This window comes from Sinohyriopsis cumingii, chromosome 14 (genome assembly GCF_028554795.1).
Source record: "Sinohyriopsis cumingii isolate HCF-2022 chromosome 14, ASM2855479v2, whole genome shotgun sequence".
Lineage (NCBI taxonomy): Eukaryota > Metazoa > Mollusca > Bivalvia > Unionida > Unionidae > Sinohyriopsis > Sinohyriopsis cumingii.
The window spans coordinates 40431103-40575281 of NC_142974.1; the positions used below are offsets into that span (position 1 = coordinate 40431103).

A 144179-nucleotide genomic window follows, 5' to 3' on the forward strand; every position below is an offset into this window, starting at 1 on the left:
GCCTGGAAGGTGCCCCCATTAACCAGGTGTCCATGAAGTTCCAAACAAAAAACAGCCCTTTTCAGGGCTACCCCAATACTCTAGAAAAGAAATAACGATCCATTTGCCAATGTGTGTAGGTAGATTAGTGTGAATATAAACACTAACTCTTTTTTAAAAAAAATGTGAGGGTATGTGTTTGTGTGTTTGTGTGTTTGTGTTTGTAAGAGCTGAGGTATGTTTGTGTGAATAGTAGATTATGTGTTTCTTAGCGTATGTGGAGAGTATAGTCAGGGCTTTATTATATGAAATGAGAAAGTAGGGGATGTTTTCCTTCACGTCCGCGCGTTGTTAGGTCATGATCTAGGTAAGATCAATTTTGTTTTAGTGGGATGTTTTCCTTCACGTCCGCGCGTTGTTAGGTCATGATCTAGGTAAGATCAATTTTGTTTTGGGGGATGTTTTCCTTCACGTCCGCACTTTAAGTATAAGAACCCACCACGTTCGTCGTTGGAACCATTCTACGGAAGAACCCAAGAAAATGAGTATTGAACTATTTAATGAGCTAAAGGATAGTTGGTACTGGATGACAGATGCAGTCTATGTGGTGGAAAGGCTAGAGAAGGAGTGGATGCATGAAGTTACTAAGGACTTTGTCAAAAGTCAAGTGACGAGTCTAAAACTTGCCAGGGATCTGATTGTGGACATGATTGAAGAGGAAGTTAAAAAGTTAAGAGGCTTCATAAAACCTGACTATGTGAAAGTAGGTAAACTGAAAGAGGCCCTTGATTATGCTATTGAAGTGAGGTGTTTTTTAAAAGATATTTTGGAGTGGACTGAGTGGTCCTATGTGAAATGGGGTTTAAACCAAATGATGAAAGCGGAGGAGATGATGAGGAAAGTGATGAGAGAACAAGTCAAGATAATAAAAGACATTTGGACTGCAGAAAGAAAAGAAAAAGAAAACAAAAAGAAAAAGGAAGAGTTCGAGAGGCTAAATCAGAATTGGATGAAAGTCCAGGAAAAGTTTAGAGCCTTGGGTCATCCAGACTGGATGCCAGAAAAGGAGAAAAAGAAGACAGGAATAGTGACAAAAGTGAGAAGATGGTTGAAGAAGTGGAAGTGTTAAAAGAAGAAGCAGAAGAAACCCAAAGGCCCTTTTCAGGGCCAGCCATATTTCTCGAAAAGAGAATGACTTTTCAATTGCCTACCCTTTTTTAAATTTAAATTTAAATTTAAATTTAAAAACAAATTTAAAATAAAATCCGCATGTTAAATTCCCCTTGACGCTATATGTTCCCACGATTTTTTCTCCATGTTAATTTCCCTTGACGCTATATGTTCCCACGATTTTTCTCCATGTTAAATTTCCCTTGACGCTAAACGTTCCCACGATTTTTCTCCATGTTAAATTTCCCTTGACGCTAAACGTTCCGAAGGGGTCCTGTAATGCTAATTTCCATTGACGCTAAAGTATCCCACTTCACTACTTCTGTTTGAATTGTACAGTTAAAATTTCTTTAGATATTTAGCTTTGATATAGCTTTAGATTTTGAATTTTTAATTTACTTTAATCTGGATCCATGGAAACCTTGTCATAATAGGTTCCTTCTTATTTGCCTCTTCAAATGTTGCTTTTACTGGTAGTGAAGCAGTTCTTATAAATTGGCAGAGTTGTCTTTCTACAGCTGCCTTCTCCTCCTTAGACCATGGTATTCTATTAATTTCTTCCTTTTTGCTTTCACGTTTGACTTGCAGTTTTTCCCTAAAACAAAATATTACCTTTTACTTTCAGAACTTACCTTCCGCAAACATTGATACCATTTGAAAAAGGAATTATTCAACTGTTTACTATGTAAGACCTGTTCCATTAAAACATACATGGAACGCAGGTAATCCACTTTTAAAGAGGTTACTCACCCACAGATACAATTTAGAAATTTCTTATCATTTTAATATGAACTCTGTGAAATCAAAGTACCATGGCATATAGTTTTATAACACTGCCTTCCCTGTGTACCATGTATGTTTAAATGGAACAACTCTAAGCAATGTAAAGAAACCAATAAAGACAATAGGAAACATTAACATTAGGGTCTTGGGTGTACACTGACAAATATATTATTGGAACATGCTATTGATATGTTTTAACAGCAACAGCTACCAGTGAATATCATCTACAAGCACAGTAAATGTAAAAGTTTTGACCTCAGTATCACAGACGAAAGTTTATGAGTTGTAGCCAGTAAAAAAAGTAAATAAGTTTAATTGCAAACATCTCTAGCAACATATCAAATCAAAAATGGAATAATGCATCATTAACTAAATATGATTTAGATATATTGGAACAATTAGTTTTGACATAAAATGAACTCAGTTTAATATTGTGAGAAATAGTCATCACCATTTTTTGTTAAACAATCTTGAAAGTACAGATGTTAGCATTAACAGTGATTTCTTTATTTTCATGTGAAAGCTTGTAGTATGTAATAATTACATTTCTGATGGTGCTATAATGTTCTGAAATATAGTTATTTTGATACAAGGAAAGGTCCAAGCAATCTAGTATGATAAATTTAAATAACACGTTAAAATCATGTAATTTCAACTTATAGATGTTACTAAATGGATATCCTTAATACATGAGCTCGTCTTACAATACAAGTTATCACGGGTTCTTGCAATTAGTTGTTTGTGGTAACAAACAAGAAAGAAATTCACAGCATTACTGGTCTTTCTGATCACATCTGGTTTTGTTTTTTTTAAAGCATTGCACATCAATTTATTTCAAATGCTGAACTCCAGGGGCAAGAAGTTTAATATATTATCTTCACAAAATTCTGCTGTTATGTAAATTTAATTTGCAATGCTTGTTAGCTTTTTTTAAAATATTGTATGTCATTACATGCTATTGTAATGTAACATTGTATGTTGGACTTGACCTTGTCCAAAACTGACTTCATCTTCTGCTTGACCTGAACTGATATTTTTGAAATGTTACTTTGCAAACAAATAATACATTGCTAAAATATTCTCTATGTGTATAGGCTTAATATCATGATCATTATTAACAGAAGAAGTAAATATGTTTGTTTGGGTCTGCGTCTAGGTTTTGAAATTCCCTTACTTTAATTCACATAGTCCAGGTTCTGCTTTCTAATAACAACTAACATTTTTTTTTATTTTGAAAGCTTCGAGATCATTCTAGCAGGTTATGGTATTAGGTTTCGTTTTAGAAAATTCTAAGAGTGAACTGAGGTCAATTAGAGTACTATGTAATCTTGTAATTGAGAGGGATTTTCAGTCATCCTATAAGATCTATCACTTTCAAGTTGAATTTTAAATTGTGGTCAGTATTTTATTCCGGGCTGGAATCTTTCTCTTAAAATTATTGAATTCATAGATTATTTTATCTGGAAACACAAAAGTGCTCTGACAAACATCTTGGATAGAGACAGTCATTGGAATACATAATTATGTCAAACCTGGAATAATACTACTGTGAGTCAACAAACGACTGTTGGAACGTGAATACTCTACAAGCTACTACAGACACGGCAACACCCTCAGTTTTTGGTTTAACTTATTCAGGCCATTAAATGATTAGGACTTGTGTCTGTAATTCAAGGATTATTTGGGATTTACTTCATAATACCATAATTTCCTATAATTAAATTTTCACTTTGCATTCTTGGGAAATACATTATTTGTTGAATTTTACAAAGCATATTGCTTTTCACTCTTTTCTGTTACCTATCTGAAGAGCATATATCTTATATCTTGCTATGATCTGACCTTTAAAATTGGGACCTATCAAATATTAGAAAATGGTGAGCTATAATGTATATTTGCATGTAGTTTCATCATCATATTTCAAGAAGCAATACGACTACATGTCGGATACATAAAACACATCAGAGAGAAAATGTTTCTCTGTGCATGACACTCTGTCTATGTATGATACATATCTGGGTTAAATGTCAGCAAAAGGACATATGCATGGATAAAACTAACTTATGGAGTATGAATGCTTATGATGGGGTGTTTTCTTGTTGTCTCTTACTGCCTTATCCTTGCTGTGGCGCCAAGGAAGGAGGAATTCCTGACTCAACAGCGCACAGGGCATTTATAGGCGTTTCTCGTCGGCACAAATTGTCTTTGCCTGCTGGCAGAAATAATTTTTGACTTCTCTGAAGAATGTTTCTTTAGGTTTTGTTTGTCGATGATGTTGTTTTGGAGAAATTCTTTGCCGTGCGTTAATGCAGCATCTTTCAAAGAGTCCATTCCTCGTGTCACCATCGGTTTTAAACTGGACCACCGAACGATAGGCGGATTTCAGCATAACTCCTAAACCATGTCCTCGTTGTCGAGCGATGCCTCGGTACGCTAGATACAAGACTTACGACTCGTTAGAGAATCGTTTTCTAAAATGGAGTTTCACCGCAATTTTCCCTTTGGTGAATATAATATTTTGTCCAAGATCTCTTTCATATCAATATTGAAAGTGTCAAAATACGACTTACTGAGGGGTAAATAACGAGGATGTACACATTCCTGATTAACGTGATAGGTGTTTCTACCTTCCTCGTCAGCGTTCGTGGTGATTCCACTTTCAAAGGAATGTCACGCAGTGACGGTACGGAAGTGTGTCCCACCACGTTATACTCAACCACATCGGGGTCCATTTCAGTCTTTGGTTCAGTTCTACCGGAAAACGAAACAACTTCGCAAAAGAATCTTTGTCGGAAATGACTGGTAATTGGTTTTTCCTGATCATTTTCATCCTGAAATGAACGTCCCCACCCATCATATCAAACAATTCAGGACAAAATCTCTTTCGTAAATTTAATCAGCAGGCGACGAGCAAGAGCAAGATAGCAATAAATTACCTGTAGCTTATTCAAGTAGGAAATTGCTACCCAGTGAGACAAACTATTCCGTTAATGAGAAAGAGTGTTTGGCCGTACTGTGGGGACTTGGGAAGTATCATGCGATCTTTTTGGGAAAGATTTCGTTATCGAGACTGATCACCAACCCTTTTTGTATTTAAACAAGGCCAAGGTCGCTAACGCTCGATTGATGAGTTGGGCGCTGACACTACAACCTTATCGCTTCCGTGTAGAGGCAATAAGAGGAGTTGAAAATATAGGGGCAGACTAATTGAGTAGGGCATGATTAGAAATTTGGTTACATTTTTACGCAAAATAGAAAACCCAGAGTACTGTATAACCAGTGCAAATAGTGTGTGTGTGTGTGTGTGTGTGTGTGTGTGTGTGTGTGTGTGTGTGTGTGCAATGAAACTTTCATGGAGGGTTAACCATGTCAGGTCACCATTCTTTTTCTCAATTGCCTCCACCTCTTCACAGCATAAACAGTCAGTTACTGAGTTCATCATTTGTCAATGTCCACAATCACACACGTAAGGAAAGAGCCCAACATAATTTTGACTACTCATGAATGTCTAAAAATCACATTCAACATTTTGAAAGCATTGAAAAGGAAATATGCGGATTAGAATTAGTATGTTCATTCTGCATTTGAAATAAATTTTGACAAAACAACATTTGTTCTCCGTATGTTGCCTTTCAAAGTATAGAGTAAGCATTATCGAGTCAATGTGATATTATGAGATGAATTGTATTTACTAGGTTAATATTCAGTGCAACTTATGATATCGTTTGACCTGCGATTTTTGTGTTTATAGATTACAGAAGGACTTAATCTTTGGTGTATACTGACATTAGCGTGCCCCCAATAACTACTGACATTCGTTATCATGGTCCTGTATTCTGCGTGGGCTTGTGTCCTTTATTTGAAAAAGAAAACATATACTTCACTGTGTAGAATCAGTGCTCTGAAATAATGCAGGAATTATAAATTTACAAAATCTACTCGTGGCTTTCATTGCGTTTTAAAATTATGAAAACTGTGCTAGTTAATATCGAAAATGATTCATTTAGCAAGATATAAACACAGAATACAGCTTTACAAGCATCTACTTTGATAACTCGCACTATCGGTATATCTTAAAAGTTTCAGGCGATCGAGGCAGAATTATTGAAATTTGGGTCCACCAAAACTTACAGGTTTATGCACACAGCAGTTGACAAAGTTAAAGTTTCTTTTAATGAAATGTAACGTGCGTTCTCCTCATTTTTATATGAAATGCATGCTATTAATCGGTACAAACCATTGTGTTCTCGAGTTGTCCTTCTGCACTCGGCAAAATATCCTCATCATTCGAAAAACATGAAGCCGTGACATCACTACCCTCTTCGTTGTTAGTCTTCAAATTGATATGGTAAAATGTTCACATTTACAGAGAAGTCGGTGAAGTCGTTCGCACAATGTTCCATGATGCAAAAGGGAAAAGAAATTATCTGAATAACGCTAGCAATTTTCGTAGTTGGCTCGGTTGGGTGGTAGCAATAGATCATATGACGTCACTGCTGACCACGTGATACGTATCTAATTATCTCTCAAGGCACGTGCACGGATAGCCTAAATATTTCCTTGAAGTAACTAAAGGGCCCGAGAACGGTCTACGGGAATAAGATAAAATATAATTTTGCACGACAGGCAATCAAATAATATAAAACCAACATGTACGTTCCCTATTTCTTTAACACGGGTTCATTCAGGACTTGTTATTACTAGGATATGTATTTTTATTTATTTATTGCAATACAGTATATTCTTTTTCTTCTTTTTGCACTTTGTAATCATTTGATAGTGACATAAGCTTTGTGAACGGACAGCGCGAGCAATAAATATTTATTCCAGTAGAGACATCATAGGTCCGTGAAAACAATGTTAATGTCCAGTAAATTAGTAATTGTTTAATTGGGCAATTTTACTTGAACAACCAATATTTTCCTTGTATCAGTTCGTGTAACGTGTCAAGCAACTAAGCAGTATCATGTTACAATATGGCCGATCGTATTCCTCCTGTACCTAGTAGCAGCTGTAGTCGGACCCTAAGTACAATTACACAACACACGAAAAAGTTATAAGCCTTTTGATAACAACACTTTCACAGACATAATTCCTGTGTTTCGGTTTTAGTTGGCTTTGTTCACAACTTTAATATGCTATCGAAATATGTAAACTAGGATGGATCATTGAATGCACGTATGTTCTGACATAACTTATTAGAATATATTGCAATTTCGATATGAGCTTCATTCAAAGAATATTTACAATTGAAAACTGCTTCCTGCAAAGAACAATATAACATATATTACAAATTACTAAGTAAGACACATGCTGTACAAGAACAATATGTATTATACATAATCAGGACAAAAACAATGACTAGGATATCCAAAGTAATTACATAATTATGATACCGAAAGTAATTACACAATTGTTACATGATAAATACTACGATAATTTATTATTAGTTTCAGAAGGCGGTAGATTTTGATATTTTATTATTTTCGACATCGTACGAACCATCCACGACTACACAGGAGACGAATTTTATATAGTGGTATAATGAACAAAAAACGATATGTTAGGCCTTGAACGAAGACTCCACAAGCGTGTCCTTTAGGCTATTGTTCTTTATCGGGTGTTGACTCAATGCAGATGTCAAACCAGATATACGTAATACATCTATTATTTACCATCACAAATGAATGCCATCTACATGGTTTTATAACAAAACCACATATCAATTTGATTCGATCAGACATAGCTAGGTTATTCTTGTCCTTTTAGCCAATTATTTACTTAGTCTATATTGAGGATATTTGCTAGTTTGTAACGACATCGGTGTCAAATGATATTCAAACTGAAGTTAAAGGACAACAAAACCGTGCATTAAAGCAAAATTATAATTGATTGTAACGTTTGAGAATTTTTTTTAACTAAAGCTTTTTATATTGGAAACTAGGAAAATCATAGTTTCAATCAATCTCATTCGGAAAGCTTGTCAACATAGTGAATATACTTTGGTAACTCATTAATTTTAGTATATACATTGGAAGTATAAGATGAAACTAAATATGAAGAGCGAATTATTTAACAATTACCATATTTTAGCATCGATATTAAACAAATTTATATCATCTTGTGCTCCCAGTATTGCTGTTTTGGTGTCATTTGAAACAAAACATTGAGAAGTATTCGTACTCAGGTGAAAATTTGATCGGTGTATATAGTATAACACAGCAATCGTATAATAAATACTAAGTTGGTGTGTAATGCGAACTTGCCGAAGGCGGACAAGGTCTTACACATTTTTAACATGGTAAACAGTTCACATCAAAACAAAGTGCAACGTTGCAATCCACTGAAATAAACTCTATGTCACTTCTCGACATATGAAAGCTATACTTCAATGGTTCTTACGCAGATAGAACCGAAAAAGAAGATGGTCAAACTATTTCTGAAATGCGAAAGGCATACCTACAAATTATTATTATAAAAATCGGTTAGATTCAGCAAATACAAGTTTAAAGAAATAACGGTTCTAAGAGAGAAATCGTTAATAATCATTTGATTTACAATTTCGATAGAGAGAAAGACTTAACAAAGTCAGCGCGTATTTGTTCAAATTAAGTAATCACATGATCCTGATCAGAGTTTTCTCTGAAAAAGCAGGCAGAATGCTGCAGATCGCATTTGTCTTTGGGGTATCTTATGGCCAATATTTACATTTCAATTTGGTTTTCTTAATTTCTTGTTGATATCGTTTCGCAGCCATTGTGTTTAGCAATTTATCAGATCGACCTAAGATGACTTTTCTCAAAACAGACGTGTATGTGTGCATGTTATCGATCTATTAGACCTTTAGCTTCGTTTGTAGAGGTATGTCAACATCATCAAAATGATTTCTTGTATTAATTACAGCGTGTGGGTCTTAGACAACAATTTGATTCAGTCAGACATGGCGTGATTATTATTGTCACCAAAGACGTAATTATTCTATATTGAGAATTGTAGCTTGTTTCTGACGATAGTGGTGTCACATGATATACGAACTGCAGATAAAGGATAACAAAACTTGTCGGCATCTTTGTGTTTACAGCTTAAATGAACCTTGAGAAAATAGCTTGAAAATATGTATTAAATCAAAAGTCGAATTGATTGGTAATGTTTGAAATAAATTATTTCGAGGCAAAGCTCTAAAGCTTAGGAAACCAGGACAACCAAAGTTTATGCGTCTAATTAGGAAGACATATATATAATTTTGTAACGCATTATACTGTTAGTATATAAATACAATATGATGAAATTTAGAATGAAAATTACCCAGTTATTATCTAATTACCATTTGTCAACATATACCTTAAACAAATTTATATCACCTGATGATCCCACATTATTGCTACTTTGGTGTCATTCGGAACAAAACATTGAGAAGTATTCGCAATCATCTGAAAATTAGATCGGTGTCTATATTATAACACAACTACAGAATAATAAAGACTAACAAAGCAATAAGATAGTGTGCAATAAGAAAATTCAAAAGGCGGACAAGATTGTTCACGTTTTAAATTGGTAGACAGTGCATGATCTATTCATGACTATCATCACAACAAAGTGCGACGGTTCAATCCTCTTAAACAAACATTATGACACATCTCGACATATAAATACTATTCTGACCTGCGAAAGGTAAGCCTGCACATTATTTTTATACTAATCGGTTATATTAAACCTATATTTTAAATGAATAACGGTCACTAAGGAAGAAATCGTTACTAATCATTTACGTTACGATTTTGATAGAGGGAAATGCAAACCAAAGTCAGCTTATTTATTCAAAATATGTAATCACATGCTGCTCATCAGAGTATTTGCTGAAAAGGCAGGTAAAATACTGCATATCGCATTTGTCTTTGGGGAATTATATGGCCAATGTTTCAATTTGAATTTGGATTTGTTAATGTTTTGTTGACATCATTTCGCAGCCGTTATCTTCAACAATTTAGTAGAGCGACCTACGATGACTTTTCTCAGAACAGACGTGTAAGTGTGCATGATATCGACATATTAGACCTTTGGCTTCGTTCTTCGAGGCATGTCAACATCTTTCATTTACTTAGGCTGCAGCATAAGTGAGAGGCAAGTAATGTTATTACAATCTCTATACTATAAATTATGTTACAGAAATCATAAACCTTTACTGATTTTTGCAATTGCGGTATATATCATGGGGTTTGTGTAGGTCCAAAGAGCCCATCTCACATAAGATTTTACTACCAATGGAAAATATAAAAGTTTGTCTTCTGTGTATGTGTGTTTCAAGGTCTGGGTCATTTCATACCCGTATATCGAATCTTTCTAACTATTACTATTAATGTGCATGCTCATGTCAAACACTGAAATAGAGATTTAGTTCTATACAACACTAAGTGTGTATGTATGTATGTATGTATGTATGCAACGTGTTTTGTTTGCCTCTCCTAAGTCGTCATTACAACGGACTTTAAAACCTACACATTGTTTTATCCGATATATAAATTACATAACAGAAAATAGAGACTTGAAAATTTATATTAATATTTCTTATTTGATTCATATAGGTTATATAAGAAATATGAACTCGGATGTTTTAGAAGGTGGAATGTTTACAAGTTTTTGATTTAGCTACTAGCATATGATCCACTCTCGAATGCGATAATAGGTAGGCGGAGTTTGGCTAACTAAGAGCATTAAAAATTTCCAAAAACGTGTGGATAATCTCCATAAATAAATTCATTCAATAGACGAATTCGACAAATCTCGGACGTGGACTCGTTACAGTGTCAAACGTCAGGTGATTAGTATTGGTCTAATCCACCCTAACTAAACTAAACCAAACAATTTGACCCCGAATGTTTGCGTTTGACCTCTTAAATTTTTCATTGCTTTGACACGAAATTATTATTTAGCGCACAGTTCATGTTTTATTCCTGTCCGAGATCAAATGGAGGTAAATTGGGGCCAGTGGTCACATATCGATTGATAAAAACTATACGTCAATGGCGTATCCTTTCACCTTTAAAATATGACTTCAGTTACATCTGGTTTTATAAACAGAAGCAAACCAGAACCAAATATCAGTTTTACAGATCGTTCCTTTTTTTAATGATGGTGAAACCATAAATTGGTAGTATTTGTCAGCTGAGGAATGGTAAACTTTATATTACTATATAAATAATGCAGCATTTTAGTTTTTGCAAGGTTTAATAACCAATCGCCAGTAAATTTGCAACCTTTATTAATCATAATGTTGCCCAATGGTGACAACAGGCTAGAAATTAAGGATCTTGCGAGCAATCCATTTCATGTGATAGAGATCAGAATATGACAATTGTAACTTGCATCAAAAAGAGAATCACTATTATTTGCTTCTTGTTTAAGTTTTGTACAGAAACAATATACATAAATAATACAATTCGTTTTAAATGTTACAACTTATAATGAAAACTTATTTTCACAACTTAATTTTTAAACTTAACTTTGTTCGCAAATATTATGATCCCCAGGCTTGCAGAATTTAACAGAGTGGCTTTAAATGATGATTTAGACAATTAATATATATGTGTCCAGCTTCAACTTCAGTATGTTTACATCCTTAGAGCAATGATCAGATAATTTGTTTGTTAAGGCTGCAGTTTAACGGACAGACCAGTAATGTTCCTTCTATCTCTGTTGGTACAATTGATGTCTCTCCAAGTGATCTTTGCCTGCCATTGTGAAGACGTAAATTGGTAATACGTTATGTGCCGTGGAGAAAACAAAAAATGGTTTGTTAAATTTCATGTAAGCAATGTAGGAATCAAACTTTTACTTAAATATCAAAAGGCAATAGTAATGAAAATAATGTTATGATGTGTTCATGGTCGTCGTAGTTCATCCAAGTATCCTCTGTCTAAACTTTTGGACTCATTAATTAGGACAAATGATGTTCCATAATGAAAAAGATACGGGTTGGTTAAATAAGTAACGTTTGGGATACTCGTATTACGTAAGTAACAAAACCAAAACCATGATAATATTTCCTGGTGATATTTGTAACATTGCCGGTGGTAATCGTCGCATGCAATCAAATCATTTTAATATTTATTTCACCCCTATTTTTCTCTTAGCAGTACAACCACTACAATTACGTGTGCTGCTCTTATAGGGCATTCACTATCAAAATAAAATATTAAGGCGACTGCTAGTTTTCCACCTACTGCTACTACTACTACTACTACTATTACTACTACTACTACTACTACTACTACTACTACTACTAATAATAATAATAATAATAATAATAATAATAATACAATTATATGAAGTTTGTATCCATATATTGACTATCTACTACCACAGGTTTAAAGAATATCCCACATCCACTAAAATCAGCTCAGTAATAGGAAGTTCCATTTCAAGCAGCGAATCGTGTACATACAACTATTATATAGAAATATTATGGCAGTCTTTGCTATAGGTGCAGATTTTTAACGAAGCTTTAAAACATTATCAGTCATATCGCTACGATGTATGCAGTGTGGCAGTTTATAGTGAATTCTAGCACTGGGGCATGAGGCCACAGACATGTAGCGTGTAGCATGTCCCACCTAGTTACATTTTCCTGACACCAGGCCGACCACTCCTACCACTAACCTTTTAATGCTGAGTGCCACGCGAGGCAGCTGTTAGTACCATGTGTAAAAGTCTTTGGTATAACTCGGCTGGGGATCGAACTCGCGACCTCCCGCATCCGAAGCTGACGCTCCAGACACTAAGCCACCGGAGCGCTCGTTTGATATGACATATATCTTAACAAAATATTTGAAAAATTAAGCAAGTAGCTCATCCTAAGTGTTAGTCTTCCGAAGAGCTACGAAAGAGGTTGTAGCATGACTATTGTGAAATGTTGTTTAGAATGTCTCCATTTACACTTAAAGAGAATAACGATATAGTCTTCATTCTCTCGTTATTTATAATTATCTTTATAGTTTAATATATTTGCCTTTGTCGTAATGTTTATTTGGCTGAAGGATCGAGAACATCCCTTTCGTCTACTTATGATACACGAAAAGGCAAGTTTGACGCAAAATGAGTAGTGTCTTATGACCGTGTGGTCTATTGCGAATTACATTAACAATAGACAGTTTACACTAAAAAAGGAAACTGACCAAGTGTTTTATTTTCGATTTTGGAGTCAGTCACATTTCTAATCTTCATGTAGTAAGTCTGCAAACGTGTTTTGTGTGGTGCTTAGACATTATTCGAGAGAGGAAAAAAAAAACTGGACTGTTCAGAGGAAATATGAAATTTCCATTATTTGGGCAATAATAATATTTTGGAATTGTTCGAAGAAATTCTGGACAACGCCATCTTGACAAAGTCACATATTTTGGAGAACAATTACATTTCCGGTTTTTAAATTTATAAGGAACGCCTCGTCAATATACCTTATAAGGATTAGCGTGGGTTCGGTTCATAAAACTGCAAGTTCATCTGATATTTAAATTTATAACTATACCAATTAATTTAACGTTAAGTTTCATAAAACTTGATGTTTTTGGGGGTTTTTTTAACTTTCAAGAGCGCATTTAGTATGAATCACTCATAGACTGCAGGGTTACAGACACACATCTTTTGAACTTTCTAGAGCGTCAGCTTCGGATGCGGGAGGTTGATAGTTCGATCCCCAGCCGAGTTATACCAAAGACTTTTACACATGGTACTAACAGCTACCTCGCGTGGCACTCAGCATGTAAAGGTTAGTGGTAGGAGTGGTCGGCCTGGTGTCAGGAAAATGTGACTTGCTAGTTAGAAATAAATTTTGCACCGATATTGTGCGTTTATCTGGCTTCGACTCTATCATCTTAAATTAAATAACCGGAAAGAGACAAAGTCAACACGGATTGAAAAATTCAAGAAACAATTTCTTTCCGTAAAATACAAAGTAAGCTTAGCATTTTTAATTAAAATTAAATAGTCCTAACAGTCATATCACATGTCCAAATGTAGATTTCCAATGAGATTATATACGTATTCCAAACAAGTTCCCATATTACATATTCTGATGTTCATGTAGTCTCGAATATGCTAATGTGCAAATTGTCTGGAGTGTGGTGATGTGCACAGAATCACTTGCTCTATCACAATAATATAATCCTAGATATCCATGTTTGATTTCAGAATATTTCCAAATTAGTCCAAGAACATTATTTGCCACTTTGACGTGTTCGAAACCGATCAGCATGAACCAAATACAGGCAGGATACATTCATGTTATCAGGTGTACATATGTCCTGATGTGATGCGTATTGGCCTAAAGGTCTGAATTCTAAAAGGCTTTACTTTTAATATCAGCTGAAGACACAAATATAACAGGTGTTGAAACATAGTTCATTCCATTATCCTTTGTGTAAATGAGGGTACAATTGTATGTTTTTGCAAAAGTGTTTTAGGGACTTAGGACTGAAGTCAAGCTATATTGTATACGATTCGTTCATGACGTGAACAATGTAAAATGCAAGTCATACTTACCGTATCGAAAGTTCCTATAGCTACTTAACATTGCAGTAACAATCCTATGGAGGTAGGAGATCGAATCATTCTATCATAATGTGCTTCACGATGAAATGTTCATTGCAATAACTACTCATTTGTGTATTTGCCCTTTTTATTTTAAGAGTACGTAGGATTAATTCAAATTTCTGCAATTACTATATCGTCCCTAAAGATGTTTCTGCTGGAAGAATAACATTTGCTAAGGTAAATTAAATCACTTGTACTTAGCTATTTACCACATCAATCATTCATGCCTGCCACATGAGGACCTTTTGTATTCTGTTTGAAATCAGTATATGATATTGTAAAGTTAGATGGTTGTAGAGATGGAGCGACGATAACTCGGTGAGCCTCTTCTTTAACATAAATACAGACATGACCATGTCACCAAAATAATATAATATTGTAAGAGGTGTACAGGTCGGCTTCTTGACTCCATTTCCACGCTTTTTAAGGCAGGGAAAGCGGACGCATCGGTTCTATTAAGCAATCCCGAATTCGCTTAAGTTTCATCCAATTGTACTGACTCTAGCATAGGCATTTGTTATTCACGGGACAAATAAATGTCTCACTCTCTGTAATGCTATTTCTCACTTTTATCTTTTCAGGAAGGACCTAATAATTTAAACATGATTGAACATTTAACGTTTATGATGTGTACTCCACGCAACTGCAGCGCTACTTTTAGAGACAACAACACTGTGTATATCATATATGGTAAGAAATTACATTTTAAGACTGAAGTGCTACCTCAATATTCCGTATGAATTGTCGGAACTATTTATATGGTGTGCGGCCTCGGCGACCAAGAAACGACCACAGCTATTCAAACCGACTATTGGTATCATAACTGTTCCAGCTTTTGAAGGACCACAATGCACGGCTGCAATGCAATTGAATTATGTGCTTGACGAATTGTACATGCAAATTAAACAGTATCTCTTAACTTTTGTGTTAAGTATCATATTAGTGTTCCTCTTTAAAAAAATCAATCTCCAGCCACAACGGCTACACGTAACAAATAGGCTACTTACTTAAAGAGCATTGGTTTGTAATTTGTTTTAGTTTTTGATTATAAAACACAGTGATCGTAACCAATTGTGCAATGGAAAACTAATTCTTCGATAATTAAGATTTTTTTTTTGCTCTTTGAACAGCTTTAAGGATTCTAGTGTAAGTGATAATCCTTTCCATTTGGAGTAGGCATTGATGGCGCATTGTACTTTATTCCATGATTTAAATAGTCGCTTTTTTAAATTGTTTTCCTCCTCAGTGTATTGCTCTATTTACCGAGTACTATTACGCTATCACAAGATGTAGTATGCCTTCATTCTCTGGAATGTTCACCAACTGCTCTCCGGTATTCTCTGTTGATGATGAAGTCTGCTTTAGGTTTTTTATAACACCGTTTCCCGAATTTAGTATTTTCCACTATTGTCACACTAAGGTTAAAAGAAAATCAGCACTTCTTACAAGATGGAGCTTGGTCTTTTGGATGTGCCCAGAATGAGCGTATTCTATTACAGTGCATATGGGTCACATTAACTGCATGCTTTTGGAAGATATTTTGTAACCTTTAGACAGAACACCAATGTGTTTTCATGGGATAGTTACACATTTGTCTCCCTTCTCCATCGGATGTTCCTCCCGTCTCCGTTCTTTTGCAGTAAACAACAATATCCAGTCCTCGTAAACGTTGGTCCACAACGTTTTCTTCAGATATTCATCATCTAACACCATGACTCCCTCAAAACTGACAATCATATTCATACAGTGCACCAGCGTTCTCAACACTGATTTGTTATGTTCAGGATGATGGTTGGATTTCAAGATCACATACTCCAGTTTGTTTGTTGTTGTTGTTGTTGTAGGGTTTAACACCATGTTTCAGCACACGATATGCTATAGGTGGCGGCAAGTATTAATAGTGGAGGAAGAACCTGGGAAAACCCCAGAAAGAACCACCGACCCACGAGAAGCTTTTGGCAAGCTTTCTCACATACCCACATTGACTGAATCCGAGACTCGAACCCACGCATACAGAGGTGAGATGGCAGTGATCCGTAACGTAGAGCGCTTTAGACCACTCGGCCATCCCCACCCCAGTCTGTTTGTATGTTTGTGGCAAATGTTAATGTATTTTGTCATCTAAAATGTGTACACAAATATCCAGAAAGGTAACTGCACATCCTCTTGTACTTCATAAGCAAACTCCATATTTGTCTTAGTGTCATTGATATGCTCCGTCATTTCTTCAATAGTTTATTCATGTCTTATCGTGAAAGTATCATCCATAAAATGACACCTTACATACGGATATATATATATATATATATATATATATATATATATATATATATATATATATATATATATATATATATATATATATATCTGATAGGATACATTTTCCGAAGAATGAAATAAAATAAACATGTAATCCAGCTTTAGTGTCTTATATTAATTTATTGATACTAGTTTGCATTTTGCATTCATACTTTGTTATTTGTTTCCATTACGCACCTATCGATGTTTCGCTCACGAACGAGCTAGAGTTTTACCGTTACAGCCGTAAGCAAAATCATACTAGTGTTGCTTTCCAGATGCGTACCAGCACTCTCTCAATAAGGGAAGGAACTACGTTGTCATTGATGATTCCTGGTTAGAAATGAATACTCTGTTGCAAAAGAAACACTCAACATAATAAAGTCGTTCTCATGTGAAATACATATAGGAGCTTCTGTTATGCCTTGACCTTGCCTTCAGCGACAAACATTTAAAGATTCATTCGACTATTAAAATTATTGATCACCCAATTTGTCAGTATTGTAAAAAAAACTGTAAATCACATATTAATTTAACAATTGATGTTACTGACATTGATCGTTGTTCAAACGAATGCTTATTGTTTAAACCCGTTTTTCATCACTTGCACAATTCATGCTCATATCAGCTGATCAATGTTCAATTCGATTCCTGTTTAAGGAAAAGATTAAAAATGTTTATCAATTTCCACTGTTTTCCAGTGACGAATCGAGATTTTATTAAATTGTCTAGTTCGTGCTTGGTAAATGTAACTATTGTCAGTGTCGTAGTATTTCTACATTGGTTCCTGTTTTCAACATGAGGAAAGTTAGATCGTGGCTCGACACTTCTCGTGTCGTAGTGACCCCAACGATCTAATTCTGACAATTCTCCCTCATCGTGCAATGTATATCACATTACTATGATCTTCTATATATCTACCCATCTCCCTCCCTCTCTCTCTCTCTCTCTCTCTCTCTCTCTATCTATCTATCTATCTATATATATATATATATATATATATATATATATATATATATATATATATATGAGTGTGTGTATCTGTCTGTATGTCTCCCTCTGTCTCTCTGTCTGTATATGTTCTATCTGACTGTCTGTATATCTATGTGTCTATCAACCCATATATATATATATATATATATATATATATATATATATATATATATATATATATATATATATATATATATATATATATATATATATATATATATGTATTCCAAAAATCCCTCACCAAAAAGAAGACGGAAACGGCTTTGATGTGATAGGAGGAAGTGGAATCACACAAGCATACTATGGAACACACAACTATACCCTCCAACACCCAGTACATACCTTCAAAAACTCTTTGGGTAGTCTCTGAAATCACACAAGTAAAAAAAAAACATCTTGTGAAGTATGTAAAATCCAACACCAGCTATCAAGTGACAAGAGGTGTGATATGCAATGAAATTAAATAACAGAAAATTACTAACAAATACACACCAATGTTATCGAACGCGCTTTAGACACTTTAAAAATGCCTTGTATAGTATTTAAAATCTGACACGATGCATCAGAATAACAGTTGTTCGATGCAACAAATGTAGATGACATCATACAAACATACTTTTCAAGGCATCACCTACACAGTCCAACACCCCAGGAACACAGCCCCAAACGTCTTTGGCAGATCCCATATCTTACACTGTTTCGCGGAAAATGGTTTTTGATATGATGGAAAGAGACAAAGACACACAACACGTATTTTCCCACACATCAACTGTGACATCAAACACCCTATACATACCATCAAAAACACTTTAGCTTGCATCTGTAATGTCATAACAACTAATACAGATGTTATGAAGTATGTAAATTACACACAAACTACAGGATGAAAAGACTTTTGATGTAAAAGATGGGGATGAAATCGCTTAGATGTGTTATACATACCACTTATTTTGTCCAACATCTCTTTTACACTCAGTTCAAATCATTTTGTGGAGGGTCTAATTCACTACACTTTCTATAAAAAAGGAAAGGGCATGTTGTAAATGGAGATCAAATCAAAAATGCATACTGTCCCACACACTACCTTCAGCATCTTCAACTCCATGCACACATCCAATGGTGCCTTGTGTGAACTAACAATCAGAAGAACAGGGCTTTGGTTTTTAAAACAAAAAGGAAATCGAATCACGCGAACATTCTACCAAGCACACCATCTATACCATCAAACAACCCATACGTACCATCCACAATACCTAGCGTAATTTTTACAATCACACACCAACTGCAAAACGTCATGTGCAGTGTATTACATCCTACACCAACTTCACAGGTCTTGAGCAAAAAACAATCCGCAATAAATGTAATCACAATTTACTAACTATGGGTCACTGAAAAGGAAAATGATGCTTAAAATCGTTGACTGGCTCTAGTCTTAGATATGAAACTGGGTCATTATATACGACGCTTGACATGGGAATGGCAGAGAATATATGAATTATAAATTGAAGCTATCTCAATTTAAACCAGACATGACTCCAATATATCTTTTACTGGATCGATGAATAAATATCTGACTAGGATTAACCGTACTTGCTTTTTAGGCAAAACAATGAAAGATGGAATCTGAAGCTGGCACTGCGTCATATATCATATGAATAGCATTAGGTTATTCCAAGAAGTCATGGATGATGCAATCATAACGAAGCTTACATTGCTCTGCTGATCAAATTACCCTATATTAGCACTAGAAATCATAGTGTCGTGCTCTCTTATTTGTCAGTGTTTTATTTTGCAAAAGAGAAACATGTCTGTTAAGCCAAAGGGAGTAGATATGCCTAGTAATTGTATGCACAATTCAGATAACATCTGGTATATTTGTGGTGAAGTGACCTTTGCATCAAAAACGCTCAGTAATACCACTAAGAATACAAAGGTCTATCCTCTTTATTTTGGCTGCAAAATTGGAGATCAAGACCAGAGGTAGGTCCCATACGTATCCTGCAACAATTTTAAAACACTTCTTCAGTGGGTCAAAAGGAAAAATAAACATACACCATTTCATGCCAATGATTTGGAAAGAGCGAGCAAATCATATCAGCAAGTGTTACTTCTGCATGATGCCTCTAGCTGAGACATGTGTGTCCAAGACGAAATTGTTTACTTTGCATTATCCAAGCATTCCATCAGCTATGCGCTCAGTACCCGACGAAGTATGACTGCCTGTTACTGATGCATCAGAATCATTCTCATTGGAGTCAGACGAGGAAGAGGATGAACCTTCTAGTCCTGAACCTTCTATGTCACATTACCCATATTTTCTCTCATCCTCTGCTTTTGAACCACGCCTTAAAGCACAATGTGAACTGAATAACCTCGTCAGGGATTTGGAACTATCCAAGAGTAAAGCAGAGCTGTTCGGCTCCAGACTACTGCAATGGAATCTCCTGGCAAGTGATGTATGGGTTTCCATATTATGTGACCACTAAAAGGATCTTAGAGAAAAAATAAACACATGAAAAGGCTTATGTTTACAATTTATGATTATTAAAACTCTATCTATATAATTAACAGACGTAGGGAAACTTAAATATTTTGGAAATAGTAGCCAATCAGTTGTTTTAATTGTCATATTTGAATTCATCGCAAAAAAATCAATAGTAAATAGCACATTTTATCTCTTAAGCAGACGACTTCAAAAAAAATTTTGACCAATATTATTAAGTAGGTCAAGTAGTGTAAATGACGTGATCACCCTGGCATATTTGCATAGTAGGCAACATAGTATTTTCAATTTAAGTAGTCTCAATATGTGTTGTAACACCTTATACACACATTCACACACACATGCAAATCATATGGCAAATAACTGTCCTTTCAATTGCACTGGATCCAACAAAGGATCAGGTGTGTCAGGGATTTATTGAGATATACCCAATACACTGACAACGAACAGTACAAAACTAGTATCTAACTAACCTGAGCGCTTCGATTCTTAATGAGTCTATTGTATAGGCAAATGCAAAACATGGACAAGACAAGCAAATAAAACAGAAAAACTGTTGTGTTTGCAAAACTTTACATGACTCTTTCTACAGGAATGAAACCTTTAAATGTATTATGTTCTAAGTTGTTTATTTCAAATTGTTGCGGATGCTGGACAATATTTATATTGATCTAGAACGTGATATGCCATAATGAAATCTGTCATTTTATGTATATTTATGTAAACGCAAATTATATCACGGATATTTCATTGTTATAGTAGTAGTTATAAGTTAATGGGTGACTACTAAGTTTGCTAATTATTTAAACGGAAATGTGTCAGTTGCAAAAAGATAATTTTATTTGTGCAAGGCTGATTTTTTTCTAGTCTCCTTGGTTTAAACCGCTTGGTGTCAATGTTTTAAGGTTCGTTTGGTCGAAATGAAGCGCATAAGGTCAACATTACAGCTAAGTATGTAATAGATTTGCGTTATAGTCTGGCAGAAACAAGCGAGCGTGTTCAGAGATTCGTTACAGAAGCCGCTGTTAAATACAAAATCTATCATGATAAACGAGCCACCTACACGACCCCTAGAGCCAGGAGACAAGGTATTGGTGCTAAGGCCAACAAATGCTAATCGTCTCCTGTTACGTTTGAAGGGTTCCTATTTAGTTACATACTGTGTGCGTTTGTGTTTGTGTATGTGTTTGTATAAGGCGTTACAACACATATTGGGGCTACCTAAACTGAAAATAATATGTTGCCTAATATGCAAATATACCAGGGTGATCACGTCATTTACGCTACTAGTACTACTTAATAATATTGGTCTACAATTGTTTTGAAGTCGTCTGCTTAAGAGATAAAATGTGCTATTTATTATGGATTTTTTGAGATGAATTCAAATATGACAATTAAAACAACTGACTGGCTAATGTTTCCAAAATATTTAAGTTTTTATACTTTACGTCTATGTTTATTTTGTAGATAGAGTTTTAATCATAAATTGTAAACCTAGGCCTTTTCATGTGTTTAGGGTTACTCTTAATGATAATACTTTACCTGAATCATTTATTTAACACTTTAAAAACAAGCAAATGCATTATGAAAGAAAAGGCAAAACCCTTTTATGTACGTATCGTGATATAGTTTAGCCCATATTCGATGTCTACTCAGCGCTTCTTGGCGTGTCTCTTGTATTAATTAAATGCAGCATCTGTTGTTACTGTCCAGCAATAGTCTGCAAGCATTGATGGGCTCTATTACCCCTGATAGCTTTTCTCCATTGTTGCAATGTTCTGGTGAAACAGCTCGCTGTGCTCATCGCTCATTGCTCCGCAGTTCGTTGGAAACAAATCCAATGACAGAGCAAAGGTGTATCGTGACATGTTGCTACCAAGTCTTTGTATGCCTTGATGAGGTTTTCAACAACTCCATGTATTTGTCTGGCTTGTTGTTTCCGAGAGCTTTGTTGCCACTAACTGGAAGGCTATCCATGTCATATTTTCCTTGCCACGCAATGCAGGGTCAAATAGATCATTATTTAGCAAATCTGATTTAAGAGTCGTCTTCAATGAACTAATGAACAGACTGTATTCATCTGGATCATGAAGGATGTTGGAGGCTGCCATCATGCCATTGATGTTATTGCAGGATACACTATCACCTTCTATGAAGAGGAATGGGACAAGATCCTTTTAATGGTCACATAATATGAAAACCCATACATCACCTGCCAGGAGATTCCACTGCTGTAGTCTGGAGCCCAACAGTTCTGCTTCACACTTGGATAGTTCCTAATCCCTGACAAGGTCATTCAGTTCACTTTGTGGTATGATGTGTGGTTCAGAAGAGGAGGATAATAGAAAACATGAGTAATGTGGCATTGATGGTTCAGGACCAGGAGTTTCATCCTCTTCCTCGTCTGACTCAAGTGAAAATGATTATGATGAATCAGGAACCGGCAGTCATACTTCGTCTGGTACTGAGCGCATAGCTGATGAAATGCTTGCATAATGTAAAGTCCACAATTTCGTCTTCAACACACGTCTCAGCTAGAGGCATCATGCAGAAGTAACACTTGCTGATATGATTTGTTCGCTCTCTCCAAATCATTGGCATGCATTGGCATATATTTCTTTTACGTGTTAACCCAGTGAAGAAGTGTTGAACAATTGATGCAGCATATCTATATAACCAACCTTTGGTCTTGATCTCAAATTTTGCAGCCAAAATAAAGGGGATATACCTTTTTAATAATAGGGGTATTACTAAGCGTTTTTGATGCAAAGGTCCCTTCAGCACATATATAGCAGAAGTTTTCTGAATTGTGTATACAAGTACTATGCATCTCTACTCACTTTGGCTTAACAGACATGTTTTTCTTTGCCAAATAAAACACTGACAAATAAGAGAGCTCGACACTATGATTTATAGTGCTAATATAGGGCAATTTCTTCAGCAGAAATTTGTTATGATTGCATCATCCATGACTTCTTGGAATAACCTAATGTTATTAATATGCTATATGAAGCACTACCAGCTTCAGGTTGCATCTTTCATTGTTTTGCCTAAAGAGCAAGTACGGTTTAAGCCTAGTCAGAGATTTATTCATCGATCCAGTCAAAGTTATATTTGAGTCATCTCTCTGCCTTTGGCATTGTGCATGGAGTTAAAGATGCTATAGGTAGTGTGTTTGATTTGATCTCCATTTACATCCCCATCTTTTACATCAAAAGTCTTTTCATCAGGCAGTTTGTGTGTGATTTACAGAAGTCATAGCATCTGTATTAGTTCGTTTTGACATAACAGATGCTACCTAAAGTGTTTTTGATGGTATGTATAGGGTATTTGATGTCACAGCTGATGTGTTGGACAATACGTGTTGTGTGGCTTTGTCTCTTTCCATCATATCAACACACATTTTCCGCGAAACGGTGTAAGATATGGGATCTGCCAAAGACGTTTTGGACGGTGTTTATGGTGTGATGGACTATGTAGGTGGTGCTTTGGATGGTATGTGTGTATCGTGTCATCTACATTTGTTACATCGGACACCTGTTAGCCTGATGCATCGTGTGAGATTCTAAATAATATACAAGGCGTTTTTAAAGTGTCTAAAACAAAGTGCTCGATAGCATTGTTGTGTATTTGATTAATTTTCTGTTATTTAATTTCATTGCATATCACACTTCTTGTCAACTGATAGCTGGTGCTGGATTTTACATACTTCACAAGATGTTTTTTACTTGTTGTGGGATTTCAGAGACTGCCCAAAGCGTTTTTGATGGTATGTACTGGGTGTTGGTGGGTATAGTTGTTTGTTCTATAGTATGATTGTGTGATTTCACTTCCTTCTATCACATCAAAGCTGTTTCCGTCTTCTTTTTGGTGAGGGATTTTTTAATCTGATACATTTAGATGGGTTGATAGACAAATAGGTAGACATACAGACAGATAGAACATATACAGACAGAGAGAACAAGAGGGAGAGAGAGAGACATATATATATATATATATATATCTGTGTGTGTGTGTGTGTGTGTGTGTGTGTGTGCACGTGTAGAGATGGGTAGATAGATCGAAGATCATAGCAATGTGATATGCATTGCACGATAACGGAGAGTTGTCAGAATCCGATTGTCGGGGTCCCGACGACACGAGAAGTGTCTAGCAACGATCTATCTACCAAGAACGTTCCAGATAATTTAATAAAATCTCGATTCGTCACTAGACAACTGTGAAAATTGATAAACATTTCATACCTTTTGATACACATCTTTTCCTAAAACAGTAATCGAATTGGGCAATGGTCAGCTGATATGAGCATGCATTGTGCAAGTGATGAATGACGTATTAAACAATAGGCTCTAGTTTGAACAACGATCAATGCCAGTATACTCAATTGTTAAATAAATAGCAACTTAATGCCATATATGTGATTTACAGTTCTTTAACAATTCTGACGAATTGTGTGATGAATAATTTTAATAGTCAAATGAATCTTTAAATGTTTTTCTCTGAAGGCATAACATAAGCTCGTATATGTACACGGGAATGACTGTATTGTTTAGAGTGTTTCTCTTGCAACAGATTATTCACTTATAACCAGGAATCATCAATGACAACGTAGTTCCTTCCCATACTGAGAGAGTGCTGGTACGCATCTGCAAAGCAACACTATTATCATTTAGCTTACTGCTGTAACGGTCAAAACTCTAGCTCGTTCGTGAGAGAAACATCGATAGGTGCGTAATGGAAACAAATAACGAAGTATGGATGCAAATTAGTATAAATAAAAATAATATAAATTAATATAAGACACTAAAGCTGGATTAAAATATTATTTTATTCCATTCTTCTGCAAATGTATCCTATCAAATATCAACTCAACATTTAGGGCTCATTCTATTCCACAAAATATCACTGATGTTTTCTCTGCCGCTTTTATTGAAGAATCCATCATCTGAGATTTCCAATGTACAGTTGCTGCTCTGAAGTATACCCCCTACGTCCGTATCGCCTAAAATAGAGAAAGATGTATTTTCAATTGTTTTGCTATTATTAGGTACAAATGTTTAAATTCATCATGCTAATTTGCACGATTTCCAGTGTCCCTTATCTATGCATACTCCGGATATATGGTTTCTTTTCATGGATGATACTTTCACAATGAGACTTGAATAGACTATTGAAGAAATTACGGAGCATAGCAATGACACTAAGACAAATATGGAGTTTGCTTATGAAGTACAAGAGGATGTGCAGTTACCATTTTGGATATTTGTGTCCACATTTTAAATGACTGAATACATTAACATATTCCAAAAACATACAAACACACTGGAGTATCTGAGTTTGAAATCCAAACACCATACAGAACATACAAAATCAGTGGTGAGAAAGCTGTTGCATTGTGTAAATTGCATTGTCAGTTTTGAGGGAGAGAGGGTGTTAGAAGATGAATATATTAAGAAACCTTTGAGGACCAACGTTTACGAGGGCTGAATGTTGTTGTTTACTGCAAAAGAACGGAGAATGGAGGAACATCAGAAGGCGAGTGGACACAAATGTGTAACTACCCCATCACCAAACATTGGTGTTCTGTCTAAAGGTTACAAAATATTTCCCAAAAGTATGCAGTTAATGTGATCCACATGCCCTATAACAAAATACGCTCATTGTGGGGACATCCTAAAGACCAAATTCCTTCTTGTAAGACGTGTTAATTTTTATTTTAACCTTAGTGTGACAATAGTGGAAAATACTAAATTCGGGAAACAGTTTAGAAAAAAAGAGCTAAAGAAGACTTCAACATCAACAGAGAATACCAGACAGCAGTTGGTGAACATTGCAGAGAATGAAGGCATACTACATCTTGTGATTGCTTAAGAGTACTCGGTAAAGAGAACAATACCCTGAGATGGAAAACAATTTTACAAAACAACTATTTAAATCATGGAATAAAGGACAATACGCCATCAGTGCCTACTCCAAATGGAAAGGATTATCACTTACACTAGAATCCTTAAAGCTGTTCAAAGAGCACCAAAAAGAATCTAAATTATCGAAGAATTAGTTTACCATTGCACATTTGGTTACGATCACTGTGTTTTATAATCAAAAAGTAAAACAAATTACAAACCAATGCTCTTTAAGTAAGTAGCCTATTTGTTAAATGTAGCCGTTATGGCTGGAGATTGCTTTCTTAAAGAGGAAATCAATTATGATGAACTCTACTATGACATTTAACACAAAAGTGAAGATATACTGTTTAATTTGCATGTACAATTCGTCAAGCACATAATTCAATTGCATTGCAGCCGTGCATTGTGGTTCTTCAAAAGCTGGAACAGTTATGATACCAAATAGTTGGTTTGAATAGATGTGATCGTTTCTTGGTCGCCGAAGCCGCACACAATATAAATAGTTCCGACAATTCATACGGAATATTGAGGTAGCACTCCAGTCTTAAAATGTAATTTCTTACCATATATGATATACATAGTGTTGTTGTCTCTAAAAGTAGCGCTGCAGTTGCGTGGAGTAAACATCATAAACGTTAAATGATCAATCATGGTTAAATTATTAGGTCCTTCCTGAAAAGACAAAAGTGAGAAACAGCATTACAGAGAGTGAGACATTTTTTGTCCCGTGCTTAAAAAATGCTAGAGTCAGTACAACTGGATGAAACTTAAGCTATTTCGCGATTGCTTAATGGAACTGATGCGTTCACTTTGTCTGCCTTAAGAGGCGAGGTAGTGGAGTCAAGGATCCGACACCTATCACAATATTATATTCTGCTGGTGACATTGTCATATCTGTATTTAGGTTAAAGAAAAGGCTGACCGAGTTATCGTAGCTCCATCTCTACAAAAAGATTTTACAATATCATATACTGATTTCAAACCAAATACAAAAGGTTCTCATGTGGCAGGCATCAACGACTGATGTGGTAAATATTTAAGTACAAGTGATTAAGTTTACCGTAGCAAATGTCATTCTTCTAGCAGAAACATCCGTAGGGACGATATAGTAATTGCAGTAATTTGAATTAGTCCTACGTACTCTTAAAATAAGAAGGGCAAACACGCAACTGAGTAAATTCTTGCAATGAACATTTCATCATGAAGCACATTATGAAAGATTGATTCGATCTCCAACCTCCATACGATTGTTACTGCAATGTTAAGTAAATATAGGAACTTTTGATACGGTAAGTATGACTTGCATTTTACATTGTTCACGTCATGAACGAGTCGCAAAAAGCATAGCTTGAGTTCAATCCTAAGACCCTAAAACACTTTTGCAAAAAACATACAATTGTACTTCCATTTACACAAAGGATAATGGAAGGAAGTATGTTTCAACACCTGTTGCATTTGCATCTTCAACAATATTAAAAGTAAAGCCTTTTACAATTCATAACTTTAGGCCAATAAGCATCACATTTGGACACGTGTACACCTGATAATATGAATGTGTCCTGCCTGTATTTGGTTCATGCTGATCGGTTTCGAACACGTCTCGTTAGCGCCCCCCGACCCAATGTATGCCCAAAGCCCTTGCACCAACACAGAAGACTTAGGCCCTTGCACCAACACAGAAGACTTAGAATTTGCTGGAGATAGCCTAGCAATATAATTATTAGTCATGGTCTCAGAACAAAAAGCTCATTTTGAAAGGAATAACCGCAGTTGCATGAGTTTATATTAAATAAGCAATTGTCCCATTTAAGTCCCATTTTTAGCTTAGTCATTCAGCCAATCTTTCCTTGGCAATGTACAGTACTTACACTATTTTCTATGCAAAACAAATGTGAATATGAAATAAAACATACACCAGAACGTGTTTGGTCATTTTAGAAACAAACCACATAGTAATACAATATTTAAGTATCGTTTCGACACTTGCGTCACTGTTACGCTTGATATGCCTCGGGATAGAAATATATATATATATATATATATATATATATATATATATATATATATATATATATATATATATATATATATATATATATATATATATATATATATATCATGAATAGAAATTATAATCAAACTGAAGTTGTGCTTATCATAAAACAAAACTAATACCTCGTAAAAATATGTTATTATTTAAATTTATGATTAGTATGGTTTCAATATAAAGTATAGATGCATGCTTGTCATAGATAACAAGTCACCAAGAAAAATTATAATATTAAGATGATTAAAGACAAGCATGCAGATTAATAACGCTGTGAAAACTAATAAACGTATTGATTTCAATATTACTATAAATCGTTTTTAGGAAGACAATTACATAAATGAACCTAACAACGTCAATAATCGATAATGTTTTGAAGAAAAAAGTTGTATTATGAGTCAATAAATTATGTGCAAATTCTTCACTATATCACTCATCTTGGAAAATTGGAAACACATGTTTGCGATGAAAAGGAAGACAACTCTTGCAACACCAATATTTTAAACAAACATAACCGATAACAAATTCAACACAGACAATGAAACCCAGATCGCAGCAGACGTATATGGTCCTATACAGCAAGATATTAATAAATATCAATCATAATGTAAATTAGTTTAACACAGAAAACCATCTCTAATGTTTACGCAACCTTCTCAAGAGAGTACTAACCAACAGTATTAACGCAGAGAGTACTACATCAGAGAGTACTAAACCAGAGAGAACTACATCAAGGAGTACTACCAGAATACTAACTCATAGCAGCTAATTATATTATAAGATGACTCAGCAACTATCAAAATATAAACGTACAAACGACAAGAGTAAGCGAGAAAGACTACGTTGACACTGTTCATATCGTAGAAAAGACTAGGCTGACAGTGCTGTTACTATATTAGAAAAGACTGCATTGATAATGTTGATAAGCAATTGTTTTACTGTTTCTTCTTTCATATCATAAATGTCCTAACGTTCAATTTCAACGTAGACGTTTTAGATCGTTCGTAAAAACGAATTGTCATTTCTTAAATACTTCTCTGTCCGTAATTTCAGAAAGTATTGAGATATTTAACATATAAGAAGAAGCTTCATGGACGGGCTTGATAATGATATGTGATAAATAAATGTATGTACACACTCTGAAAATCTTTTCCAGCAACATTTTGTATACTGTTGTGGTCGATACACCGCTTGATGTGGCTGCACGAATCTCACTTCTCAAACCTGCCATGATCACTGAAACACAGAATAGATTGTATAGGGTTATCTTAAAACACAATAAAGCTCTCCAAATTTTTCTTGAATACTTTGGATTATTCTTTCATTGAATTGTTTACCATGTTCTCAACATATCCTTTTGACCTAACGATTCCAATCAGACCAAAGTTATCATATAAGACCACACACATTTATACCAAGCCGTTGCGCTATAATGATTCCAGATGATCGTTTTAAAATCAGTCTTTTAATTGCTCGTGTTATATCCTAATTCGAAGCCCTGTTACTCAAATAACACTTTCCTATCCTGTTGGATATGTAATTAAAATAATTATTGACTCAGTACGAGGCTACGTTTAGTACCGGGGTTGGGACAACTGCCGGTATGCGATTTGGTTTCATTCTTCCATCAACAAAAACATAGACACACCTACCTACTTTCATACATATTCGTATATATTTAATTTCTAATGTTTCTTTGGTTTTATCAATGATTATTTATTATTTATAATTGAATTTTGAGAATGGCCTTAGTTTAAACAAAGTTCTTGGTCTACCTATCTAGGGACGTTTATTTAGCAAAACAACATAAAACATAACTAATGTTTCTCTGTAAGTATTGATTAAATATTAGGATCATTATAAACGGTGGTGAACTTGTTTATCTTGGTCTGATGTTTGGAAATTGATTTTGTATTCAGATATTCTAGAACTTGTTCATATTTTAAATGTTTTAAATAGCTGATATACATCATGGCACTATTATTGTCTCTTATCCTTTCTATGTTAGCTTGGAAAATTACTCATTACTATTGTAACGACCACGGTGGAATTATTCTTAGTGTAGTTTTTATCCTTTATTTTGTGGAGATTTAATAGTATAAATTATTCCATGGAATTGCAAAGTGGCAAATAATGTTCTTGGACTAATTTGGAAATATTCTGAAATCAAACATGGATATTTAGGATTATATTATTGTGATAGAGCAAGTGATTCTGTGCACATCGCCACACTCCAGACAATTTGCACATTAGTATATTTGAGACTACAGGCACATCAGAATATTTAATATTGGAACTTGTTTGGAATACGAATAGAATCTCATTGGAAATCTACATTTGGATTTGTGATAAAACTGTTAAAACTATTTAATTGTAATTAAAAATGCTAAGCTTTAAATGTTCACTTTGTGTTTTACAGAAAGAAATTGTTTCTTGAAGTTTACAATCCATGTTGACTTTGGTCTCTTTCCTGTTACTTTATTTAAAATGACATAGTCGTAGCAAAATAACCTAACACCTTTTCTTGGGGTGGGGGGACACAAGACAGATCCCCCTCCCCCATTTCCAAAAAAAACAAAAGGTTGTTATGAGTTTCTGTCTCCATTGAGGGTGTGTATGTTTCTATTATTTATATTAGAATTTTGATCAAATATTTTATTGAATTTTTGATGGGGTATTTAATCCCTAGTGTTATCTAAAGGGTTGTTCATCCTACACTGGGTTGTATCCCCGATGTCGAAATTCCTTCCCTTATGTGTTTGGTGATCTTTTCCATTTATCCCTAAGTCCTCTGTATGCTATATGTATATGCTATGTGTAAGTGTGCTATATGTTTATATGTTGGGACGGCCTTTATTGTTAAATTTCCCCAAATGTCCTCTCTTGCATTCGTAGAATATTTATTTCATTAACTATTTAGTCTAAAGTTTCGAAATGTAGTAGAGAAAACAGTGTGATATATATTTTCATAACAGAAACGTATTGTTTTGAATGAGTGGTCATATGTGTTGTTATCTGTCTACTTTTAATGAATAAGAGGCTTGTCCGATAAAAGGTTCCGCATTTTCCTTTATTTTCTGAATGTTTCGCCTTTAGCGGAGTGTAGCTCTTTCCTTTATTGAAAGTGCAATTGAAAGTTCCAAACGTTTCTTGTTCTTCTTTAAATATTACTATTTCCCCATGTTTCTGTTCTGTTTGTCCATATTCTCTGCGTCGGTTTTTCTGTCACTATTTTGCAGGCCTGTCCACTTCGCGTACCGCCTTGACACTTAGCCCTGCGACGTCAATGCAACATACGTCTCCCACGCAGAGGTTCCCTGTATCCCTTACTAACAAAATACGTCACAAGAAAAGGAAAAAATTAAATCGTTTTTCTCTTATAAGTTTGGGTTGAATGTATTTTCAAGATGGGGTTGACAGTATATTTTATCTGCAGGGAAATATTAGTCTGGCGGTGGGGCAGGGTTCGGCTTGCATCTGCGTTACCGCTATCGGTACTACCAAAACCCTCTCCCGCCTCCGCCTTCTAGATCGTTGAAATAGCATTTATTTTCTACTTGGTTTTCTTATTTAATAATCTTAATCACTTGTCCGCAGGACATCATAATTGTTATTACGTAGTATATTAGTCTTACAACCGGTTTATTATCATAATCCACATCTAAATATAAAATATTATTTCTATCATGCTTGTAATTCTTACAAATTTCCATTTTACCATGATCCAATTTATTTTTGCTTTTGTCGCATTGGGCCATCGTACGTAGTTTGGTGAAATTAGCTTTTTTACATAGCGGACATTTTGGCATTTCCCTAGTAATACCACGTTTGATTGCTTCTTCGCATTTAAGCCATGCAATATGTAGATACTTAAAAATGGTACTTTGTGTTTTTAAAGATCTTATTTTTCCCCAGTTTTTCTAAGTTTTGGTCAAGTTTATTCCCCACTTTTCCTGTTCTACTCTACATTTTATATATTTCATTAATTTTTCTCTAATCAATGAATAACTTTCGCTTACTTCTAATTTCCAATCCTCCGTTTTATCCCTGTACTTTCAAAGTATTTCTTTAATATATTTGAATTTTCGTGGTACTTCCAATTTATTTGGTTCATTTATTATTTTTATATATTTCTGGTCCATTTCTCAGAGTGATGCCGAACCAGTATATGTATAGTGCTTCCCATGCTGTAGCTGGGTCTAGTTGTATTTTTAAAATCTATTAATTATATTTGTTAGTTTTAGTAGCAGAGGACTTGGCAAACCCATGCCCCCTTTACTTGTGTCTCTATATAACGTTTCTTTTTTATGAAATGCATTTTAAAATTCCAGACATAGTCTATTATCTCTTTGTCTATCCTATTTAAAAGCTTGTTATCTATGTATATAGATTTAATTATATGTGTTATTTTTTAATATAAATATGTTTTAGCCACTTGGGCACGCTCCGTAATGCATAGTGACATCATGGCCCAGATAACCTAACAACGAACAGTGCAAATTTAGTTTCTAACTAGCTTGCGCGCTTTCGACTCTTATTAGCGTTTGTCAAAGTCAAATACAAAACACAGGCAAGACAAACAGGAAACTAAAAGCGTTGTGTTTACAATATATTATATGCATATTTCTTCAGGAATTACAGCTTGAATGTTTTATTGTTTCAACTTCTTTGCTTCATTTTCACGATAATGCTAAAATATATTTTATATTGCCCTGAAAACGACAAGCCATATTGCCGTCTGTTTTTGTCTTTTTGTAAGTAAATTTGGGTAATCGCAAATTATATTCCGGATATAAGATTGATCTTGTTTTAGCAGTAATAGATTAATGGGTGACTAATAAGCAGGCTGAAAAAATTATTTAAATGAAAATGTTCCAACTGCAAAAAAATATTCTTTTATTTGTAGTTGGATGTCATTTTCTGGTCTTCTAGAAGAAGAATCTTACTGGATTAGCTGTCTGGGAACGTTGAAACCAAGCGGTTTAAACCAAAATGTCAAGATAAAGATAGCAATGCACAACGAAAGTCATCATTAATATAAATATCATTTACTCCAAACCTGCATATGTATCTTTAAAAATGTCAGATTCTTTTGTGCTATAACTGTCCTACAAGCACGTTATTATTGGAAAGGCGAGAAGACGGCAGTTACTCTAGTTGACTGGGGTGGACGAACGTGATCTGAAACAACTATAAGACTGATGCTTCAAAACATTTTCATTTCATGCATTTATGTTATAGAACGTTGTTGCTATTGTGCCAGCAGTATCATGTTATACATATAGGTACGGTTGGAAAAAAATATAAAAATGTGAGTTGGGAATAAATGATACAAGTAGGGATTCAATTTTGTTGGGTACATTTTGTCTTCATTCAACATTAACAAATAAAACTTCATCTACTGTAACTATTGCAGAATGTCGGATGCTATCAACCATAAATGTCCTGAAACCCTTAATACAGAGCAATATGCTATGTTTGGAGAATATTATACACATCAAGTGGGTGGATATAACGTGCTCTTCATACAAACGCCTAAACATTAATGCATAAATAACATGTGCAGTTCCTATACAATCGGGTAGATGAGACTCGTAAACCTTGGATGTTAGCTCATCTAGGAGAAGGAAAACTCCGATTCCGAACCTCTGATGCCTTGTGGCTATACCCACTCATGGGAAAGGCTAAGGGAGTAAACCCCGACAGAAAATCCGGAGATGGAGTCCCTAAGGCGGTATGACATTGACTTCAACGTCATTCCGGCAACTCCTGCGACGCCGTTGGTGCCAAGCTGTATTGGCATTCGTCGTTCCCTTGGGCACACCAGCTGCGTGGAGAGGGGGGATCTGCTGCATGGGCAACAGCTGATTCTCCATACCACCCTGCCCAGGCTTCATAGCTCCACTGGAGAGGACACTCCAGCGTCGTCGTACGGCGTCGGCACAACACGAGAAGTCTGCGGCGCATTCTGCACATCCAGTGGCAGGACAAAGTACCCAACACAGAGGTTCTAGAACGCGCCAACATGAACAGCATGTTCTCCATACTCAGCGAGAGGCGCCTTCGCTGGCTTGGCCATGTCAAGAGAATGGACCCAGGTCGCATTCCCGAGGACCTGTTATATGCGGAGTTAGCAGAAGGTGCACGACCAACTGGACGACCACATCTGCGCTACAAAGATGTTTGCAAGAAGGATATGAAGACAGCAAACATCAATGTCAACAACTGGGAGAGCTGTGCAAACAACCGTTCCAGCTGGCGTCTAGCTGTCAGGCAGGGAGTTCAAAACGCAGAGGAAAAGAGAAGAATAAAACAAGCTGAAAAGAGAGCTAAAAGGAAGGATAAGCAAAAGCGTACTTTGGAGCTACGCCATCGTCTCCCGTAGACGGACGGATGCCAATAATACAGTAATTCTTGAAACAGTTACTATAATGCACGTTTCTCCACTGTGAACTACTTCTTGTTAAAGGGAAGCTTATACACTCTTGGTCGTGATTTCCAGTCGATATATATATATATATATATATATATATATATATATATATATATATATATATATATATATATATATATATATATATATATATATATATATATATATATATATATATATATGTATGTATACATATAATTATATACATATATATATATATATACTTACATATTAGTTGTCTTTTAATACAGTTTGAAAGGAACAGGTTCTCTGTTGTGAGGGGTACGATTATTTAATTGAAATTGTTTCCGTCCGTTCAGTCAGCTCGAATAGTGCCGTATATTTCAATTGATTATGACCACTTCATCAGTTTACAAACGGAGGAAATGTTGTCCTTTAGCAACTCTTCTAGATTTGAAAATCTGACAAAATAGCTTTTATCCTGAAAAATAATAAACCATTTTGAGAATGGTAATAAAGAGACATTAGGAAAATCGTACATTGTTCATATTCAACTCACAGGATTTTTAAATTTCATTATTGTCTTCTTACATTAATGACTCTCCAACCTCAAGTTAAAAAGCTTCAACAGACAATTAAAATTAATGATTGAGAGTATGGGCTGAACAAATTGGTAGACTCTTTAGTTATTAAATGCTTGTTGAATATTTTATTTCAGATTAATTAAACCTGCTTTTTCACCAATACATGTTTCAGGGTTTCAGCTATAATTGAAAAATTAGAAACAAATTCCAATATTATCTAGCCATGCCCGAAATCGCATCAGTTGATTGCTACTGTACGGCACATGGGTGTCAGAGATAGTCTTGGCCTTAGCATTTACAAGTTGATGCTATCATTGTCTCACTATCTGTCATACGAGTTTCACGCAATCACGATTAAATTCTCTTTTTGACACAGTGCCAAATTGGCATTAGTGTGTCTGTCAAAATATTATCGAATTGTCACTAAATGATCTTAACAGATGTCGTTGTAGATGATGACATCATCGATGTAAGCATTATAATTATCCATCCCCGATGTCATTATGTTCATTTGACATTGAAAGGTACAAGACGAACCTTTGTCCCAAACGGCAACATGTTGTATTGATGACGTCTCTGTCGAATCATGAATGCCGGAAATTGACTTTTGCCCTTTCCGTTAGTGGGATTTTCTAGAAGCATTTGTAAATGTAAAATTTCGTAAGATATTGTGCAATTCCTATTTTATTGATACAGTCTTCGATTCTTGGTAATGGGAATGAACACATTTGGCCGATCATTTCCCTTTTCTATAGTCTTTGCACTGTCGAAAAGTATTTCCTTGTTTCGGTACAATAATATACAGCGAACTGCAGTCAGGTTTACTTGTTTCTATAAATCATTCTACAGCAAATGCAGAATTTCTGTTTTCAAACATCGTTTGCATCGTTTAAACCATATCTGTGTGGGACGAGCACAACCAAACTGACTGCAATATTAGCATGCATATCACTATCATGATACTACTTAAACATACGTATATTTTAAAGTTATTTTTATTTTAGCATCCCTTTGAGCAATAATTATATAATTTAAATCACTTTCTTTCTTTCAAACATTTTAAGGACTATAATACCAAGACTGAAAAGGAATTTTAGGAATGGACAAGAAAGCTAGAATTGTATCACCAGGTAGAATTATTTCTACATTTATTGTAGTCATACCTTGATTTTTGAGTGAGTAGAATACAGCTCTTGCAAATTTACAGGCATGTGACAACTAATATTTAAATTAGAAACATAGTCGAGAATATTAATTGACGTATCTTCTTTTGAGTGAAGTTTCTTTTTAACAACTTGAATGGTCCACAGACTAACTGCTAAAGACTATTGAACTAAGTGTTTAACAGCAAACAACAGTAGATGAATATACTTGCCCCAATCTTTTCCAGAATCAAAATGATATGGTCAAATCTTATTGTTCAAAGTTTTTATGAAATATTTTTAAGACCACTTGGCATTCATAGTAATAGGTAGAAGACATACACACATAAATTGCTGGAAAATTCGAACCATAAACATAAAATGCGACCGTCCATCATTTACGTCAGATTTGGACAGCTCAAATTAAAAAGAAAACATTTCAAAGTTTTACTATTGTTTTAGTAGTACTATTCCTCAAAGGAATTGCTTCCGGGAATCTTGTCGAAGAATACATAAAGACCAACAAGTATTGGTTGCCTAACTTGGTCTTAGGGAAGTATGGACATAATTTAACATTAATATTTATGAAAGTTGCATTCAATACCATTCTTGTGTTCGGTAAATTAAGCTTCTTATTGCATTTGTCCAAATAGTCCTGATTGCGGAATACACAGTGACATTTTACTGCATATCTATAATTACGGTGAGAATAAGGTGCGTAGGCAAGAAGCGAAGAAACTTTTAGTATGGAACCAATATGAATAACACAGAATCCAGTCACACAGAGTCCTTAGAAGGTCCTGCATATGTGGGACTGACCATTTAAGTTTTGATGATGGGGTTGGGTTATTTATTTGTTTTAATAAATTATTTCTGGCTATCAAATGGCTTAAAGAACATTATTTCGTTCAGTTATAATAGCAATATCCACTATAATAGACAATTTATCAGTTGAAACTATTAATTACCTTACCATAAAAGAAACAAATTCAATCTAAAAACTCACTACCCTCAGTTGTAAAATGATCAGGATTTTGAGTGTTTCATGTGTGTTATTTTTATCGATCTATCGATAATCTAAACCAAGAGTATTCTAGGTTTCAGTTCTTTGTATCACCTTTTCCCCGGGTGTGGGGACAGTGCGTTTACACAACCTCCATTTCTCCCATTTGCTCCTGATGTGAATCATCAGTAGCTAGTGTAAAACTTGCAAAGTTCAAAATATGTGTGTCTGTTATCTTGTAGTCTATGAGTGATTCATACAGACTGCACGCTTTGAAGTTGAAAAAAATGAAAACCTTAAAGTTTTGTACAACTTCATAAACAATTTAATTATTATAGTTATACATCAAAATGATAGACGAAAAGTTTTATGAACCGAATCCACGCTAATCTTTATAAGGTATATTGATCAGAGGTTCCTTATAAATTTAAAAGCCGGAAATGAACTTGTTCTCCGCGATATGCGACGGTGTCAAGATGGCATTGTACACAATTGTTTCGAAAGATTTATAACAATTCCAAACTAATATTATGGACAAAATAATGGGAACTTTCTTTTTTCACTGAACAGACCAAAAAATGATTTTTTCTCTCGAATATAATGTAAGCACCACATAAAACTCGTTTGCAGTCTTACAACATCAACATTTTATAAATGTGAGTGACTCCACAATTGAAATGAAAATATTTTGTCAGTATTCTCTTTTATATAAACTGTCTATTGCGACTGTGATTGCCAATAGACCACACGTGACAGAACACACTACTCATTTTGCGTCAAACTTGCTTATTCATGTATCATAAGCAGACGAATGGGATGTTCTGAATCCTTCATCCAAAGAAACATTACGCCAAAGGCAAATATATTAAAAAACAAAGATAATTATTAAAAATGAGAGAATGAAAACTCTGTTGTTATTCCCTTCAAGCGTAAATCGAGACAGTCCAAACACCATTTCACAATAGTCAGGGTTCAACCTCTTTCATAGCTTGTTGGAAGTCTTACACTTAGGATGAATTACTTGCTTAATGTCTCATATATTTGTTAAAATTTAACAAACCTGTTTTGTTTTCTCCAGGGCACATAACCTTTTCCCAATTTATCTCTTCACAATGGCAGGCAAAGATCATTTGGACAGCCATCATCAGTACCAACAGAGATAGCAGGAGCATTACTGGCCTGTCCGTTAAACAGCAGCCTTAACAAACAGATTATCTGATCATTATTCTAATGATGTAAAAATGCTAAAGTGGAAGCTAAGCACACATATAATAATTGTCTGAGTCATCATTTAAGGCCGCTCTGTTAAATTCTGCAAGCCTGGGGATCATAATTTTTGTCAACAAATATAGGTTTAAAAATAAAGTTGTGAAAATAAGTTTTCATTAGAAGTTGTAACAATTAACGCGAATTGTATTATGTATGTATGCTGTTTCTGTACAAAACTCAAACGAGAAGCAAATAATAGTGATTATAGCCTCCTGCCACTATTGGGTAAACTAATCATTGATAAAGATTGTATATGTATTGACCATTGGTTATCTAAACCTTAAAAAGGACGAAAATGCTTCATTATTGCTATAGTGATATGAAGTTTACCTTTCATCAGATGACGAATTCTACCACTCTCTGTTTGCACCATTATTAAAGAAAGGAACGGTCTGTATAAACTGCTACTTGCTTCTGAGTTGCTTCCGTTTATAAAGCTCAAAACATATGTAAATGAACTCATATCTTAAAGGTCACTAATGTATAATTTTTACCAATCGACATGTGAACCCTGGCATCAAACTACCTTGTTATGATGTTGAACAAGAATGAAAATGAGCTGTGTGCTAAATTATATTGTCGTCTCAATCCAATGAAAATTTTTAAAAGTTAACTGCAAACAAATCTTGGTTATATTGTTTGTTTTAGTTTACTTAGGGTACGGTATACCTAGACCCATACTAATAACATGACGTTTCACACTGTACTAGGTCCAAACCTACTATTTGTATACTTCCTTTATTGAATGAATTTATTTAAGGAGATTATCCACACGTTTTAGGAAATTGATAATGTTGTTAGTTCGATGAACCTCAAGCCAAACTCCACCTACCTTTGATCGCAGTCGAGGGTGGATCATATGATGCTAGCTAGATCAAAACCTTGTAAAACTTCCACTTTCTAAAACAGCTGAGTGCTTATTCTTATATAACTTATATGTATTATATAAGAAATATTAATATAAACTTTTCAAGTCTCTATTTTCTATGATGTAATTTAGATATCGGATAAAACAATTTGTAGGTTTTAAAGTCCGTTGTAATGACAACTCAGGAGATGGAAACAAAACACGTTACATGCATGCAAACATACATGCAAACATACATACATACATACATACATACATACATACATACATACATACACACATGCAAACATAGTGTCGTGTAGAACTTAATATCCATTTTAGTGTTTGACATCAGCATGCAAATTAATAGTCATAGTTAGAAAAATACGAGATATGGGTATGAAATGAAAGATTCGAGGTATGGGTATGAAATGAACGATTAGAGATATGGCTATGAAATGAAAGATTCGAGGTATGGGTATGAAATGACCCAGACCTTCAAAACATACATAGATAGAAGACAAACATTTATATTTTCCATTGGTAGTAAAATCTAATCTCGTGTCAGAGGGCTCTCGTGAATACTGTGAGTTGACTGCTACCTTGACCTACACAGTTTCCATGGGAAGGATATATATATATATATATATATATATATATATATATATATATATATATATATATATATATATATATATATATATATATAATGTGTGTGTGTGTACGTGTGCGTATGTGTGTGTGTGAGAGACACAACTGGGCAATGCGCAGATGGAGGTTTCCATGACCAGTATATATATATATATATATATATATATATATATATATATATATATATATATATATATATATATATATATATATATACATATATATATGTGTGTGTGTGTGTGTGTGTGTGTGTGCGTGTGTGTGTTTGAAACCACACTGCATGCGGAGAGAGAGGTTTTGTGGACAGGGCAAGCACACACGCACATAATATATATATATATATATATATATATATATATATATATATATATATATATATATATATATATATATATATATATATATACATATACATATTGGTTACGTGGAGAGCCACTAAGAGTAAGGAGATTGTAGGAACTTTAATGATACTGCAGTCTAAGTAAATGAAATGTTTGACATGCCTCTAGGAACGATGCGAAAGGTCTAATATGTCGATATCATGCACACATATACGTGTGTTTTGAGAGAGGTCATCTTAGGTCGCTCTACTAAACTGTTGAAGATAACGGCTGCGAGAAATTGTCAACAAAAAATTAAGAAAACCAAATTCAGATTTAAATATTGGCCATACAATTCCAAAAAGACAAATTCGATCTGCATTATATTGTCATCTTGTCCTGCACAACGCTCTGATTAATATCATGTGATTACATATTTTGAATAAATAAGCTGACTTTGATTGGTCTTTCCCTCTATAAAAATCGTAACTTAAATGATTAATATCGATTTCTTCGTTAGAGACTCCTCTTCCCTTAAACCATTATAGGTTGAATATAATCGATTATTATAATAATAATTTGAAGGCTTACCTTTCGCAGGTCAGAAATAGTGTGGCCACGTACCTACTCAATTCTAACTTAGGGAAGAACCATTGAAGAATAGCATTCATATGTCGATATGTGACATAGTGTTTATTTCAGTGGATTGCAACGTCGCCCTTTTTTGATGACAGTCAAGAATAGATCATGCACTGTCTACCAATTTAAAATATGAAAAGCCTTGCCTGCCTAATGAATATTCTTATGAAATATGATGTTATTACTTTTTTAGTCTCTTTTATCCTGCAGCTGTGCTATAATGTAGACACCAATATAATTTTCAGATGATTGCGAACACTTCTCAATATTTTGTTAGGAATGACACCAAGGTAACAATAATGGAGGATCATCAGGTGATTCAAATTTGTTTAAGGTATATGCCGACAAAGGGTAATTAGATAATCGCCGGGTCTTCCTCTTTATAAATTACGTCTCATATACCCTATTGCATGCATATACTAAGGGTATCAGGCGTTACATAATTATATTTTCTATGCTGACAAGCTTTCCTAATTAGATTGGTAGAAACTTGGATTGTCCTATTTCCTAAACTTAAAAGCTTTATTGAAAATGAATTTATTTCAAACGTTACAATCAATTAAAATTTTGATTTTATACAAATATTCAATCTCTTTCTTCAAGGTTCGTGTAAGTCGAAAATTTTGTTGTCCTTTACCTACAGTTCGTACATCATCTGACACCGCTGTCATCACAAACGAGCAAATATCCTCAATATAGAATACGTAAATAATTGGTGAAAAGGACAAGAATAACCTCGCCATGTCTGGCCCAATCAAATTGCTTTGCAATACCCATAAACTCGAAATAATACAAGGAAGTCATTCTGATAAATTTTGTTATAAAACTATGTTGGTGGCATTCACTGATCATGGCCAATAATATATGTATCACTTGTACCTGGTTTGACATTTGCATTGAGTCAATACCCGATAAAGAAGAACATAGCCTAAGGGTCACGCTTTGTGGAGTATTTGTTCACGGCCTAACATGTTGTTTTTCTTTGTTCATTATACAAATGGATCAAATCAGTCTCGTGTGTATAGTATACTTGACGGATCTTATGCTGTCTAAAAGTACAAAACTTAGTGCTTATTGTTGCAAAATTATATAATACAATAATAAACACACACATATATATACATACGTAGATATATACACACATACATACATACATACATACATACATGCCGAGTGGTCTAAAGCGCTCTCCGTTACGGATCACTGCCATCTCACCTCTGTCTGCGTGGGTTCGAGTCCAGGATTCGGCCAATGTGGGTATGTGAGAAAGCTTGCCAGTAGCTTCTCGTGGGTCGGTGGTTCTTCTCGGGGGTTTCCCGGGTTCTTCCTCCACCATTAATACTGGCCGCCATACATAGCCTATCGTGTGCTGAAAAATGGCGTTAAACCCCACAACAACAACAACAACATACATACATAGTGTCGTATAGAACTTAATCTATATTTCAGTGTTTGATATCAGCATACAAATTAATTATCATGGTTAGAAAGATTCGAGATATTGGTATGAAATGACCCAGGCATTCAAACATACAAAGTAAAAGAGAAAGTTATATATTTTCCATTGGATGTACATTCTCATGTCTGAGGGGAGGGCTCTTTGGACCTATACAAACACCATGGTATATACCGTATTTGGCAAAATCAGCTAAGTTTAAGATGTCTGCAACATATTTTACAGTTGCGAGAGTGTAATAACATTTTCACTTATGCTGCAGCCTACGTAAATGAAACTTGTTGACATGCCCTAAGAACTTAGAGAATGGACTAGTATGTCGATATCATGACACATACACGTTTGTTTTGAGAAAGGTCATCTTAGGTCGATCTACTAAAATAGTAAAGATAATGGCTGATATAAGTTGTCAACATCAAAAATGAAGAAAACCAAATTAACTTATTGTTCATAAAATGCACCACAGAAAATGCAATCTGCAGTATTTTACCTTCCTTTTCAGCACAAAACTCTGACGAGTATCATGTGATTATATATTTTGAATATACAAGCTGACTTTGTTCCGTCTTTCCATCCATCAAAATCGTAACTTAAATGATTATTAACGATTTATCCCTTAGTGACCGTTATTTCATTAAAATAGAATAGGTAAAATATAACCGATTATTATAATAATTCTTTTTAGGCTTACGTTTTCGCCGGTCAGAAATAGTTTGACCATTTACGTACTCGATTCTAACTGGGGGAAGAACCTTTGAAATATAGCATTCATATGTCGATATATGACACAGTGTTTATTTCAGAGGATTTCAACGTCGCAATTTGATGTGATGACAGTCCTGAATAGATCATGCACTGTCTACCAAATTAAAATGTGTAATATCTTGTCCGCCTTCTGAATTTTCTTATTGCACACTATGTTATTACTTTGTTAGTCTCTATTATTCTGTAGCTGTGTTATAATATAGACACCGATCAAATTTTCAGCTTATTTCGAATACTTCTCAATGTTTTGTTTCAAATGACACCAAGTTAACAATACTGTGGGCTTCATATGACATCAAATTGTTTAAGATAGATGCTGCAAAAAGATAATTATATAATAAGTCGCTTTTGTTCTTTCTAAATTCCATCTAAAATATCCTATTGCATGCATATGCTAAGATTGTTATGCGTTACAAAATTGTATTCACGATATTGACAAGCTTGCCTAATTAGATTGGCATGAACTTTGTTTGTCCTAAATTCCTAAGCATAAGAGCTTTACCTAGAAATGATTTATTTCAATCGTTATAATCAATTAGAATTTTGGTTTAGTACAGATTTTCAAGCTATTTTTTTTTTCTTCTTCAAAGTTCATAAGGTTGCAGATATAGAGATGCCGACACGTTTTCTTGTCCTTTACCTACAATTCGTACATCATCTGACACAGATATCGTCACAATCAAGCTAATATCCTCAATGTAGAACAAGTAAATCATTGGTAAAAAGGACAAGAATAGCCTCGCCATGTCTGACCGACTCAAACTGATGTGTAAGACCAATACCATCGAATTAATATAAAGATACCATGCTGTTGACTTTAGTCTTTAAATCATGTGGGTGGTATTCACTGGTTATGGTAAAAAATAAATGTATCACTTGTACCTGGTTTGTCATTTGCACTGTGTTAAAACCCGATAGAGAAGAATATTAGCCAAAGGAAAACGCTTTGTGTAGTCTTTGTTCAATGCCTAACACATTGTTTTCTTTATAATACCACTTGATAAAATCCGTCTCGTATGTATAGCAGTCGCGAACGTATCGCATGCTGTCTTGAAGTACAACATATAAAAATATGCCGCCTTCTGAAACTAATAATATATTATCATCTTATATATCATGTAACAATTGTGTAATTACTTTCGTTATCCTAATTGTTTAATTACTTGCGATATCCTAATTGTGTAATTACTTGCGATATCCTAATCATTGAGTTGTTTGTAAATTTGCTTATGGTTTGACTACAACTACTATCAGGTGCATGAATACGATCGGCCATATGGTACCATGATACTGTTTACTTGCTTGAGACGTTACACGAACTGATACAAGGAAAATATTGGTTGGTCAAGTAAATGCCACAGAGGGGTGAAGAGCGTAAAATTGCCTAATGAAACCATTACTGATGTACTGGAAATGGACAAAGTTTTCAAGGACCTATATTGTCATTTCTGGAATACATGTTTATAGTTTGGTGCTGTCCTTTTACGTCGCTTATGTCCCTATCACGTTTCGTAAAATTTAACAACAATGTATTTCACTAGTATACAAAGCGCAAAATGAGGAAAAGAACTTTTACATAGTAAATCCAAATTGTAATCCAAGAATTAACAACACTAGTCCTAGCAATAAAAAGTCCTTAATGAAACTGAGTTAAACTCCCGATGAGATCCCATATTGAAGGCGATGACGTGTTTGTATAGCCTACGAAGTAGTGATGTGTCACCAGTCTCTTATTGAATCACAGAAATATAATTCCAGGTTTGAATTCAGTATAAACTTAAATGAATACCTTTATTCAAGATTTGTTTCAGATCACGTTTATATTTCAGGCTGAAATGATCACTTGAATTCAATATTTTGCAGAAAAAAATGTTCAGCCCAAGCTTGACACAACATAGTAGAACTTAAAGTGCCAGACGTTCAAGCACAACTGACAAAATGCTGAGTGTCACAAGATAATAGAGTTCTCTGTTTGACATCAGGTCACACATTAGCATTTTCTAAAAACAAGCATTATATCATGAGTTAATGTGCCTTGATTAGTTAAAATATAATAGCATACAAAATTGGCTTTGAATTCTCCGAAACCCTGACATATATGAACATGCTGACCGGAATAAAAATTTAGTTATTTGGCCCATACACATACTGGATAATGAAGTTATTTTTTTGTTGTTTACATTAATGAAATAAAAACTTAAAAGATCAGCGAGGTCAAGCAGAAATGAACTCAATTTTGAACAAGGTCAAGTTGTTGTTGTTTTTGTTGTTGTTGTTGTAGGGTTTAACGCCATTTTTCAGCACAAGATAGGCTATACATGGCGGCCAGTATTAATGGTGGAGGAAGAACCCGGAAAACTCCCGGAAAGAACCACCGACCAACGAGAAGCTACTGGCAAGCTTTCTCACATAACCACATTAGCCGAACCCGAGACTCGAACCAACGCAGACAGAGGTGAGATGGCAGTGATCCGTAACGGTGATCGCTTTAGACCACTCGGCCACTCGGGGCCCCGAACAAGGTCAAGTCCAGCAAATAATGTTATATTACTATAATATGTAATGTAATACAAAAATTGAAATTAGGAAACAAATAAATAAATTATATATACATAACACTTCCCGTCACAAAAGAATGATTTATGCAGTAAAGATTTTTAAACTATAAGTCAAATATGCATATGGTAATAAACATATGATGCAATCTTATGAATGACTCAGATTATGCATGAAGGTATACATTTAGTACACGGGAAAGTGCATCTGCTATTAAAATATATTTTGTTTTTATGTTCACGATCTTAATGCTATATTCCTGCAACAACAAACTCGACCTTAATAATCTCCGATTTTTGTTTTTCATCTTACCGATGAAAGTAAGGGGGTTATGATCGTTAAACACAATAATCGGAAAAGTAGCTGAACTAATGTAAACTTCAAAGAGTTATAATTAGAATATCAAAACCAAACATTCCTTTTCGATTGTGGAATAACTTTTCCGATGCTAACGTAATTTCTTAGGAACTAGCGATCTGGATGACCAATACCATTTTTATCTTCTTGAATCAACACTGCTCCAACCCCAAAGTAAATTACACCATGAGATAGTTTTAATGATTGGTTGGAATTTGGATCTGAAAGAACCAGTGCGATCTTAAGTATGGCCTGTAACGTTTCAAAAACGTCCTGATATTTTTAAAACCAAAAAAACTTGGTTTTCTTGAAGAATAAATTTGTCAGGGGTTCAGCAATTATGGAAAATATGGTAACACATTATCTGATATTAGCCAGCCATATCCAGAAACCTGACAAGTTACATTTAATGATAGACACAGGGAATTCAGAGGCAGCTTCGACCTTATCATCCCTAGGTTTAACTTCTCCATGTCACACAATATGTCCTAGAAATTTTACACAAGCACCAAAAAACTCGAGTTTGAATAAATTTGTCAAACTTGCATCAGTGAGTCTGTCAAAGAATATCCGAATTGTCGATAAATGTTCTCAACAAGTGTCGTTGTAGATGATGACATCATCCATTTACACATCACAATTATCTAGACCAGAGTCAGTCATGTTCATTAAACGTTGAAATATAATTGGTGAATACTTCATCCCAAAAGGCATGATTTTCATTGATAAATTTCATCCGGAGTCACGAATGCCGATAATTTTCTTTGCTCTTTCCGTCAAGGCAGTTTGCCAAAATCCTTTCGGAACGTCAAATTTAGTGACATACTTCGGACTTTAAATTATGTCAATTCAATCATCGATTGTTTGTAATGGAAATGAATATGTTTTAGTCTCATTATTCACCTTCATATGTTCAGTGCGCATGCGGAAAGTTGTATCTGGTTTAGGAACAAGTATGATTGGTGAACTCCAGTCACTTGTACTTGACTCTACAAAGTTATTCTCCAAAATTTCAAACATTCCTGTTTGAGAGGATTCACCCAGTACGGGTGCTGTGTCACATGTTTGGAATTTACAAGTTTAACGTCATGGAACATTTAGTTTGTTCCTGTAGGAACATCTACAAATAAGTACTCCTATTCAACTTATACATGTTTAAGTTGATTTCTTTCTTGCTCTTGCAAATGTAATATTTTCTGGTTCAGATTATTCATAATTTTTTTAATTCCGAAGATTCGTCACTCTAATATCAATAGAATTCCTTCACTCAAATATTCACTGACTGGTTCAGGTACAACTAAATTAATTGCATGTTTAACCGGGTTATCTATTTCAATATCCTGTTACTCCTATAATTTATATAGATCCCAGGAACACTAATATTATTATTTAACTCATTCAGTTTCTTCTTAACCTTGTAACGGCCGTGCTATCTAAACTGAAGAAAATTTTGAGAATTGAGTAAGTGAGACAGAACTCTATTACCAGACTCAACCGTTGACTCCATTGTCGTTCTGTCAAACCATAATTTCACTTTTGACTTGAAAGGATGAATGCCAAATTCAAGCATAGTAGGCTGGAGAGTTCAAGACATCACATTTGACCCTTGAACTGATTGGACAGATTTGGGAAAGCCAAATTGAGTCGAATATTTTATCAAAACTTTTACTGTTGTTTTAGATTTAATATTCCTCAAAGGCTTTGCTTCTGGAAACATTGTTGTCGCACACATAATGGTCAATATGTATTAGTTACCTGACTTGGTCTTATATAAGGGACCAACACAATCCACTATATTTCTACTAAATGGTGCGTCAATGACAAGAATATGTTGTAGATGAGCCTGCGGTATCATCTGATTGGGGTTTCCTACCATTTGAAAAGTAGGACAAGATCTTCAGTATGTACAAAAATCACTTCGAGTTTTGGCCAATAGAAGTGAGTCAAGATCTTGTGAAAAGTGTTATTAATCCGTAAATGACCAGCCAAATGAGTTTCATGGGCGAGACAAAGCATTTTCGGTCTTTAATGATTTCGAACTACAATTTGATACTTCACTGACCACTTATTATTAGCAAGTACCTCGGGAGGTCTCCATTTTCTGATACGAATTCAATGTTTAATGAAGCAATATTCAGGAACTTCATTGTCTTCAGTTTCACAAATAGCCCTTTGAAACAAATAGGATATCTCAGGATCTTCTTTCTCTTCGACGACAATTAATTGTCGTTTGTCACCTTGATTAGAATAAAGAGAATAAGTAATTAAACGAGGATGACTTAGAATTATACCTTTTGATTGATCCAGACAAGGAGTGAAAGTGACCGCATCAAGCGCCTGACCAATACATGTGTCAGCTAAAAGAATTTTTTCCTGATCAACATCATTCTCAAGAATTGCTAGAGCTCTGGTAACTGTACAAGCTGGGAACAAAACAGGGAATTCTTTTTCAATTGATCGACTTTCTGATCCAAACAAGGCTTGTCAGTTAAAAGTGGATTAACCACAAACTTGTCTCCAGCTAGGTCCTTTCCTAATAATACATGAACGCCCTCAACTGGTAAAACACACACTGTGCCGACTGTCACGGGTCCAGAGATTTAGTCTGATGATAAATGTACACAATAGAGAGGAGCATTAACAAAGCCGCACTCTACTCCCTGAATAACATCACTCTCAATAGAAGAAGACTTTTCAGAAAAAGACGAAGTGCACGACAGTAAAAGTTTCTGAGAAGCAACCGCGTCACTTAAAATTTGAATAGAGATAACACTGGCGAAATTCCCAAAGTGTGATATAGAACCCTTCCATATGAATGGTTCATAATTCTCCAAAATAAAATCACACAGGGGTTTATTAGACTCAAGAAATGTATCGTTTTCAATATATGACCATTACATTGACTTCTGGGAAATAAGAGAATTTGGAATAGGTCTGTCTTTGGTCTGATGCCTATTTATTTAATTTGTAGCAAACAGTAACAACGTGTCCTTTCTTCTTGCAATCGGTCCACACAGGAAGAGACAATGATCTTGAAACTTGATTTTTAAATTAAATTATGCCAATCTGAGATTTAGAAAGACTGGTATTAGCCTGAAATACGTTTCTTCCAGAGGACTGTTGGGTGTAAGTCTTGTTTACAAAAAGAACTTTATGAGGTACAAAATACTCAACTGTACCACGAACAACATTTTACAAGATTTCAATCTGATGCACGTCAAGTTAAGTCTTAATGTCACTATGGACATAGTTCTTGAACTCTTCAAGTAATACAAGTTGCTTGAGACATTCATGTTTTGTATAAGCACCATCTATCAAATAACTTCTCTTAGTCTCTAGCTAATTCGACACCTTTTTGCGCTTTACAATGCATTCTTCAACCGTATCATAGTCACCACTTTGATGAACTGACAGTGAAATATCACTAGAATTACCAATGAGTACACATTGTAATAATTTAGTTCAATGCGCCCTTTGCAATTTGAAATGTTTAGCCGCTTTTGCAAAACGAGTAAAATAGTTGTCTACTTCATTTTCCCTGAAAGTTCGGCACTAAACTAATATATTTTGCAACATAAAACCGAAAATATATACTTGAAGTGGTAATGAACTTTTCATTAGCCAGCTCCATTTCGTTTATTCTATATTAATATTCCTTCTCTTCTTTCTCTTATTGCGTTTGTATTTCTTTCTGTATGCCTTCTCTACCTGAATTTGCATTTGTTCTTTTCGTAATTGCATTTGTCTTTCTTCCGCTTGTAAATGTATTGTTTGTCTTTTTCTCTCTCATGTTTCTTTCTCCTCTTTCTGAAAATGTAACTGCATTTAGTTCTCTCGTAATTGCACACGTCTTTCGTTTTCTTCCGTATTTAATTTCATTTGTATCTGTTTTTCTTCTTTTTATCATTACATTTGTTCTTTCTATTTTTCCCATTTAATTAGTTCTTTCTCTTTCTCGAATTACAACTGCCTATATGCTTCCTCTTTATCTTTCTGAAGTTCCTGCTTCCTCAACTCTAATTCCATCTTGTATTTTAGTTATAATTCCTTTAATTTTATGTACGAGTCTGATACAGACTTACTGATCTTAACCAAAACACTTTTATCCAAAACATTCATTTCTACCAAGCACGGGATCACGATAGTTTTATTTATTGCTTCTTTAAGGAAACCTCTACACCACAAACGTTATATTTTCTGGCGAGTTTAATTAATTTGTCTTTTTTGAAAAGGTCTAATTGGTCATTGGCAAGGATTCAAAAAAGGTTTCCACTTTCGATGACGTTTTAGAAAAAATCTTACATATTACACTAAATATATCAAAATATTGGGGAATTCAAATAAACCACGAATTAAATGTTAGAAGTCCTATTAATTAAATCTTCTAATGAATTCAAATTCGAGTCCCGACGAAAACTTCAAGATGGAAGGCGATGGTGTATACTGTAGTCAATATACAACTGACGTGTACATTCATTTGTGAACCACATAAAATGACATTTAGGTGTTTGAATTTCGAAAAAAAATTAAAAGAAATATCTTTGTCCAGGACTTTTGTATGAACACTCAAATATTTTCAGGAAAAAAAAATTAATATTTTAGATTCCAAATAATTTGAATTAAAATTGATATATAACTCCAAAGTGCCACAACAGATATATTTTCCAGTGTAAAGAAAAAGCCCAACTGAGAAATGACTCTGTAGATATCGGTATAAGACCAGAATACTGCACAAATACGGAAAATTCAGAATTGCGAAAAAGAGGTAGCTAACATATAAAACATTGCGTATTCCTAGTATGATAAAAACCAATCATTTTACTTGATAGTAAAATTTTAGTTTTTTTTTTTTTTTTTTTTTGCTTTTTCAGTGATTTCTTAATCAAGGTCGGGAACTAAGTCAAAAATAGAAACAGTATTTCTAGTATTAGGTATTTATGAATAGACTCAAGTCAAACTGAATTTCTCTGGAAAATATTAAATTCCTATTAAACATAAATAATTGCATTACATTGAAATTTGATGAAATTGAACATGAAAAATTATAACTTACAAAGAGATTGTTAAATTAAATCATATAAAAAATAAATCAAATATGCATAACACTTATCTCGAGGTAGGTCATTCATTTATAATAAATGAATGCCGTCAATGGGTAAAGCAAACAATCTTAATAATGTCATATTTCCTGAGAATAAGCCTGATTACACAACGGAGAGGAACATTAAAAGATCAGCATTTTACTCACTGAATGAGAACCCACTCTTTAGAAAAATTCTTCTCAGAAAAACGCAAGTTACCTTAAAATAAAAGACAATGAGAAACTCCCGTGTCCCGTAATGTTTTAATATGGATATGATTGGCTGAATCACTCATAAGTGATACCCTTCGACATGAACGGCTCATAATTGTCAATAATAAAATCAGAGTCGGGTTTATTAGACCCAGCAAAATGTATTGCTTTAAATACCTGACCATGACAATGACCTCGTACAAATAAGATCATTTTTAAAACGTCTGTCTTGATTATTATGCTTACTTTTTCAATTTTTGGACTTCAGAAATAACGTGTATTTTCTTCTAACATTAGGTACACGTATGAAGAGATAAGGATTTCTGATCATTCTTAGCACAAACATGATTTCTAAATGTTGTGCTAGATTGAAATTTAGAATGGCCCGTATTCGGCTGAAATAGGTTTTTTACTAGAACGCTGCTGAGTGGAATACTTGCCTAAAAATAAACTTTATGAGCTAAGGAATACTCGCCAGTGGTACGAACATTACTTTCCAAGATCTCGATCTAATGCTTATCAAGACTTATTAAGATAAGTCTTAATGCCAATATGGACACAGTTCCTGAACTCTTCAAATAATACGAGTTGTGTTAGAAATTCATAACTTTTCTCAACTTCCTTGGCTAAACACCAACTATCAAATTACTGCTGTTTTTCTTTTGCAAATTCGACATGAATTTGACCTGCTTTCTTATAGTTCCTGAATTTTAGCCGATAAACCACTGTGACTAACTCATAATGCCTTTAAAATGCATTCCTTAACCAGATCATACACATCATCTTGCTGTACTGATAGGGAAGCATATATGTCTAGGGCTTTGCCAAAAGGCGCACTCTGTAAAAATAGAGTCCAATGCTCCATTGGCCAATTCGAATTTTCAGCAATTTTTTTCAGAATGAGAAAAATATTTTTCTGCTTTTTCTCTAAAAACATGCTTTACCTAATATTCTTAGTCACATCGAAAAATGAAGTTATATGTAAAGTGTCAATGTAATTTTCACTTGCTAGCTCTAATTATCTTAATATGAATTGATATTCCCTTTCTTCCTTCTCTCTTTCCCTCTGCATTTCTAGTTGCGTTTGCAATCATTTCTCTTCTTTCTGTAACAGCATTTGTTGTTCTCTCTGCTTGCTCCAATAGCATTCGATTTTCTTCGTTATGTAACTGTTTTTATTTCTCTCTCTGTAATCATTCCCCAACAGAATTTATTTTTCTTCTTTCTGTAACTGCATTTGTTTTTTTTCTCTCTCTCTCTCTTGTTCTCCAGGAGCATTTCCTCTCTCTCTCTCTCTTCTCCTTAAATAATTGCATTAGCATTTGTTTTTCCTCTTTGTCGTTTTGAAAGTTAAGGTTTTTTAACTCTAATTCCAGTTTGTATTTTAATTTTAATTCCTTTGTTTTTATGTTAAAATCTGATACACTCTTCCTAATCGAAACCAAATCACATGTATCAAAAACATTTTTTCCACCAAAGATAAGACAAATTATGATTCTTTTCATGCTTCACTAAAGAAGCTTTTGTCTCAGAAAGATCATATTTTCTAGCAAGCTGCACCAATTAATCTTTTCTCAAGGAATTCAACTGTTCCTGGGCAGGATTTTAAATAATGATCTCCACGTTTGATGATATTGTAAATGATAATATCCATTTCACAAAAGATATCAAAAATGTGAAATAATACATGGGATTTAAAGATTCCGAAACTATGGGAATTTAAGTTTCAAAAACACAAAAATTCTTAATATCCTTTAGTTCGTATCCCGATGACGAGCTCCAAATTTTCGGTTCTCTGTCTATGCTCTTAAAATAAGTATGATAAAAGAGTGAAGACAACAAGCTTTGTAAAATGTCACAAATTATATATTTCCCTTGAATACAAAGTGAACAATGAGAAAAAACAAGTTACGGTATTGCCAAATAAATCCAGATTTAGATCCAAGAATTAAAAACACAAACCCAGTAAAACAAAATCCTAATAAAAAATGAGTTAAGGTCCCGATGATATCCAAAATTGACGGCGATAACGTGTTTGTTATGGACTAAGAAGTAACGATGTGTCGAAAGTCTTTTGTGGAATCATATAAATATTAGTCCTGGTTCGAATTCAGTATAAGTTACAATGATTATCTTTATCCAAGAATTTTGTCTGAGCACTTTTGTTTTTCCAGTGAAAATAATCACATGAATTCAATAATGTGACGAAAACAGAATTCAGAGCAAACTGGACACAACATTATAATAGAACTTAAAGTGCCAGACGTAAAAACACAACTGATACAATTCTGACAGACACAAGATAATGTAGTTGTCCTTGGACCTGAGCTCAAAAATTAGCATTTTATAACAACAACCATTCCTTGATGGAAGAAACTTTCTGGCATGATTTAATACAATTTGTTTGTCTGAAACATAATAGCCTATAAAGTTCACTTTGGATTCTCCAAATCCTTGACCCAAATCACATACACATACCGAACAATGAAACTATTATATCAATGAAATAAAATAAAATAAAAATTGTCAATCGGGTCAAGCAGAAGAAACTCAATTTTGGACAAGGTCAAGTCCAGCAAAAAATGTTGCATTACAATAGCATGCAATGGAATAAAAACAATTTAAACTAACAGACAAATGATTAGATCAATTATGCATAACAGACAAAAGATACCATATTCTGAGAGAATAATATTAAATATGAAGACTGGGAAATTATATGGAATGTGAAGACTGGGAAAATAGATGTAATGTGAAGACTGGGAAATAAGATGTAATGTGAAGACTGGGAAATTATATGTAATGTGAAGGAAGAAACGTATGGCAAGGACTTACAACTCTAATAGTGCAAAGAAGATATATGTTAATTATTGTAAAGAAAATAACAGTAGACCGGCTATTGTCTCGATATGTGTCAACCTTGCTGATTACACAATATACCTCAACGTTCCTGATGCCACAATATGCATCAACCTTGCTCATGACATCCACTAATATTTGGAGAAATGAACATATATATTATTCGTGGTGATGAAACAAGAATTCTTATATCCATTAAAGAGATAGCAATGTGAGAATGTTTTCACCATTGCACATGACGATAGATAAATATCAATGATCATTTGTTTTGATGATAGAGCAAGTCTAACAGTCTCCATCGTTTCCCTTTCATAATCATAAAATACTTGAAGATAGTACAAGAATTTGATAAAGGATTGATTTTTCTTACATTTGCGTTCATCCAGTGCTTACGATTCGTGTTTGAAAAGAAAACTGCTCGTTGGCATAAGCGGATGACATTCAAGTTATTGATCAAGATCATTTGTGATACATAGACAATGAGTGCAATACGATACAAAATACACCATGATACCGGAACTGCAGTATCAAGCCTCACAATATTATAGGATACAACAAATTGTTTTCCTCCCCTACTAATAGGAGCGGTCGTTTCGCGACATATTTAATAAACAATCAATCCAGAAAGTTATGATATACTAGAACTCTTATAAAACTGTGATTTAGACATGCAAGCGATAAGAATTCAGTCTCATGACCATTATGTAGCAATCGTTAAGATATATGAAACATCTAAATAGTGCAATTGTACACTGGAAAATATTAGTAATATAAAAAGGATTTTACTGTGTAGGCAATAATAAGCGAGGATTTTATTGTGCATAATGAACTAGGAGGAAGGAAAAAAAGGCTGACTATAAAAAAAAAAAAGATTATAAAGATAGGCGCCGGAAAATGTAAATATTTCATTTTCGTCATTGTTATTGTTGGGCAGACACTGTTACTAAGATTAATCCTTTTACAGAATCCCCCAAATCCTATGTTTTTAATTAAAATGGACAGCTTTGTACAGAATCCCCTAAATCCTATGTTTGTAATTGAAACGGACAGCTTCTCAAATATAGATGGCTTAAATAAAGCATAATATGACCAAATGATCCGTTCATAAAAGGAAAACTACCTTATCCAAAATAATTATACATACATACATACACAGATACATACATACATATGTGTGTGTGTGTGTGTGTGTGTGTGTGTGTGTGTGTATAACAGAACGGACAATTGGGAAACAAAATTTAGGTTTATGATGAAAGTGCATTTTTTATATATGTGAAAAATTACTTTAATATCGATCGGCGTGAGGTGCATATACATACATACGTAGGTACGTACGTACGTACGTACATACATGCGTACATGCATACATGCATGCATACATACCTACATACAAACATGCATGAATGCATGCATGCATACATACATACATACATACATACATACATACACACACACACACATACATACATACATACATACATACATACATACATACATACATACATACATACATACACCATACACAGTTTCTTATAGATCTTAATATCTATTTCAGTTTTTGAAATCAACTAAAAAATAGTAATATCATAGTTAGAAAAATTCGAGATATGGGTATTAAATGACTCATGCCTTCATATATGCTTAGACAAAAGACATGCATACATACATAGAAATATAGACAATGTTACGTTTTAGCATCTCATAAACAATAACAAGATGAAAATGAAGAAAACAAGCTTTGTAAAATTTAAAAAATAATTTATTTCCCTTGAAGACAAGGTCAAATTGAAAAAAAAGGAGGTTACGGTTTTAAGAATAAAAAACAATAGTAATGCAACAATAATCCAATAATTCAGTGATAAGTCCTAGTAATAATATGTTCTAATGAAACTGAGTTCGAGTCATGAAGAAAATCCAAAACTGGAAGGCGATGAAGTATACTGTAGGCAGTAGAGCACTGAAGAGTCAACAGTTCTTTGCTGAACGATATAAAATAATATTCCAGTTCTGAATTCCGTATAGAATGTCAATAAATGTATTTGTCGAAGAAATCTGTATCAGCACTTAAATATTCTGAGGGAAAAGAGTTAATAATTCCATTAATTAGAATTTCAACTCAAACTGGTCACAACGAAAAAACACACCTTGACGTCTAAGTGTTTAAAAGCCCAACTGACTTTATTTCACAACACTTCACTATTTAGTCTGGCTACTGCGATATTCCGGTACAACCAGGACTTCGAAATAACAATATAGAAGCTATTTACATGTCTAAAGTCACATACTCCAAGAACAACCTCGATTTCACTATAAGTATCCGACACTAAGAAAGAATACATAATAGTGTTTACTTCCAATCAAGAAAATTAAGCCACGAACTGTATCAGCCTTTAGATACAAAATTATAATATTAGGTTTTCAAAAAACTGAAAAGAGTTCCTGGAAAATATAAAATTCACTAAAAAAATATGCATTGTAAGAAATTGTAATGTAATAGTAAAATTAAAAAGAAGTCAAGCTAAAAAACAAACAGTTAAATCAAATCAAATATAAATTAAATCAAATATACATAGCAATACATACAGACATATTTACATTCATTTTGATTTTCTTTTTATCAGTGTACAATCGTGAACTCTATGAGTTGACTGTAACTTTAACACACACACACATTCACACACACACACACATATATATATATATATATATATATATATATATATATATATATATATATATATATATATATATATATATATATATATATATATATTGTAGACCATTGGACATACTAACAGAAAGGTTACTTTGAAAGCCACTAACAGTAGAGAGATTGTAGGAACATTAGTGGCCTGTTACTCATGCTGCAAACTAATTAAATGTAACATGTTGACACGCCTCTAAGAACAAAGCAAGAGGCCTAATATGTCGATATTATGCACACATACACGTGTGTTTTAAGAAAATTCATCTTAGGTCGCTCTACTAAATTGTTAAATACAATGTCTGCGAAAAGATGTCAACAAAAATGAAGAAAACCAAATTCAAATTTAAATATTGACCATAAAATACTACAAAAACAAATGTGATCTGCGGTATTTTGTCTGCCTTTTCAGCAAACACTCTGATGAGGATTATGCGATTATATTGTTTGAATAAATAAGCTGCCTTTGTTCTGTCTTTGCCTCTATCAATATCGTAAGTTAAATGATTATTAACGATATCTCCCATAGTAACCATTACTTCTTTAAACTATTATATGTTGAATACAACCGATTGCTATAATAGTAATTTGTAGGCCTACCTTTTCGTAGTTCGAAATAAGTTTGAACATTTCCTTACTCGGTTCTAAATGGGAAAGAACCATTGAAGAATAGCGTTCATATGTCGAGATGTGTCATAGTGTTTATTTCAGTGGATTGCAACGTCGCACTCTGTTGTGATGACAGTCATGAATAGATCATGCACTGTCTACCAGTTTAAAATGTGGAAAATTGTGTCCGCATTCTGAATTGTCTTATAAAACACTATTAAAACACTATGTTATTACCTTTCTAGTATTTATCATCTGGTAGCTGTGTTACAATATAGACACCGATCCAATTTTCAGGTGATTGCTAATACCTCTCAATGTTTTGTTCCGAATGGCACCGAAGTAGCAATAATGTGATCATCGGGTCTATGTTGACAAGCTTTCTTAATTAGACTTGTAGAAACTTTGATTGACCTAGTTTCCTTAGCTTAGGAGCTTTACTTCGAAATAATTTATTTCATTTAGAATTTTGATTTAATACAGATTTGCAAGCTGTCTTTGTAAAGGTTCATATAAGCTGCAGATGCAGCGATGCCGACAAGTTTTGTTGTCATTTACAGTTCGTACATCATCTGACCCCGCTATTGTCACCAACGAGCCAATATCCTCAGTGTAGAGTGCTTAAGTCGTTGGTGAGAAAGACAAAAACAACCTAGCCAAGTCTGACCATATCAAATTCCTGTGTAAGGACCTATATGCTCGAATTAGTACAATGACGTCATTCTGATAATTTTTGTAATAAAACCATGATGGCATTCATTGCTTATGTTTAACATTAGATGTATCACTTATACCAGCCTTGACATTTGCTTTGAGTGAACACCGGATAAAGAAGAACATTAGCCTAAGGGTCACGCTTTTTGGAGTCTTTGTTCAGGGCCTAACATACAGTTTTCTTCATTAAATCACTAGAGAAAATCCGTCTGGTGTACATAGTAGTCACGAACGGATCGTATACTGTCTAAAAATACAATATATAAGCAAACATAACATTTTTTATGTTTGGGTTTTTTGTCTTGTGGCTTTTTGTTAAATTTGCTTTTGAAAAAGACTCAATATAGAGTCAACATCTCTCGGGTTAATTAGGTGCTAGTTCGGCACTGTTCGTTGTCACTTTGTTACATTAATATTAGTCAAAACCTGACACACGTGATCCCTTCTTGAATCAATTGCACTTGAAATGATTGTTAGTTGCCACATGATTTGCATTCTTTATATATATATATATATATATATATATATATATATATATATATATATACAATAAACATGGCATTCAAAATGTTGGTATAAAGCAATTTGATATACCAATGCTATTGGTTTATCAAATTGTGATCCGCCCATGGAACAATAATACGCATATATAAACATTCTCTTGACCGTCTGCAGTTGGTTATATATCAATGCTGAATTCACAGATTAATCACTAGTGACCTTTGAAAATAACGATACACATTAATAATAATCCCTGCTTTCTAAATTAATTTAATATGAAACGTATTTTCTTCGGAATCCTTTCGGCTTTCTGTTCCTCCTCACCTCTCATGCAAAATGCACAACTACACAGAAATGGGTAGTGAGAGAGTATAGGAATTTGGCTGGATTGATACCTTGAAATATAAATTAAACCAAGTACCCTACAATAATATAGTTCTTCGTAATGATATGAATGCACTTTACCTGGGATTTATCAACAGTGTTTATCAATGATACAAAGATGCAAACAAAGTTGACGTTATAATGTTGGTTCGTCATTTCGCTTAGTTTCTATTTCACATTTACTAATCGTTCATGTGAATGGTGTAGCCAACCAAGCGTTTGTTGTGCTCTACTTTCATCATTAAATTCATATTTTATGTTTAAAGCATAAGTGTTTATAATTTTGATTTAATTAATATCAAGAAAGCAATGAATGTATTAATATGCAAATGTAACTGTGACTAGCCACAGAAGGCATATAACTCCTTTGTGTAGCGGACACATTCGGGGATGTGAGGAGTTCATTCAATTGGTCAGTACACCGTTGCCAAAAGTAAGTCTTAACTCCGTTCAAGTGGCACATATATGTATATTTATGAGATTTAAATAAAACAAATAAATATATAGTATGTACTCTGTGACGATGTTATACCTTTCGTTTATCAAACAGACTGAAGGATTAGAAAGACAAAGAAAGACATTTTAAATCAAACCGACCAGTTCATAAATCATTTTTCACTCATATACACTCATATAGACATTCATTCACTTAGTCGTTGCTGATTTTAATATAGATGTTTGTATTCTGTGTGAGTGTGAAAACCAAGCATTTTATAAACTCAAGGTGATAAGTACTTCATACATTCTTGTAAAAGAACATGTATATGAAAAATGTATGCTTTTTCATGGATAATAACATAAATAGTATATATATATATATAGATGTTAGAGACCAGCAAGGTTCAGTCTTGAAACGAAGGGACATTTTCCACTGGGTACCACAAAAGAATGTACCTATAGCATGCCTGCAAGAAACTCATAGTACAAAGAAGGACGAAATATACTGGGCAGCTTAATGGGGGATACACGATGTTAAAATAATGAACTGGCAAAAGCAAAATTCACTCAAGTTAGTTTACAAAGGTCTTTTATAAAAAGCTAAAAGGCAACACACTCCAAACCAAGAAACTTTGATGCAAGTATTTAATATAAATATAAGTAGTGAGGAGTGGCCTGAAATGTATAGCCAGGCGAAATGCTATACCAAGGATAACAAGTTTATCTCTTTTAACTTTAAATTAATTCATAGAATAATCGCTACTAATGATTTCCTGACAAGAAACAGCATATTAGATCACAACACATGTACTTTCTGTAAGAGTGTGAATGAAAGTATTGTGCATCTCTTTTAAGATTGCATAATTACTTCACAGTTTTGTTACCCTTCTTTTGTGTGACGTTTTAGTACCTTTTGCCAACATATTGTGCATTGGTCAAAAAAAGAAACATTCTTAGGAAGTGAACAACTAGACAGTTTGTGCAATTTCCTGCTTATTTTGGCAAAATATTATATTTATACTTGCAGATTCAATATGAAAGATTCTTCTATGTTTCCTGTTAAGCAAATAGTTGCAATGCATAAGAACATTGAAAATCAAACACTGCTAAGGTAATTAAAAAGAGGACCAATTTGTTCGAAAATGAACCTCAATAATGAAAATGTAACCTGTAACTGACTTGATGGTAAACAGGAACAAAATACTGTAATATCACAAAAGTCCATGTCACCTAGAGAGTGTGCCATATACATGTGTTCATCCGCGCGCGCGCGCGCGCGCGTGTGTGTGTGTGTGTGTGTTTTCTTTTTCAGTAGATTATAGTTATTTTATTATTTATCCCTAAATTATCTGATAACCAGAAATGTTTGATTGTAAGGTGACCTTGGGATGGTTCCCCGACCCAGTGGTTATTCTATTACGGGGAGAGAGAGAATTGCTGTTGTAGGGTTTAACGACATTTTTCAGCACACGATAGGCTATACATGGCGGCCAGTATTAATGATGGACGAAGAACCCCGGTTAAAACCCGGAAAGAACCACCGACCCAACAGAAGCTATTTATACGCTTTCTCACATATCCAAATTGGCCAAATCCGAGACTCGAACCCAGGCAGAAAGAGGTGAGATGGCAGTGATCCGTAACGGAAAGCGCTTAAGACCACTCGGCCACTCGGGGCCCGAAGAGAGAGAGAGAGAGAGAGAGAGAGAGAGGTTTTATGATTAGTGGTATTGTAACTAAGTCAAAATAATTACTTAGATCAACTGTAACTATATCACAATGTTTGCATTACCTCTTGTTGGTTCGTCATTTCGCTTCGTTTCTATCCCGCATTAATTTTCCATGCGCCGGTGCGTAAATGACTAATCGTTCGTGAATAGCGTAGCTAACCAAGAGTTTGTAGTGCTCGCTTTACGTTCATCACGAAATCCGTATTTCATGTTTACATCATCAGTGTTTATTATATTGATTTAGTTAATGTTAAGAAACATAGAAACTAAAAAAAACAATCAAATTATCAATGTGCAACACTGATTGTGACTAGCCACAAGAGGCATAGAACTACATTCTGAAGTGGGTACACTCGGGGGTGTGATGAGTTCTTTCACTCGGTCAATACACGTTTTTATTGTAGGGTTTAACGCCATGTTTCAGCACACGATAGGCTATATATGGCGGTCAGTATTAATGGTGGAGGAATAACCCGGAAAATCCCCAGAAAGAACCACCGACCCACGAGAAGCTACTGGCAAGCTTTCTGACATACCCCCACTGGGTGACAATTTAAAGATTAGTTCATTATATAATTAAATGAATAGTATGTAATCAACATTGTATTCCAAATGTCGATGTTTCATGCAACGATAAAATATGTTGAACACTGTTTTCCTCAACTAAATTGCCAAATATATGGAACAAAATGCATAGACGATACGTTTATGACGAGATTAAAGCAAATATTTCAGGAATGAAAGGAAACAATGTGTTGTTGAGGGTAACAGATTTCCACATATCTCCTAAAATAAAACAGCAGATTTTTGTTACATTAGATAGGTTTACGTTCTATACCGTGGATTGTGCTTGGATTGGTTTCTCTTTTGCGACAATGCTATTAATGGCTGCAATACAACATGTGTAAAAAAAAGTGCCGCAATTTTACGATAATTGTAGATTAAAGTCTCTTTCAAAATATAGTTCTCACACATAATATCGAAAAATGTTTTGTGAAATTTCTGATTTATAACATAACATGTTTTATTGTGATACAAATACAATGATTTTGATGAATGAATCAAATGGGAAAAAAATTATTACGTGCGTGTGTAAGATCCAAATGTTGGACAAATTAACACAATCCGCACGAACCTAATAATGTAACATAAAGGTAAATACAAGTAAATGACCTTAGATAGCAAAACGATAAAGGTTAATGATGCACGTTAATTTTACATGACGAAAAGGACGATGAATAGTACCAAGTATGTACTTTGCTCATAGTAAAATGTATTCACTCAAATAGTGAAAAATGAGGTACTTTACTCAAATAATAAAATGATGAAATCAGTTGGACAGATATCATACAAAATATCTTTCCAGTCCAAAAACACTGGGTATTGCAAACCCCAAAACTAGCCCAAGGCTGAAAAATTATATGAATGGAATTAAACAGAACACTCCGTCACCAGCATACGTGGCTACCAATCACCCTGGTCAATGAAGCAGTCATCATTACAGGTAGTCACCGACCACCATTCAATTCGTTGGTCAATAAAATAGTCAGCGCACACCTACCGGTCAGCAAGGCCCGATCACCTGCTATTCAACCAGCAAAACACTGTTCAATCGGCTATATGCCTGCTATGGTCAACTGCTTTGGACAGCTCTACAGTTGGTACCCCTCGAGTTTGATCCGGTGAACAAAATCTAAAACCGTTTACTGTGAATGACACGGGCATATACGATAACACGTAATGACTTTATATACGGAAATTACAAATTACATTATCGGTACAACATTACAAAGCAATACACATGATCAGAAGTTAACCTACTTATGTCCGATAAGAATTACTTAAGTACCATATTTAAATTGTAATATATTAGTATTCATTTAAATCATATGGATCTTTGACGTTCATATTTTGAATTCTTTAATTTGGTGGCTGACTAGTAAAATGCAAGAACACTTCCTTGGATAGGGATCTCATATATAAGACAAGGTAAACTGATCAAGTCAAATCAACAACTATATCGCTGTAGTATGTTACGCTTTATTTGGCCGGATGCTATGTCATTACAATACGATTCTAGGCTGTACGTGTGAACTGTAGAAATATTAATCACACCCTGCTTGTTGACTGGTTGAATAGGTTTAGAAGGTTACAACAGACTATTTAATTTTTTTTTAATTTATATGATTTGTTCATCGTTAGTCTCTATAGTATGGCCTGGCAGGGCTTGGTAGCTGACCCTTAAATCCCTACGACTAGCCTGGTAGTCGAAAACAGTGAATCGATATGGGCTTGAACATTTCTCAGCAAGACGTGGTACCCTTTCATTGCCTTTAGCTGGAATATTTGTAGTTGTTGAGACAATCTATAGTCGACATATATTGTCATGCATGCGTCGATAATGGTGGTAGTGGCTATCGATGATATGATGTGCTGTCATGCTTTCAGACATTACAGTGTTGTTGGATGGTTAAAGTAGCCGATTGAGAACGACCAATGCACGAGTGAAAAATTCATTCTTAAACAAATTTTGTATATTTATTATAATGTGCTACCACGAAAGTCGATCTTACTAAATGTCAGCTGGGAAATAAAACACGCAATCGAAAACAAGTGTGGTGTCACATTGAAACTGTCTTATGCAAAAATAACTGGAAATGACCCTAGTGATTGACTCAAACGCAGCACGCTCAGTCTAGTGCGGTTAAACACAACAATGCTTTAGTAACATTAAAATCATAAAAGTCTAAGGTGACGCATCTGTAAAGGATATTGCCGTTCCTTACTGCGATTCCTGGATTATTGCTTTCAGTGGCTTCATCAGTTTTCAAACGCTGCAGCCTTATGTTCGGTGGTAAATGAATCAGGAATGGTGACACCACAACATAGTTTGTATTTTGACATCATCTCCAATTGCACCGCCATTCTTTTAAGTGATTAATTATTGATTCCGGGACACCGGTGGACGTAGACGCAAGAGTTATTTGCCAATATTTAATTGGACTATGCCAGTACAAACATATATGGATGGCTCCATATATGGTTATCTCGTCGGTGAAACATTCCGTGAACTTGAGCGCCCTCTAATACCGCAAGGACTTATTACATTTACATTAAAATATGCGTGATCATATAAAACCAATTATTTACAATTATGGTCTTTAATCAAATCGACGACACGGCCGATGCGGATCTGAGCCGATTTGCCACCAAAGCGGATTAGTCTGATTTTACCATCAAGGGTGTTGTTATTGTCATTCCAGGTGAGCTTGTGTTTTTTGACAATCAATTTGGCAAACAGAAAACGTCACACGTGGACATTCAAGATAGTATTATTAAGCTGAAAGGCGACTTTGTGTTACAAAATCGTATTGCAAAAATACATTATGTGGAGGACATAATAACTCAGATGCCCGCAACAAAAGGTGTATTTACATCATCGACGTTAATTGCTTAAATATTAAAGTAAAAGGAGAGAAGAAAATGAAGTCTCCAACTAAGCAAATAGTCGACTTGTTGTTTTAAAGCTAATGCTAAACCTAAAATTAAATCTTTAATTTGAACGATCTTATTTGTTTATTGTAACGGGATCTAAAGGTTGATAAATGATAACGGGCATCTTGGTTTTAGTTTTGTTGCATCAATATTGTATATTAAAACATAATGATGCCGAATTTCACATCGTTATATTATCGGCATCGCTGGTCGCCAGAGACAAAATCCAGTTCAAAGCAATCAACATTTATACGGGCGGAAATCGTAACCGTTTTTAAAGTTTGTTTTCAGTTTAGATTTGTACCTATATGTATACGTAATGTATTCAGACCGTGGTCGGGGCCGCAAGTGGCCGAGTGGTCTACAGCGCTCTCCGTTACGGATCACTGCCATCTCACCTCTGTCTGCGCCGGTTCGAGTCTCGGATTCAGCCAATGTGAGTATGTGAAAAACCTTGCCAGTAGCTTCTCGTGGGTCGGTGGTTCTTTCCGAGGATTTCCCGAGTTCTTCCTCCACCATTATTACTGACCGCCATGTATAGCCTATCGTGTGCTGCAAAATGGCGTAAACTCAACAACAACATACCTTGGTCATGAAGCTGATGAATTCACGGATGATTACATTACTTGTCCTGTAGTATGTGGTTCAGAATGGCGTGTCCAAACCCTCGAATACGCTGCCATATAATTATGTTAAGGGTCAAGTAGAAATCACCATTTGGAATCACCCTGGTGTAGCAAAACCAATTCGAAGTCTACTCTGAAGCATCGCAGACGTACGCTAAAACGCCGGATCGTTAACTACAACACCAGTTGTAACAACACTCGCGGATTGTTTCTACAATAGCGAAGTTGCATTCACCTATGTATCCATTCTAGTCAGACTCGTCAATGAATATTTGAAACGAAAATGACTACATTGAGAAGACAAATTTGTGGAATGCTGTTCAATAAAGACATACTTGTCTTGTTCACTGTTTGTGAACAAATACGATCCTTAGATAACTAAGTTTCTGACGTAGTCGGCGTGTTTGTGAACGAGAGAGTAGCCATGCTAACAGAGCTCACAATCGCCAGAGATTTAAATATTCAAGTGTCATTGGCTAAATCTGACTGTCATGCAAATAAAATAATTGGTTGCATCATTGAGAGAAGAACTCCGATGGAGCCTCATTCTTACCGGCGTGAAAAAAATAATTGAAGTGGGACAATACCTGCGAGATGAAATTGCTAACAGAACCTAGCTGATCGTGAACTATAAACGCGCATGTCTGGTTGCAGATGATGTTTGAGCGCTCGTTGCGGCAGAAACTGTTGGCGTTGGTGCTACTGGCATAACAGCAATATAGACCATTGTAGGTGCAGCGACTGGTGCCACTGGTGTCTCTGACGGATTTAGAAATTCAGTTGCTATGCGACTCCATTTCGTATTATGCATCTATTACGAATTGCTTGCGGATACAAAGAGCAGTCTCAATACGACAGTAGATTTAACTTATAGAGGATAAAGTAATAAATGCGACCGAGATTGAGACTGTGCAGGCGGACATGGACCATCATAGACAGCTGCGCAATTACAAAAAACAACGTGGATTTACGAAGAGATAAATTAAAAACACTTACCCACCCTCAAATAAGCACCCAACAGTTATCCTCAATGATAAACATACTTTATAACTGCATGATAACTGTCCAGTCAAAAATAGATATTGGCAAGGTTTGCATTTCGAGCAATTCAAATACCCGATTAAATTATTGATTGGAGAAATATCACATTAAAAAAAAATTAAAAAGAAACTGGTTAGATTTGTTAGGCTCTAGAACACAAGAAGACATTCAGAGAAGGATACTACCTCTTAGAAGGGATCACTTTGGAAAACAAGGATAACAGAGGAACAAGTCCTTTGCTATAGTAATTTTAATTTGTCGTTGGGGAAAACTGGCGCATACTTATATCTTGACTAAGACGGAGTACTGTACCGACTGAGGGCACTACGTTCAAAACGTGAACGACACAAGTAAAACTTCCGAAAAAAATGGATCTCATCCGTGAGGGTTTGATCTTGGTGAATTACGAGAAATTGTTTACCCCCGGCTCGTCTTTGGAAATATCATCGTTGTAGCAGCCAATACCCAATTCAAATTGTGTGTTGCTTTAGAACACTACCACGATCGCCTACGTTAAAATCACACGTACAGCATTATTTATACTCAAATGCCGTACAACCAACACCTAAACATCAAATGGAGACATGTAGCGCATTGATGGATGAACAGTACGAAGAGAATATCGTAAATTTGGGAACTGCTTCCTCGTTTAAGTATTGTTTCTCGTTTTCAGCACTGATAAAATACAATCATCCAGTGCACAATCGCATACAAAAAGGTCCCCAGAAAGCACTGATACTGCCTAAGAATAATGACAGAATGTTTCGAGAGGAAATGTAGCTTTGTCTACGATACAATAATAACGACTGTGGATATTTTTTAACTTTACACGTGAAACGGTTTTAAAGAAAATACTCATCAAACTAAAGACACAACGCTGGTTCAACATGGAAGATTTCTATCCATGCTGATCATATAATTGCCAAAGTGGGTCATAATTTATTACTTTCGTTAGCAGGACCAATTAGAGGATGAGTCATGCAACATCAAGGACAAAAAGAAGACAACCATTTCTGCAAAGACAGTACACTTGTACCTAAGGCATTTATGCAAAGACGTGTAAGAATTTGAAAGCAAAAACAACTATAAGATTACATCTATCAGAAAAACTGCTGCATGTTCCTGAAAGTCACAACTCGTAAGGTGGAAAACACAACTCCAAGCGTTGATGAGAGAGAAGATTCCGTCATTAATTGAATTTATTTATTGCTTAGTGAAGTATAATTGTCTTTTAAAATGTCGGTTTCATCAGTATAAAAACTAATATACCTTTGGCGTTAGAGCACGCTGTTATCATGGATATCACACAGTAAAAAGTGTACACCTGTTCATAAAAGCTCTAAAGGTATTGAATACTATACAAAAAAAGCCAAGCTGAGTCTCATGAAAAAACTGCAACATGCGCATGTTAAGTGCTTAGAAATATGAACGATGCACATCTGACTGATTTCATGAAGAAGTTGAAGTCTCTGCTACACGAAAGAAAATCTGGGGTAGAGTATAAAGGACGCAACTCCCCAGTTAAGCCAAAATAGGTGTAACAATGATAATAAACTGAACGACGTCATTTGGGAAGCTTAAACAATGAAATTCTAAGGACTGGTGCGGTTGCCTCAGGAGAAAATCTTTGATGTCATAAAGACTAGCAAATTCATATCGGCAGGTGTGCTACTATATACGTTGAGGTCTATTAGAAATTAAAACCGTGAACTTCTTATATATGTGTCACTATTAGCTAACTCATTGCAAGACATTTATCCATGGAAACATTGCATTATGAGCATATAAGAATGCACAAGTAATAGGTTAATGTAAGTATCGTTACTTAAATAAAAATGTACGAAATATATTTGAAAATATTTCAAAACAGAATAAATAATTGAAATAATTCAATTAAATTGCCTCGTATGAAACTTGTGTTGTACATTAAAATAATTGACCAGAATCTACATCTGTTAACTGGGAAAGCGCCTCCGATTAATCAGAGTAAGTAGCATCAAGTCTGTAGGAAGGGTGTGTTTGGAATACCTTACTATGGCAGGGTATGACAAGGCACGGAAGACGTCATAGCCATCCAATGCAGCCGAAGTAGTCCCCAGCCGTGACGAATCTTCGTACCACTGAGTTCTAACTAACAAGGCCGAGAGAGTGAGGCTGTCACTGTGCAAAGGCTGTTTCATTTTAATCTCCTTCACACACAGGTTATGTTGTGCACCTATCATTCATCCTCATCATCACACTCATTGTTTCCTTACCTGCACCTACCAAAGTCCTACGGCGATGGGCGACTGGCGACGCAACAGGTGGAGATGACCACTGGGAGTTGTAGTCAGAGACCTTTACGTAGGCGGCCCTTGGACATGTGGTAGTTTTGCTCTGCACCCACGGCAGCAGAACAGTTCGGCAGCATCCAGGGGCGACTGAGCAGACATTTTCAGGACGGTTCTGCTCACCCTGAATAGGGAGAGGCCTAGAAAAGGTGGCCTAAAAAAAGCTTGCCCTAAAATATCTGGCCAGCATGCCGCGGCTGGCAAAATCATCCATATCCGCGGTCGAAATAATCAAAGAAAAAAACTTATTATTGGAGCATGGAACATCCATACTCTCATGGACAAAGAGAACGTAGCAAGATACAGGAGAACAGCTCTAGTTGCTAAGGAGCTTTCACGCTACAATATTGACATTGCAGCCTTGAGGGAAACCAGGCTCGCAGAGGAGGGTTCTCTTCCTGAGCTAGCAAGCGGCTACACATTCTTCTGGAAAGGAAAAGCCCAAAATGAGAACAGGATCCATGGAGTCGGCCTGGCTATCAAATCATGTCTTCCGAAGCAGCTTCCGGAAATGCCTGTTGGAATCAATGAGAGGCTAATGAAATTGCGAATACCTATCAGCCACAAACGCCATGCAACAATCATCAGTGCCTACGCCCCTACCCTATCGAGTTCAGCAGAAGCCATGGAGCAGTTCTATACCGACCTCAGATCTGTACTTAGCTCAGTTCCAGCTGGCGACAAGATCATGCTACTGGGGGACTTCAACGCCCGTGTTAGCTGTGATTATGGTCGATGGAAACGTGTGCTTCGCAAACACGGTGTCGGCAGAATGAACAACAACGGCCTGCTCCTACTCAGCAAATGCGCAGAATTTAACCTCCTAATCACAGACTCAATGTTCAGAATGGCGAATAAACACAAGAACACCTGGATGCACCCTAGATCTCGCCAATGGCACTTAATCGACTATGTAATAGTCCGCCAGCGTGATTCCAAGGATGTCCTCATCACCAAGACCATGCGAGGAGAAGAATGCTGGACAGACCACAGACTTGTTTGAACTACCCTACAGCTGCACATTGCCCCTCATCGCCTAAGACGTCCTAAACTTGTGCGCACAGCCTTCAACATTGTCAAACTCCAGCAGCCTTCCACCAAGCTCAATTTCCAGAAGAGACTAGATGACAAGCTGTCAACAAACGGACCGATATGTGGAAATGCCTCCGAAAATGGACCAAGCTCAGGAACACGATAAGAGAAACAGCTATGGCGACCCTGGGCCCAAAGAAGCGAATCCATCAAGACTGGTTCGACGAGAACAACGATGCCATTGAAGATCTGCTTGCCAGAAAGAACAAAGCATTCATGGACTGGCAGAATGACACAAACTCCATCAACAAAAAAGACCGCTTCAAATTCTATCAAGCTGAGACTCAGAGGGAAATCCGCAAGATGCATGACCATTGGTGGGAAAAGAAAGCTGATGAAGTGCAAAACTATGCTGACACTAACAACTCCAAAGAGTTCTATAACGCCAACAGGTCAATCTTCAGCCACACAAAGTCCAGCTCTGCGCCCTTGCTCGCTGCAGATGGCATTACACTAATAAAGGATAAGAATGGCATTAAGGAAAGATGGAAAGAACACTTTAGTCAGCTCCTAAACATGCCCTCATCGGTCAGTCAATCTGTTCTTGACCAAATACCTCAGCAGCCAACGCACGACCAACTGGATATTCCACCAATGATGGAGGAGCTGAGGAGGGCCATCAAATAAATTAACTGTGGCAGGGCATCTGGAAAGGATGGTATCCCAGCGAAGGTGTACAAGGCTCTCAGTGAACAGACACTGGAGGCATTCCACGATGGAAGAAGAGATGCCAAACGACCTCAGGGACGTATCAATCATGACCGTCTATAAAAATAAAGGCACACGTGTGGACTGCAGTAACTACAGAGGCATCTCCCTGCTGTCCATAGCTGGCAAAATACTTGCTCGCATCATCCTCAACAGGCTTATTGCGGCAGTGTCAGAAGATAATCTCCCCGAGTCTCAATGTGGTTTTCGCCCAGACCGCAGCACCGCTGACATGATCTTCGCAGTGAGACAAGTCCAAGAGAAGTGCCTTGAGCAGAACATGAATCTGTAAGCTGTCTTCGTGGACCTGAAAAAGGCTTTTGATACAGTCAACAGAGACGCACTGTGGGTAGTACTCAAGAAACTTGGTTGTCCTCAGAAGTTTACCAACCTCATTCGGCTCCTCCACGTTGACATGACTGGAGAGATTCTCTCAGACGGTGAACCCTCTGAGAAATTCCCAATATCTAATGGTGTCAAACAGGGCTGTGTACTTGCTCCGATACTCTTCAACCTCTTCTTCGCACAGGTACTGTTCCTTGCCATCCGTGACCTTGATATTGGCATCTACATTAGGTATCGCCTGGATGGATCAGTGTTTGATCTCCGTCGCCTAGCTGCAAAAACAAAGACGCGAGAAAGACTCATCATTGAAGCACTCTTTGCAGATGACTGTGCCCCCATGGTCCATGAAAAGACTCACCTACAGGCAATCATGGACAGATTCTCTGAATCCTACAACTTATTTGGACTCACAATCAGCCTAGGAAAGGCAGAAGTCCTCTTCCAGCCCGCCCCAACCACTGTCCCCTCACAAACCTGTATCACCATTGGGGACACGCAGCTGAAGAATGTGGACAGTTTCAAATACCTTGGCAGCACAATATCTAGTGACGGCTCCCTGGACAAAGAAATCACTGCTAGGATCCAAAAAGCCAGTCAAGCACTCGGACGACTTCGAACCAAGATTTTGCAGCACAAGGACATACGCCTGTCAACAAAGACAAAAGTGTATAATGCAGTTGTCCTCGCGTCTCTCTTGTATGGCTGTGAAATGTGGACACTCTACCCAAAACATATCAGTCAGTTGGAAAAATTCCACTAGCGCTCCCTGAGATCCATTATACGGATCAAGTGGCAGGACCGAATCACCAACCAGGAAGTCATTGACAGAGTCAACACAACAAGTATCGAAGCCAAACTAATCAAGGCCCAGCTTCGTTGGACTGGCCATGTCGTCCGCATGGATCAAAGCAGAATCCCAAAGCAGTTGTTCTATGGCGAGCTAGCCCAGGGAAACCGAAACCAAGGCCGCCCTCATAAGAGGTGCAAAGACAACCTCAAGATGAACATCAAATGGACAGACCTCCAACCCCGCCAGCTCGAGCTCGCTGCCTTAGACAGAAGCCATTGGCGAGCGCTGACCAGAAAAGCCTGTTCCACCTTTGAGGATGACCGCCGCCAGCGTCTTGCAGCAATACGGGAGAGACGTCACAGAACTGTATCACAAATACCACCAACCACCGGTGTCCCATGCCCCACCTGCAACCGCCTGTGTGCATCGGAATTTGGACTCAGGAGCCACATGCGCGTCCATCGTTGAATGAGATCGCACAACTTGTCTTCCTTGACTCGAGAGACTACCCATTATACTATGGCAGATTCAAGACAACTTTCTTCCGACAATGACTAATTGCAGAAAAATGAAAATAATGTTACATTACAGATACAAATAAAACTAGCTAACAATTTCTGTTGCAAAGATATGCATGCGATTTTGACTAATTTATTCACGTTATTCCTTCATTCAACTGGTGGCTTCTAGTTTTAACTGCCATTGCCACTAATCCCTTCTGTTTAGATTTATTTTGGACAACAAAATGCTATTTACCTGTGATTGGTTGCTAAAAGATTCACTGTGTTCATAATGCATGATTAAAGTCAACTAGTACTTTAACTAAAATAATATATTTCCTTACCCCTCAATCATATCGTTTTTACATATTTACCTCTGTAGCAGACATACGTACAAACTAAGGCAAGTCGGCTATTTATTTGCGACCCATATTAAACATTGTATCTTCAGTGCTAGCCTAACAGTGGCATGCAGTCACCAGAAAATTTAACCTATTCTGAAGCCTAATTCAAAACAAATGTTAACGGTAGATTCTCTGCTTCCAAACTCTGTACAATTCTATATTAAAGCCATCATCAACAAACATTACATTCACAATCGTTTATTTGCTATGATGTAGTGTATTTATCGATGATCGAAGCGATCATTTAGAGCAAAAACTATGAGTCAGCTTCATACTTCGTTCTTTACTTTCCCACCTAAACCTACAATGTTATTTTGGCCTGTATTTTTCATGCATTTTCATAGCTAATGTACACTATATCGTTAGAGTCTGATGATATAAACGATATCTAAAGCAAAAATAATATATATTAATCTGGTAAATGACATCATATAATGGGTTTCCTGAAGTTTATGCTGAATTTCGCTGTAGGCAGGGCTCGATTATAATCAACTGATTATATATATATATATATATATATATATATATATATATATATATATATATATATATATATATATATATATATATATATATATAGATAGATAGATAGATAGATAGATAGATAGATAAATAATAATGATCTGAATCACATACATGTTTGAAAACATTTGATACCAACTTTAAACATTCCTAAATTTCTAGATATTTGATGACATTTAAATGTTTTTCACCACAGAAAACGTCTGGAAAAGGTCAATATTAAATATTATACTGGACACGTTTTATAAACATACACATTAATTCAGTGATACATTTGCTTTATAGGTAAAGGCTGCCATAAGACATTGTTCGGTTAATCGTACAAGTGGTCTCAAGTTTGCATAAAGGATCCAACATGTACTGGGATACATTAAATGAATTAAACCAATAACTAAATGTGCAATACAAGAGAAAGTTGAATCAAATTGTCCTTGCAAATAATAAGTTCAGGAAGAACTTTGTGGTAATGATTATTTTTGTATTGAACCAATGCCCAGTGGATTTGTATCCATATGTATTATGTCATAAACCTAATGTTGAATGAATTCAACTTAATTATTAGTATTTCATCTAGGTAATGCTTAATGGATATGTTTTATTGATTAGTACGTCATACAGATACTGCCTAGTGAATTTGTCTTAATGATTAGTATATTTTAGAGCTAAAGCTAACAAAATGACCTTCAGAAAAATATAGTTGCATGCATTTGTTGTAAAAGGTTCACTGTAGGTTCATGATTTTAACCAAACCGTATGGACATATTGGAGAAGAGCATCGTTTTGCTTGACCATACACATGTCTTACTTTTAAATAGGCTTACAGTTTTGTAAAGCCATGAATCATCACACCCTATTGGTATCATAATTATGGTTATACTTCCTATTAATTATTATTATTATTAAATGTATTATTATTATTATTATTATTATTATTATTATTATTATTATTATTGATTTAAAATTTTACATAATTACTATATTTATAAAACATTTTATATTTTCCTTTTGTTAAGCGAGTTGTTTAATCTTTCTCATGCAATATGGTTGTGTTTGATTGTTGTCAGGAGAAACGAGAGTTCAAGGTGATAGGACGCAAACATAGCTTGTAGATTGAAACTAAGCTATAATGTTGTTTTACTTTCTCGTCAAATAACAACACTTCTAATGATGTTGCCACCCATCAAACATTTTATTATTAATAATAAATGCACCCAGCTACCAACAACGTTTAAGGAGACAAATGAAGTACCCCCATCTAAACAAAACCGAACAGTTCCAAAACAACATCAAAGAATACAAAAATATAAACCAACGAAAAATTCAAGCCACTATTATAAATGACTTGCATCTAGAAAGGATATAGGGTTTTAGGAGTCATATTTTCGCATTTCATGATTGGAAGTGACTTGTATTACCTGAAAGTATGATAAAGGTATTGGCAGATTAGAGTAACAGTTGGGTGCATGGCTATTGGCATGTACACATACTTATTTTAGGTTCACTTTGGTGATTTGCAGAAGATAACAAGGAGTCCAGCTGAGATATAGGGCTGCAAAAAATATAAATGCAAATATAATGCACATTGAAGTCCATGCAGAACAGTCTAACGCAATAAGTTGGGAATAGTTTCATTATTCATAATATTATTTTAATTGTTCTGGTTTTGGGGTCCATTTTTATTACGTATATTATTATACACGGGCAAAATAACTTAAAGCGTTTTGCGATTTTCGATGTATGATCACAAGGCAGTCAAATCATGGATGTATAATGTGATAAATGGACTGAATTAGAAATACGTAAATCGTTTTTCAACTTGTATGAATCACGAAAACTAGCTGTTTAAGAACCGTGCTCGTCATACTCTCTTTGGAAAAAGCTTTCAAATTAATGTTCTATGCATTGAATGAATTGTCCCAGTTCATAACTGTTTTCAATGGATGCAATATTGTTCATTAAAAATTGTATTAAAAAGATCTCAATGACATCAATGTCGTGATGTATTACAAGCATGATGTGAATATCGTGATGTGATAATTGACTGATGTAACACATGTTTGAAGTCAGCGTTATGATATTACATGTACTTTATGTAAATATCGTGATGTGAGACATTCTTGGTGTCAATACCTTGTAAATGTGACACATCAGTGAAGTTAATATCCTGATGTGATAAATGAGGGCAAATCAAATTCTCCATTTCTATTTATATTGGTCCTTATTGGTTGATTTAACGGGAAGAGATGATTTATAAATATGGAGTTTGTAGACGACAAAGTTACTAAAGGCAACTGTTATATAAACCAATAAGGCCCCATAATAATGATCCTGTATATTCTTGAAACATACCATGTGACAGATTTTTTGACCTACTTTATCAGTATTAGAATGCCTTCCTTTTTTTAAATATGAATAGAAATATAGAAAATTAAATGATTTTTCTCTATATGTAATGACTTTAGACAATGGTCTCAAGTTTGCTCCAACGTATTCAAGGATGACATTTTCGTCTCATCCACTTGAAGAAAGTTCATTAGTTCTACTTACTTTTCCACTTTTCAAACAATGTTCATCACTTTTTGAGGTTATATGAGTTTATTTATTTTCTCAAATAGTCTAACGTTCAAAACACAGGTTAATATTATTCATTTTGCTACATTAAATGTGTTATTTTCAAACAATATATGTACATTTTGCTGCATAAAAATGGCTTACGTTCCGGTAAAACAAGTTGTAATTAAACCTTCAAAACAGTTTAATACTCAAACCTCCATGCTAATATTATATATTTCGTTTCACCAAATATATTTGTGTCCCAAAATACAGGCTCTCGACTTGAAAGAAAGTTTACGTCTATGTCTGATAATATTTCCACAACAAGAAACGGAAGTCAATGGAGTTCCGACGTTCATAAACGTATTTTCTCAAAAGTTTATTAACTGACACAACACCCCTCATGCCGTGAATCTGTTCTTACACATGGCTCAATACTGTTCTTCTCCTGGAGTATACGCAGCATTTGCACATTAAAAATGTGTTTTCATTGAAAGTTTGTGTGTGCTCTGTTAGAGAGAGAGCGCTGATTTTACTCTGCTTTCATTCTCTGCATGATGGCTCCTGTCAGACATATACTGGGCTGTTTTCTTTCTCCGCAAGACAGCTGGTGTCAAGCATATAATGGGCGATGTAGGCCTCAAAAGATCAGAAAACTAGATTGGTTCAATCACGAATTTCCTATGTCCATGGACAAATATCCAAATTCCAGCCTCTACCTACTTGTAATATTGTTTGCAATAATTGCAAAACACCCTTCATATGTCACTGAGTTCAAGCCGTGGATAATTATGTAAATAACGTGCTTGAACATTTGTGTATGATTGTTATATAAAAGTTGACGCTGTTTGCTGCAGCACAGTTTTTATTTTGCATACTTGGAAACATGCCCACGTTAGTCTCAGTGGCAGCCTTCAATTCTATCCTTCTGCTTTCACACAAATTGTCTTTCTGTGAATTTTTCTGAATACATTCTCTTTCTTCTCTGTTAAAAAAACTAGTCAACTTGAAAAAAGTACTTCTTATATTCTTGATTATAGCATACAACAATCCGTTTAGATATAAACCCAGAAAGCTTAGCGTAATTGATGTCTCTTGAAACTTGATATTGGAAGTGAAATAAAAATAAGATCATTATATAATAAACATTCCTGTCATTAAATCAGTTTGTAAAGGAAACATTCACTGGTGTTTAAAAAGTGCGCTTCATTAACTTAATTGAGTTGATTCGCAGGACTGAAATAAATGAAGATATGGGCTGAGTGAACAAATAAGGTCACTTAAAATATTTCTAATCAAATAGAACTGAACAAAGCACAGCTTAATTTCATTAGTATAAAATCATACGCAGGCCACGCTTATACGAAATCTGAGTAATGTACAAAAATACAACCTTCTGTAATATACAAGATGACATCATCATGATGGTGTGTGTGTGTGTGTATGTATGTGTGAGCGCTTTAGATTTATGTAACGTAGCTTTAACACGTTTTCAGCCATATAGCTACAATGCTTGCAGAGTGACAGTTTACAGTGATGTCTAACACTGAGCCGTCATGCCGCAGACATAGAGCATAATGTCCAACCCAGTCACATTATCTTGACACGAGGCCTACCAGTCCTAACACTGACCTCTTAATGCTGAGTGTCAGGCAGGGCAGCAGTTAGTACCATTTTTTGTAAGTATTTAGTATGACTCACCGGGGATCAAACCGACGACCTCCCGCATCTGAGGCTCACCCTCACATTCATCATGATGGTGTAATAAAAATAAGAGGTCTAAGCTAGAAAAAACAAAAGCACACATATACATATACATATATTTACACACAAACACAAACTGACACAAACACACACAAACACAAACACAAACACATACACCTAACATTGATTATGTAGAAATTTCTAGTCCGCTGAATATCTGTAGAAGGTGAATTATCAATGACTTTAAACTGTAAACCTTTTCAATATATTTCACTTAATAAGTGAAAGAGTAGCGTCAAGAAGAAATGTGAACTTGCATATATTTCTATCTAGGGCTCTGTACTGCATATGTTGTTATCCAGGCCACTGCAGAGGGATGGAATTTGAAATCAGCATATGTTGGTATCTAGGCCTCTGTACATGGATGGAATGTGAAATCAGCATATGTTGTTCTCCAGGCGTCTCTACAGGGATGGAATGTGAAATCAGCATATGGTGTTATCCAGGCCTATGCACAAGGATGGAAAGTAAAACCAGTTGTTATCTAGGCCTCCATACAGGGTTGGGATGTGCAACTAGAATACATTTTTATCCAGGCCTCTATATGGGGACAGAATGTGAAATCAACATATGCTTTTATCCACGACGCTGTAACGGGATGGAGTGTAAAAGCAACATAAATTGATATTCAGGCCCCTGTTTAGGGATGGAATGCGATATCAATATATGTTGTTACCCTGGTCTCTGTACCATGATGTAATGTGAGCTCAGCAGTAGTTGTTATCCAGGCCTGTATTCAGGTTTTAACTTTTTAATAAGTTAGCTAACAACTTGAATAGCGTTCCATTTTATTGTAGTGTATCTTTGTCACACAATGTTAATTACTAAAATTATTTAGACGTATACACTCTTAAAAACGAAATTGAATTTGTCACCCGAATAATCTTCCGGTATATTTTCTTTCTTGATATTTAATTTCATTACATTGACTAGTTTCATCTAGTAATTTATGTTTTGACGTGCTTAATTATAAGATAAGTAAGTATACCTCTTTAGGAAATTTGATTAAAAATAATCTTCCACTTGGATACAAGTTTTGTAAGTTTTAATACGTTTTCCTTTGGACGATTGCCCTTACATATACTACCAGTCTTGTTCGTGCTGATCAAAGGGTACGGTTTTATTATAATATTTTTTGATGTTTATTAATTAACCATGCATGATATCATTCTATATTTTACGAACTATCATACATGCATTACTTTTGTATCGTCAGAAAGGCCGGAATCAACATCTAAGCGCATCATTCAATATTACATACATGATACATTTATCTCCCTTCCCAGTGATGAGAAACAGCCATATATTAAGTCAGATTTCTGTGTAGATGATGTTGTATATAATATATAATGTGGAATACTTTTACTTAACTTTATGAATTCCCTTATCAATTACGTATGGAATTGTTGTATTACTTGCAAATTTTCAAATCCCTCTTTTCACCCCATTAATTAAATACTGATATATAAAGCAGTCATATAATATTAAACGGTGGATCTAAATACAAAATAAAGTTTCGTATTCTCTTACACATTTGATTAAGAACATTACTGGATTTATCAAACAAAAGATACTTAGCCATGGAAAATGTATGAATCTTGAGGAGAACGTACCCATGTATTTTCAATGCAAATTACTCCCAGACTAAAACAATATTCTAAGAACTCTGAGTGATTGATATTTCTGGTTTCATAATCCGTTACTTTGTTTTGTACTATATTTAAGATTCAAATTACCGTCGTTGCAATATCGTCAAAAACACTTAATAGTAATTAAAGTCTTATTTTAGTCATAGTTCTATAATCTGCATAAAGAAGGATAACGCCATAAAATAACATTGTAACACCATCGTGTGAAATGGAATCCAATTGATACAAAATAATTCAAACTCCTGCCAACGTTTTGCCAAAAAGCCAGATTTTCGGAAGAAATATGTTAATTTATTTTCAAGATTGATGTAAGTTTCATAGACAGCTTACTCGAGTTATTGAACGGTAATTATATGGATTACGTGACTTCCAGTATAATTGTAAACAGGGCTTATATTCCCTCCAACCAAACGTCTAGTATAATTTCCTAATTAGGAATTCAATCAAAAAAGTTGTCTTATCATAGGACGCATTAGATATAATGAAGTTTGTTTCATCAAATTATTTATATTAATCTCATAGGCATATGCTTTATAAGTTTCTTGACAAATGTAATAATTTCACCATTTCAAATGCAGGGGTCATTAAGTTCTGCTTATAAACATCTGTGCTAAAGAGATGTTTCCTTTCGTTATATATTGTTGGCGTTACATTTGTAAAGGTGTATGTAAGCCAGTATTCAATATTGTATTCGTATAAATATTCCCACTTGTTAATAAGAATATTATGTTAATCATTCTTGCTTTTAGTCTGTATCATCTCTAATATTACTGCAAAAAAGTCACCAAACAGGTATATAGGCTGCTAGAACGACTGTGAACTTACCGCGATATCTCTTGGCATCCGTCCGTCAACGGGAGACGATGGTGAAGCTTTTGTTTCTCCTTCTTTCTAGCTCTCTTTTCAGTTTACTTTATGTTTCTGTCTGCCTCGGCTTTTTTAACGCCCTATCGGACAGCAATGCGCCAGGTGGAACGGTCATTAGCACAGCTCTCCCAGTCGTTGACATTGATGTTGGCCGTTTTCATGTCCTTCTTGCAAACATCTTTGTAGCACAGACGTAGTACTCCAGTCGGTCCTGTACTTTCTGCTAACTCTCCATATAACAGGTCAAATGCGACCTGGGTCCATTTTCTTGTCATGACCGAGCCAGCGAAGTTGCCTCTCTTTGAGAATGGAGAACATGTTGTTCATGTTGGCACGTTCTAGAACCTATGTTTTGGGTACTTTGTATTGCCACTGGCTGTGCATGATACGCTACCGGTATCTCAGGTGGAAGCTGTTGAATTTCGTCTCGTGTCTCGCATAGGTGGTCCATTTAGCTGTTGTTGAGCAGTGATCCGAGCATGCAGACCTGGCAGACACGCAGTGTAGTCTTCTCGGTAACGTTATTGTTGTTCCAGACTCTCTGGTTAAGTTTGGCCATCACTGCTGCTGACTTGGCAATCATGCCGTTCACCACAGAACCAATGGAGAGTGAGCTGAAGATGTTGAACCCGAGGTATGTGAAGTTCTTAACAACTTCCAAGTTGTACCCATCGAAGATAACGGAAAGAGTAAAGTCTGCGTCCTGAGCCATGACATTCATTTTCTTCAAACTGATGGTCACTCCAAATCCCTTACAGACATGGGTGAGGCGGTATACCAGCTGCTGACGTCCATCTTCCGTGTGTGTTACCAAGGCTGCATCGTCGGCGAAGAACAATTCATAGATGAGTACCTCTGTGACTTTTGTCTTATCACGGATTGCGGAGATGTTGAACAGCATGTCGTCAGCCCTGGTATGGATATACACTACCCTGGTGAAGTCCTCGAATGCGTACTGTAGATGCATGGCGAAGCAGATGGAGAAACGCATTGGCGCAAGGATACAGCCTTGTTTGACTCCGCTGATGACTGGGAAGGCTCTGATGTTACGCCATTGAAGCACTCTGTGCTGTGCATGGTCTCGTGGAACGACCTCACGACAGCAAGCAGTCGTGGAGGACAGACAATCATCTGCAGTAGTCTGAAGAATCCACTCCGACTGACCAGGTCAGACACCTTCGTCGTTGTCGAGAAAGGCAATGTAGAGGGGCATATTCTGCTCACAACACTTCTCATGCAGCTGGCATAGTGAGAAGATCATGTCAATAGTTAAGCAGCCGGCTCGAAATCCAAACTGGGACTCGGGGAAGACACCAAAGGCTAGGATCGGCAAGCGCACCAAGGCAACACGGGAGAAAGCCTTTCCGACGTTGCTGAGAAGGGAGATAGTTGTTACAATCACTACGGTCTCCATTGTTCTTGTACAAAGTGACGATGTTGGCGTCACGCATGTCCTGTGGGATGTATCCCTGTTCCAGGCAGAGCCAGAGGAGCATGTGTAGGTGCTGCAGCAGTGCTGGTCGGTAGCTGTCTGTATACTGGTGCAAAGTTTCAGCCAGTAGGTGTTGATACAGCGACGGGTGGTCTTCTGTGCGTTGTTCCAGGTAGTCATGAGGACTTGTGGTGTCCTGAGGCTAGGTGCAGCCTTGTATGCCAGGTGGGCTTTCATCTTAGCCTCAGTCACGGGATCCATCTCTTCCCAGTTGGAATAATACTAGTCGCCAATTGTTCGCTCCCTTTTCCCGTCGGAAGTGTCGGCTGAATTGTAAAAAGAGGTACGAATTTTGTATCACTTTGGATCGATGGTGTCATCAGGTGTCACTTTAATGACATTTTTGTTCAGGTTGCTGATGCACCGCTGTGTTGTCACTGGTTCGCTTGCACGGCAGGCATTGATGCGTGGGCGACCTTTCCTTTCTGCGTGGTGCTGCATCTTGGGTAATAGTTGCGCATTGCTGTCCACGAGAGAATGCTCCGTGTCGCAGTCGGCACTTACTTTGGATTCTGCGAGTAAAAGGGACATCGCCCATTTCCGCACGCCTGGTGATGACGAGGTATAGCTGGTGCCATTGGCGTGAATATAGGTGTCTCATGACACCTGGTGGATCTCCTTACACTTGAAGAAAGTGTCGGTTGCACATAGGCTGTGGAGCAGCACAAACCTCCGAAGTCGCTTACTATTCTCGTTAATCTTGCCCCATCTGTAACAGCCGAGACAGGTGGACTAAGTCTCATGGTCAGCTCGAACTCTAGAATTGAAGTATCTTAGTAAGCTGAGGCCTTCATTGTTGTGGATAATGGATATTGCATGATCAAGAGCCTCGTAGAACTTGTCTTTCTCCTTGTATGTGGAGCAGCGGGTTGGGGTGTATACAATGAAGATGTTGACAGCCGGTGGGCATGAATTCTCTCAGAACCTGTTGACGAAAGTGCAATGAAGGCGCCTAGCGTGTTCTTTACGGCAAAGCCTACACAGGTTCATCCCAGGGTTTACCTTGTCAAAAGAACGTCTGTGATGTCACTGGTTTGCTTGCACATCAGGCATTGATGCGTGGGCGATCCTTCCTTGTTGCCGTGGTGCGGCTTCTTGGGTTATAATCGCGCCTTGCTGACCATGAGGGAATGTTCCGTGTCGCAGTCGGCACTATGTAATCTGCGAGTGAAGAAGACATCGGCCAGTTCCGCACGCCTGGTGATGACGAGGTCTAGCCGGTGCCAGTGGCGTGAATATGGGTGTCTCCATGATCCCTGGTGGATTTCCTTGCACTTAAAGAAAGTGTCGGTTGCACATAGACTGTGAAGCAGCACAAACATCAGCAGTCGCTTACCATTCTAGTTGATAGTGCCCCTTCCGTAACAGTTGGACTAGGCTTCATGGTCAGCTCCCACTCTAGCATTCACGTGTCTTAGTAAGTAGAGGCCTTCATTGTTGGGGATAATGGGTATTGTATGATCAAGAGCTTCATAGAACTTGTCTTCCTCTTTGTATGGAGTGCAGAGGGTTCGTGCGTACACAATGAAGATGTTGACCGCGCCTAAGGATGTTGACCTTGTCAAAAAAAACGTGTAATTGGCTTCCATGATAATGCCTCTGTCAGCCAGTCGGATGTACTGGAGGCAGGCAGTGTCGATGTTCAGTCGGGAGAGTTCTCTGTCAATGACAGCAGTCTTACGTGCATCATCGATCTGATGAAGGTCAGAGGTCAATCTAGGACACATGGTCCTGATCTTCCTGGTTTCAAAACGAAGAACTGGTGCGGAGTTTGTGTCACACTTGTCGAGATGGTTTTCTAAGCTCCACGCAGCCACTGACGCAGACAGACCATGGCTGGCATCACCTTACTGACCGGGGGCTGCCAGCTTGAGGCTGTCGATAGCTATCTAGTGAGACATGGTGTTCTCTTCCATCGTCAACAGTAACACCTGGCACCAAGCTCTAGGTCAATCGAGCTTTGACTTCAACCCGGAAAACTGCTACTTCTCGTGTTCTGCCGACGACGTACGACGACGCTTGAGTGTCCTCTCTTTTGGAGCTATGAAGCCTGGGCAGGGTGGTATGGATACTATGATGTTGCCCATGCAGCGTATCCCCTTTTCCACTCAGCTGGTGGACCCAAGGGAACGACGAAAGACGATACATCTTGGTACCAATGGCGTCGCTGAAGTTTCCGGAATGACGTTGAAGTCAATGTCAGACCACCTTAGGGACTCCGTATCCAGATTTTCTGTCAGGAATTACTCCCTTAGCCTTTCCCATGAGTGGGTATAGCCGAAATCCTGCAGAAGTCTTGAATTGGAGTTTTCCGTCTCCTAGATGTGCGACCATCCAAGGTTGATGAGTCCCATTACTGGAGGAGTGAGGTGCTTGTCTCCCACTTCCACCCCGGCTATGTCAACCTTGGAGTGTGTGCCGCGGTATTTCGGAACATACCACTATAAGTAGCACGATATACCAAATCTGTATTTGGGACCAAAACTCTAATGTTCTAGGGCAGAGGCCGGACACTTCCGTCTGTCAGTAGCTGTAAAAACAAATTGCCCTTAAATTAATTTTTAAATCAGCAGTATATTACGCCCATTACATTAATTGAAAAAAATATCTTCAGATACAAGAAAAATGTTCTATATGAACAAAAGAAAATCGCATCCCCTTTCCAAAATAACCTGATAGTAGATGAATTTCGATGTGTACATTTATAATTGCAAAGGTAGGAAGCGTTGATACTGCCGCTTACTCCATACACGTAATATAACGGAACCTTTGAGTGGTATGCAAACACCAAGATATAATGTTTTTTCAGAGACGCCCAGTAAACATCCAGTGAACATAAATCAAACCTAGTCAGCAAACGAGAAACTATTTAATGGTCTTCAGGTATGACATAAAATTCAAACAGTTGTTTCGAAGTGTTACACACGATCAAATGAACTTAACACAATAACAAACTAGTAAATAAACATGTGAAAATAACATAAAATATATCATTATATTTGTAATATTTAAATTTAAAATAAATTAAGTTTTGAATAATTTCGTCATGAAAAATGAAAACAAGCTGTTCATTTCATTAAATTCATAACACGATTTGTCAGGAATTTCCGTACGAACTTTTCTGAAAGAAACTAACAACACACCCGTACAATGTAAATGTAGTGTGGTACGTACCGGTACAGTACAAAACTACCGTGTTACCTACGTACACTGATTGTACCGTACACCTTTATAGGTTTTCCATGTAATAACCGTCTGCGTTAGGGTTTATATTTTAGGATTCGAGCACGGAGTTGTTTCAATAGCGGTCAAAGGCTAAATATGCAAGCAAACATGTTAGTGATATGTTGTTATTATTAAACTGTAAACATACAGTCATAAAAAGAAGACGAAATGGTTATATACACATTTCAAAATATTCGTTTAAATTTCCTTAGTTTCTTTTCAACCTTATACATGCAAAGTTATTTTTAACCTCTTGATCTCATCTTTACCACAGCGTATTTTAGGGTAGGTGTTACGTATATATAATTTACATTGTTTAACAGTTAGTTAACTGGGTATTTTATATATTTCATTACACCCTATTGTATTGTATCATTACATGTTGTGCTTACCCTTTACAAAACTGAGTTCATTTTCTGCTTTACAAAAATGACTCCTTTATATTATTTTGTAAACAACGAATGCATAGCTAAATTAGTATATATGTGTATGAGTTGAAAATCGGAATTATTATTAATAGACATAGACATGTATATTTGGGTCTAGGTCTAGGTTTTTTAGTTTCCTTAGAGTATTTGACACAGTCCAGACACTGGTTGCTAATAAAAACTCATATTTTTATTTTGCAAACACCAGGATCATCATAGAAGGTTCTTTTCTAGTATATAATAGTTTGTTTATAGAAAATACAAAGTGTGACATGTGGCCAAGTAGTGGACTATATAATCTTGCAAATGCGAGTAGTTTTCCTTCGTGTTTTACGTTACAGTACACTCAGGTGTATTATATGTTTTGTCCCATTTTATTTCGGAGTGGATTCTCTTTTAGTCAAGTTATTGATTGCATGTGATTCTTTTCTATAGAAATAAAAATGGGCTCTGATGACTTCTTGGAGAGAAACAATTTCCTGAATTTATTGTGAATTCAAACCTCGAATTATATTACTGTAATTCAACAAAAGACTTGGAACATCAACATTCGAAGAGCTAGCAGAGACACATCATCGCCTTATCGCCTTCTGTTTTGGATTTAATTTGGACTTGTACTGAATTTTATTTCAGGACTTAAATTCTATAATCATTTGGAATTTGATTCGTAATATCGCAAGTTCCCTTTTATTCCATGTTCACCTTGTATTATCAGAAGAATTCTGTTGAATTTTACAAATCTTGTAACTTTGGCTCTGTTCTGCTATTTATTTGAAAGAATAGATTCGTAACAGTAGGAATATAAATAATTGTTTAAATTGAAACATGTAAACATGCCAGATAATGTAATACATGCGTTGTAGTGTCCTATTAGCAACACAAAAACTACACGTATATTCAATAGAGCGAATGCTGTAGTAGAAGATGTAGGAAGTTACGCAAGAGAAGTAAAAAGAAAATATACATGCTCGATATCTCACAATAGCTATGTAATTGAGCTAGTTATGCTTCAGGGGGTTGATAGTTTTAATAGGACGCTCACGAGGTTGAAACAATAAAAATGAGAACGTCATGAAACCATATCGAGAAAAATGAATAATTTGAATTAATTGGTTAATTGTGAAACGGAAATGTAGGGGTTTAAGAAAATAATCAGATACTTCCGTTTTGTCGATTGTATTTCTTAATAATTGTCCTGCCGGTTGCGTATTTAAATTTTGTAAGAGAAATGTTGGGTCAGTGCCCCAAACCATACCCGCATAGTAATTGTGTCCGCTCTGGTCCCCTGTACGTTTCTAAACTAAGCTTCGGGTGTTTTGTGATGTCTTCATATGTCCGCCCGTGTGTAATTGGTCACTATGTCATGTAGCACGTCCCCATCCTCTGAGTGGATGGTTATGGGATTTTGTAGTTATGATTTTCTTGTGCTTTGCGTCTGACAGAGGATATATTTTGTACATTTACCCTAGGGTTTCTGGGAGAAGTTCAAGGACAAGTGTAGCTCAATTTACTTCAACAATGTTCATTTCAAATATTTGCTGAAAAAACTTCAGATATATAATTAGTGAAACACATATATGCCAACATATATAAATCACAACTCCTTCGCGCTTCTGCGAGGTGCTTGCGAGCACGATTGGTGGCTAGTGACTGGAATATACAGTAAAATATGCGAGGAACTGCTATTGCTTGCCAAACTGCTATTGCTTGCCATGTCATTTGCCTAGTAAACGATTTGTAGTATGCCTCGATCAGATGTTTGATGTAGTCTCTGTTGATTTAGCCTTTCAATTAACTGGTGGAAGAAATAAGACCATCTACATATAAGGTCTGCAGAGGACTGATATAAATATCTCAATCAATCTAAATCGCATCAGCTCACGTGCAGGAGTGTTACATTAATTGATCATAAACTCCTTCCTATAAAAGCAAATAAATATTTCAATTTGTGTAAATACAAGAGCCACGATTACAACATCATCCAGATGGTTCCAATTTATATGAGGGTTGGAAGCCATCACCAGTGTTTGTTTCATGTGCCTTATAATTTATTATCACGTCTTAAAAGCGTTGAAAACAATCAGGCGATATTTCTATGAATGTCTTTATTAACAACTAAAATATAAGTCGATCATTATTCTTTTATAGCGTCTGTTTTCTGTAATTATTATATTGCACTCATTCAGATTAAGTGACGTTACCCTCTCGTAAACATAAATTGGCGAAAAAGTGTTAGTGATGGGACTATACTATATTGTGTGTGTGTGATTTGGAACTGTAACGTAGCTTTAACAATTTTTCAGTAATCTCTCTACGATGTCTGCATTGTTGCGGTTTATAGTGAAGTCTAGCACTGGGATGTCATGCCACAGACATGTAGCATGATGTCCCACCCAGTCACATTATCCTGACACGAGGCCGACCAGTCCGAACACTAGTGCCTTAATGCTGAGCGCCAAGCGAGGCAGCTGTTAGTACCATTTTTATAAGTTTTTGATATGACTCTGCCGTAGATTGCATATACGGCCTCCCGCATCCGAGGTGGAAACAATAACCACTAGACCAACAGAGCAGTCGATAGGTTGGGAGATCCAATTCAGTTTCGACATACATATAGACAACCAAACACATACTTACCTGTATTAGATTTGCTTTCTTCTTTTGTTAATAAAGCGATACTAATCAATGATATTTATTTTTAATTCTTTGAAAGTCGCTAAATCAGATGTAAGATTTTTTTATTCATTTTAATTCTGAACATAAATTACTTAAATGGAAGGTGTACACGTCCACTACGTTATTGCAAGTAGACTTTACATATGAAATGCTAAGTTATATTTACAATAACCTTTGTTAAAATGTTCTAAGGACAAACTCTGTTTAGAGCCTACACAGCGTTGCATTGTCCCCATGAAAATAATTATGGAACTTCGAAGATATATCAATTCTTACAAACATGCATTTTGCATGTATTTTCTTATGCATTAAATAGGTTAGTTTCTTAATAAGATTTTTATTCATGTACGATTGATAACCACTCCTGCTATCTATATCTATGCCGAGTTTTCAAAATCAATCTTAATACTAAAGGTTTACAGTTTCTCGTTGAGTCAGATGAATTCTACTGAGACGTAACGTAATGCATACTATCTCATGGCAAGTACGGCGACGAAGATCGAGTAGGAAAATACTGTAATTTAAGACTTTAGCTGTGGACTATTTTTTCAATCATATTTCATATGTTATTTTTTTAAATCAGACCGTGTATGTATTTAACGTTGTGTTTATATACAGTCTGAGATTAATCAATTGATTAGGATATTCACTGGAATTGCTAAGTACTCAAATATTCTGGACTAAAATAATATTCTTGGATAATGTTTATGTCCTGGAATTTATTCGGAACAATTTAGATACTCTTGAGATATAAGTGTAAGGAGGTTTTGGGGATTTAATTCACAATACTTAAGTTCCTCTTAAATTTTCATTTTATAACTGAAAGAGTTAAGTTATTTGATACTTTTGCACACCTCTTGAGTTTGCTTCTTTCCGTTACTTAAGACCAATGCTTAGTAATCCTTGATTTTTCAATATTTTACATATATTTGACTTGCATGTTGTAATACTCATTCCAGTCATCAAACCATTTATACCCAAGCACTTTGTCTTTGAATATTTTTGTGAAAATTTCTTGAAGGTCATGTTGCTTCCTTGGTTTTGTTCTCTAAAACGATGCGAATTAAACGAAAAGTAGCAAAGAACAAAACATAAAATAACATGCAACAAAGGAAAAAAGAAACAAAGAAAAAGGTCAAAAAACAATACAGTAATGAAATTGAAACACAATATGTCTTACTGTCAAGATGAATTTGAATGTATCGTTGTAAGTTTGATATGCTGCATATCAACAGTGTATGCTTGCCAATGGTAATTCATGTGTATACACGCTTGTTTGTGCAACGTTTATATGGACTTTAAATTTACTTTCAGTTATTTCGTTTGCTACTACCAAAATACCTCAATACAAATTTGAGCATTATGGTCATCGATGTTTGTGTGTGTGTCTGTGTGTGTATGTGTGTGTGTGTGTGTGTGTGTGTGTGTGTGATTTGGAAATTTAATGTAACGTTAACAATGTTTCAGTCATATCGCTACGATGTCTGCATTGTGACAGTTTATAGTGATATCTAGCACTGGGGCATCATGCCGCAGACATGTCGCATAATGTCCCACCCCCAGTCACATTATCCTGACACCAGGCCTTCCAGTCCAAACACTAGCCTCTCGATGCTGAGCGCCAAGCAAGGCCGCTGTTAGTACCATTTTTATAAGTCTTTGGTATGACTCGGCCGGGGATGTAACTCACGACCTCCCGCATCCGAGACGTACGATCCAACCACTAGGCCATCGGAGCGGTCGACTCGTTTCTGTAATTTACAGTTATCTTGGCTGATGCTGCTTTATTTCTGTTTTCGTCGCTATTTGAAATTCTGTAAATTAGCATATTTCTAAAACATCCAGGTACATATATTTGTATGACTAACCTAGGCATACTGACATTTATATTCACTGGAATATTTTAATTTTGTATCACAACTAATTCTGACCAAATTTTGATACCTAATGTATGCTCTCTCTTAGTACTAATATATTATTTTATGTTAAATTCATTATATACATATATATATATATATATATATATATATATATATATATATATATATATATATATATATATATATATATATATATATATATATATATATATATATATATATATATAAACCTCTGAAAGCTATAGAGTGTATCACTATGTAGCTATACAATATAACTGATGCTGTTCGTTAAAATTCAATTTAGTTTGTAGTGTGAGATGAAGAGACACCTTATATTAATTTATTAATCTATTTTAACGCATATGTAATATTGGGAGATGAAGAAAGGTATCTGTGTTTCAACAGTAAGGTAAAGGTCAAGTATTGCTTATTTTGATAAAGGGGATGATATCGTATTTATACGTGCTTTTTATATGCAGTAGTAAAGTAAGTGGCCTCGTGATCACATAAACATATTATTGATTTGTAAGTAGTACGTATTATGCCCTAATGATCAAATTCACACATTTGGGTTGTTACATATATTTGATTATATGTTATCTATAGTTGTGTTTTAGACATGAACTTGTCCAAAATCAAGTTCATTGTATACCTGACTATACATATTGATTTTGTTTTTATTTTGTAAACAAATAACAGATGTCAGTATTTCTCTAGGAGTGTGGGTTAAATATCAGAATCATTACCAATAAAGGTAGACATGTTTATTTGGTCTTTGTCAAACATATTGGAATTTCTTTGTGAAGGACATGTTGTACCTTATGTTTCCCATGTTCTTTGTTAAATATTAGTAACAGATTGTATCTGTTTACAGCTTAAAATTTTATATAAATGATACTTTTACGTACATCGTGGCCTACCTTTGTGCCTTAGGTTGTATATAATTTTGTTTACTTGAAAAATTATTCATTCATTTATTATACATCTTTATCAGTACCATTCTTATTGTTGTGTTCTGTATTTCATTTGGATATAATTATATATTCGCATTATTATTCCCCGGAAATACAAAGTGCTTTTTAGTAATATTCATGAATGGCGACATTACTTTGCATTTATAGTGAATTCAGACGCGAACATCTTGGAATATAACATTTTGTTACATCAAAAGCACATCATCACAATTATGGCCAGTGGTACATTAATACCGTGGAAGATTAGTACAGTCGAGACAAAATGCACATCAATACCTTCAGTGTTTGATCTAATTTCAAAACCACTGAAACTTAATCAGAATAATTAGGACTGGTGGTAGAGCGTGTTGAGCCATCTGGCATTTGATTCGCTATTCTGTTTTTTTAAACTTGGTGTACTCTAGAAAAAATTATTTTTCGCATTTAACCAAACTTTTTTTATTATCTTTTATGTTACTTAGTTTAAAAGCATGCATCGAAATAGTGGGTAGGCCCACATTGTTGATACATTTTGGGATTATTAATGTGAATTCATGTGATGCATTGTTTTATTTTATTATTGTAAATTTAATATTCTAAATTATATATTGTCCTCCAGCCCTAATAAATTACCTAGTAATATATTTATTTTTCAAAATGCCTGATAAAGTGTCTTACGAGAATTTAGGACGATTGTTTCAATTTAGATTTATATCTCCACTCGTTTTAAAGTTATGATTTTATTATATAAATATATTATATTTTATTTATCATTCTCTGAAGCAACATCGGTAATTCTGTGTTGTAAGATTTATAAATAATAACTAATTTTTATAAAAGGGAGGTATACATTTTTTACATATTTTTTTAGCTGTTAATCTTGACACTATGGAATATATATATATTTGAAAGTAGAAATAGTTTCAATAGCACATTATGATTAAATGTTTGATCAATTTTAATTTGATTCCACGAACAGTTTAAAGGCTATTAGGTAATGTATTTTGTACTTAAATCGTACCAAATTGTCTCAACATGGATGCAAAACAAGCTAAATTGTTAAGCAGTCAGTCGAGAGCTGAGACATTGTCTAGTTTGGAACAATACCTGATTTAAAAAGAAAATAAAAAGCCTATTTAACATGTATCAGGATACAATATTACTCTGAATAAATATTATGTAAAATAAAAAACATTTAAAATTAATCTTTGTTATTGAGCTCTATATATTTTCCAATCTAACTATTTAACATGTATCAGGATCAACTATTATTCTGAATAAAAATTATGGAAAATGTAAAATTAAAACAGTTCAAATTACTCTTTGTTATTGAGCTCTAGAAATTTTCCAATCAACTGTTGACAGTTTCTTAGGCAATATAAGGTATCGCAACCTTTCATCGTTATAAATGGACTACATTATCCTAAATAATATTTACATTATTACTTTGATATCTCTCAAGGTTCGAAAATCAAATGAAAATTATTAGAGAAATCACTGTCGACGTGCAATGAATTTCATACAACGCTACGCATATCACTTGGAACTTTCTGGACCTTCTTAAAAATTACTAAAGGAAGAACTTTATTAAAAGACTCCTAAATCTCAGACAGCTTATTATCTACACATTTAATTGTGTCATGCCTATTGGTGAAAGTGAAAATCATATATTTTCCGAGAGAGAACTTTTAAAACAATTTATGGTTATGATATCTTAGGCACTTTTATCGAACATTCGTTCTAATCTCAAAAAAAATGAACTTAAAGCTAGAAAATAGTTCTTTTTACAGTTTAAATATGGAGAACATTAAAGTAGAATGCAATGCATATATGCAAATGGATATCATTATATTTTACCTGGCGAATTTGGTAGCCTTTATTATTTGGTATAATATCATGTCCTGTAAGTAGTTAGGCATAGTGAAGGATACGTGACAAGTGTTACAGAACACATATTAGAGATATGCAGAATGCTACTATCATTATGTAATAGTAAATACATTTCTTATTTTAAATTTTGGAACGCTTTCATTATCCGTGGTAGGTTTTTTAACATCACATGAACATTTTAATTGTAAGAATATAAATACTTATTACATCAGTTGTTTTCTCTTTTTATCATGAAAATCTCGTGTCCGAATGTTCCCTTTGAGAGTAGGCACTTTGATAGGTTTCGGACATCAAATGGACAGTCGAGGAATATATAATTCATCAAAACTTACTTAGATTAATAGTGGAAACATCATTAGGCATACATAATGAAGAGAATGAAATAGAACGTATCTAGACTGTCAAAATATTTTTTAAGAATAAATATACTTTTACGTGGGTGTTTATGTTTTCAAATTAGCCGATACAAATTATTTAAGAAAAGATAAATTTACTTACGCATTTAATGACAGAGATCAGTGATACAAATATTTTAGCGTAGGATTAATTTAATCTCTACTGCTGTTTTATATTCGTTGTCAGACGAGAATAAAATGGAAATGTAGAGATACGCTCTTTGGTTTTGATAATTCCGCATTATTTGTTGATAAATATTGTGTTAAAAAGTAACACACGTTCTTTGTTTTAATTTAGGACAGACATTGCCTTGCTAAACTAATGATTACTCCTGAACTGCTCTTATTAACATATTTAACTCATTTAAATGAAAGCTTTCACCTACAATATAACAATTCCACATTGCCTAATGTCCTCTCAAGACAAATACTATCCTTAAATCAATGCTCTTTGTTTCTAGTGGTTGTAGTCAATTGAGACAGAATTAGCACGTGCATGTATTTTCAATAAAGAATGTGGCGAAAGCTACGACAGAAGAACAAGTTGTTTACAAATTTTAAAAGACATGTATTAATACATGTTAAAATGAGGATCTCAAAGTTTCTTAGTTTAAACAAACGTTTAGCTTGTAGGTCAGTGCTTAAGGAACTGTTATCTAAAATTTTGCCGTTAAAGAACCATTCAGCAGCTATTTGAAGTTTTGTTCTATACTTGGTATTGTATATATTCCATTGGATTTTCTCATTCATATTCGACCTGGAAATATTCAGGACACTAAAGTGAAAACAGTTATAATCGGTGACACCAATATTCAATAAATTAAAACGTATTATAAGTATGACTTAAAATCATACCAATGAACATGAATTCATCAACTAAAATGTTATATTACAACCTAATGTATAAATTCGTTATGGCTGCCACGTGCCTAATGTGTGAAGGACACAAAAGAGAATTACTGCGTGTCACTGCCACTGTCCTGGCGCGGCATGAGTGGACCCATTATGTCCGTACCAATGCCCTCGTGAACAAAACAGTGGACCCTTACATTCATTCGTTATCACTGTCCTACTGAGAATATTAGTGTAACCTTAATGTCCCCACTGCTGTCCTGGTGGATATAACAGTAGAATATTAAATGCCTGACCATTGTGCTCGTGGGCATCACAGTGGACCCTTAAAGTCCGTTCCACTGTCCGCGGTCATGGTTGCACTTAAACGTTGATCCTTAAAACAATACAAATTATTTAACTACTACTACCCTGGTGAGGGATAATATTGGACCCATAATAAAAAATGCTTTGTAGTTACAATCCAAGACAATACTACGCCACAGTAATCGGACTGAGCTTGATGTGTAAATCGGAATCAATTAGTTGCACGGTAATAGTCGTGCTTTGTAGTCATAATCCAAGACAATGGTAAGCCGGAGAGATCTGACATCGTTTTCTAGCCAAAGCCAACATTGCATACCTTGATATCTCTGTAAAAACTGCGTACGTATAAATATCTGTCAATTACTTTCAAGCAAACGAAAATATTGCACGACTAAAAATCTCTGATAATAATGCCTAGTTCGCGATCTCACATAGTACTCTCATCCTAGATGCATATAGCTAGAACCAATACTGGGTACCTATAGATTTCTGATGATATTTCATACATTGTAACAATTTAGCGAATTAGCGAAACCATATCGTTCACATTACTGTCTAGCTAGAGACCACATTGCGTACTCAGAGAGCTATGACGAATTAGCATATCTGGGAAAGTTTGACCATATAGCCTAAATATAGATGTTTGACAATATCGAATAGCCAGAGATATCTGACATTCCCGAATAAGATGTTCTTATAACTGCCGGCATCTGATATATTGTCCCTTAAATAGGCATGATCAAAAGGCTATTGACTTGAAATTACACGCAGAGATTTAAAAAATATAATCACGGTAGTGCTTCCTTGTTTTGTACATCGCAGTGTCTGTTTTCCAATTCTGAGCCATTTCAAATTAATTTGAATTTGACTTTAGGGCTTCAAAGCCAGACACAAGCAACGTGAGGTTCAATTTCCTAAAGCATGCTATTAAATTATAGCTACGAGACAAGGGCACGAAAATAGTAGAGATTAATTTTGCATTTGGCAATCGATCTGTTTATTCCATGCACAGAGTCATTTATGTAGCTGGTCATCAACATTACAAAATGTTTGGTTGTTTTATTTGAAGACAGAGGAAATTAAAACATGCCAACTGTTCTTCGATGTTCTGCCTTAATTGTTGATTAATAAAGGTTATGGTTTGAAAAATATGAACTGTTTTCTAGCACACGCCAACTCACCCCAATATAAAGGCAAAATTATGTTTTATTATCCTAGATATGGCACTATCAAAATACGTCTTTTAATGACAGTTGTCGCATGAAAATCAGGCCCCATTAGGACTGACTGTTTATGAGACACGGTATTATAATTAAGATTGCATATGAGATAGTGGATGAATGTTATCATCAGGGAACATCACTAGCACACTGGAATTTCGACAATCGATCATCCAATCGACCAAACTGTATTTCCTCCATAAGGAAAGTTCATTGATGAATAAAGAGAAACAGAAAAAGCGACATTGTGGACTTTACATCATGATTTTGGCAACTTCCAAGAAAGTCAGCGATACATATTTAAATAGCTCAGACGAGAAAGAACCAAGAAAAATCAATAATTTGTAAATACATGGAAGCTTCTAATTGTTGAAGATAATCTCGAAAGGTTTATTATTACAGCGTGTGTTCATGAGCGTCAATGTTTTATTGTTTAAGAATGACGTCTTATCGGTACAAAGGTATGGTACGAGGTGATCTTGGATATTTTGATGTTGATAAATGTTTGGTTGTCAGGCTACGAAGGTACACGTGTAAACTGAACAGATCTGAAATGATCAAATAGTCTTGTGTTTAATCTAAATCTGTGCAGTTCAAAAGATTTTTGGTTACTGAAACTGGTCTTTAGATTGGTTACGTTACTGGTGTTGTTCATGTCCAAACCATTCAAACACGTTAAATGAGTAACTGGCAAATCTCTGCGTCCAAATCTCTGCGTCGAAATAAACTCTCTGGCATTGTATTGCAGCAAGGCTGGAACTTAATATGCAAGCGCACAATGTTAAATGATAATATTCAACTTAATCAAATTGGAAGACTTTTCCTTATCCCATGGTGTCCTTTTGCACGCACTTGAAATCGCATAAAAAGTATAAAAATGTAGTATTTGTTCAAAACTTTAACAACAGATAACATATTCCGTTTCTTTATATCAAACTCACCTATTCCTTACATGACCTTTGAAATTAATAGAAAGCCTACCATGACAGTTTTAACTCCTTTCTAATGTAACGTATGTTAAATAATGACATAAAGGTTGCTTCTATTGAATGTCATATATAATATGTCTCTGCACTATAATGGGTCAGCATGTCTGGACAAACAATGTATCTATAAAATGAACAAAGCATCATCATCAAATGCATCCAATAATGAATTCTAGGGTCTAAATATGCAAATGTTACCCCTTGCGAGGACACATCAGATCCTTTGACACTCATAACATATGGTAAATCAGGAGTCTCACTTATGTTTAGAAAGACATTTGGAACATAATACTCTACAAATGAAAGATATAAATGTCCGACATATATGTGCAATACTTGTTGCTTTCTTTCAAAAACGTTTCCCATACCTTGTAACTAGATGACTTAGAGAATGCGAGGTGCTACCGTGAAATAAGCGATATTATTTTACTTGTACGAGCATCCCTCTGAAGAGGAGCATGTTATCATTGCATTTGAAACGCTTGAAACAACTGCTTGAAAGTTAATGCCTGTAAATGTAAAGAATTAAACGACTGAGAGGGCCGGAATCAATTAAGGCGTAAAATAAGGGCACCACACGGTATAGCGATATGACCCTTTTACATTTTGTCTGGCATGGTAAATTATAATGCCACTTGTATTGAAATAGTCCAGGAGGAATATATATCTACAACATCAGACAACCTACCTAAATTCTGTGCAGCTCAGATCCAAAACAACGTGATTTTAAATGTACCAAAACTACTCCACCTAACTGCACCGGACAATAGCTGACAACATTGAGCCCGTCAGTATAAAATTGCATCGGAATAGCTTACGCAACAGCCGAACAAGAGAAATTAACGGTTTGGAAATAAACCTACTGTGCATAAATGCAAGTTACAATACTAATGTCACATCTAGTGTAGACATTAGTAATAGATAAAAGTCATGCTTGATTTAAACATTAAAGCAATTTCACAACATTGAATGCGAAGCTCGAATTATCTGGTTCCTTTCAAAACACGCTGAATATTACTTTTGCAATAATATTTTCCAGTTGTCTTTCTAATCGTAATTGAGACGCCTTATTTACTCTATTTGATGGGTCTCAAAGGATCTGATGTGTCCTTGCAAGGGGTAACATTTGCATATTTAGACCCTATAATCAATTATGCATTACATAGATACAATTCATGCTTGATTTAAAAATTAAAGCGAAGTAACAACATTTCATGGGAAGCTCGTATTATCTGGGTCAAACAAGGGAGGTCAAGAATGCCTATAGCTCGAAACCTATATCTGCAAAACTAAAAGGCGTGCATTCGAGAACTCTAATCGAACAGCTACTGGATCTTTTCTAAGCAATTCAGTGATTGGCAACAAATGGTCGTTAAATGCGATTTACGTCCTTGAAAAGAGCAAGCCAAACAAGCACAGATAGTGTGTCGAAATTGGTTATAATATTAAGATATGTGCTTTAGAAGATTTGTTCTAATGAATTTTAACACTCCGAAAAATTATATAGAAAATAGTCTGTGATCTGAAACATTATCCTAAGATGCGCGTTATTTAACAAATAATCTGTACGCGATGGAATCACTGTGCCAAAACTATACCAGGCTTTTCATAAAAAATGTTTAAAGCTCCTGGCCATGATCACATTCAAATGAATACCTATTGTATGGTGGTCCTCAGCTAAGTAAAGCCGTCTTAAAATTGGTTAACTATATGTAAAATTATGAATAAGTGAAAACTTGATATAATTTATCCCTCTAAAAAAGGCAATTTGAAAACCAGAGCTGATCCAGATACAATCAGCCAATATGATTGCAGCGAATGTTATACAAATTGTTTGAGAAATCAATAACTTCTTAGTGAGATGAAAATCGTTTTCCCTAATCCATCATAGCAATAATTTCAACATAATTTAAGCTGCTTCATGGCCCCTTTGAACCTTCAAGAGAGATTACTTATAACTATATGGTAGTCCTACCGATGCGCCGTCATCGATATTCAAGTGGTCTTTGACTCCAACGGGCAAGATGCTCTACCCATAACTCTATAACTATGTAAAATATGAAGAATAGTAAGGAATATATATCGAATTGCACAAAGTGCATTCATGGTTAAGAAATAACAGTGTAGATGGTTCCAATTATAGCGATGAGTTAGAAGGGATTGGTGGGGGTAGGACATCCTGTCGTCGTGTTTGTGTATGGTTTTCATAGATGCGTACCTACATCACTTAGAACAAACCAAACTGGGATGCAACAAGGAACGTTTAGAGTGCTGCTGCAAATGTTTGCAGCTGGCATCACCTACCTATATAATTCATAATACTTTAACTAAAATATTGGATATCATTCTAGAATCCTCTAAAACATACAGCTACAGTCTAAAACTATTTTTTTTATTGCAAACCGAGAAATTCTGATTATAAGATGTTCCAATTACTTGGGGAAGAAATAATTCATCAAATTGACTCATTTACCAGTTACTCATCTGAGAATACTAAATGATATATTACATCATTTCATCAAACACGCCTACAATGCTAGCAGAAGAGCAAGCTAGGTCTTTTAATCTTGAAAACGATGGGATAGGTACACTAAACCAAAACGCCCAAACGGAACCCAGATTATAGAAGCAAATCGTGGTTCCAACTTTACTATATGACTGCGAACACTGAAATGAGCTTCAAAAGAGTGACGTAAAGGAGTTCAACTATGCACACGTTATACCAACGGAATTAGGGATTCCGTACACAAATACGGTCATAAAAATGTGAAGCAATGCTGGGACTGACAAGAATCATAATGAGACTGATTGGCGTAAAGTTCTCTTGCTAGGTAATTTCTACACCTTTCCAATAATATCATCCCTAAGAAATATTCCTCGTACAACTACATGGTATTTTAATAGCCACTGACCGATGCAATCTGGCTTTATTCCATATATTGGGAATTAACTTCAGATGTATCAGCTTAATATTTCTTCTTGAAATTTAAAATACAATCAATCTTTTCTAACAATTTTGTTGTTGTTGTTGTAGGGTTTAACGCCATTTTTCAGCACACGATAGGCTATACATGGCGGCCAGTATTGATGGTGGAGGAAGAACCCGGGAAATCCCAAGAAAGAACCACCGACCCTCGAAAAGCTACTGGCAAGCTTTCTCACATACCCACATTGGCCGAATCCGAGACTCGAACCCACGTAGACAGAGGTGAGATGGCAGTGACCGTAACGGATAGCGCTTTAGACCACTCGGCCGCTCGGGGCCCTTCTTTTCTAACAAAATATCAATGGAAACAGTTGGTCAACGTAGGTATATATGAAAAGAAAGAGATTGCTTCGTGCGACAAAATAAATAGTTACCATTATTTTCTAGATTCCGACACTTAGAATTCGTTTTATCCCCTAAACACAAATTAATCAGGTTTATATTAGCCATGTGGGTATTAAAGCCAGGTCATGATGTAAATCGCCGTCACAAAATGTGGTCAGCAGTATTACCTACCTCAGCCAGCGTGTGGTCTCATCGTGTGTGTCAACAAATTCCCAAAGACTTCCAACACGTTTTTGACATGTTTGGATTAGAACTATGTTTGGAACCTAACCAAAATAATGATGAGTCTCAGTAACCAAAACTCTTAAGAACTGACATTAAAGTAGATTAGAAACAAGACAAATTCAATATTCCGAATGTGTTCTGTTTCTCGCTAATGTATTAGAAGTGTTCCATCATAGCCTGAAACCAAACCTCGTATTATTCATTTTGACTGATAAGACCTCACTTTAAAACAAAACGCTCATTATTGTTACTCAACACCAGCTGTGATAATAAACCTTTTAAGATTATGTTCATCAATTATGTGCCATTTTGTATGCTTCCATGTACTTCCAAATTATTGATATTTCATTGCTTTCGTCCTCGTTTGAATTATTTTATTTTAATCATCAATGCAAAGTTATAAGTTTCTCTTTTTCTGTGCTGTTTTCTAAATTCAACAATACACTTTCCTTATAGAGGAAAGAAAGTTTTTTGATTTATTGATCGATTGTCGAGATTCCAGTATGCTCGTGGTGTTCCGTGTTGAATATATTCATCCACAATCTGATACGCAAGATAAATTATAATACCATGTCTCATAAACCTTCAGAGCTAATTTTCGTGTAACAAATGTCATTAAAATAAGTATTTTCATAGTGCCATTTCTTTACTACAAATATGCATGTGATTTCATGGTGGCATGGGTGCGAGGGTGTTACAGCTCAGACTATTAAAAATATATAAATTTGGAATCAACAACTAATGCAGTACTTCAAAGAACATTTGTGAAGTTTTTATTTCCGCTGTCTTCAAATTGAAATCACATGGAATGAAGTGATGTGAATGTGCATGGCACTGTTTTTGTTTCGATAATGTTGGTATTTAAGTTACATAAATGACTCCGAGGCTGGAATAAACAGATCGATTACCAAATGTAAAATTAAACTCTAAAATTTATATGCGCGTTTCTAGCGACTAAAACGTGACCAATGGTCTGTGGAGATGGAATTTCTTGTTTATTTTGTCTGGCATTAAAGCCTTAAGATCTAACTCAAATAATTACAATCGCACAAAAGTGGACAACACAGTGACGTACATAACAACAACTACATTGATTAATTTATTTTTATTTCTGTGTGGCATTTCAAGGCAATGACGTTTTAATCAGGGCTATTTATGGGACAATATATCAGATGCCAACAACAACAAAAACACCATATACAGGAATGTCTGATATATCTGGTTATTCAATTCTGTCAGAGATCTCTATTTAGGCAACACTGTCAGACTTCCCAAGAAATTCCATTATATCATAGCTCTTTGGGTACGCAATATGGTCTCTAGCTAGACAGTATTGAGAAAGATTTTGTTTCCCAAAATTGTTTCTAGCTATGAAGTATTGTCAGAGATCTCAAGGTACGCAATATTATCTCTAGCCACACAGTATTGTCAGAAATCTCTACGTAACCAAATATGCATCGAGCTAGACAATACTGAGATCTCTAACGATGCACTATTATCAGAGATCTCTAGGTACGCTAACTTCTCTCTGGCTATAAAAAAATTGTCAGAGATATCTAGTTACACAGCATTTTCAGAGATGTCTATGTGCGCAATGTCGTCTCTATACAGTACTGTCAGATCACTCTGGCTTATCATCGTCTTGGCTTACGACTATCTTCGTCAAAAATTAATGTTTTTCTAATTACGGACTCTATGCCCAAACGTGCTTTATTTATTGAACAGGAAAAACAAACAGAAAATAACATTAGAATCAGTTTAAAAAATGACATCGAAATAATTCCAGCTGAAGATGATGTAAGAGGAAAGATATGTGTCAATATACTTATTCTGAAAAGACATTTTTAAGACGCAGATGTTTTCTATGGAAACAAAAGTGACACATTTATATTTTACTACAATTTTGAACTCATCTAATACCAATTATTCCCCGTTATGAAGTCTTTTAGAGTTTTAGATTAAAAACGTACATTGTGCAATGCATTACCTAATAAGTCGCAAATACAGCAACGAAGACAACATGATTTCTCTATAACATAATGATTCTTATTTATACATGAAGCTCAGACCTGTGATATTGATTTTGTAATTTCTTAGATGAAGGATTGATTTGCTACATTGGCTAGAATCTGTACAGTTGATTAAGGGTCCATGTTATGCCATTCTAGGCTTGAAGTAGGGAAATGATTTACATTGTTCATTAAGTGTTTGCTGTTACGTCCAACCAGGACAGTGGAAGAGACTTTAAGGGTCTATTGCTATGTATAACCAGGGCAATGGTGTGGACTGTATGAGTCCACTGATATGTCCACCAGGACAGTGGTAGTGACATATAGCATTTCCCTCTTGCGTCCTTCACACCTTGATTAAGTTTACCCTTCTTGTCATTTCAGGCACTGTAGTAGGGCATCCGTGTTACAGGAACACGCTTCTAGATTAATTATCTTACTATACCAATAGTATTTGTCATCTTAACAACATTCAATATGTTTTAAACATGAAGGTCAACAGTTTGTAATTCACTTTCTCTGTGTTATCATATAACTCCACATTTTTTTCCGCTTCTTATTTGAATCATAGCTTTGACAATAAGATCACTCACGGAACGTGAATCAAAACTTTGCCAATAATAACATTTATGAGACATGCTACCAAACGTTACGAGAAGATCAATCACTAGACTTACAACAACACCTTTCCGACAAGGTCACTCACAAGACTTACAACAACGCCTTTCCGATAAGGTCACTCACTAGACTTAAAACACCATGCCGTTAAGACTCACGGGACTTCCCTGAAATCATTGCCAATAAGAGCAATCACTAGACCTGCACCAAACCCATGCGGATAAGGCACTCACTAGACTTGGTCCAAAACTATGCCGATAAGATCACTGCTGCAATTTGCACCAAAACCATGCCGATAAGATCACTGCCTCAACTTACATCAACTCCTTGCCGATAACATCGCTGCCTCGACTTACATCAACTCCTTGCCGATAAGATCACTGCCACGACTTACATCAGCTCCTTGCCGATAACATCGCTGCCTCGACTTACATCAACTCCTTGCCGATAAGATCACTGCCTCGACTTAAATCAACTCCTTGCCGATAAGATCACTGAATCGACTTACATCAACACCTTGCCGATAAGATCACTGACTCGACTTACATCAACTCCTTGCCGATAAGATCACTGACTCGACTTACATCAACACCTTGCCGATAAAATTATTCACTCGACTTCAACACCTTGCCGATAAGATCACTGACTCGCCTTACTTCAACACCTTGTCGATAAGAATCACGGGACTTGCCTTAAATACTTGCCAAGAAGATCAATCACTAGCCTTGCACCAAAACCATGCCAATAACATCAATCACTTCCCTTGGACCAAAACCATGTGGATAAGATCACTGCCTCGACTTACTTCAACACCTTGCCGATAAGATCACTGCCTCGACTTACATCAACACCTTGCCGATAAGATCACTGCCTCGACTTACTTCAACACCTTGCCGATAAGAATCACTTGACTTGCCTTAAATCCTTGCCAATAAGATCATTCACTAGCCTTGCAACAAAACCATGCCAATACGATCAATTACTAGCCTTGCACCTAAACCATGCCAATAAGAACAATCACTAGACCCGCACCAAAACCATGGAGATACAATCAATCACGGGACTTGTACCAAAACCATGGTAATAATGGAGAATTGGCACTGATGTATCACATCAGGACATTGACTTCACCAACGTGTCACATCACGATATTTACATCAATCATATGTCATATCATAATATTCACATCAAATATGTGTTACATATGGACATTACGTTTTTATCACATGGCGATATTCATATCAAGCTTTTACCACAACACAACATTGATGTCACGCTTGTGTCACATATTGACCACATGCAGGTATCGCATCATATATTGGTACCACGCATATTTCACGTCACGATTTTGGCAACACGATATAAACATCACCATATGTCACATCACAAAACTGGCATCACAGATTTGTCACATTAATATATTAGCATCAAGCATGCATTACATCGTGAAATTGGCATCACGATTTTAAAATCTCGATATTTAAAGTATGCATGTGACACGTCACGATATTAACATCACTCATACGTTATATAAATATATCGACATACGAATTGTCACGTCACAAAATTGGCATCTCGATGTCATTGTGATTTTTGTTTAGATAACATTTCTAATGAACAATATTGCATCTATTGAAAATAATTATGAATTGCGATAACTCACTCAATGCATAGAAAATTAATTTGAAAGCTTTTTCCAGAGAGAGTATGACGAAGACGGACCTTACATTACTAGATTTCGTGATCTATACCAATTGACTTAAACGATTAATGTATTTCTAATTCAGTCCATTTGTCACATTATGCATCTAGGATTTGACTGACTTGTGATCATACATGGCATATCGCAAAACCCATCGTTATTGTGCCTGTGTAAGATACTTTTTATAATAATAATGAATTCCAAAACAAAACAATTAAAATGTTATTTTGTATAATGCAACTATTCCCAGCCAATTGATTTAGGCTGCTCTGCTTTGGCTTCAATGTGCATTATATCTGCATTAGTATTTTTTGCAGCCCTATATCGCAGCTGGACTCCTTGTTATCTTCTAAAAATCACCAAAGTGAACCTAATATAAGTATCAGTGTACATACAAATAGCCATGCAAATAACTGCTGCTCTAATCTGCAAATATCTTCATCATAATTTCAGGTAATAAAAGCCACTTCCAATCGTGAAAAGCGAAAATATGAACTCCTAAAAACATATATCCATTATATATTCAAGTTACACGTACACGTACGCTGTTATGATTTATATTACTTTATCCTTTATACTGAAATATGAAACGGAAGTAATAAGAACATTATTTATAATAGTGGCTTGGATGTTTCGTTGGTTTATGTTTTCGTATTGTTTGATTTTCGTTTGGAACGGTTCGGTTATATTTAGGTGGGGGGCTTCATTTGTCTCCTTAACAATGTTTGAAAGCTGGATGCATTTATTATTAATATTAAATTGATTAATGGGTGGCAACATCATTAGAAGTGTTCTGCCTTGACTGGAAATTAAAACATAAGTACATCTTAGTTTCAATCTACAAGCAATGATTGCATGCGATCATCTTGAACTCTCGTTTCTCTTGACAATAATCAAACACAACCATATGGCAAGAAAAAGACTGAACGACTCGACCAACAAGGGGAAAAAACAATACTTTATAAATATAGTAATTATGTAAAATTTGGAAATCAATAATAATAATAATAATAATAATAATAATAATAATAATAATAATAATAATAACAATAATAATAATAATAATAATAATAATAATATCTTGAACCTACAATGAACAGATTACTAACAAATCATGTAACTATTTGTTGCTGAAGGTTATCTTGTGAGCTTTAGCATTAAAATATACTAGCCATTAAGACAAATTCACTAAGCATTATCTCTAAGACGTACTAATCAATACGACATATCCATTGAGCATTATCTCTATGACGTACTAATCAAAAGGATATATACATTGAGCATTATCTATATGACGTAATAATTTTAAACATATCCATTGATCATTATTTCTATGACGCACTAATCAATAAGACATATCCACTGATCATTATCTCTATTACGTTTTAATCAATAAGACATATCCATTGAGCATTATCTCTGTGATGTACTAATCAGTAAGACATATCCATTGAGCATTATCTATTTGACGTACCAATCAATAAGACATATCCACTGCGCACTATCTTTATCACGTACTAACCAATAAGACATATTCATTAAGGATTATCTATATGACCTACTAGTCAATAAGACATACCCATTGAGCATTACCTATATGGCGTACTAATCAATAAGACATATCCAATGACCATTATTTCTATGACGTACTAATGAATTAAACATATCCAATTAGCATTATCTATAAGACGTACTAATCAATATGACAATTCACTGAGCATTATCTCTATGCAGTACTAATCAATTAGACATGTTCATTGAGCATTATCTCTATGACGTACTAATAATCAATACGACATATCAATTGGGCATTATCTCTATGACGTACTAATCAATAAGGCATATCCATTTAGCATTATCTCTATGACGTACTAATTAGTAAGACATATTCATTGAGTATTATCTCTGTGAGGTACTAATCAATACGACAAATTCATTGAGTATTACCTATATGAAATATTAATAATTACGTTGAATCCATTCAACATTAAGCTTATGACATATTAAACACGGATACAAATACACTGGGCATCGGTTCTATGAAATAATATTCATTAGAACAATGTTCCTGCTTAGCTTAGTATCTGCAAGGATATTTCGATTCAAGTTGATCTTGTATTGCAGATTTAGTAATTGTTTCATTCTGCTCATTTAGCCCTGTACCTGTTGGAACCTTTATGCAAACTGGAGGCCACTTGTACGATTCACAGAACAATGTCTTCGGCAGTCTTGATCTATATAGCAAATGTATTACTTATTTAATGGTTTAATGGATATGTTTATAAAACGTATCTGATATAGAACTTAAGATTGATCGCTTGCAGACGTTTTCTATGGTGAAAAATATTTACATTTCATAAAATATCTAGATATTTAGAAATGTTTAATGTTAGCAGTAATCTTTCGCAAAAGTGTATACATTTTCAAAGGTTATATGATTCAAAGTGTTTATATATATATATATATATATATATATATATATATATATATATATATATATATATATATATATATATATATTATATATTAGTTGATTATAGTCGAGACCTGCCTATAGAGTAACGAAATTCAACATAAGCTTCATGAAAATCATTACATGATGTCATTTACCAGTGTATCGGCACTGATATTCGATATGTATCATATTACGTAATTTCAAATAAAAGTATCCCGATGTATTTATTTGCTGTTGTAAGAATGCAATGTATTTAAGCTTATGTATTTATTGCAATTTGTTAACTTTGAGTTTTGAAGAGTTGCGTGAACGCTAGGTCAGGAATTACTCTTCTGGAAATTTCTCACCATACGCTTCACTTTGTCGCCAGAGATCAGAACCACTCTAGTATCATTATCATCTGGATACCAAATAAATAACACTGGTCTACATTTGGGAGAAGTCCTCTGCTTTAGAGATAAAATGTGATATCTAATATTGATTTTGATGTGCTTGATTAAACAACTAATTGGCTGCTGTTTCGAAGATAATAAGGCTTTTACGTTTTATGTCTATGTAAATTGTGTAGATAGTAGAGTTTTAATCATAACCTGTAAACCTAGGTGTTTTCTTGTGATTATGAATGCCTTAAGTGATAATATTTCACCTGCTCTATTTATCTAACACTTTAAGAAAAAATCAAAAGAGCAATATATTTAAAATATATGAAATAAAAGGAAAAGGAGTATTATGTATATACAAGCACATAGTATGTTCTACTCACGGCTTGTTAGCTTGTCGCTTCTATTCATTAAATAGATCGTCCCTTGTAACTGTCCAGGAATAGCTTACAAGCATCGATGTGCTCTTTTTTACCTGACAGCGTTTTTCCATTGCTGCAATGTCCTGGTAATATCGCTCGCCTTGCTCATGAATTACTGCTCCGCAGCCCGGTGGAACTCGAGATGAGAGTGCAAAACATTTATCTTTAGTCACATGTTACAATCCAAGAGGTTTACCACCAACGCAGCGTAGTTGATCTGCCTTGTTGTTTCCGGTAACATTTATTGCCCCTAACTGGAAGGCTTTAGATGCCGTCTTTTCCTTGCCACGCACTGCACGGTCAAATACATCATTTCGAAGAAAGTTTACGAATATTGACTAACAAAGACACACTACTTTATCTTAGCTTCACTTAACCTTGAACATTTTTACGGAGGTAGTTGAAACCTGCTCGTATGTTTTTTTTATTCCATTGCCATGACAACATTTTTACTCGGTCCCAGCTCAATGTGCAATGATGGTAACACAATCTTCCTTGATTCAACAAATGGTGGGTGCTAAATACGTTTCTTCCCAGGCTCTAATGACTGTCGGAGTGGCCAATCTCTCCTGATGTAGTGGGAATCTATCGTACGAATATTCCATTCGCAGAGAAAACAGCAGAACGTTGTGTATCGAGTCTGCAGACCAATGAAGAGAGTAATAACCTTCAAATTGCAACGAATCTGCCACTGACGTTGGCCATAGTTTATGCACGTCAAGCATTGTTTCGTGTCTTCATAGGTTTCCTTCAGATGGACTTCATCACCACCTGGAATTGATGTCAAATTATAGCATTATGCAGCAAAACAGATTTAAGACTCGTCCTCGAGGAATCAATGAACATTCTACTCATTAGGAGCATGAAAGATGCTGAGGGCTGTCATCACACCATCGATGTTGTTGCAGACTACAAGATCACCTTCCATAACGAATAATGGGACAATGTCCTTTTGACGGTCACGGAACATGGAAACCCTAACGTCAACTGTCAGGAGATTCCTCCGTTGCATTACGGAGTCCAACATCCCTGCCTTGCTCTTGGACAGTTTAAAATCCCTGGTAAGGTCCTTCAGTTCACTTTGTGTCATAAGGACTGGTTCAGAGGAGGAGGATGGGAGAAAATACGAATCATGTGACATTGATGGTTCAGGGCTAGAAGTTTCATCATCTTCCTCTCTTTCGTCAGACGTAAGTGAAAGTGATTCTGGTGCATCAGGAATCGGCCTTCCCTCTCAGTGAACTACAGGCGTATAGATTTTGGAATGTTGGATAATACACAATCCATGTTTTCGTCTTTGACACACCTTTCCTAACTTAAGGCACCCTGCAGAAATTACAATTGCAGATATGATATATGTGCTCTCTCCATATCATTGGCACTGCAAAAGGCATATATTTCCTTTTCTGTTCAATCACTGTCGCGGATTTGTAGCACCCGTGTTTAGGCGTATGTGAGAGGCCCACGTCTTTTCCTGATTTCCAATATTGCTGCCAAAATAAAGGAGACATGCTTTATTAACCATAGTGATTACACTGCTCTTTTTCTGATGGAAACGTTACTTCACCACAAACATAGCAGAAGGTATATGCATTGTTCACACAATTACGAGGCATCCCTGCTCACTTTATCTAAACTGTAATGTGTCCCTTTGCAAAATCAAAGGCTGACAAAAAAGAGAGCATGACACTATATGATTTCAAGAGCTGGTATTTGGCAATTTGTTCAGCAGAGTGAATTATGCCTACTTGTGATTGCATCTTCTATGACTTTTAGGAATAACATGATGCAATTCAGATCATGTATGAATGCATTACCAGTTCAGGTTGCATTATTCTTTGTTTTGCCTGCACAGCAAGTACTGTCCAAACAAATAGGTTTATTCTTAGATCCAGTCAAAGCTGTATATCAGTCATTTCTGCTTTTTAAATTGAGATCACTTCCCTTCATAATTCGCTTATCCTCCGCCATTACCAAGTCAACGGTCGTATATACTGACCCAGCATCATATCTTAAAACTAGAACCAAACAACAGTTTTAAGTTGCTTTTTCTTTGTTCTCAGTGATCCAGAGTTAGTACAGTTTAACTACATTTATTTCGGAAGCATTTTGGCTCTAGACAAGGCAAATCAATTGTATTTATGTTGATTATATATTTGTACAAATCCAAATATTTAATAGAGTCTGCTTAGGCATCATTTCCCAACGTAATCATACACGGAGCGCAATACTTAACAGTTGCATTCTGGCAAGTAAGAGATAATTTTGACAATTATATAATTATTATCCAGGGATACCGATATGCATACATTTCTGAAGTGAACAATACTGTATGAAAATAGCGATTTCAGTTATTGTCAGAGACACTAGCATGCAGAAGGAACTCGATAAAACATGGTTTTCGCACCCATGACACCAACTTTACGCGCGACAGATGCAGAAGAGAATGGCATTCTGAGTAGATCTCTTCAGTAGCGACCGACCATGCTCATCAGCTAACTGACCGCCTAACTCAGAGCGCAAATCTGTAGTCTTGCGAGACGAAAGAATGCCAGCAAATATCCCGATTTGTATACGTATTGTCTTATCAGCAGATGGGGTGAGTCGAGTATAAAATTTAATTATTTTAATACCTTACATAATTATTAAAATTTAATTATGTTAAAGATGGGTTCTCTAATCGTCCGGTTCAGTTTGAAAACATGGTTGCATACAATTTGGGCTGCCTGAGGAGTTGCCTCCCTTATACTGTACAACAGATTTCTCTGTTGCAGGATATATTTGACCTTCATGAACTCAGTGAGAGAGTACTGGTCAGTTTATATATGGTGTGTCTCGTTCACATTTGTAAGCACTTAGCATGCTCGTTTTGCAGTTATGATGTAGGAGAATCAGCTTGGCTTCTTTAACATATCTTGTTCAAAATATTTGAGATTTTTGTGAAGAATTATACTATTTTTCCTTTAGATATCGTTTATATCATCAGACTAACGATATAGTGTATATTAGCTATGAAAAGGGGATAAAATTACACGTTAAAATAACATTGTAAGTTTAGGTGGGAAATTAAAGCACGAAGTATGAAGCTGACTTAGTTTTTGCCCTAAATGATCGTTCTCGGTCATCGATAAATACACTACATCATAGAAAACAAGCGATTGTGAATTTTACATATGTTAATGATGGGTTTAATGCAGATTCGCCTAAATCTTGGAGAATCTAACATTTGCTTTGTATTAGGCTCCAAAATACTTTGGATTTTCTGGTGACTGCTCGTCACACTGAAGATCCAGTGTGTAATATGGGCTGCAAATAAAGAGCCGACTTGGCTTATGTTTTTACGTATGTCTGCTATAAAGGTAAATATCTATATAAAAAAACAGTATATGATTGAGGGGTGATACTATCTTAATTTGTAACAATACAAGTGAACTCTAGTCATGCGTATGGAACACATTGATTATTATAGTCACCTAAATCACAGTGAAATAGCATTTTGCTGTCCAAAATAAATTTAAAATGGAGGGGCTTGTGGTAGTGTAAGCTAAAATAAAACTCATCAGTTGTATAAGGGATTAACGTGAATACATCAGTCAAAATTTCAAACACATTCTTCCAACAGAAATAGTTAGTTACTTTTTATTTTTATCTTTAATGTAACATTATTATATTTTTCTGAAATTGCTCATTATCAGATGAAAGTTGTCTTGAATATGACATAGTATGGTATTCAAAACACATCTTTCTTATAGATTTGATACTATCTAATCAAGTAGAAGAAGGGAGTTAACTCGGCGCTATCCGAGTTAACAGATATGTATTCTTGTCCATTATTTTAATATACATTACAAGTTTCATACGATGTAGAATTATTGCACTTATTTATCCTGTTTTGCAATAATTACAGTATATATTTCGTTGATATCACTAGATATGTATATATCAATATAATTACAATATCACTCGATATCATTTGTTAGTAGTACATCAATACAACGACAATTTTCTGCTGACACCAGTTCTTTGCACGTGCATGCAATTTAAATATTTGGTCGTTATCACTGGTTATTTGCATATGAATTCAATTAACATTACCATCTGTCACACACAATCACTAATAATACAATTGAAAAGTTCGGTTCAAATTACTTTGCTAATGCAGGCAATCTTATGTTATGTATTTGAATTTGATTAACACGTTTGTAATCGTGTCACATGGTTTATCATAACATGAGGTAATGTCACATGTGCACAGATGAACAGACGACGTTCCAGAACAGTCATCCAAATATTGGCTTGCTAGAGTTCAAAACACTTGTATGTAAATCATACGGCATTTCATAGCTGTATACACTCCACCTTCTCGTTGAATTTTGTTTCGATTTTTGGCCCGCATTAAAAATATATGATGCGTCAGTTTTTGCACAGCACTTTCATGAACCAGTAAAAGCGATCATAACAAATATAGAATGAAATGATATCTCTCAACATTTCTACACATATTAAAAAGAAAACGTAGCGATACGCCTCACACTTCTCAAAGCATATTGAATAACATAAATAAGCAATATACCACACACCTTGCCACACGAGTTCAATAAAACAGAACGAAGCGATATGTCTCACACCTTGCAACGCAAAGTGAACGATATATAGAATGAAGCGGTATGCCTCGCGCTTTGCTATACATACTGAGTTAAATAGCGTATGAAAAAATATATGCCTCATATTTTGCTACACAAGCTGAGGAAGTAGAGATTGGGGCGATAGTCTTCACACTTGGTTACGCAATTTGAATTAAATATAGAATGAAGCGGTATAACTCGCACGTCACAGCCCAAATTGGAAATGCTGTAAACCTCAATAATAAAATTAAGTGTCATGTATAACCACCGGAAGAAATACGTTATTAATAGTATATTAGCCAATATTCGTTTTTATGACATTTCATGAAGTCATATGACCACGAAATCTTTCAGAGATGTGCCTAAGTGAATATAAATCACATTGGTAACATTATCCGCAATCCTTATCTCAATGCAGCCGGTTAGCTATGAAATATATAAAAATAATGGCGCATAAATGCGGAAATGTATTTATAAGACACATCGGAATATGTCTCTACTTAATATTCGTGGTATTTAAAGGAAAGTTTGAAGCATACTAAAAACAGAAGAAACATAATTTCACTTTGACGCAATAGACAGAATTGTTTTTTTGTAATCGTAGACATTAAACATGGCATAAAATGTTAAAAAATATCCATTCCTGTGTAAGTGAAAAGACTAAAGATATTTATGTTTTAGCATACATTGAAACATAGAAAATAGTATACGCATGATATCATATTTAAAGAAAACCAGCAGCGAATAACAAAAAATACTCCTGAGCTAGTTTTAAACCAAGGAAAAACATAATTTTCCTCATTAGCGTTTTGTTATATTTTTTGTTTGGTGTTTTCGGGGGGGGGGTGCTGAAGAAAAGGTTGACTCATGTTCAGCATGATAGCGCTAGATCGACAGACAGTTTTACAGATCTGATCGCATGTGTTCAACTGTTATGAAGTTTAAACAAAATGCTTTACTCGCCCAAACAGTCCTATTTTGTACCTTAAGAAGGTTACTAGTACAAAGTGGGAGAAGGTTTCTTTCAATCAGTGACCGTGGTTTAAAGTCTGTGTGCTTTATTGTATTATGTCCCTTGTTATAGTTTGTCCCTTGCATACGTAACATAATTTATATGTAGCACGCTCCATTTTTGTCTCATATATTCCTAGATATAAAACTTCAGTTTATAAACCATGAATATCCACGGACTAACTTTATTCGTCATACTACCGTCAACTTTTTAAGATGAGGAAAACTGACTGGGCGATTCAACTACTAACTACGTCTCTTTATAATATAACATTTACGACAAACATAGTCTCAATACTTTTGTTTGAATATTTGGCCTCGATTTACTGAAAAGATCATGATATTGCAAAACTTTACTTACTAGATGAGCATATTACAAAGATGTATTGACTACGTAAACAAGTTGAAAAGACATACTGGACAGAAAGAGAATGAATGTTAAGCTGTTGACACTTTAATATAAATTTGAAATTTTAAAGACCCAAAAGATAGGGATATATGGATCTAACTTCCTTACGTATATCACTGTTTTTGGTAGGATCTTGTTTCAGATAAATAATCATGTTAGTGTAACGTATGTGTAGGTTCCATATTTATGTCTGATTCATAATGTATCGAACGAAGTATCTTTCGCGTAGATCTGTCCAGTAGTCCTATGCTGGCATCATCAAGAATCTTTCGCGTAGATCTGTCCTGTAGTCCTATGCTGACATCATCAAGCATCGTTAGCTTAGATCTGTCCAGTAGTCCTATGTTGGCATCATCAAGCATTTCTCGCGTTAAACTGTCATGTAGTCATATGCTGGCATCATCAAGCATCTTTCGTATAGACTTATCCTTTAGACGTATGCTTGCAACATCAAGCATAGGCAGGCTACATCCTCTAGACCTATATAGATAACATCGTCTAGACCTGCGCTGGTAACGTCCTCTAGAACTATACTGGTAACATCAAGCACATTTCGTGTCTACTTATACTCTAGACGTATCCTGATAACATCCTATAGACCTATACTGGTAAGATCAAGCATATTTCGTCTCTCTTTATACTCTAGACCAATCCTGATAACATTATATACACCTGTACTGGTAAAATCAAATATCGTTCGCATCGACTTATCATCTAGTCTTTTGCAAGCAATATCAAGCAAAGGATTAAATCAATCGATCTTTAATGAACGAATGCATATAATGGGCATGCACTGATCAGCCGGTAGCGAATATAATTATTTTCTTCTTGACGCTTGATATCAATATATTAATAGTCTCAGTCATACTATTGTGAATCAACGTATGATTGATTGACGCTAACGTAAACTTAGTGCATCGAAACGGATCTTGTGGCAGTGCCTTTTTCTCTGAATGCCTTGCTCGAAATCTGTCACAAATTGGCAGCTTATTGGATGAAGTTCATGCGGTGAAGGCCCAAAACCGTAACGTGTTGTTTGTTGTGGAGTATCGATCCGTTCTACATTGTACCTTTTCCACAAATTGTTCTAGAACTGAAAACTCCAAAAGGACATAATATTTATAGAAATGCAATTAGAAAAATATAGTGGTCACCAAGGTCATGCCGGGGGCTTTATAATCTTGTATCTGTAGTAGCTATTCCGTAATGCATTAAGATCTTTAAGCAGAATCACTCCTATTGTTGCGTTCAGTTTTCATGTAACACCATCGAGCATGAGTTATGATGATACATTATCTGATGAAACACTTTGTTTTTGACACTAAATAGATGTTGTGATGCAACGTGTTGCTTTAAACGCATCTTGGAGAGTGACCTCGATGAACACGATCTCATCAATAAAACCAACATTTCCTGTAACTTTTCTACGCTTGTGGGCGCTGAAAAATTGCATCACAAGAGATTGCTTATCGTCGCTGTAACTTTGTTACAGTTAGTATCATATCAGATCAGTATAGTCTGGTGATCTGATTGTGAAATATTATTGCGTTTTCACCAGATCGTGGATCACCTTGATATATGTTTGATCTTCCTACAGGTGCGTATGATATTACGTTAATTAGTTATGTGGCCCGTCAAAGTATATCAGTGTTCACTGGTAAATCCTCTTAAATTTCTACACAAGAACACAATATCACTATTAAATCCGCTGTCATAAATGAATCTCCTCAACATCTGTCTAAAATTCGACAGCATTTGTAGAGAACGGGTTTTGGTTGGATAAAATGGTATTCCCGGAAAACATTCAACTTTTCCGGGATTCACTTTCATCTGGGACTGGATATCATTTTGCACCTGACATAGCATAATTACTTCAACAACGCAGATCAATTTCATATAGGACTCCTTCAGTAGTGGTGATGAAAGCAGGTCTGAAACGACATGCATAGTTGTTCAGGGTTATATACTGTCTGGGTTTTCACAAACAACTGGTTAAATTTATAACATCACTGGGGATCATGTTTATTTCCATGTCATAATAATCGCCTGACTCATTTTTGATTTACCTTTGTGGATTGGAGCCCCGAGTGGCTGAGTGATCTAAAGCGCTCTCTGTGACGGATCACTGCCATCTCACCTATGTCTGCGTGGATTCGAGTCTCCGATTTGGCCAATGTGGGTATGCGAGAAAGCTTGCCAGTAGCTTCTCGTGGGTCGGTGGTTCTTTCCGGGGTTTTCCCGGGTTCTTCCTCCACCATTAATAGTGGCCGCCATGTATGGCCTATCGTGTGCTGAAAAATGGCGTTAAACCCTACAACAACAACAAAAACAACAACAACCTTTGTGGATTAAGTTGGACACTTTGAAGATATTCGAGGTGAAACATTCGGGATACAACTGCATCTTAGAGATATTTAATATAACGACTGTCTGTGCGGACGTATAGGACCCATGCGCGTTACTAACACGTGAGAACACGTTTAAGCGATATATTACGGAACTGGCCTAATAGTTCGCGGATTGCTCTTGAGTGTACCAAGGGTGTTTCCGTGATTGTCTCCAGGCGCCCTATGAATTTCTGAACAAGTTCGGATGCGAGTAGCAGATTGTCTCAAATATGTTTCTGGGGATCAGTAGAACAAACTATTAATGCATTTGATGACTAAATTTCAATACCAATACGTAGATTGTTTTTAATCCTTATATATTTTGTTATTGATTTTCTTCTAAAATTATATATTTTCAGTATTAACTGTACCAATAAATATCAACTTAGTCAGCTCCTTGCTATGAGTACATATCCAGACAACTAGTATATACGATAGAAGACAAATGGAGATTGAGGAGGTTACATTTTTGTTACAAAGAACAAAATTGCAAATTCTTGAACAAAATGTACGAACTGGCAAATTAAAGTATGATGCCAGGACATCATACTTCTGTCCCCCCCCCCCATTTTGTGTAAGATATAATGTTTCAACTGTAATTACGTGCATTTGTTTCTGAAAATGGTGTATAAGCTTAAATGTTTGCGAAATTTATACATTTATCTGATGATCATTATTAATCCAGTGATGTGCACACATTTGCAAGCAGTTCACATTTGTCAACCTTTTTCCAAGTCGTCCTAATATCATTTGACTGATAATGTTTCCACTTACACTGACAAGGTTATCAAATAGTACTTATTTATCATTCCCTTAATCGTCATGACTATCGTGGTCTATATGTAACTATTCATCAGTGGCCTTGTTGTGCAGTTTCACACACTATGGCGGCTGGAAAGGTAGGTGCTCTTTTTGTGGATACACCTATAAATACAAGCAACAAAGCTTTACATTCATATGAATAAAGAGAATCCAAAATTTCATTTGACATTCTTCAATCAAAGTGAGTCACAGTTGTACATGAATATCATGTAGTTTGTTATTTGAATATGCATGAAATTCTTCATTAAAAATAATGGAAAGCATTATAAAACAGTTTCTATTATTTTGAAATTATTATACTGACGGAAACCTTCAATAAAAATATTTAGTGGAATTATTGCCTATGGTACTAGATATATCGAAAAATGAGAACCAGTCAAAAAAGGGTGATGATAAAAGAGATCAGCTTGTCTATTTGATCGAAATTGAAAGTCCATATTTCGAAAATATGTAGAACCAAAACATGCTGAGGTTCATATGATTTTTTTCTACACTGAACTTGCCATAAAGATTGTATCAATATCGATAAATATTGGCTTCGTGATGAGATTTGAGAAATTTAAAGTTATTGAATTTTTCTTATCCTGGTGTTCGCATAGTTTTAATATGGAAACTGAATTAGTACCATGAGTCTTACAAACAAAGAGACTATACAGTGGTTCCACACAGGCATGTACAATTAATAATACCAAGCATGACCAAGTGTACCCGTACACCCGTTATCGTCTCTAACCTCCAAGACAATTTATTCCCCACGTAACCCACAGAGGTTTGGTTACATTTTGTAGTGGTGTTTAATGAGGTGTAAGCGCCCAGGTCATGTCAGTGTGCATGTAATGGGTGTTAGAGTACCGTACGCATATCCGAATCCCTCTTGGCTACCAAACTACGTCAGCCATTTCAAATAATTTGTTCTAGTGTGCGGCGATAGTGCAAAGGTAAATATATGCAGAGAGACAGGCAACTTTTACGGTAGAGATCAATATATGCACATCTGTTTTCGGGGTTCTTTTGTTTTGTCTGTTTTTGTGTTTTTGCTGTTATCTTTGTTTCGCTGTTTGATTTTTACTTTTTCTGTTTGTAAACGCGGGTTGTTTCTTATTTTTCTTGGTTACTGTCATGTTCCATTTCCGCCATCAATCTCATAGTCGGCCCCACAGAATATTTTATTCTCGATTGTTGCCGAGTACTATTTACTGATTGTACTGAGACTACTCGGTGTAGACACAAGAAATCTGGAATATACGCCTACTCGGGAATACATTCGCATCACGATTAACATCCACTTGCCAAAAGAGAGACCAGTTATTTTCAATATAGTTCGGACAACAGTACAGATTAGTGCACTTACTTGGTGTATATTGTAGCTATTCCAGTCTCACCAAGATCGACATTTGCATCCGCAGCAAGCGAGCAAATAAAATCTGCAACTAAACAGGCGCGTTTGTATTTCAAGGTCAGCTCGGTTGTCCTAGTAATTTTATCTCGTAGCTGTTGTTCTGAAAGTAATATTGTTTTTCCCGCCGGTAAGGATGAGTGTCTGTGATATTTCTCCTATCAATAAAATAAACGCGTATTTGAATTGCACGAAACGCAGATCTTGCCAATATCAGTTTTTGACTGGCATAATCATACTACAGTTATAAAAGATGTATATCATTGAGCATAAATGTGTGGTGCTTTTTCGGGGGTAGGTGATTGTTTTTAATTTATATCTTTGTAAGTCCGCGTTGTTTCTTATTTGCGTTGCGGAGCTATGATGTTCCATGTCCGCCAGCACAATATCAATCTCGGTCGCATTTATTATTTTATCCTCTATTGCAATTAAGTTATATTTACTATCGTATTGAGACTGCTTTTTGTGTCCGCAAGCAATTCGGAATAGATGCGTAATAAGAAATGGAGTCGCATTGCGACTGAGTTTCTAACTCTGTCAGAGACACCGGAGGCACAGGTCGATATAACTCTTATAACAATAGCGATCGTTGCACCTACAATGATGTATATTGTTGTTATTCCAGTAACACCAACGCCAACAGTTTATGCCGCAGCGGGCGCGCAAATAACATCTGCAACCAGACATGCGCGTTTGCATTTCACGATCAGCTAGGTTATGTTAGCAATTTCATCTCGCAGGTATTGTTCCACTTCAATTATTTTTTCACGACGGTAAGACTGAGGCTCCATCATAGTTCTTCTCTCAATAATACAATCAAGTATTTTATTTGCATGACAGTCAGACTTAGCCAATGTCCATTTGTGACTGGCACAATTGTGATGCTGTTATAATATATTTCTGACTCTTGAATATTTAAATGTCTGGCGATTGTGCGCCCTGTTAGCCTGGCTACTTTCTCATTCCAAAACAAGCCGATTAAGCCAGAAACTTACTTATATAAGCATCGCATTTGTCCACAAACTGTGAACAAGACAAATGCATCCTTATTGAATAGCATTCCACAAATTTGTCGTCTCAGTGTAGCCATTTTCGTTTCAAATCTGCATTGACGAGTCTGACTGGAATGGATACATCGGTGAATGCAACTTTGCTAATGTGGAAACAATCCGTGAGTGTTGTTACAACTGCTGCTGCAGTTAACGATCAAGCGTTTCGGCGTACGTGTGAGATGCTTCAAAGTTGACTTCGAATTTGTTTTGGTACACCAGGGTGATTCCAAATGGCGATTTCTACTTCACCCTTGTCATAATTATATGACAGCTTATTCGAGGGTTTGGATACGCCATTCTGAAGCTCATATTACACGACAAGTGGAACGAAAGTGTTATCGATATAATCATCCGTGAATTCATCAGCTTCATGACCAAGGTCTAAATCCATTACGTATACATATAGGTACAAATCTAAAATGAATACACAAATGTCAAAAACGGTTAGGATTTCCGCTCGGATAAATGTTGTATGCTTCGAATTGGATTTCGTCAATGAGATCCTTACAACAAAGTTTTTGTGTACTTTACTAACCGACTACCAAACGAAAAAATTCAAAATATAAACGTCAAAGATCTAAATGACTTATGAATACTAGTATATTACAATTTAAATAAGGTATTGAGATCAGTAACACCTTCCTTCTTAAAGAAAAGAAAGATTTATAACATAAAACATTATTATATCAAATATCCAACAGACATGTCATTGATATTTCATATGAAAAGCAAAGCAAAATGAAAACATGTATGCAAAGTAATGCAATGCTGTATGTCTATGCACGTGAAAGTTTGTCTGCAATCAATTGTTGTTCCTTGATGTTAATAACGTCGATGTTATAAGAATGCAATATCAGACTCCATCGAACAATCTTGCATTCTTTTTTTATCAATGAAATTTGGGGGCTCTTTTGGAGACTGGGCTTCTCTAAGATACACCTCAAAATGTTCCAAGGCAATTATCAAAGCCAAACGTTCCATCTCTATTGTGAAGTAATGTATCTGGTGTGTATTAAATGTCCTTGAACATTAGCACACTGGGTGATCCACACCATCACTAGCTTCCTATGGCAGTATTACATCAACCCCTACCTCACCTGCATCTACAGACATTTTGGGCGAATTAGCCCATAACATATTCGCTTCCCCTTGCTGAATTTACAAGTGTTGAATCTACTAGACGATTTTAAACGGTTTCACTGATGACTTTATTGACCATATCGCGCATTGCCTATGTCAAAGGAAGTGTAATCGCCTTCGCTCGCCGAGCTACTGATCTCTGTAGTCGAGCTCGAATCGATCAAACTGCTCTCAATTCAAGATCTTCAACTGATCAGCAACTGTGTTTTCAATGTTATCAACGTCCGACATTCGTCTTGTGTTATCGTATATGCCCGTGTCATTCACAGTAAACGGTGTTAGGTTGTGTTCACCTCATCAAACTCGAGGGGTACCAATTGTAGAGCTGACCAAAGCAGTTGACCATAGCAGCCATATAGCTGATTCAACAGTGTGTTGCTGGTTGAATAGCAGGTGATCGGGCGTTGCAGACAGGTTGATGTACGCTGATTGTTTGATTAACCACGGAATGGTATGGTGGTCGGTGACTACCTGTAATGATGACTGCTAGATTGACCTGGATGATTGGTAACCAGGTATTCTGGTGACGGAGTGTTCAATATAATTCCATGCATATAATCGTTCGGCCTTGGGCTAGTTTGGGGGTTTGCAATACCCATTCTTTTGGGACTGCAAACATAAATTGTATGATATCTGTCCAACTGTTGTCATCATTTTATTATTTGAGTAAAGTACCTCATTTTTCACTATTTGAGGGAATACATTTTACTATGAGCAGAGCACATAATTTGTATTATTCATCATCCTTTTCGTCATGTAAAATTAATGTGAATCATTAACCTTTGTCCCTGTACTATGTAAGGTCATTTACTTGTATTTACGTTTATGTTACATTATTAGGTTCGTGCGGATTGTGTTAATTTGTCCAACATTTGGATCTTACACACGCACCTAATAATCATAATTCTTTTTTCATTTGATTCATTCATCAAAACCATTGTATATGTATCGCCATAAAACGTGTTCTGTTATAAATCAGAAATCCAAACCGGTTACCTTGTTACAATACAATCGCTTCATTTTCATATAAAAAGCAACTAATTTAACCCAAATAAAATTCAATATTATGCGCACGAACTATATCTGGAAAAAGATTTTAACTAAAATTATCGTAAAATGGCGACACTTTTTTTACCCGTGTTGTAGTGCAGACATTAATAGCATTGTCAGAAAGGAGAAACCAATCCAAGCACACTCCACGGTATATAACGTAAACCTATCTAACGTAACAAAATATACGGTTTTAATTTAGGAGATATGCGGAAAAATTCTACTCCATACAACACATTGTTTCCCTTCACTCCTGAAATGTTTGCTTTAATCTAGTCAAAAACGTATCGTCTATGCATTTATTATATGTATTTGGAATTTTAGTTGAGGAAAACAGTGTTCAAGATATTTTGTCGTTGCATGAAACATCGACATTTGAAATCAAATGTTGCTTACATACTATTAATTTGATTATATAATGCACTAATATTAAAATTATCACTCTTACATATTACCGAAACTATCATTCTTACATAATAACCTATTACAGAAACGTATCACTCTTAATAATAAACTATTATTGAAACGTATCACTCTTAATAAACTATGATTGAAACAGAGATATAATACAATATTTCTTTAATGTCTTCCTTATAATAAGCGAGTGGTATCTCACCGATACAGCGTACATACTACATATATATATATATATATATATATATATATATATATATATATATATATATATATATATATATATATCCTTTGAACGGAGTTGAGATTTAATTCGGGCAGCTATGTATTGACCGAGTGAATGACCTCGCTTCCCCGAGTGTGTCCGCCTCAGAATGTAATTCTATGCCTCGTGTGGCTAGTCACAATCACCTCTGCACATTGTAAACTTCATTGTTTTCTTTTTTAGTTTCTAATTTTCTTGAAATTATTTTAATCAATATAATACACTCTGATGACTTAAACATGAAATATGGTTTTCATGATGAACGTAGAGCACTACAAACCCGTGGTTAGCTAAGCTATTCAGGAACGATTAGTCCTTCACGTACCGGCGCATGGAAAATTAATGTGGAATAGAAGCTAAGCGAAATGATGAACCAACAAGAGGTAATTAAAATAGTGTGATATAGTTATAGTTGATCTAAGCAATTATTTTGACTTAGTAACAATACCACTAATCATAAAACTCTCTCTCTCTCTCTCTCTCTCTCTCTCTCTCTCTCTCTCTCTCTGATGACCGAATGGTCTAAAGCGCTCTCCGTTACGGATCACTGCGGATCACTGCCATCTCACCTCTGTCTGCGAGGGTTCGAGTCTTCGATTTGGCCAGTGTGGGTATGTGAGAAAGCTTGACAGTAACTTCTCGTGGGTCGATGGTTCTTTCCAGCGTTTTCCTGGGTTCTTCCTCCACCATTAATACTGGCCGCCTTGTATAGCCTACCGTGTGCTGAAACATGGCGTTAAACCCTACAACAACAACAACAACAACACTCTCTCTCTCTCTCTGTTTTTTTTTTATTATTGTATTTTTTATTATTAACCCCGTAACAGGATAACCACTAGGTGGGGGAACCATCCCAAGGTCACCTTACAATAAAAAAAATTTCTGGTTATCAGATAATCTAGGGATAATAATAAAAAATATATAATCAACTGAAAAAGAAAACAAACACACACACACACACACACACACACACACGCATGCTCACATGCATATGGCACATACTCTAGGTGACATGGACGTTTGTGATATTACAGTATGTTGTTCCTGTTTACCATCAAGTCAAATACAGGTTACATTTTCATTATTGAGGTCAATTAAATGAAGAAATTGGTCCTCTTTTTTATTTACCTTAGCAGTGTATTTTTTAATGTTCTTATGCATTGCAACTATTTGCTTGAAAGCAAAAATATATGGATTTTTCACATTGAATCTACAAGTATAAATATAATATTTTGCCAAAATAAGCAGGGAATTACACAAACTGTCCAGTTGTTCACTTCCTAAGAATGTTTCTTTTTGGGACAAATGTACAATATGTTGGCAAAAGGTGCAAAACCTTCAATAAAACTGTGAAGTAATACTGCAATCGTAAAACAGATGCTCAATACTTTCATTTTCATTCTTACAGAAAGTACATTTGGTGTTATCTAATATGTTAATTCTTTTCAGAAAATCATTAGCAGCGATTATTCTATGGATTAATTTAAAGTTAAAAGAGATCAACAAGGTATCCTTGGTTAAGCATTTCGCCGTGCTATAAATCTCAGACCAAACCTCACTACTTATATTTTTATTAAATACTTGCATCTAAGTTTCTTGCTATGCAGTGTGTTGCCTTTTAGCTTTTTTTAAAAGATCTTTGTAAACAAACTTGAGTGAAATATGCTTTAGCCAGTTCATTAATTTTCCTTCTGCTTATCAACATTAGCATGTACTAAATGTTTTTTTTTTGTTTTTTTGTTGTTTTTTTTTTTGGTTTTTTTGTGTTTTTTTATGGCGTCTTTCCATGCTTTTGGAATTTGGGTTATTAAGAAGAAGCATTTCAAAAAGGATTGCTTCTAGTTGTTTGTTTTATTATTTCAATAGGTATTAAATTACCGTGATCATCTACTAGATCATTCACAATTTCAAAACCAGCTTCTGTTAAGGATTTGCATTGTTATAATAATTTAGGGGGGACAAAATTTAAAATACTCATGGATAGATACTCGTTATGACTTATCGGTTCCTCCATAGCATTAGATACTGCCAAAATTACATCTCTCTAAAAACTGTTTTTAATGAACTTATTAAATTATTCTAATTTCCTTCTCCCTCAATTCCAAATATTCTTTCTATTTCTATGTATAGTTGACTAAGTTCTGCTAGGTTCCATTTTCCTTCACCAGCAATCTTTTAACCAGTCTTATCTTAATATACCTAATGAATGAAAATATGTGTATTATATTTAATCTTCCCTCGTTTTCTGAGGAAACTAGTAAATGATGTTTTAGTCTCTTTACCTTTCCACCCCATACAAACTTAAATAACGTGCGAATTAGTTCTGCTTCAACTTTTGCTGATGGGTTTAGAAGTGCTGAAAATATATGTATGAATACGGGCAGTACAAGAGTTTTTACAACAATTACTTTACCAACTATTGACATATGTCTTTGACTCCAGCTTACAAGTATTATTTTGCCTTTTTTAGTTTTTTCATATAATTCACTTCCACCATTTGTTGTAAATCTGAGGAAAATTCTATTACAAGGAGTGTAAAGGTAGAAAAGGACAAAATTAAGCCATTTCGGGATATATTCTTTCATTAGAAAATTTCCAGTTTCCAATCCAAGCTTTTGTTTTTGTTATGTTATATTGTACAGGAATGTATGAAGTAATTATTACCTTGAATTTATAATATGCATGGCGTTCACACTTACACAGAACACACAGAACACAAACATCTATAATAAAATGAGCCATGGTATTAAAGTACATGATGTACATTTGACAGCAGTTAAAATTAATACCGTACACGATGGACAACAAGTGAAGAAACTCCATTTGCGTTAATCTTTTGCACCTCCGACAGAACTTTCCGGAGCTAAGACAGTTTTGTAAACCACTAGGCACAGATTAATGAGTATAAAGTACAAATTAATGAATGAAAGAAGGGGTAAAAGGTAAGAAAAAGAGAGTATGATTAAGCGCATACATGGAAGTGGTGGGCGATTGAATAAAGAGCAAGAAAGAGAGACTAAAAAAGTGAACGTGGAAGAGTAGTGTTGAAAAAGGTGAATAAACGACTGAGTAAATGAATGTCTGTATGAGTGTATATGACTGAAAGATGATTTATGAACTGGTCGAATTGATTTAAAATTTCATTCTTTGTCTCTCTCATCCTTCGGTCGGTTTAAAAAACGAGAGGTATATTATCACATACAAATATATATATATGTGCCACTTGAACGGAGTTAAGATTTATTTCAGGCAGCTGTCTATTGACCGAATGAATGAACTCACAACCCCGAGTGTGTCCGTTATAAAATGTAGTTCTATGCATTTTTGTGGCTAGTCACAATCACCTTTGCATATTAATAAATTGATTATTTTCTTGGTTTTAGTTAAATCAAAATAATAAACATTTATGATTTAAACATAAAATATGACTTTAATGATGAAAGTGGAGCACAACAAACGCTTGGTTAGCTACGCCTTTCACATGAACGATTAGTGAATGTGAAATAGACAATAAGCGATATGACGAACCAACAATATAACGTGGACATGGTTTGCATCTTTGTATCATTGATAAACACTGTTGATAAATCCCAAGGAAAGTGCACACACGTCATTGCGATGAACCATATTATTGTAGGTTACTTGGTATAATTTATATTTCAAGGTATCAAACCAGCCCAATTCCTTCATTCTCTCACTCCTCATTTCTGCGTAGTAGTCCATTATGCATGAGAGGTGAGGGGGAACAGAAAGCCGAAATGATTGCGAAGAAAATATGTTTTATACTAAATTCATTTAGAAAGCAGGGATTATTAATACTTTGTATCGTTATTTTCATACGTCACTAATGATTAATGTGTGAATTCAGCATTGATACATAATCAACTGCACACTTTCAAGAGAATGCTTATATATATATATATATATATATATATATATATATATATATATATATATATATATATATATATATATATATATATATATATATATATATATATATATATATGTGTGTGTGTGTGTGTGTGTGTGTGTGTGTGTGTGTGTGTGTGTTATTGTAGCATGGGCGAATCACAATTCGATATACCAATAACATTGGTATATCAAATTGCTTTACACCAACATCTTGATAGCACAAACTGACAACGAAAAGTGCCGAACTAATATTTACCAAACCCGGGAGCTTTCGACTCTGTAATGAATCTTATTTCAAAGACAGATAAAAACATACACAAGACAAATAAATAAAACAGAAAAAATGTTATGTTGTGCGAATATATTGTGTTGTTAGACAGTGTACGATCCGTTGACGACTACAATACACACGAGACGGATTTTCTCTAGTGGTAAAGTGAAGAAAACAATATGTTTGGCTTTGAACAAAGACTCTACAAAACGTGACCCTTAGGTTAAGGTAGAATTTTGTTCGCCAGAAGCTTCCTGATGCCTTTCCGATGAAGATACTTCTACATTTCTGAAATGTTCTCCATAACAGATGCACACTTCCTTGACGTCCACACTCACATGTCGACCTAGAAATTAATTCTCATCTGTGTGTAATCATTCTGAATTACTAAGACGGTAATCAATGTGTATGGAAATAACTGTAGACTTTTATAAATATACACTCAAAAGTGCGGGAAGTGCTAACGTTCGATTATATAGACATGAATGCATCTCACATACAATTCTTGTCTATAGACTGGTATCTAACGTATATAATTACGTTATTATTCCGTCTTTCGTTTGTTATTACTTCCCATCAAACGGATTGAACTACCATCACTGTTTTGTAAATTGGTATGTATGTATGTATGTATGTATGTATGTATCTACTTATGTACTTATTTATCTACTTTAAAATTGTATTCTGCCAGTAGACAGGTGTAGCTTAATATTATGTTTCATTGAAAATCCTTCTACGTTAGCCTGAAAACGTTTAAAGAAATGTTTGTATTTCCTAACAGAGCTTCGTCGCGTGCACGTTAATGCTGGACCTGAAAAGTACCGTTCATTTCTTTAATTAACCATAGGTAGTAGTAGTAGTAGTAGTAGATGTTACTTTCTAATAAATATCCAAGAAAGCTCAGCTTAGGCCTCTGTGCCCCAACTCAGTTGATAATGGCAGTAGCTATGTGAACGGACAGAGCGAAGCCATAAACATTTATACCAGTAGCGACAATACAGGTCCGTGAAAACATTGTCCATGTCCAGTAACTTAGTAATTGTTTAATTGGGCAATTTTGCGCTCTTCATCCCTCTGTGGCATTTTCGTGACCAGACATTTATTTCTGGTATGAGTTCGTGTAGCGTGTCAAGCAATTAAACAGCATCATGTTACTATCTGGCCGATCGTATTCCTGTACCTGATAGTAGTTGTAGTCAAACCCTAAGTACAATTACACAACACACGAAAATGTTTTTGCGAACCATGTCTGATTGAAAACTATAGTTCGCGGACATAATTCCTGTGTTTCGGTTTTATTTGGCTTTGTTCACAACTTTAATATGCAATCGAAATATGTAAATTAGGATGGATCTTAAATACATGTATGTGCTGATATACCTTTGGAGAATACATTGCAAGTTCGATATAAACTTCATACGATGAATATGTACAGTTGTAAATTATTTCCTACAAAGAACAATTGAACATGTATTACCAGTTACCATGTAAGACACATGCTGTACAAGAACAATATTTATTATTCATAATCAGGACAAGATCAATGATTATGATATAGAAAGTAATTACAAAATTAGGATATCGCAAGTAATTACACAATTAGGATATCGTAAGTAATTACACAATTAGGATATCGCAAGTAATTACACAACTGTTACATGAAATGTAAGATGATAATTTATTATTAGTTTCAGAAGGCGGCAGATTTTGATATTTTGTACTTTTAGACAGCATACGATCCGTCCACGACTACTATACACACGAGGCTGATTTTATCCATTTGTATAATGAACAAACAAAACATGTTAGGCCTTGAACAAATACTCCATAAAGCGTGACCCTTAGGCTAATGTTCTTCTTTATCAGGTATTGTCTCAATGCAAATGTCAAACCAGGTACAAGTGATACATCTATTACACTGGACAACAAATTTTTACAAAAGTCATGTTACTGAAATAAAATTAGTCAATTCTTATCAATTTTTATGTGCTGAACACGAATATGACAGTCAAATTGCAAAATTGGCTCTAGTTTTTTTGTAATCTGCAAGAAATTAATGTTTACATAACGAAATGCATTCCAATAGTAAAAGGTCAACTGTAATAGCCTACCTATAAAAAATCAAGTCATTGACCACATCTTAGATTTCTTCGCCTGTCTCTTGTACAGCTGTTCGGGAGCATCTCTGAGGAGTGTCCAGCAGTAGTCAGCCAGCATTGTAGTGGACCATTTTCCCTGGTATCTTTGTTCCATTGTTGCGATATCTTGATGAAAACGTTCGCCGTGTTCATCACTAACAATACCACAGTTGCTAGGAAAGAAATCCAAATGGGAATGAAGGAAGTGAATCTTTAGAGACATATTGCAGCCAAGTTTCTTATACTTCATCAACATGTCTTCTACTAGTTCCTTATAGTTTTCTGCCCTAACATTTCCGAGGAAGTTTGTAGAAACTAGGCGAAAAGCATTCCATGCTTGTTTCGCGTCACCTTCCAGCAAGTTGTTGAACCGGTCATCTTTGAAAAGCTCTCGAATCTGAGGACCCACAAAAACTCCCTCTTTAATCTTTGCTTCGCTGAGTCGAGGGAATTTTTCATGCAGGTATCGGAATGCTGGCAAAGTCCGGTCAATGGCTTTCACGAAGTTCTTCATCAAACCTAGTTTGATGTGAAGGGGTGGTAGCAAGATTTTCTGAGCTTCAACCAGAGCTGGGTGTTGGATATTCTTCTCTCCAATGGCTACATTCTGCCTGTGAGTCCATTCCTTCCTCATGTAGTGCATTTCCCTTGCTCGGCTATCCCCCTCGCATAAGAAACACATGTATTTTGTATATCCTTGCTGCAGTCCCATTAAAAGGGCAACTACCTTCAAATCACCACAGAGGTGCCAGCTGTACTTGTTATACTCAATGGAATTCAGTAGCTGCCTTAAGTTATCGTATGTCTCTTTCATGTGGACAGCATACGCTACTGGAATAGATGGAAGAATGTTTCCATTGTGCAAAAGCACAGCCTTGAGACTCAGTTTCGAAGAGTCCACAAATAGTCTCCATTCTTGTGGGTCATGAGTGATTTTTAAAGCATTCATGAGGCCCTCAATATCGGAACAGAATATCAGATTACTTTCCTTTCTGAAGAAAGGCTCCAATTGCTGGTGGCGCTTTCGATATGCAGTAATTGTGACATCTTCTTCTAGAAGATTCCATTGTTGGAGTCTTGATCCTAGCAATTCTGCCTTGTTCTTTGATAAGTCCAAATCACGAATCAGGTCATTTAGTTCTTCCTGTGTTATTCTGTGTGGGGTTGATGATGCACCACAGTGAAAATCTGGATCACTGCATGCTGATGGACCAGGAGAAGAACAGGTCGACTCACCTTTGTCTTCGTCAGATGAATCAAGAGAATATTCTGCTGGAGGTTCTGGAATAGGAAGTCCCTCACCATGTGGAACTGGTCTCAATGCAGACGGAATGTTTGGGTAGACTATTCTCGACTTCTTTCGCTTCGTTATTCCGCCGGAAAGAGGAGGAACCAAGCAGAAGTAACAGTCATTTAGGTGGTTGCTTGGCTCTCTCCACACCATTGGGACTGCAAACGGCATTGATGACCTTTTGCAATTCAACCACTGTGAAAGCTGTGTTGTACATGTAGCACAGCATATATGCGGAGCCCAAGGCTTGTCTTGGTCACCAACCTTGCATCCGAAGTAAAGATGATATGCCTTCTTCACTTGAGAATTGATACTTTTCTTCTGGTTGGCAAATGTCACTTCCCCACAAATATAGCAAAAATTGTCCGCGGTATTAACACACTTTCGAGGCATTACTGTTCTTTATTGTACGTAAATGGATAAAATAATAAGTTTTATGTAACAGTAGCTTGAACTGTCTCGCACAACGTCTAAAATATTTTAAATGCTGAACCTATCTGATTGGGCTTTATATAGTACACTGCTTACGTCAGCTTCAGCAGCCGCCTGGCATTAGTATAATAGGCCTACACATGTATAGTACACTGCTGACGTCAACTTACTTCAGCAGCCGCATGGCATTAGTATTGCATTGCATCAGAAAATGATGCAATCAACTGTGGATGATGTGAGCATGATGGTATTATGCAATGTTACATCATTATTCTGGATGTTGCTGCAGTCCTACTGGAGAAATTTACACAGTGAAACATAGAAAATGAGGTATATGAATATCTTCAAAACGAGAGCCAATACAAATTTTTCACGGTTATATTCGTGTTCGGCACACCAAAATACTACAGATTAGGGCCTTTTCAAGTCAGTAATGATTTCACTGTTGACCAGTGTTATATGCCATGACCGGTGAATGCCACCAACATGGATTTATAACAAAAATTATCAGAATGACTTCCTTGTATTATTTCGAGCTTATGTGTCTTACAAAACAATTTGATTGGGTCAGACATGGCCAGGTTATTTTTGTCTGTTTCACCAATTATTTACGTATTCTATTTTGAGGATAGTTGCTCGTTTGTGATGACAGCAGTGTCAGATGATGTACGAACTCTAGATAAAGGACAACAAAACATACGACTTACATGAACCTTGAAGAAAGAAATTGAAAATTTGTATTAAATCAAAATTCTAATTGATTGTAACGTTTGAGATAAATTCATTTTCAATAAAGCTTTTAAGTTTAGGAAGTAGGACAATCCAAGTTTCTACCAATCTAATTAGGAAAGCTTGTCAACATAGAACATATAATTATGTATCGCATCATATCCTTAGTATATACATGCAATAGGATATATGAGATATAATTTAAAAAGAAAAAGACCCGGTGATCATATAATTATCCTTTGTCAGCATCTACCTTAAACACCTGATGATCTTACATTAATGCTACCTTGGTGTCGTTCGAAACAAAACATTGAGAAGTGTGCGCAATCATCTGACAATTAGATCGGTATCTACATTATAACAAAGCTGCAAGATAAAAGAGTCTAAAAAAGTAATAACATAATATGATAAGAATATTTAGAAGGAAGGCAAGGTTTTTCATATTTTAAATTGATAGTGCATGATCTATTCTTGACTGTCATCAAAAAAGGGCGACGTTGAAATCCACTGCAATAAACACTATGTCACATATCGACATATGAATGCTATTATTTAATGGTTCTTCCCCCAGTTGGAATCGAGTAAGTACGTGGTCAAACTATTTCTAACCTGCAAAAGATAAGCCTTCAAATTATTGTTATAATAATCGGCTATATTCAACCTATAATTTTTCAAAGGAATAAGACTCTCTAAGAAAGAAATCGGTATCAATCATTTAAGTTACGATTTTGATAGACGGAAAGACCAAACAAAGTCAGCTTATTTATTTAAAATGTGTAATCACATGATACTAATCAGAGCGTTGTGCTGGAAAGGATGGCAATATAATGCAGAGCGCATTTGTCTTTGGGGCATTGTACGGCAAATATTTTAATTTGAATTTGGTTTTCTTAATTTCTTTGTTGACAACTTCTCACAGCTGTTATCTTCAAGAGCTTAGTAGAGCGACCGAGGATGACTTTTCTCAGAACACACGTTCCTAGAGGCATGGCAAAACCTTTCATTTACTTAGACTGCAGCATCATTAACAGGGCAGTAATGTTTCTACAATCTCTCTACTGTTAGTGGCTATCAATGTAAACTCTCTGGTCGCATGTCCAATAGTCTACAATATATATACATATATATATATATATATATATATATATATATATATATATATATATATATATATAGGTGTGTGTGTGTGTGCGTGTGAGTGTGTGTCCTTGCCATTGAAACCATGTTGGTTAAAGTAGCAGTTAACCCAGGATTCACGATTGTACACTGATACAAAGAAAATCAAAATAAATTTAACTACGTCATTTGATTTAATTTATATTTGATTTGATTTAAGTGTTTGTTTGTTTGTTTGTTTGTTATTTTTAATTTTTTCATCTATTTTTTACTACATCACGTGTTCTTGTAATGTAATATTTTTTACTGAATTTTATATTTTCAGAAATTAATTTCTGTTTTTCGAAAACCTGATATTTGAATTTTGTATCTAATGGCTGACCCAGTTCGTGACCTAAATTTTCTGATTGTAAGTAAACAACCTTTATTTATTCTTTCTTAGTGTGGGATACTTAGAATGAAATCGAGGCTGTACTGGGACGTGACTTTGGACATGTAACTAGCTTTAACATTGTTATTTCGAAGTCCTGGTTTTGCCGGAATATCGCAGTAGCCAGACTAAATAGTCACGTTTTGTGAAATAATTTCAGTTCTGCTTTTAAATACTTAGACGTCAAGCCGGGTTTCTTTTGTTGTGACCAGTTGCAGGAGAAATGATATTTTATGGAATTACTAATTCTTTTCTCTGGGAAATTTTACGTGCTGATACTGAATTCTTCGACAAAGACATTTATTGACATCCTATATGGAATTCAAAACTGGAATAATCTTTCTGTCGTTCAACAAAGAACTGTTGATAATTCAGTACTATACTGACTACAGTATACGTCAATTTGGATTTTCTTCGTAACTCGAACTCAGATTAGATGCTAATTTAAAAATTAATTATTGGTCAAAGACAGTTATTAAATGTGAATAATTTAAACACAGGAATATTACTTTCTGTCGTTCAACAAACAACTTTTGACACTTTACTGACTACATTATACGTCATCGCCTTCCATTTAGGAGTTTCCTCGTGACTCGAACTCAGATTAGATCATAAAATGTATGTATGTATGTATGTATGTATGTATGTGTGTGCTTGTTTATGTTCATTACACTTTTATTCTATCTGTAGACATGTGTAGCTATATATTATGTTTCACTAAAAATTATTAGACAGCCTGAAAACGTTTAAAGAAACATTTCTATTTCCTAACAGAGCTTCGCCGTATGCACGTTCATTCTGATCCTGAAAAAGTACCGTTCTTTTCTTCAGTTAACCATAGGTAGTAGTTGCAGTAGTCGCTGTAGTATGTAACCCTTAACCCCTTCTTCACTTCACCCTCTGTCTACCTCTCCGACATAGGGAATATTATGTGTGTGAGGGGATGGTTTATTTCTTAAAAGTACAGGTTCTTACCTTGGCGGAACTAGCATTACCAGTTCCGTTCCCCTCGAGTGACCATTGATTGTGTTCGTTATGGTCATTATCTTTTGTTATGACACTTATATATAGATGTCTTGATACATTTTCACTGTTCGTTTCACTTTTAGTCTGTCTTTCGATAAAGGGACTATAGGGATCAATAAATTAGATTCGGTTCTTATCATGATTAATATGACGCTGTAAATGTTTTATGTTATACTTTTAAATTGTATACTTTTGCTTCGACGGCTGATGTTTGTCCTTTTATGGGACTAGATGCATGCTGTGACCATTGGTTAGGGTTAGTACCGTTAGGTTACAATTACATTTTATAGCTCCTATCTCTATACTCTTACTTTTATAATCAGAGTTTTTTCTTCCTCCTAGTTCATTATGGGCATTAAAGTCCCCGCTTATTATTGCCCATACACTAAATCCTTTTTATATTACTAATATGTTCCTGCGTAAAGTTGCGCTGAGTATATTCTTCATATATCTTAAAGATTACTACTTAATGGTTCTGATAGTGACTTTATATTGCTTGTATGTCCAATTCACAGCTCAGGGATACTTTGCGTTTTATCATATAATATCTTGAATGTTTATACTGCAGTTCCGGTATCATGGTGCATTTTTTATCGTATTGCAGATATTATCTATGTATCATAAGTGGTCTTGATCAATAACTTGAACGTCATCCGCCTATGCCAACTAGTAGTTTTCTTTTCATAAACGAATGGTACACACTCAGTCAATGAAACTGTGAAAAACCTCAATCCTGGATCAAAATCTTGTACGATCTTCAAGTATTTAAATTTTGTGATTACGAAAGGGAAACGATTGACACTCATAGACTATCTATATCATCCAAACAATTAATCATTGATAGTTATCTGTTGTCTTGTTCAATGATGAAAACTTTCTCACATTGCCCTCTCTTTCATGGATATAAGATTTCTTGTTTCATCACCACGAACAATAGATAGTTTCATTTCTCCAAATATTAGTGGATGCATTCGTCATGAGCAAAGATTGGAACATATTGTGTTAAATGCAAGGTTGACTCATATCGAGACAATAACTGGTCTTATGTTATTTTCTTAACAATTGTTCAACTTATATTTTCTGTGTACTATTAGAGTGGGTTTTGTATGTTCTTGCCATACTTTTCTTCCTTCACATTACATCTGATTTCCCAGTCTTCATACTCAATATTGTTTTTGCAGAACATGTTACCTTATGTATTTTATTCCAATTTATTTTAATTATGTGTCTGTTAGTTTTATTTTTTTATTCCATTGCATACTATTGTAATAGAACGTTATTTGCTGAAATTGAACTTGTCCAAAATTGAATTCATTTCTGCTTGACCTGATTGACATTATTTTATTTCGCTTTACTTCATTGATGTAAACAACTAAAAGTAGCGTAATTGTTCTGTATGTGTATGTGCCAATTAACCGAATTATTATTCATTTATTTATTCTTATGAACATGTTCATTTGGATCAGGGTTTTGGAGAATCCGAAGTGAATTGTATAGGCTATTATATTTTAAATAAACAAGGTCCAACGAATCATTACAGAACGTGTTTCTCCATTAGGTAATGGTTGTTTTTCGAAAATGCTAATTTGTAACCTGACGTAAAAACAGAGAACTATATTATATTGTGACTGTTAGAATTGTATCAGTTGTGCTTTAACGTTTGGCACATTAAGTTATATTATGTTTTGTCCAGTTTTGGTTGAATTTTGTTTTGTTCAAATGATTTAATTCAAGCAATTATTTTCTCTAGAAATACAAAAGTGCTCTGACAAAATTCTTGGATAAAGATATTCATAAGAATTTGTATCGAATTCAAACCTGGAATAATATTTACATAATATAAGGAGAATGAGGAGAGAGAGACAAAATCAAATGCGGTTGCAGAAAAAAGAAAAACAAATGCCGTTTGAGAATGATTAGAGTGAGAAAAAATTAAGTTAAAGAAATAAGAAAAACAAATGATACTGGAGACACAAGAGAGATACGCAAAGGTAGTTAGAGGAAGGAGAGAATTACATACAAATGCAAATAAACTTCGGAGCGAAAGAAAGAAGGAAGAAATTATATAAATATTTATATAAAGAACATTAGAGCTGGTAAGTGATAATCACATTCCTACTTTACATACAACTTCAGGTTTTGATGTTACTAAGGATATTCGGTTAGTGCCTGCATTTAGAGAAAACGAAGTAGAAAAATAATTTCCTAATTTTGAAAACAAATTGCTGAAAGTTCGAAATGGCTAACCGAGCGTTGGACTATATTATTACAGAGTGCACCTTTTGGTAAAGGAAGAGACATCTAACCCTTCCTGTCGCTACAGCATAGTGCTGACTACAGTCTGGTTAAGAAATGCTCATTAAAGGGTTATGACTTCATTCTCTGAGGATTATTCACAAATATTCAATAACTATGAAGAATAAGTTGCACAAATTCATCTCGGATTTCCAAGAGAAATAGAGCAGCTGTTTGATAGGTGATGCTTAACCAGAATAAATATTATGAAACTCTACGACAATTCGTATTACTTGAAGAGTTCAAGAACTGTATCCATAGTGACATTAAGAATTGCAGAGTATTCGGGTTCTGTACCGATGTTTAAAGAAATATTTCGCAGATGGGCTCTTTTCTTTAGACTTGAAAGTGTATGTTGCGGCCGTTTGGAGTTATATGTTAATTTGTATTCAGATGCTTTAAATTATAACGGAATTGAATCACTGAAATATTATTTTCCGTAGTTACAAAGGATTGTACACATCAGCTCTATACTGATTGCAGTATGCGTCAGCGCCTTCCATGTTTGATTCGAATTTGAATTCATTAGAATAATTCATTACTGCGACTTCTAAAATTTAATTCGTTCATGATGCATGGATTATCTTTGGATTAGATTCTTAAAACCGTGTTTAATTTTTATTTTTACAGTATTTTTCCTGGGAAATAAACTATTTGTTAAATGTTTCAAAGATTGTTGTTTTTATTCTTTCTTTTGGTACTGTTTATTACACACTAAACTAGTAACATAAGATGTGGAGCCTCGTCTTCGGATATTATAATTTTGGCTAAAATATTTCATAAAACGGTGTTTTTTAAATTAGATTTCCCATAGCTTTTGAAATATTTAGTGACATCTGCAAGCTCTTTCTAATATGTCACCAAAAGTAGAAAACTTTCTTTCAAGCCACACCCAGGACCAATTAGACCTTTCCCAAAAGGATAATTTAATTAAATTTGGCAGAAAATATGATCTTTTAGAGGTAGAAGCTTCCTTAACGAAGCAAGAAATAAAACTTATTGTGGTCCAGTACTTGGTAGAAAATAATGTTTTGGATACAAGTGCTTTGGTTCAGAACAGTACGTATGTATTAGACTCTGACATAAAGATAAAGGAATTATAATGAAAATGCAAGATGGAATTAAAGTTGAGGAAGACTGGAACGTAAGAAAGATAAAGAAGAAAACCAAATGCAGTTGCAACTGGAGAAAAAGAAATAACTAATTAAATTGGAAAAAGAGAAACAACCAATGTCATTAAAAAAGAGAGGAAAAACAGATACAAATGCAATCAGATAAGGATGAAACGAAAGGCATATGCAGTTACAAGAAAAATAAATGTAGTTCCAATCTGAGAAAGATGAGAGGGGGAAGAGAAAGAAAAACAGATGCATTTACAAACGAAAGAACGAGAGAAAGAAAGACAAATACAATTAGGAAAAGAACAAAATGCGAATGCAATTAGATAAAGAAGAAAGAGAGAGAGAGAGATACAAATGCAAAGAGAGAAGGAAAAGACGGAATATCAATTTAGAATAAAAGAAATGGAAAAGGCAAGTGAAAAACACATTCCCACTTCCAATATATATTTAAGTTTTGATGTTGCGCTGAAAGTTTGAAATGGCCATAGGAGCATAGGACTCCATATATATAATGTGTACTCACTGGTAAAGCTAGTTATATTTACAATACACTGCCAGTTCAGCAAAGTGGCGACAATGATACTGTTAAGGCATGCATCTTAACGAGTTATGGGTCATTCCCTGAAGTTTATCCGCAAAAATTCAGAAGCTATAGAAAAGAGGCTGAACAAACTCATGTCGATTTTGCCAGAGAAAAAGAGCAGTTATTTGATAAAATTGTGCTTAGCCAGGAAACTTGTTACATATTATGAAGGTCTCAAACAACAACTTGCATTACTTGATGAGTTTAAGAACTGTGTCCATGGTGACATTAAGACTTATATCGACAAGCATAAGCTCAATATCATGGAATATGCGGCTGTTGATGATGATACGTTTTCTTTAACTCATAATTTCATTTTGTAAATGAGACTTCCACTCAACAGTCTTCTGGCAGAAACCTATTTCAGCATAATACAAACCCTTCTAAATAGTAAACTGGTACAACGTTTACAAATCAAGCTTCAGACAAGCTTGACTCTAGACCCTTGTCTCTTCCTACGTGTACCTGCTGCAAGAAGAAAGGCCACTTTATTTATGATTGCTAAAATTTTAAAAACAGGCATCAGAATCAAAACAGACCTATTCCATGTAATCGTATTTCTAAGAGGTCAAGGTAACGGTCATGTATTGAAAACAATACATTTGTTAAGTCTAGTAAACCCAAGTCTGATTATATCATGGAGAATTATGAACGATTCATGCCGAAGGGTTCTACATCACTCTTTGGTGATTTGGCCAATCCTATACATATCAGCATTTTAAGGGACTCTTTTATTATCAGGTAATTTGCCTTTTAAGAGAAGTCTTCTTCTAATGAGAGTGGTTTTGTTCAGGGAGTAGAGTGTGGCATTGTTAATGATCCTCTCCACTGTGTACATTTGTCATCAGAAATAGTCTTAGGACCTGTGACAGTCGGCAAAATGTTTGTTTTACCCGTCAAGGGCATTCATTTATTACTAGGAAACGACCTAGCTGGAGACAAGGTTGTGGTTAAGCCACTTGTAACTTACAAGCCTTGCTTGGATCAATAGCTCTCGGACATAATACCTGTGTTTCGGTTTTATTTGGCTTTGTTCAGAATTTTAATATGCTATCGAAATATGTAAACTAGGATGGATCTTAAATACATGTATGTGCTGATATACCTTTGGAGAATACATTGCAAGTTCGATATAAACTTCATACGATGAATATGTACAGTTGTAAATTATTTCCTACAAAGAACAATCGAACATGTATTACCAGTTACCATGTAAGACACATGCTGTACAAGAACAATATTTATTATACATAATCAGGACAAGATCAATGATTATGATATCGAAAGTAATTACGCAATTAGGATATCGAAAGTAATTACACAATTAGGATATCACAAGTAATTACACAACTGTTACATGATATATAAGATGATAGTTTATTATTAGTTTCAGAAGACGGCAGATTTTGATATTTTGTACTTTTAGACAGCATACGATCCGTCTGGTATACTATACACACGAGACTGATTTGATCCATTTGTATAATGAACAAAACAAACAACATGTTAGGCCTTGAACAAATACTCCCCCACAAAGCGTGACCCTTAGGCTAATGTTCTTCTCTATCGGGTATTGACTCAATGCAAATGTCGAACCAGGTACAGGTGATACAACTATTATTTGCTATGACCAGTGAATGCCACCAACATGGTTTTATAATAAAATTTATCAGATTGACTTCTTTGTATTATTTCAAGCTTATGGGTCTTACAAAGCAATTTGATTGGGTCAGACATGGCGAGGTTATTCTTGTCCTCTTCACCAATTATTTAAGTATTCTATATTGAGTATATTTTCTCGTTCGTGATGACAACGGTGTCAGATGATGTACTAACTGTAGGTAAAGGACAACAAAACTTGTCGATATCTCAGTACCTGCGACGTACATTAACCGTGAAGAAAGAGATTGCAAATCTGTATTAAATCAAAATTCTAATTGATTGTAAAGTTTGAAGTAAATTAATTTTAACAAAAGTTTTTAATATTGGGAAACTAGGACAATCAAAGTTTCAACCAATCTAATTAGGAAGGCTTCTCAACATAGTGAATATCATTTTGTAATGCATAATAATGTTAGTATATACATGCAATAGGATGTATAAGATAAAAAATTTAAAAAAGAGCGAATTATTTAACAATTACAATTTTTTAGCATCGATCTTAAACAAATTTATATCTGATGATCACAGTATTGCTACCTTGGTGTCATTTGAAACAAAACATTGAGAAGTATTCGTACTCAGATGACAATTTGATCGGTGTCTATATTATAACACAGCTATCGGATAATTAACATTAAAATGTAAAAACAAAGTTCGTGTATAAATGCAAACATGCCGAAGGCCGGCAAGGGGTTACATATTTTTAACTTGGTAAACAGTTCACATCAAAACAAAGTGCAACGTTGCAATCCACTGAAATAAACTCTATGTCACATCTCGACATATGAACGCTATACTTAAATGGTTCTTACGCAGATAGAACCGAGAAAGAAGATGGTCAAATTATTTCTGAACTGCTAAAGGCATGCCTACAAATTATTATTATAATGATCGGTTATATTCAACAAACGAAAGTTTAAAGAAATAACGGTTACTAAGGGATAAATCGTTAATAATCATTTAATTTACAATTTTTATAGAGAGAAAGAATTTGGTTTCTAAATTTCTTGTTGATATCGTTTCGCAGCCATTGTGTTTAACAATTTAATAGAGCGACCTAAGATCACTTTTCTCAAAACACACGTGTTTGAGTTCATGATATCGAAATGTTAGGCCTTTAGCTTCGTTCTTAGAGGCATGTCAACATCATCAGAATGATTTCTTTGTATTAATTCGAGAGTATGGGTCTTACACAACAATTTGATTCGGTCAGACATGGCGAGGTTATTTTTATCACCAATGACGTACTTATTCTATATTGAGAATATTAGCTTGTTTGTGACGATAGCGGTGTCAGATGATATACGAACTGCAGGTCAAGGATAACAAAACTTGTCGGCATCTCTGTATTTGCAACTAATATGAACCTTGAGAAAACAGCTTGCAAATCTGTATCAAATCAAAATTCGAATTGATTGGTAATGTTTGAAATAAATTATTTCGAGTTAAAGCTCTTAAGCTTGGGAAACTAGGACAATCAAACTTTCTACAAGTCTAATTAGTATGTCTTGTCAACATAGTGAATATAATTCTGTAACGCATACTAATGTTAGTATATACATGCAATAGGATGCATAAGATAAAATTTAAAAGGAAATGATTATCTAATTACCATTTGTCAACATCTACCTTAAACAAATTTATATCACCTGATGATCCCACATTATTGCTACTTTGGTGTCTTTCGTAACAAAACATTGATAAGTATTCGCAATCATCTCTCCCCTGCAGGTCCGGGGTTGTAGAATTGGTCCGACGTGCCTCGCTACGTGTCATAAAAGGCGACTAAGTAGAGGCAACCTGTTTGCGTTGGGTTGCGTCCCGTGTCGGGGGAGGAAAGGATCCTAGTAGTTGAGCAAAGGCTTTCCATGCAATACACTACTTTGGCCTCTACTTCTCTAACACGGGTGGTCGGGGGATACGCCCGGTCTCGACAAATCGGCTGGTCACGCCGAGCCCTAGGAAGTCTTTATTTACTCTCACCTTCTTTATCTTTCTCCTTGTATCTCTCTTGATACCACTGTTGCCCCTATAGTCTACTCCTTTATCTTTCCCTTTCCCAAGTCTTAGAAGGCTTCTAGAAGGCGGTGGCTTAACGGGTCGATCGGGAGGTAATTTTACCGACCCTAGAAACTGGCGACTTCACGGGTCAATCAAAGGTAATTTTATCAACTGAGTATGGCATCTGTGTATCCCTGGTACTTGAAAAGTGTCCCCTTGTTGGGATCCATGGTGGGCGGGGAGTACGGGTGCTGAATTTTAATTAAGCCAAGATGGATATTTCCAAAACAAATCAAAACAAACGTACGAAACATTTATCTGACTCTGATGACGAACCATGTAGTGTGGAGTCATTTCCACGCTTCATGGTCATACAGTCTAAAGATGCTACAAAACCACTTGCCTCACTTTCTCCGTTTGTTATCGAGAAAACTATAACAGGATTGATTGGTACACCAAAGAAAAGAGCGTAAAAAAGATGAAATCGGGTTGCCTTCTTGTTGAGTGTGAGCGACGAGGTCAGACAGACAATATGAAGAAAATTAAAACTTTCTTTGATATTCCATTGACCTCATTGGCTCACACTACACTCAATACGTCCAAAGGCGTGATTCGCTGTCGTGACTTGGCTGGCGTCACTGACACAGATATCATTGAAGGAATGAAAGATGAAGGTGTCACTGCAGTCCGAAGAATACGCATTAAACTATATAACAGGTTTGGAGACATTGAGAGCATGGATGCAGAAAAAACTGCTCCATGCGCTCAAGGTAGCTCCAGACCTACAAACAAAAAATTCACCCCCGTACTCCCTCCAGAGAAATAACCACATATATTGCCTGCGCGAAAAGTCTAACCTAGGTCTACAATCTTCATTTTAAAAGGATAATGAAGAACACCATCATACAATGGAACTGTCGAGGACTTAAAGCAAATTACAATGATGTTCTCTTACTTTTAAACGAACCTGTTCCAGCGGTACTATGCCTTCAAGAAACATTCTTGAAAGATACGGACAACATCAGATTTTAAAACTACTCCCTGTTTAACACCTACTCCCAAAATATTGACAGGGCCTCAGGAGGAGTTTATGTTATTGTAAACAACAGAGACCCTCATAGCGTCCTTCCTTTTAACCACAAATTTGCAAGCCATTGCAATAAGCGTCACTCTACATCGAGTGATTACATTTTGCTCTATTTACTTACCACCAAACACTAACCTAGTACCAAACGAATTAGACAAGCTTGTTCAACAGCTTCCCGCGTCATTTCTTTTACTTGGGGATTTTAATGCCCATAACATTTTATGGGGATCAATCCATATAAGTGACAGAGGTCACAAAGTTGAAGACTTTATTTCTAGACACGATCTGTGTCTATATAACACCAAAACACCGACATATTTACACCCAGGAACGGGTTCATACACGTGTATCGATTTGTCAATTTGTTCTCCTTTGCTGCTTTTGGACTATGACTGGAAGGTCGCTGATGACCTTCACAGCAGTGATCACTTTCCAATCTCCCTTGAAAATATTAAATTTACAATTAATGACGCAACTCCAGATTGGAATATAAAGAAGGCCGACTGGGCTAAGTTTGAAACACTCTGTAAAACTAGGCTGAATGAGGATACATTTTTCAATGTTAATGACCCTATTCAGCATTTTACTTTATTTTAATAGAGATTGCAGAAGAATCCATTCCCAAGTCCTCGTGAACTGTAAAAGAACCCCAAAACCTTGGGTCACTAAGGATGTAAGGAATCCATTAGACAACGCCGAAAAGCATTGAAAAAATTTAATAATCATCCGACGCCCGAAAACTTAAATATATATCGTATTGTCCGGGCCAAAGCTCGCCGCATAATCAAAGAAAGTAAAAGAGCATCATGGAAGACATGTTTCTTCTTTAAACTCTCGTTCCTCTATTAAGAAAGTTTGGGACACTATACGCAAAATAAACGGAAAGAGAAAACAAAATCCTCTCCGACATTTGAAACTGAAAATAACAATTTTAGTTCAAAACGTTACATTTCAAATACTCTTGCTGACAGTTTCTCCAAAAATTCATCATCATCTAATTATTCAGAAGCCTTCCTAAGACTTAAAACTCAAAAAGAAAAGTCACGTTTAAAATTCACATCCAACAACTCGGAAAGTTATAACCAGCTGTTCTCACTATTAGAGCATAGGGAGGCTTTAGATAAGGCCCATGATACATCCGCTGTGACTGACAAAATACATTACCAGTTTTTGAAACACCTACCTGAATCATCATTAACATCTCTTTTGAAACTCTTCAATGATTTATGGATTACTGGTAATGTACCAAAAATTTGGAAAGAAGCAACTGTAATACCAGTTCCCAAACCAGGTAAAGATAGCGCAGATCCCAACAGCTACCGACCTATTGCACTCACTAGCTGTGTGTGCAAAACAATGGAACGAATGATCAATTCTCGGCTTGTATGGTACTTGGAAACTAATAATTTAATATCTCCTTTCCAAAGTGGCTTTCGATATGGCCGTAGCACCAATGATCACCTGGTTAGACTAGAAACATTCATTCGCGATGCATTTATCAAGAAATAACACTTAGTAGCGGTTTTCTTTGATTTAGAAAAGGCCTATGGCACGACATGGAAGTAAGGGATAGTAAATGACCTGCACGATCTAGGTCTAAAAGGCCGTCTGCCCTCTTTCATATCAAACTTTCTCTCAGGCAGAGAATTCAAAGTACGAGCGGGCTCTACCCTCTCAGATCTGCACGAGCAAGAGATGGGTGTGCCCCAGGGCAGTATTTTATCTGTGACGCTTTTCAACATCAAAATTAATAGCATCACCAAGTGTTTAGCTCCTGGTGTGGATTGCTCGTTATACCTTGATGATTTACTAATATGTTATCGATCAAAGCACATGCATACAATTGAAAGACAACTTCAGTAAAATATAAACAAGATTCAAAATTGGTCCAGTGCAAACGG

The 144179-nt window shown here is 35.4% G+C and overlaps 1 protein-coding gene across 3 annotated transcripts; it reads right to left on the reverse strand.

The window, feature by feature from the left end:
- Positions 1 to 25149: 25149 nt before the first annotated feature.
- On the reverse strand, positions 25150 to 107741 carry LOC149783617 (uncharacterized). 3 transcript variants are annotated; one of them, XM_089933145.1, is made up of 5 exons: positions 107664 to 107741; positions 38448 to 38585; positions 29403 to 29500; positions 26781 to 26889; positions 25150 to 25313 (listed from the first exon to the last, which is right to left on the reverse strand). In XM_089933145.1, the coding sequence occupies exons 2-5, from the start codon at positions 38557 to 38559 to the stop codon at positions 25180 to 25182; spliced, it is 453 nt and encodes a 150-aa protein (XP_089789271.1). In that variant the 5' UTR covers positions 38560 to 38585; positions 107664 to 107741; the 3' UTR covers positions 25150 to 25179. The 3 variants fall into 3 exon arrangements, with proteins under 3 accessions (XP_089789271.1, XP_089789270.1, XP_089789272.1); XM_089933144.1 differs by having other exon boundaries at positions 107572 to 107741; XM_089933146.1 differs by lacking the exon at positions 38448 to 38585 and having other exon boundaries at positions 107572 to 107741.
- Positions 107742 to 144179: the final 36438 nt, after the last annotated feature.

Coding starts and splice junctions, on each gene's coding strand:
- LOC149783617 (XM_089933144.1), bottom strand. CDS start 107,599: ATGAATAGAAGCGACAAGCTAACAAGCC. Junction 38,586..107,571: donor AAGCGACAAGCTAACAAGCC/GTGAGTAGAACA, acceptor CTGTTTGTTAAG/GCTGCTGTTTAACGGACAGG. Junction 26,890..29,402: donor TGCTGGAAAAGATTTTCAGA/GTGTGTACATAC, acceptor TTGTCTTTTCAG/GAAGGACCTAATAATTTAAC.